We start from the raw sequence: 123,746 nt of genomic DNA on the forward strand, positions 1-123,746 counted from the left end.
AGCGGCTGAGGGAGCTGGGGGTGTTCAGCCTGGAGAAAAGGGGGCTGAGGGGAGACCTTCTGGCTCTCTACAGCTCCCTGAAAGGAGGGGGTAGCCAGGGGGGGTCGGGCTCTTCTCCCAAGGAACAGGCGAGGGGACAAGAGGAAGCGGCCTCAAGTTGCGCCAGGGGAGGTTTGGGATGGATATTGGGAACAATTTCTTCACTGAAAGGGTCGTCAAGCATCGGAACAGGCTGCCCGGGGCAGTGGTGGAGTCGCCATCCCTGGAGGGATTTAAAAGCCGGGCAGACGCGGTGCTGAGGGACGCGGGGTAGCGGTGACTTGGCACTGCTGGGTTAACGGTTGGACTTGACCTTAAAGGTCTCTTCCAACCAACACAAGTCTATGATTCTACGTGTGCTCACATCCTCTTCCTTCTCCTCAGAGACAGATCCTCTGTTCCCTCCCTTGGGAGATCTGCTCTCTGCCCCTTGGGGACCGCCCTTATCCCCACCATGGCCCTCTGCGCCCGTTCACATCCCCTCCATCCCCCTCCTGGCGCACTCAGAGACCCTGGAGGCTGATTCATTCTTTTTGAGGACCTCTCCCCTTCCTTCTCCGAGCACTCAGAGTTCCTTGGTTCCTCTGACGCCAACTCCGATTCCTGTTCATCCCACGTCCTCCCGAGGGGGCACAGCTCTCTTCCATCCCCACTCACGTGTGTTCAGATGCCTTCTCTTCCCCACAGCTCACACTGATCCTTCCTGCTTCCATCTTGGCATACACAGATGCCCTCCTACACCCCCGTTACGCAGGATCCCATCCCTTCCACTCCCACCCAGGCACCCTCACAGACCATCACTGGCAGGATGCATTCGAGATCTGCTCTCTTTCCTCCTCTGGATCTTCAGGTCCCCTCCTTTCTTCTCCACGCATGTTCCTGTAACACTGCCCTCGTCCGCTCCATCTCCCTTCACATGCACAGACCGAGTGGAACGGAGAAAAGCGGGCACATGGCAGGGAGGGGTCGGGATCAGGAAGCACAGAAGGGAACTTCTTTCAGTTTTATTTACAAAACTTCTAGTTTTTGACCGGACAATGAATTAGGGTTCAGGTGAAGACACACTTCACCCCACCCCTCTTCCACTTTACTGGGTTTATCTACAAATTGCGGCCCCCAGGTGGATCTGGGATGACACAAACACTCGTTTACAGTTGAGTAAGTTGAAAAAAAAGTTGCTGAATAATTTAGCGGAAACATACCACAGAAATCACCAGTCAACGTGGCAGTTCTTCCCCTGCAGTCCTTGTCATCCCATGGCAACAGGAGCCCAAAACCTTGCAGTCCAGCTAATATTTTTTACAAATATTTTTCCGCGTTTAGAAGTTCTCAGAGCTGATGCTCCGACTCTCCTCCTGCAGCTGCGACGCTGTGGTGTCTCCAGGCGAAGCTACATTTAAGTACCCAATCTCTGAAGGCTGAGAGGGCGACAAGCAAAAGGATGAGTCTTGGCTTTCAGCTTCTCCTTCAGGCTTCGTGTCTTGCGTGGCCTTCAGGGTGCTGAGAGAGTCCGGTGGTTCTCGGGACGGGAAGCTGAAAACAAATTTTGTCTCTTAAGTCATTCTGCAAACTCTGTCTGAGCCTCCGCCACCTGCGCAGCCCCAGCGCTCCTCCCAACGTCTTGGTGAGGCAGTGCAGGGCCATGGTCAACACCTTTCGCTTGGAATAAGGCTCCGATACTCTTCCTCCAGCCAAGCAGCGGATGGCCCTCATCTACCCCAGAACCTGCTCAGACTCTCCGTCACCTTCGACAGCACCCGAGGCTGTAACCAAACCCGCCGTGCTGCGTCTCCGCCAAGCAGAGACCAGAGCTGCAGAGTCTCTCTGCCTTCCCCTTGCCCGTTTTGGCACACGCCGTGGTGCTCCTGGCTTACACCGGTGGAGAAGTAGCTCAGGCCCCCTCCTGCCCCACGGCCTGGGAGGTGGGTCACGCAGCTGCGGGCCGCAGCGGTCCTCCGAGCCTCCTAACCTCTCGCGTAAAGACACTCCTCCAGAACCACGGGGCACCGAGCTCATTTCCAAATCCCCCAGTTCTAAATCCCCGCAACGTATCTTGAAAATTTTACTTCTCCCCCCCATTAGTTACACAGAGTCTTTTTAATCCCATTTTCCACATAATTTGACAAAAAGAAAAAAAAAAAAAAAAAAGCCACACTAAAAAAAAAAGACACTCGGAGGTGAAAGCACATGGTGGAGCAGCCAAAATGCTCAACTTCTCCCTCACCACACGCAGAGAGGCATTCCCTGCCTCCTCCTTTTACCCCACGGTACCTGGCACGGGGAGATGGCAACACCTTACTCTGTAGTTGGCGTTCGGAGAAGTTAACGCTCTTCGTGTCCTGGAAGGAGGAACAGAGACTTTCAGAGGAGGAGGCGCAGGTCAGCCCCCGAATTTCAACGTACAGTCCTGGCCTTCAAAGAGCCCCCGGCTCCACCGACAGTTTCCCCCAAGAACTCCGGCCCCACGGAGGTACTAATCATAGATTTGTCCTTCGGGTCTGAATTTAAACAAAAAAACCCCAAATCCTAACTAGCCCGGGTGAAATCAAGAGAAAGAAATTAAACGTGGCGGAACACGCGACCAGCTCTTCCTGCCAGGCCCCAGACAGCGCTTTCATCCTTAACAGCCCATTTCCACCCAAACTGGGAGGCCTCCAAACTTCAAAGTGTACCGATAAACTTCCAAATCACCTGATTTATTTGAAGAGTCGTTGAAACACAATCTTTCTTTGATTTTCTTTGATTTTTCTCCCTTTCTCCCCCCAAAGTTCTCCACTAACTCGGTCAATCCGAAACGGAGTTTTTAGGGAAGGCGCATTCAGCTCAACGCAGCCGATATTATCCGTCAGCTCGCTCTGAAGATTTTTGGCTCACTGCAGTAACATTCCCAACCCCACTCCACTGGGTTACTTCTCCTAAATTTTAAAGCTAACTTTAAAACAAAGGTCTTTTAACAACTCTACATCGGCAAAAGAGCCAAAGTGAAACTTCTCTCCTTGTGCAAAAGGATCTCATCGCGCAGCAGCTGGGGGATGGAGCTGGTTACGGAAGCGTATCGAGCTTCCAGCTCCCCGAAGTCCCTCCTCACCGACAAAGCCGTGTGTGTTCGGTGCCCCTTTCCATCCCAACTGAAGGATCCGTTCGGCTCTTCTCCGGTACCCTGGGCTGCAGCTACAAACACCAACCCGCCCTCGCAGGAGACATCGGCTCCTGCAGCCTCTCTGCTGAGACCGAGCCCTCGCCGAGTCTCACCTCCGTGTTGGGAGCCTGGACGCTCCTGGGCGCGCGCTGCGAGGCGGGCGCGTGGCCGCAGTGCTGGAGTTTGCTCTCGTGCAGCCGCACGTTCTCCTCGTCCGGCATCTTCCCTCTGAGCACGTCACACATACAAGGCACGGGTTATTTTCCTTCTGGCCACGCTACGTTTTCAAAAAGGCATTTTCAACTTCAGAGCCTTTGGGCTCCACGGCCTTCAGCTGGATGCCGAGGGCTTTGACGGGGAAAGGGGCTAATTACATCCCACCGCGATTAAAAGCCACAGCGCTAGTGACTGGGGCACAGCTCAGGCTTTCCTCTGGAATTCTTAAGAGAAACAGGCATAAAACCAGAGAAAGGCTGGGAAGCGGCGGGCTCCCAGAGGTGCGGGGATCGTTTAAGTGCCTACCTGCTCTGCAGGGTGGCCATCGTGGAGCGGTTGCTCCAAGGGGTCTCCTCTTGGTCCGTTATCTTCTGGAGGAGCCGTCGTCTTTCCTGGAGTAATTTCTCATTCTCGGCAGTGATCTGCGCGATCAGCACCTTGCCCTGCGCAGCGTCGCAGAAGGAAATAACGGCCAGGGGTTCACGCTCCGCTCTTCCCCCTCCCCGTGAACCTCAGAGCGCTTGACCAAAGGGGCGGCCGCCCAACGCGCTCACTCCTAGAAGCGACGCGCTATTTGGTGCAACGTACAAAAGAGGCTTTTTGAGTCACTTCCCAGCAGTAATATTTGTGAGGCAAAAGAAGATGGAGCTCAGGCAGTTTCTGAGGGGGATTCGAGGACATGGGCTGCCCCGAGGGCAAACCTGAGCCGGGAATTTCCTTTCGGCTTTTTGTTCCTACGAGGACGGGGGCTGGTGGCCCTTAGCACTGCCAGCGGTTTCCCGGGGCAGCGTCGGCAGAGCTCTCCGTGCTCTGACGGTCTGGTCGTGCCATCCCCATCGCCTGCAAAACCAGCTCTTCCTAAACCTCACGTCCTTTTTTCCTAAACCGCCTTTCTTTTTGGAAGAAGGGACGCTCCGGCGACGCCGTACCCTGCTCCCCTGCCTTCCCTCGATGTGTTCTCTCACCTTTTCCACTTGGAGCTTTGACTCGCTGAGCTCGTTTTCAAGCTGCTTGATCCTGCTGTCCCGTTGCTTCACCTCGTGGATGAAGGTCTCCTTGGCTCTGCGGATCTTGTCCTTGTGGCGGAGCTGCGTTTCGTTGTATTTCCTGGGGAGGCAGAGAGACAAACACCGGGCTGTGAAATGCTTCCGTCTTCTGGGTCAAGAGCAAGGCAGGAGACCTCCTGTATTTATTCAGGATCTTCGAAGCCTGAACTGGGAGCCCCGGCCATCTCCAGCTCCCCAGCTCCTTTTCGGAAGCGCAGCCAAAGGCGGAATGAGCACCTGGACTTTCCTGATCAATTTGGGGCTGGGGGCGGGGGGCGGTTATTGCAGAGGTTACAGTGTTAAGCGTCAACCGAATGGAAAGCGATTGAGGGAAAAGGACCCAAAACATTCCCAAAACCGCCCCCGGCTTTACAGCTCCTGGTGCTCGGCCCTCTCGGCTCTTTATACCAGAGTTATAAAGTCACCAAAACTGGAAGGAACAGGGAAAGGGGAAGATGTGTATTTGGGTGGGAATGTGGGTGGTTAAAGGGAGGTACTCGTGTATGGGGCGGGGGGGGAAAAGGCAGACAAAGGCGAATCCTGAACAGCAAGGGGCGGGCAAAGAGGCTGCAGAAAAAGCTACTTCAGCGGGCGCTTCCTAGAGCTGCGACACTGGGGTTAAATATTTGTCACTACTGAGGCTTATCATCGCTCTTCCCCTCAGTCTTGTCCCACGCGGGCAGCGTTCTTGCTTATTTTTATCCAGTTGGGATAGAAGGGGAAATAATATTAAAAAAAAAAAAAAAAAAAAAGAGAAATCTCCACCACGATATTTGCCCACATTTGCTTAAAAGTCACGTCAAAAAGGCTCTACACCTATGCTTCAAATGAAATCAAAAGCGCTGCGGGGAGAACCAAGCAGCTCCGGGGAGCGTCTCTGCCCACGCCGGAGCCCGGGGCCGGCGGCACTCGCGGCCCTCCCTCGGCACAACTTGGTTTTCTGCGCTGCCTTCAAGCTGCGCCGAGGAGAGCAGGCCAGCAGACGGGCCACGCACAACGCAATCGCACGCCGGGGGGGGGTCGGGGTAAGGCAGATCTCTCCGTGCGAAACGCCTCGGACAGGAGAGACGAGAAAGGCTACAGAACGGTCAAATCCGGCGTCGCTGCCGGGCACGTGAATGGCAGCTCCCGGGTAGGATTTTCTGTGTCCGCGCATCCCCTGCTGCTGCATTCGTTACCTGACGTACAGATCCTTCTGGTTCAGGAGACGAATTCCTTCCTCGTAAAGGGCTTTGTTTTCCTCCTTCAGCAGTGAAAGTTGCTCTGAAAGCTTCTGGTTCTCCTTCTGACACTGGAGGTGCTGGAAAACATCTCTTTTTTATTGGTGTGTGCGCGCGTGTCCCCTCAGCTGTAGGGGTCCCTCTGCCTCCTTTCCGTCTGGTATCCAGAGCTCCTCCGCCATAAATTCCGGCGGTTCCCACTACAGATAATATCCATCCGTTCTGCCCCCCAAGGCCACTGCCGCCTCCCCTTGAAGAAGGGGGAGCGTGGGTTTCTGTGCTGCTGGGGGAGCCGTAGGCTTCTACGGGGCAGGCAAAGGTAACGCGTCCTCCCAGACAGCGGGCTCTGCCAAAGTTTTCCTGCAAAAAGCTCCATGCTCTGCAGGAAAAGGGGAAGGGGGAGGAGAAGAAGCCACCAAGTCCTCCCCTGGTGCCCTCAGAGCTGCATCCCCAGGAAACCTACGCAAGGTGGAATGGTGCTTTTTCTCCAGCTCCTCTACAAATGGTGGGATCTGCAAGGGCTCAGCACCTGGCTGGATTTGACCCCCCTTTCAGCAGTTCCCAGGCACAGATCTCACACCGGAATGGCCCCAGTTTCCCCTAGAGCTCAGTGGTCGGCTCTGGAGTCAGTCACCAGCCCAGCAGCACCTTGGGTGAGGAGGACCCAGTTTTGGGGCCGGTTTTGTTTAATATCTTTATCAATGATGTGGATGAGGGGATTGAGTGCACCCTCAGTAAGTTTGCAGATGACACCAAGCTGGGTGGGAGAGCTGTAGGGTCGAGGGTAGGAAGGCTCTCCAGAGGGCCCTGGACAGGCTGGATCGATGGGCCAAGGCCAACTGTAGGAGGTTTAATAAGGCCAAGTGCCGGGTCCTGCATTTCGGTCACAACAACCCCAAGCAACGCTACAGGCTTGGGGCAGAGTGGCTGGAAAGCTGCCCGGCAGAGAAGGACCTGGGGGTGCTGGTGGAGCCAGCTGAACATGAGCCAGCAGTGTGCCCAGGTGGCCGAGAAGGCCAACAGTATTCTGGCTTGTGCCAGGAATAGTGTGGCCAGCAGGAGCAGGGAAGTGATGGTGCCTCTGTACTCGGCACTGGTGAGGCCTCACCTCGAGCGCTGTGTTCAGTTCTGGGCCCCTCTGTACAAGAGGGACGTTGAGGTGCTGGAGCGTGTCCAGAGGAGAGCGACCAGGCTGGTGAGGGCTCTGGAGACCAGGGCATATGAGGAGAGGCTGAGGGAGCTGGGCATGGTTAGCTTGGAGAAGAGGAGGCTGAGGGGAGACCTCATTGCCCTCTACAGCTCCCTGAAAGGAGGGTGCAGAGAGGTGGGTGTTGGCCTCTTCTCCCAGGGGAATAATGACAGGACCAGAGGAAATGGGCTGAAGCTGCGGCATGGGAGGTTTAGGTTAGATATCAGGAAGAATGACTTTACTGCAAGAGTGTTCAGGCACTGGAACAGCCTGCCCAGGGAGGGGGTTGAGTCACCATCCCTCAAGGTGTTTAAGAAACGTCTAGATGTGACGCTTCAGGGCATGCTCTAGTGGCAGAGATTGTAGGTTGTTGGTTGGACTCAATGATCTCAAAGGTCCCTTCCAACCATGAAGATTCTATAACTCTATGACCCATCCGCGCTGCAGCTCACCTCGCTCGAGTCAGTTTTCCTCTCGTCTTCGAGGACGTGCAGGGTCTTGGCCTGCAGCTCCACGTGCATCTTGGCCAGCGACGCCTCCGTCTCCCGCGAATGCCGGAGCTGCTGCCGCAGCTCCTCCACCTGCTGCTCCAGGAGCTTCCTAAAAGCACGTCGGTGTGACAGTGAGACGCTGACGTGGAGGCCAGCCCGGGATGTGCCACCGTGACTTCAAGGCTGGCTTGTGATCCAAAACCAACATCACACTGCTCTGCACCTGCCCCGGGCAACACTGAGGGTGGGAAGAAATCAGTACATCCCGGTTGTCCCCGTGTCCCAGGGGAAAGGGAGCTTTGTATCTGGGACCACCAATGCCAGCTGCGCAAGAAAGGGGACTGCTGGCATCTACGGGGTAAATCAAATCACTGGGCTTGGCAGGAGGGGCCGTGCTCCTTCTGAGGCAGCTGAAGTCTCCAAAAAATCTTTTAAATCTCAAAGAGGGGATCCTGTGGAGCTCCGCCAGGGACACTGGCAGGTGAAAAGGAGAGGTAGGAGGTGAAACCAGTGGAGCAGTGAGTCCTGGAGCGCAGCCAGGGCCAGGCACGGAGCTGCAGGGGTTACAGCAGGCTGGCACAGGAGCGTTTCACAGAATCCAGACTGGCCGGGGCTGGAAGGGACCTCTGGAGATCACCCTGTCCCACCCCCTGCCAGAGCAGGGTCACCCACAGCAGGTGGCACAGGAACGCCTCCAGGCGGGGTTGGGATGTCTCCAGAGACGGAGACTCCCCCACCTCTCTGGGCAGCCTGTGCCAGGGCTCTGCCACCCTCACAGCAAAGAAGTTCCTTCTCATGTTTAGGTGGAACTTCCCATGGTCACGTTTGTGCCCGTTACCCCTTGTCCTGTCCCTGGGCACCACTGAGAAGAGCCTGGCCCCATCCTCCTGACACCCCCCCTTTCAGTATTTATCAGCGTTGATAAGGTCCCCCCTCAGCCGTCTTTTTTCCAGACTGAAGAGACCCAAATCCCTCAGCCTTTCTCCATCAGAGAGGGGTTCCAGTCCCCTCAGCACCTTGGTAGCCCTTTGCTGTCCCCTCTCCAGCAGTTCCCCGTCCTTCTGGAACCGGGGAGCCCAGAACTGGACCCAGCGCTCCAGCTGTGGCCTCCCCAGGGCAGAGCAGAGGGGGAGGATGACCTCCCTCCACCTGCTGGCCACGCTCTTCTTGATGCCCCCCAGGATGCCATTGGCCTTCTTGGTCACAAGGGCCCATTGCTGGCTCATGGTCATCCCGTTGTCCCCCAGGACTCCCAGGTCTCTTCCCACAGAGCTGCTCTCCAGCAGGTCACCCCCAACCTGTCCTGGTGTGGGGGGTTATTCCTCCCCAGGTGCAGCACCCTGCACTTGCCCTGGTTGAACTTCATGAGGTTCCTCACCGCCCAACTCTCCAGCCTGTCCAGGTCTCTCTGGATGGCGGCACGGCCTCCTGCTGTGTCAGCCACCCCCCCCCGGCTTTGTGCCACCAGCAAACTTGCCGAGGGTGCGCTCTGTCCCCTCATCCCGGCCGTTGATGGATATATTGAAGAGGACTGGACCCAGCACTGACCCCTGGGGAACACCACTCGTCACTGGCCTCCAACCAGCCTCCGTGCCCCTGATCACCACCCTCTGAGCTCTGTCCTTCAACCAGTTTTCAATCCACCCCACTGTCTGTTCATCCAACCCCCACTTCCTACGCTTCCCCATGAGGATGATTTGCTGGCACACGCGTCCCCCCCCGCACGCAGCACAGGCCTCACCCGGCTCCAGGTACCTTTTCAGCTGCTCCTCGTGAAGTTCTTGCTGGACACGAGCTTCATTTTCTCGGGCCTCCTTCAATTCCTCCTCCAGGAGTTTCTTGTCCGAAACACGGGCCTCCGCCAGCAGGAGTTGGTGTTGGGACTCTTTTAGCTTTTGCTGGAGTTTTGAAATCTCGGATTAAAATTGGACACAGATTAAACTTTATGAATTTATAGGCCAGCATCTGAATCCAAGGGATTCAGATCCCTTCAATCCTTCGGTATCTGAGTCATGGGAATGAAAGATTTGCTTCCTTCTACTCAAAAGTACTTCTGCGTGTCTTTGTGGCAAAGTCCATTAAAAGTAAAACCTTTCCAACGACTACCAGATTCTGGATCAGACACTACGTCACGAACTAGCAACAATCCTTTTCTGCACCTAATTTCATCCTGCAGACTTCAGAAGCGAATCCAACGGCCAGCGCAGGGACACGGCAGAAGCGATGCCGTGGAAAACACCCCCTTTTTGCCATTCACCAGACTGCAAACGCCAGCAAACCTCCTCGGCGAGAAGATGATCCGGGCTCCCCGCGCCTGCCGGCCCTACCACCAGTATTCCTGGAGATACTGGGCGTTAGAGACAGGAGCTGAGCCGTCGGATTTGGCTTCTATCGTCTTGACTACGCTCCCACTAATAACAGACATTTATCCTAAAATATTTAGCCGAGTGGCCTCAGAACAGCCTAGCAAAACGGACTTCAGGGAAGCGATTCGTGAGCCGCTTTTTTTCTGAACTCTAGGTGCATGCAACCGCTAAGGACATACCTCCTGTTAACTTAGCTCGCGCTGACGAGTTACCTTCTTTTGGGCTTCGCATACTTTGGATTTCTCCTGCACAAGCTTCTCTTGCAGACTGCTCTGCAGTTTATCAGCCTGGGAGCACTTCGAGAGCTCTTGTTCCAGTTCCTTGACCTTCTGCTGGCTTTTCTCCCACTGGGCTGAGAGGGAGGAGCATGTTTCGGTCGTGTCCGTGAGTTTTGCCCTGGCTTGCTTCAGCTCGGCTTTGACCTGAGTTTCAGAAGAAGAAGAAAACAAGTTTGCACTTCGACATATATCATCTGAAAGGTCTCGATGAGGAAAGGGGCAGCGGGATTAGCAGAGAGCGATCAGAATAAGAGAGAAATACACGGAGCGAGTACAGCACACACAAAGCTTTGTTTGGAGGCAGCGTAATTTCCATGAAGCCGAGGCAGAGTTTGAGAGCCCCAGGGACTGTGCAGCCAGATGTAAACAAGGTCCAGTCTGTTGAAGCGTCCAGTTGGAGGCCAGTGACGAGTGGTGTTCCCCAGGGGTCAGTGCTGGGTCCAGTCCTCTTCAACATATTCATCAACGACCAGGATGAGGGGACAGAGTGCACCCTCGGCAAGTTTGCTGGTGGCACAAAGCCGGGGGGGGGTGGTTGACACAGCAGGAGGCCGTGCCGCCATCCAGAGAGACCTGGACAGGCTGGAGAGTTGGGCGGTGAGGAATCTCATGAAGTTCAGCCAGGGCAAGTGCAGGGTGCTGCACCTGGGGAGGAATAACCCCCCGCACCAGGACAGGTTGGGGGTGACCTGCTGGAGAGCAGCTCTGCAGAGAAAGATCTAGGAGTCCTGGTGGACACCAAGTTGACCATGAGCCAGCAATGGGCCCTTGTGGCCAAGAAGGCCAATGGCATCCTGGGGGACATCAAGAAGAGCGTGGCCAGCAGGTGGAGAGAGGTCATCCTCCCCCTCTGCTCTGCCCTGGGGAGGCCACAGCTGGAGCGCAGGGTCCGGTTCTGGGCTCCCCGGTTCCAGAAGGACAGGGAACTACCAGCCTCCAGCAGAGGCTACAAAGATGCTGAGGAGCCTGGAGCACCTCTCTGACGAGGAAAGGCTGAGAGCCCTGGGGCCGTTCAGCTGGAGAAGAGCAGACTGAGAGGGGATCTCATCAATGCTCAGCAATATCTAAAGGGCAGATGGAAAGAAGATGGGGCCAGACTCTTCCCAGTGGTGCCCAGAGACAGGACGAGGTGCAACAGACACAAACTGGACGCGTTCCTGTCCAACCTGCTTTGGCAGGGGGTTGGACGAGATTATCTCTGAAGGTCTCTTCCAACCCCGACCATTCTGTGACTCTAAAATCAGCACCTCAGACCTCCCATGGCTTGCAGAATGACGTGATGCTGCCTTCAAACAGTTCTCCCTGCTCTGTTCCTACCTTGGTGCATTCCTGCTGGAGCAAGAGGTTTTGCTTTTGTAAGTCGACGTTCTTCTCCCTTTCGTATCTCAGCTCCCTCTCGGCCGAGCTGCACAAGTTCTGAACGCGACGCAAGTCCTGCCGCAGTTGCTGCATTTTTTCCTCCTGCTGCTGGAATCTCTCATCGGACGGACTCTGCAGGAACAGCAAAACAGCACAGGTTACACGGAAATTAACTTCAAGGAAAGCCAAAGACCGGCAATTAAGAAAGGTACGGGTATGCCCGTAGGATTTAAGGGCATTTAAGTAGGAAGACGGGTAAAGCCAGGCAAGCACTTCTTCTATGTCTTCCTCCCTACCCTGTCCATCCCCTCAGAGAGGCGGATACAACTCTTGAGGTCGAGGGGGAAGACGCAATAACGTGGATGAGGGAAACAAATCCCTGTGAAATCTAACCTGGCAAACAAAAGCAAAACCACCCAGGTTGCTCTTAACTCCCGTGCCAGAGTCTCCCTACGGCAGCTAAGCGAGGAGCGGCCCATCCAGCCACAGCTCCCAGCGGCAGCGGGAACAAGGGCGAGTCCTGGCAGCGGTGCAGGAGCAGACACGCCGGCACAACGCGACAGCAGCCTGGACACCATGAGGTGGTCACCGACGGTCTGTGATGGCGTTCAAGAAGATAATTGAGCTCTTTGGTTCACCCATCTTTTTGCAAATGTCTTCTACACGGACTAAAAGCTCTTCCCGGGTTTGGCGTACCAAACCCCTCCTTCCCAGCATCACTTTCAGCCGTCTGTCGATCCGCGTTCCCGCTTTGCGTCTTCACCCTCCGTTCCTGGGACCAGATGAAATCCACTGCAGGTCAAGCTTCCCTTCGCAGCTAAATCCTCAGATAAAGTCCCAAGCTGGGAAGTCGGGATCCAGCACTGTGGGATCTGGCAATGGTATTTGTCCTCCAGATCAGTTTGGTTTTGGGTTTTTTTTTTCCCCCCCACTTGCTTCTATCGGGATCCTTTCCAGCATCCCCTCTATACCTTGTACCTTGCTTTGGCCCGCTCTAACCGTACAGATTTGCTGATTTTTGGTATCAGCGTGACTCTGATCCTCTCCACTCCAGCCTACAGGCCACCCCCTCCTCTCTTCCAAACTCCTGCATATAGTCCTTGCTCCTCCTCAGACTCCCCATCCTGGGGACCTTCATCATTTCGTCCCCCTTTTGGCAGGGCTAGCTGCTCTTCCTTTTCTTTTTTAGATCACACGGGAAGAAAGGTGATTCTCCCCCTCTACTCCGCTCTGGTGAGACCCCAACCTGGAGCACTGCATCCAGCTCTGGAGTCTTCAGCACAAGAAGGACACGGAGCTGTTGGAGCGGGGCCAGAGGAGGCCCCGGAGATGATCAAAGGGCTGGAGCCCCTCTGCTGTGAGGACAGGCTGAGAGAGTTGCGGGGGTTCAGCCTGGAGAAGAGAAGGCTCCGGGGAGACCTTCCAGCCCCTTCCAGTCCCTAAAGGGGCTCCAGGAAAGATGGGGAGGGACTCTGGAGCAGGGAGGGGAGCCATGGGACTAGGGGGAAGGGTTTTAAACTGCAAGAGGGGAGATTTAGATGAGATCTGAGGAAGAAATTCTTGGCTGTGAGGGTGGTGAGCCCCTGGCCCAGGTTGCCCAGAGAAGCTGTGGCTGCCCCATCCCTGGAGGGGTTCAAGGCCAGGTTGGACGGGGCTTGGAGCAACCTGGGCTGGTGGGAGGTGTCCCTGCCCAGGGCAGGGGGTGGCACTGGGTGGGCTTTAAGATCCCTTCTAACCCAAACCGTTCTGTGATTCTATAAATTGCATTTAAACCACAGCTAAACACAGTGCTAAACACGGGTCTTGCCCGCCAGCTGGCAGAGCAATTGCAGAGCAGGAACTGAGAGAGGGGCACGGGGCGGCAGCAAAACCCAGCCGCTGGTGAGCGACCGCCGCGGGGCAGCAGTGGTGGGACGAGGTCAAGCGCGGGAGTGGAAGAGGAGAAAATCACAAGGAGGAGCAGGGAAGCGGAACAGCTTCTGCCTACAGCAAGCCTGCTGTGGGAATGGCAAGCCCGCTGTCGCTCGCCGTCCAAAAAGGAGTTGAGGAAGAGCTCCAAAAAGGTTTAAAACATCCTGGAAGGACCGTCTCACTCGTTTCTTTCATGCGCTCTAAAAGGATTATTCAGTTTATCCAAGTTCCCACTACGTCCAAAAACCCAACAGAAGGAAATGGTGACATTCATAATTTCCAAACATTTTCCCCAAGGAAATCAGCCAGCCTCCTCTCCCCCCTGCACGCTAACGCTACAGGACTGGCTTCGGGTCCGCTTTAATTAAGTTTTGCCACTAAATCAGTGGGAAAAAAAAGTACAAAGCTGCCCATACCTGTTTAACGCTCCCATCTAAACTGCCTGCAGAGCTCTGCGCCTCGAGAAACCTGCTCTCGCTCTGCGCCATGCCTTGATTCATCCTCAAAGTGTCGTCAAGCGCGCGCTCGCCCCGCTCCCGGGCAGTCAGGATATCTTGTTTTAGCTGGGCAATTTCTTCCAGTAACAACCGTTTCTCTTCATCGCTCTCTTTTAGCTGCTTTTCCAGCTCCTCCCTCTTCTTGTTGCTTTCTAGTAATTCAGAACTTGAAGGAGAAACAGGAAAGGAGAGAGATAACTACACACATCCAGGGGAAACCACGCTCTGAAGGGGAAAAACTTGGGATACGAGAGTCCAGAGAAACACTCGAGGCAACGCTCAAGTATCTCAGGAGGCTCCAAAGGGGATTTAATCCTGGGTCTAGAAGTTCTGGGCAAGGGTCAGTCTCTCCTGGACGCTGACCCACAGAAAAATGCGTGTCCAAAGGGCCAGCTCTCAGCCATTCGTGAGTAGTTAACTGCTGGCCGGCGAAACGCTCGCGCGGGGGCCACGCGAGCTGGTCCGCGCTCACACCGTGCTTTGCTGCACGGAAGCTCAGCTCTCCTGGTCAAGCTGTCTGAGTTATCTTATCCTTACAAGCTAACCTACCTGTCTCATCCTGGTTTTTCTTCGTCTCAGTACTTAGTTATCCAGGTAACTGAGCTGACTGGAACTACGCTGGATTTAATCCAAGCTTTTACTATTAGTGAGAGGCTGGGCACGGATGCTCCAGCTCCAAGTTTGTCTTGCTCTAAGGAAAAAGGGGAGTCAGGGGAGCTGTAAGAGCTTTACTTCCAAGCTCGACACCCGCTGACACCTGCCCTCCAAGGACAACTGGAATCCACGGCAGGACGCGTGGCATCAGCTGCCGGCAGCCGTTCGCCCCCGGGAGCCCCAGCCCACGGTGGGAGCTCTTTGGGACCATGGATTCCAAGGGAAGCAGCCCCCTCCCTAAGGGCAGCTCTCACCTATGCCGGTCAGAATCTGGAATAGCTACAGAAAATCAAAAAGGTTTACTCCTGACTGACCGTGACGTCACTAAGGGAAACGCGTATTCACCAAAATCTCTACAGAGCGCCCGTTACACAGCGAGGAAGACACAAAGCTGCTGCGCTCGTTTTTTTGCCACAAGCAGCACTACGGAGGTTTTTAAAAAGACTAAAAAAAATAAATAAAAAAAAAAAATCAGTCCACAAAGATAAGGAGCAGAAAATACCACGGGTCTTGTTAAGGTTTACCAGAGCAGTTCTTGTTCATCTCTCAAGTTTTTGATCTGTTCTTCCAAAAATACTACTTTAGCCATCTGTTCTTCGTACGTCTTTTCATCTGTACATAGATCTTCATGTTCCTGCTCAAGTTTGTAAATCTGTTCTCTTTCCTGTAGATGTTCAGAGACCTGTAAGGTCAGAAAACACCACGACTCTCATTTTCTTTGGTCTCATGGAAACCTTTTGAGCGGTGTAAGACAATCTGGGGATTCCATCAAGACATGGCTTGTGATTCTGTAGCTAAATTATTGTAGTTCTTCACCCTTGAAGATACACCCGCGAGTCCTTTTTTCTGCACGGGAAGTAGCTGCGTGTAAACTACCATCCAACCACGTTTCTTTATTTGATTCCATCCCTCTGTTGCCCATCTGTAGTTCTCAGGGCTTTATATCATGTGCCATATTTCTTTACAAAACTAGAATTTCTTGGAAAAACAGGACGAGTACAAGGTATGTATTCAGCTGTCTCCCACAGAGAGCATCCTCCATCCCAGTCAACCCAGACCAGCTTTCTACGGATGGCTGCTCTCCACTTGCAACGTCACCGAATGCCTTACACACCAGCAATGGTCAGACCCAAAGCCTGAGGCGCGAAGAGACGATGCCAAGGAAATAAAAGGGGCGAGAAGGGAAGGCAGGAGGAGTGCACGTGGGGACTCCCAGACGGGAGAAGTGGTGAAACCAAATCCTGCAAAGAAAACTGCTGTTAAATCCACTAAACGCCAGCAATGACTTTGATTCCTAAAGGTTCTTCATCCATAGCCCTTCCTGAGCGTACGCTAGCACTAATATTTCAATTCCAGGTCGTCTTATCTACACCAAGACGAATTTATTTATATTTGAGCAATACACACTAGCAGCTTCTGTCCGGCATCAGACGCCAGAACAACGGATATTTCTTTACATTTCTCACCTCTGTATCTAACAAAGCATTATCTTTTTGTAGCTTCTCATGGGATACATTAATCACCGTTAACATCAGCCAGCTTGCTGATGTTCTTTGGAGACTCGGGAAGTTATTACAAGGGCTTGTAAACTCTGGTTTGGAGTCAGGCAACCCCTGGGGAGGAAACAGCCGGGGTTAGTGGATGCGACACACCTCTAACTACAAGCTCAGGAAAAGCTTTCTCCTCTCAAATGTCCAAAAAACCTCTTAAAAGCAAGAAGAGGGTTCCAGACAAATGCAAAGAGCTCTTTGCGTAGTTCATATTGCATCAGTTCGTAGCCCATCTCGCCCATTCTGTGTGTCGGACGTCCCAACAAACGCAACCGTGAACAACCTCAAATCCTGACCACCCATGAGAACCCGATGATTTCCAGCCAAGCTCATTTCCAGCACTCTCTCGGTAAATGGTCTGTCCCAATACAGCTGCTCTGTCAAAAGGGAACGAAGCCATTTGTGAAGTCAGGAATCCCCCCCAGACACGTGCAAAGACACTTACAGTTTAACGCAGGCCACTGGATTTCATCTCGCGATCCCTTTGATGGATCCTTTTTGCCCTTTAGGGAAGCCACCAGTTGGCTGAATTACAACGAAACTTCCAGGGACGTATGATTTTGATTAAAAAGTCCCTGGACCACGAAGGGATTGAACTATTGGAACGCAGAGGTTAAAGAGCGGCCCTTCCCATTTTCCCCATCATCCCCCAAAATCACACAATTCCTTTTCACGTGTGTATTCACAGCCTGACCTTGCCCCTTCCTAAACCGCTCTTCAGCAAGGCTTGGTCTGCATCCCGAGCTTTTACAGCGTGAATTTGTTGCCTAACAGCACTACAAAGGTCCCGTCCTCTAGATGCCACTGTTCCCCCAGTAAGACTCGCGTACATGCAGCTGCGCCACCAGTTCAGGACTTTCATTGTTTTTGTTTTTTTTCTTTACTTACGCTCAAGGCAGCGATATGGTTTAACACCTCTCGGAGTGCTAAAAAATGGGGTTGGTAATGGATGTAACCCCCCGCTTTGCCAGTCTCCCTCACCTCCCCCGTGTCTGCCTGGATCCAGGCCACAGAGCTGCAGCTCTCCTAAATTTTTTTTACCCTCATTTGCAGCCCCTATCCTGCCTACGCGCCAGCCCTTCTGCAATTTTGCTGGCATCACGCGCGCTCTCTCCTCTATGGCCAACTGGAAGAGAGAGCACCAGCAACTCTCACCGCAGAGAGAAACCCGCCAGAAGCCAACCCTGGCAGCTCAATGGCTTCACGCCGAGTGCACTGAGGAGGTCTGGGCACGTAACAAAAAGCAGCGCCGGGATCCCAGCACGCGGCTCGTGTAGATTTCTCTGACTCTTAGGTGTTCTGAGTTCTTATCATAGAACGAGTTGGGTCGGAAGGGACCTCTAAAGGCCATCTAGTCCCACCCCCCTGCAGTCAGCAGGGACATCTTCAACTAGATCAGGTTGCTCAGAGCATCATCCAGCCTGGCCTTGAATGTCTCTAGGGATGGGGCCTCCACCACCTCTCTGGGCAACCTGGGCCAGTGTCTCACCACCCTCAGTGGAAAGAACTTCTTCCTGATGTCTCACCTAAACCTGCCCTGCTCTAGTTTAAACCATTGCCCCTTGTCCTGTGGCTCCATGCCCTTGCAAACAGCCCCTCCCCAGCTTCCCTGGAGCCCCTTCAGGGTCTCCCCGGAGCCTTCTCTTCTCCAGGCTGAACCCTCCCAACTCCCTCAGCCTGTCCTCATAGGAGACGTGCTGGCATATTCTGGTTAAGAAAGAAAATCACTGATATTAAAGGGGACTCATGGTAAACAGATTCAGAATTAGCCAGTTGATCGACCTCAGAAAAGCAGCGGCTGCTGAGGGGTAACCATGGTGTCGGTCCGCAGGAGGTCTTGGCTCAAATCTGCGGGTACCCCACCACGTCGTGACACGGAGAGGCGAAGGCTCCCGATCACGAGCCTTATGATCCCAAATAACTCTGCAACACCCAAGCCTGAAAGCTTCCACTCTGCCCTCTAGAGAAAAGGGCTTTGGCTACAAACTTTGAATTGCCCTTTTGTTAGTAGAGGCACGGAAAGCAAAAATAAATTAAGAGACAGTTCCATTAAAGCAGATGGGTTCCATCAGACAAAGAAGCTTTGGAACTGGCTGGACCAGAGAACTGCGAGAGAAGCCACTTGAGGGGCAACTGGGGGTGTTTCAGGGGGTCATCCAAAGGCAACCGCCTCCTGCGGGTGGTCCCGCTGCAGGCACTGCACATACCTGGCTGCCCAACACCTTCTTCTCAGCCTTCAGATCTTCTCGTAACAGCTCGAGCTCAGATGCAAGCTGTTTTCTCCGTTCTCTCCGCTCTCCCAGCTGACTTCCCAACTTTTCTATTGTTTCCTGACAGGTTTCCAGCATCTGCAACAAACAAAATTACGAGTCACTTCTACAGCATCGTTTATTCTAGCAAAAGAGAAACAAATTGCAGGAAATGTCTCTTCCAGAACACAAGGATAGGAAAAATGGTTATCGCAAGTTGCCAGCAGGATTCCGGCAGCTTATTCCCAGGGCTGACTGGACACATCTGAAGGCCTGGAACCTTCACCTGACCCAAGATACCTTGGGAAGGTCCCCTCCTGCATGTAATAAGCTCTGTCTGGCTTGTACACCTGGCAGATCCAATTGTCTGGCTGGCAAGTAAATCGACAGGAAAGCCGGCCCAAAACCAGCTGGGGAAAAAGCCTTGTAAACGTACCTACAGGCTGCCTAGGTGTCACTAAACCTTAAACAAGAGGCAAAGGTGTGCACCCTCCACCCTCACCGGGGAGCCAGCAAGCTCCGCAGTGCTGAAGGCACCACAATCCCATCAGAGAGATGAGTTATCAGGGAGGTAACATCGTTTGCTTTCCTCTAAGGACACCCACCTGCCTCGCCTGAGCTGCGGGGCCACGTATTCTCAGAAGATGGTGACAAAGAGCCTCCACGGGAGATGCTCGTTTCATACATTTCTAAACAAAACAATTTCTTTCCCAAGGGAAACCTCTTACCTCTTGCATCTCTTGTGCTCCAGACGCCGCCTGCTCTTCCCCACTCATCCCAGCTTTGTCCTTCTGCACTTCCAGCAGCTCCGTTTCTAAACTTGTGATCTTAACACAAGGCAAACCACAGGTTAAAACCAAACCGGCGCTCACCGCTAGCGCTCACCGCACAACTGCTACTAAACCGCTCCTTGTGCTGCTGTTACAGAATAAGCCCCATGTTTGGAAGCGAGGAGTAGGAAGGGACGTGGACAGCCGCCAGCGCGGGCTCGCTCCAGCTCACATCGTTCACCCTGCTGCTTCAAAGGGGGAAGGAGCCATCCAAGGCCAAGTCAGAAAAGAAAGAGCCCTGCTCCGCAAAAGGAGAGAAATGAACCAGACACGTGGTGGAAATTCAAGGCCTCCGCAGCTTGCGGGCCTTCTGCGTGCCGCTCTCCCAAGGCGGGTGACCCCACGAGACCCCCATTTCTATGGTGGGCCACCCTGCTTTCGCATCCTGCTGCGCTGCCCGCTCCCCCGCGGCTGATCTCATCCGAGCAGACGTTGGACCTGGGCCACCAGGGGCTCGTCCTGGTGCCTCCACCGCCCGAAGGAGGTTGTAACTCCCTCCTGCGAGGCTCCGAGGACTTGAGCCAGCAAAACACCGACCTCTGTGCTTCTCCTGGCAGGAAAGAGATTGTCTGGACAAGTGCTCACTCTGCATCTGCGCCAACCCCCCTCCTGGGGAGTCCACCCGTGTGGGGGATCTCATGGGAGTCCTGCAGTTTTAAAGGGCTTAAAGGAGCTCGGAGCAGCCCAGCGTCTCCTCCCAATTATGGTTCCCGCAGACCCTTTGGCAAAATCCGAGCCTCGGCCCTCGCAGCCACCCTGCTCCGCTGCCAGCCAGCCCGGCGTTCAGCAGCCTTTCCTTTCAGCTCCTTACGCTCCGCAGAAAGTTTGGGTTGGTTTTCTTATTTCTAAACCACCACGTCGCTGAACGAGGCCGCAGAGCGAGTGGGGACGCTGGAAGGGGATGAAGTCCGGCTGGAGGCGAAATCCCCGCTTCATCCGTAACACAGCGTTCACCGTCCTCACACGAGCAACCTCCATCACTCCGCTCGTACAGACGAGTGTACGGCGAGGCACGCGGGATGCCTTTCGCCCTGCTTTCTTTGCACTTATTTGGAGACGATCTTTCGTTCCTTTCCAACTGGGATGCCAAAACTAAAGAAGTGCCAAGTTTCTGCCAATCCCGGTCCGTGTACAGCGATTACAAAGCAGCATGGCAAGGCGCGGGAGCTTTGCGTTCACTGACAGGCTTCAGGCACAAGATGGCTCTCTTGAAGCTCCCTCTCTAACAGGGGAAAGCTGCCGTCATGCTGTTTTTTAAGATAGATGATGTTACCCCAGGCTAGGCGTTAAAAGCAAATCGGTGGGGTGAAACATCCAGGCCTCTTTACAGAAGAGCTGGAGGGCAAGAAACCCCCCGCCTCTTGCATGACTAGATGATGGTTTGGGGTTCAACAAGACTTTGGGGTTCTGGAAGGGATCTCAAAGGCGAAATGCACCTCCCCTCCCCATTCCCCAGCCAACCTGTGGGCACGAAGCTGGTACCCAACTATGCATTTCCATCGTTTTGCTTATTTTCTCTCCAAGCCACTAACTCCTCAGCGCTGAAGCTGCGCACCTAAGTCCCGTGCCAAGGGCAGAACAATACTCGCACTGTATCCCGGTGTCCTCGTTCGGAGTCGGTGGCCGAATCAGCCAATATTTTTGTAGGCGTGCCAAAACAGAAAAAGAATTCCAAGTGCTTCTCACATGAGGCAGCCTGGCAAGCACCCAGCAGCGCTGCTTTCTCCAGGCTCCAGTGCACCTGCCTCCGTGCAGTCCTTCCCCCATTGCCTCCAAGGCACCCAGAAGCCCCCTGGAGATGAAGGGCGCTGCTCTGCAGATCTACGCAGACACGGCATCTAACCAAGGGTTAACCCACCACCTTCCTCTTCCATCCCACACTCTGCCTGTCTCTCCTCCATCGCTCTGCGTGCCTCTTTTCTGTCTCTTTTTCAGCTCCGGTGGCTGCCAAGCTCATGCCAGGGACATGCCTTCCATCTCCCTGGCTACCTGGTGCTCCCCGCAGCGATCACCCCGCGTCCCCCGGAGCGGCGTTCCCAGGGATCTGTTTAACAAGGCACCAAGCAAAGAAGAGGATTCTCCAAACCGAAAACACGTCTTGTTTGATTTGTGGAGGGTTGCGTTTATTCTCCCGCGGTGAGAAAGTGGGAAACGTTTTAGCGCGCGCTGAACAAACCCCGATTGAAACAAAAGCGCAGTCGTGGTGGACAGACCTCTTGCCATTCCCGTCACAGAGCCTGCCCTTGGCTCCTCAGCTCCACGCTTAGAAACATGATGTCTGCTGGCACGCTTCGTTAAGGTATTTGAACACGCCTTCAGTCTGTTTCACTGTATTTAGAGACTTTTCCCTCACAGCCAGAAGCTACTGACAAGTAATTCATCTCTTCTTCCTTTCAACAACTCATCTCGGCAATGCGTGGCCGCTTCAGCGTTCACACGGGATATGCCTTCACACGTGCACCGTCTCCTACGTTGTGTTTTAAGACAACAGCAAGTGTATGGACAGGCTGAGAGAGTTGCGGGGGTTCAGCCTGGAGAAGAGAAGGCTCCGGGGAGACCTTAGAGCACCTTCCAGTCCCTAAAGGGGCTCCAGGAAAGCTGGGGAGGGACTCTGGAGCAGGGAGGGGAGCCATGGGACGAGGGGGAATGGCTTCAAACTGAAAGCGGGGTGATTTAGATGAGATCTGAGGAAGAAATTCTTTGCTGTGAGGGTGGTGAGCCCCTGGCCCAGGCTGCCCAGAGAAGCTGTGGCTGCCCCATCCCTGGAGGGGTTCAAGGTCAGGTTGGACAGGGCTTGGAGCAACCTGGGCTGGTGGGAGGTGTCCCTGCCCAGGGCAGGGGGGCGGAACTAGAAGGTCCTTAAGATCCCTTCCAACCCAAACCATTCTGTGATTCTATGTCCAAGCACCGCTCACTCTTGACTGAGAACCTGTGTGCCCCACGCTCACCTCAGAAATCCCAGGTCCTCTGTGGGCCGGTGCTGCTGCCCGGCAGTCCAGGACCACAATCACTGCAGAGAGCATCTCCTAACCACAGGCAGAGGGCAACTCAGCCCACGGAAGACCTTTTGGCCAAGCAGCAGGGATTCAGCCAAAGGAAAGACCTCCACAGCCAACCTTTTTGGGGAGAAGCCCACCTACCCATCTAGCAGGACCAACTTCTGGCCTCCTCTGTTCTCTCTGGCTATCAATTCTCCAGCTGCCCTGTCTGTAAGGGATCACACACCCTGGTAGCGATGCTGCAAATGGTATTTTTCCTAGGGGCAAGCAGTCAGTAAGCGCAGATGATCCTCAAGGAGCTACTTCCAGAGGGATGGAGAGTCCATCCAGTAGATCGAGGCTAAAGACCACTCTGACAAAGGCAGCATCAGGCTGAGAAGCTTCAGCAATAACTCGATCCTGACTCAAAACACGGAGATGGCTTTGCAGGTGTTGCAAGGAGGCCTCTAACATTGCCGTGCTTCTGGTAAACCAAGATGATCAACATGGTGCTTCACGTCTGCAATTTCCCCAAGGTTCCCTCTCACATGCAAATAACAAAGACTTTCTATCAACCTCCTAAAGTCAAAGGATGATCTGAATGGTCTCGTCCTGTTAACAGGAAAAGATCCAGCTTGCCCTTGCTTGAGGGTGCCCAAAACCGAGCAGGCCACACGTAAGGAAGAGACTGGCGAGATCACGTCTCGATCAAGATTGAACAGACCTTCTTCCAGATGGATCAGCTTATCACAGCTCTTCAAAAAGATGTGTCCAGCCACGCCTGCCCCATTCACCAGCAGACGCTGCAGCAAGAGACAGCGAGCGACGAGAGAACCTCAGCGTCCCCTTAAATTTGTTATTTCCAGCAGGGATGTCCCCAGGCAGTGCAGGTCCCCCCACACCCACAAGTGCCGCAGTGTTTGTCACATGGGCTGACAGGTCTCCAAGATGCTGCGCTTGGGGAAAAGCCAAAAGCGCAATCTTTTGTCATCAGCATGCTTAACTGGTGACCTTTCCTGGGGTCAGTGAGCCGCAGTGTCCCACACCGACCGTTTTCATCTGTTGGACAGGTCTGGAGAGGAGTTAGGGATTCCACTCAAAGCCTGGACTTCTGTCACGGGTACCAGGTTAAGGGACACCTTATGGACTTCAGGAAAACCTCTTGCTTCTCTTCCAAGCCTCATGAGGACTTGAGGCTTCCTGGAACTTGCTTTTCGGCAGGAACGACAGGCAGAAGAAACAACTGTCCAACGCGGAAAAGCAGTTCCTGCAGGAGATAGACACTGAACTCCACCAGGAGCACCGAAGCCATCCAGGACAACCTCTCAGGGGAAATAAGAGCTTCTAAGCGACAAGAGATTCAGAAGACGTGGCTCCAGAGGAAAAAAAAAAGACGCAACTTGAATTTGAAACAAAAAGGTCTTGCTTCAGCTAAGCCAAGAAACAGAAGGGTGCACGGCCCACACGTACAGAAGGGCTGCACGGGAAGGGAGGGTGGCATGAAATAATCCACTCCCGTGGATGCAGAGGTACGTTAGTAATTAACTCTGATGGCCCAGGCACCGAGGAGGGGGACAGGAGCTGGAAAAGACAATGCTGCTGTAACACTGGGGGAAATCTGCACCTCCAAGCAAGTGTCATTTACTCACTGCTGGAATTTTTTCCTCCTTTTCTGAAACTGGCAGATTTTCCTAGTTGTATTTCTCGTCAGACTAAACAAAGCAGCGTGCGGGTTTAGGTCAAACATCATTTTATTTTACCAGTTGATACGCAGAGAGAAAAGCAGCTAGAATTAAACAAAACCAACCTGTGTTTTTTCCCTTACTTACTTTCTGGTGAAGTCCCTCCACCTCGTTCTCAAAGTGTTCCTTCTCCTGCTGGGTCTGGATCTGTGTCTCTCCCAGAATCGATTCCAGCTCTTCGTTGCGCTCAACCAAATCCTCGTGCTCCTGCTCCAGTTTCTGCAGCTTGTGAAGGAGCTGTGAATTCCTGCCCTCGATGTTCTCAATCACCTCTCGGCACCTGCGCACCAAAGACGGACATCCCCAAGGCATAACAACCGCCATGTGAACGCATCGACGCACATCTGAACCGCTCGTGAGGAGGAGCCAATTTTTCCCCACGGAATATTTCCGTCCCGCTGATTTCGAACCTCGCATCCAGCATGACCTCTCCCTGCTCTTATTGAGGTGGCAACTCATGGGAATTAGTGGTGACGGGCTCTACGCAAGTAACAATGTAAGTGTCTGGGGAGAAAACTGGACAGGCAGGGGGATGCCAACAGCAGAGAGACAACGGCAAATTCAACTGCTTGAGGTAGAGAAACAGGCTTGGGCATTTGAAGGGATATAAAAGAGACAGAGGGATGGGATCGGATGGCCTTTCCTCCAAGAACCTGCCAGAGGAGGTGCAGCAGCAGCTTCCCGAGCAGGCCACGGGAGAACGAAGCTTTGACTTCCCTTAAAAAATCCCAGTTTACGTATTGAAGTCTGAAAGCCAAGTTGTCTTGGTACACCCCCGGACAGCAACCGAATCCAGAGGAACCTCCCCAGCGACAAAGCAATTTTGAAATCAACACTTTTATCTGCCAAGAGCCACAAAACCCCAGTATTATTCTTGTAGAAAAGCAACAAACTAGAAAAAGTGGCAGAAAACAGCCCGCATCCTTGACGCCAAGGGCTACAGACCCACTCGGGACCGCATAACCTCCAAACTCTCTGATTTGGGAGCAGAGGAACAAAGCCGGTACCCAAGAGTATTCTAAAGAACCCAACACTTACATGCGCTCTGCAAGACAGAACACCAGCAACCAGAGCACCAGAAAACCACCGTGAAAACGCAACAGGCGAAGAAGACTTTCTAAATTGCTCACCTTTTATGAAGCGTTTCACCACCCTGATATCTGTCTTCTTGATCCGAGCCAGCTTTGCCTGAAGCGTGGTCTCCTTCAACCCTCCCTTCATCCTTTGTGCCCTGCCACTGAAGAGACAACGAAAAGTTAGCGCGTAATTAGGACTGAAATCTTAGCACAACGTGATTCCAAAGGTACCCGAGGCTCTCATAAATAAACAAGACAATCAGAAAACATGAACTACATCTCCTACTGTAGATAATCCACCAGCCAAAAACTACCCGAGACCCGTAATAATATGAAGGCACTAGTGGGTCTCAGCTTGCGCCAACAGACCTGCTCCACAGTTAGTGCATTTGTCATGCTTAAGTCCTATGTCACACCTGCACAGGACACACACGTACGTAGAAAGGAGAACACAAGTGTTTCTGCACTTATTTATTCTTCATTTATGGCATTATGAAACGTCTGTTTGCTCAATTCACTTTCTAGAATGGCAGATAAGTTTGCTGGTGGCACAAAGCCGGGAGGAGTGGCTGACACAGCAGGAGGCCGTGCCACCATCCAGAGAGACCTGGACAGGCTGGAGAGTTGGGCGGTGAGGAACCTCATGAAGTTCAACCAGGGCAAGTGCAGGGTGCTGCACCCGGGGAGGAATAACCCCCCACACCAGGACAGGTTGGGGGTGACCTGCTGGAGAGCAGCTCTGTGGAAAGAGACCTGGGAGTCCTGGGGGACAACGGGATGCCCATGAGCCAGCAATGGGCCCTTGTGGCCAAGAAGGCCAATGGCATCCTGGGGGGCATCAAGAAGAGCGTGGCCAGCAGGTGGAGGGAGGTCATCCTCCCCCTCTGCTCTGCCCTGGGGAGGCCACAGCTGGAGCGCTGGGTCCGGTTCTGGGCTCCCCGGTTCCAGAAGGACGGGGAACTGCTGGAGAGGGGACAGCAAAGGGCCACCAAGGTGCTGAGGGGACTGGAACCCCTCTCTGATGAAGAAAGGCCGAGGGATTTGGGTCTCTTCAGTCTGGAAAAAAGACGGCTGAGGGGGGACCTTATCAACGCTGATAAATACTGAAAGGGGGGGTGTCAGGAGGATGGGGCCAGGCTCTTCTCAGTGGTGCCCAGCGACAGGACAAGGGGTAACGGGCACAAACGTGACCATGGGAAGTTCCATCTCAACACGAGGAGGAACTTCTTTGCTGTGAGGGTGGCAGAGCCCTGGCACAGGCTGCCCAGAGAGGTGGGGGAGTCTCTGTCTCTGGAGACATTCCAACCCCGCCTGGACGCGTTCCTGTGCCACCTGCTCTGGGTGACCCTGCTCTGGCAGGGGGTGGGACGGGGTGATCTCCGGAGGTCCCTTCCAACCCTACGTTTCTGTGATTCTGTAAAAAAGCCCTTGAAGATACCTGCAGCGAGCACCCTGCGACTTCTTCCGTCTCGGCTGGTGCAGGCAATGGAATTCCTTGCTTCTCGCTCTTCTGATACTCACAGATCTCCTCTTTGAGCTGTTCAACCTTCAAAAGGAAAACACTTCCTTTTATTTTTGGGGAACGTTCATCTCGCTTGCCCGAAAATGAAGATTCCCCTCAAACTTGCTGTAGGTAAACTGCAAATTTATTAATATTAACTACTCGGCTTGAGGGACTGGTTGAGATCACGTGGCTGCTCCAGCGGGGTGGCCTCAGACTGTTTAGAGAGGTAAAGAGCAGTAAAAGGGGGGAGCGCCACGCTCCGTTAAAGGGTAAGTGATTTTTCCTTCATTTATTTCAATTACTGATCGCTCACACATTGTACCGTCCCTTTTACCAAAGGGGACTGGGCGCAGAGGGCTCCCCCTCAGGTCCCAACCACTATTTCTGAGGACACCTTTTAGTCTTTGCTGTTCTCGATAGAATCGATGTAATATCAGGAGCAGGCGACTGTTCACGTCGCACAGTCACTCACTCGCGCGCTCGCTCTCGGCTACCGCTCGGAGCAACAGCTCTGAGGCCGATTCCAGCCATTTACTGGGAAGCGCTGGGTCGTTCTGTGGTGGCTTCTGGACGGGTGTTTGTGAGCTCTTTTTCATATAAGTATATATATATATTTATACACACATTAAAGAAAAGAAATATATATACACACAAGAAATACACAGATGCATGTACGCATTATACATGAGGCAGGTATAATCCCGTGCGCGCGTGGATGCCACCCGAGCCTCAGGCAGTCGATGCTGGAGACCTCGCACAGGTCCAGCGGACCTTCGGTGTCCCAGGTTTATCATTTTTCGGGAATTCGACAGCGCCGCGAGGCTCTGGAGCGATCAGCCCTCGCGAAGCTTTCGCACCCCACGCTCTCAGCGTGCATTTTCCCCTTTTCTTCAGCCTCGTGCGACGCCTCCAGCCACCCCCAGAGGCACCGGCAGAGCCCACCAGAGCCACAGGACCCCGGCTCCCGCGGGGTTAGGGCTCGATGGTGGAGCACGGGGCAGGGAGGAGGTCAGCGTCCCACACAGCACCAAGCCAGAGCCTGCTGCCCAGGCGGCTCCTCGCCCTGCTGCCCACAACTCCTGGGTGGGGGAAAAAAAAAAAAAAAAAAAAAAAAAAAAGACTTCACGATGCAGAACTTCTGTGCCTCGTCATAACGTACACCTTCAAGCTTCTAAAAATTAAAAATCGCCGTTTTCGAACATCTCTGCCAAGAGTTAAACCTCATTCCTAAGGAATAAAGGTAATTTAACTTTTAACTTAACGACGCGGTTGGTTGGAAGCGATCTCAGTCTGGCTACTTTCTTTTTCTGTACAGAGAAACCAATACCTGGCACGTATCTGCATATTTCTTGTGTGTGTGTATATATGTTTGGGTTTTTTTTTTTAAATATATCTAAAGAAAGAAATATATACACACAAGTATGCAGATACGTGCCAGGTATTGGTTTCTCTGTACAGAAAAAGACAAACCAATCTCAGCCCGGCCACCTTTTTCTTCTGTACAGAGAAACCAATACCTTACACGTATCTGCATACTTCTTGTGCGTGTATATTCCTTTTTTATATATATTAAAAAAAAAATATATATATATACACGCACATGCGTATGTATACATAGTGACTGAAGAAAGCAATGTCCTGAAGAAAAGAAAACGTTATTTGAAATAAAAAAAAAAAAAAAAAAAAAAAGATGTAAAGGGAGGAATATGAGCTACAGAATTTTTTTTTTTGCAGCCCCAGAGACAGACCGTCCTGCGAACAGGAGGCGTGAGATCACCGACGTGCTTAGACACCGCGCTAGGGAAGAACCCGCAGCATTTCTAAACGCAAGGAGCAGAACTACATACTAAAATTTTTTAAATCCTCAAACGTGAATAAGTTACACTCAAGCAATTCGGTCTTCGACGTTACTGCAGAGAGACGGGCGTGGTATTCTCAGAGACGCCTCCATTGATTTAAAAATACTCATTGTAATCCCAGAGACCCGCACGACAGCAGCTGAGCTGCCTGTGCTGGGATGGGATGAGTGATTCCAGGCTGCTGGCAACCAACGGCACCTGCCGAAGGACCGATGTGGAGGGTTCGAGAGCTAAGAACGGAAACAGAATTCGTGCCACACGACACATTTTAATGGGAAACGGGTTCTTGTATTAATTCACTATTGGCAATCTCGGAAAGGAATGACCTTGTCGCCAAGGATTATTGCATTTGGAGAATCCGAAATTTATTACGTCAAGCATTTAACTAACAGTCATATAATAGTAAGCATTTAACTAATAGTAACGTAGCAGTAAGTAATTCTCTTGAAGTCCACACAAAATGAAAAGGAATAAAGCTTATCTTCTACTGCGCAAATCAGCACAGCCACATGAAAGAGCCAAAGGGGCTGAGAGGTATCAAAACACGAGCGTCAATTAAAAGCCGTTTAAAACATAGCTAGTTTGGGGTTTTCGACTAAACTTATTCGCTGTTTTTAATAACGGTCCCCAAGAAAAGGCACAAGCGTTGCTTACCCTGTTTACCCACTTGATTTTGCACAAACATTGGCTGGTCACGGAACGCATCCAGCTGATCCTGTACGTCAGGCACAGGAAAACATGGATTTCGGGGCTCTATGACGCAAGCCCCAGAGCACACGTTGGGTTTGAGCCTGTACAGCCCACTGCGTTCGGTGAACTATCGAACTCTCCCTGCACCGAACGATGCCACAAGAGCCAAAATTTTTTCAGGGCCGCAGTAACAGCAGCTGCTTTAAAACACCCTGTGTCTGGGTGGAGAACAGCCAGAGAGCAGCCCTGAGGAGAAGGACTTGGGGGTGTTGGTGGGTGAGAAGCTCAACACGCCCCAGCAACGCGCGCTGGCAGCCCAGAAACCCCCTGCGCCTCCGGCTGCATCCCCAGCAGCATGGGCAGCAAGGCAAGCGGGGGGATTCTGCCCCTCTGCTCCGCTCTGGGAGACCCCCCTGCGGTGCTGCCTCCAGCGCTGGGGCACCAACAGCAGAAGGACACGGAGCTGTCGGAGCGGGGCCGGAGGAGGCCCCGGAGATGATCAAAGGGCTGGAGCCCCTCTGCTGTGGGGACAGGCTGAGAGAGCTGGGGGGGTTCAGCCTGGAGAAGGCTCCGGGGAGACCTTCCAGCCCCTTCCAGTCCCTAAAGGGGCTCCAGGAAAGCTGGGGAGGGACTCTGGAGCAGGGAGGGGAGCCATGGGATGATGGGTAATGGCTTCAAGCTGGAAGAGGGGAGATTGAGATGAGATGTGAGGAAGAAATTCTTTGGTGTGAGGGTGGTGAGCCCCTGGCCCAGGTTGCCCAGAGAAGCTGTGGCTGCCCCATCCCTGGAGGGCTTCAAGGCCAGGTTGGACGGGGCTTGGAGCAGCCTGGTCCAGTGGGAGGTGTCCCTGCTAGTGGTGTCCCCGTCTAGTGGGAGGTGGAACTAGATGGTCTTTAAGGTCCCTTCCAACCCAAACCATTCTGGGATTCTACGATTCTATTTATTCTGCCCATTGCCCAAATTTTAGTACTCCATGCGCCATGAAGCATCAGAACCGCAGCTCTGGCAAGACTCGCTACAGACAAGAGAGGGGGAATAGAGGTAGGGCAGGTTAAGGAGTAGGACCGAACGCCAGGAGCCAGCCCAGGAGTGTTGGCTACGCAGAGGCTCGTTGGTGCCGTGGCAGGCCAGGAGATGCAGCAGCAGGAGATGGGTACTCACCAGATCGAGGAACGCCTTTCTCTCCAAGTCGAGCATTTGGACCCGAGCTCGCAGCGCCAGAATTTCCTTGTCCAGTCTGCTGTTGTGCTCCATGGCCTTCTGTAGCTCAGTCCTGTCTGTCCAGAACAGAAAATAACTGGTCACCGACACCGGTTTGGCCCTTGGCCAAGCTCGGAGGGGGGCTATCACATGAATAAGATTTCCGAAATTGCACTGCCCTCATGCCCAGGTGGACGCGCGCGACAGCACAGAGGGAGGGTTCCCCATACAGATGGGAACGCATTCTCCTACTCAAAGAGGAGAGGTTTCTGTTTCTGGAGATCCAGGTTCAACAGCAGCGCTGCGTTTATTACGGCAGCACAGCCGTCCCTCCGTAGTTATTCCAGGGACTCAGTTTACCTCTAGATAACAGAAAACGCCTCACCTCAGATATTTACGTATGGGTTTCACAAACAGTTAGGGTAAGTTCTGAAAAACCCAAACCACCACATTTCTCATTTTCATCATAAAATTCATAATTTGCCGCAAGCAGAAACACAATCACAGTTAACGTGCGAGCGCCGTGCTGGCATTAAGATTTACGAAACGGGCCGCGACAGTAAGAATTATGGTTCATCCTCAATCCTTGAAATCTCAAGCTATAACCATATGGAACCGTCACGCCAGTTAACGCAGACTTGCTGGTATTTCAAGTGCAAGAGATGGGAAAAGATGTTTGTATTAGGAGCACGCTGACAGAAATGTGTCCGAGTATACACTGGTACCCTAAATCTGAGTAAAACTGGTGAGAAGGCAGTTTTCCTTACGAAAAGGTGAACAAGGATCTTTCCCTCTTCGGCTTAATGCTGGGCACAGGGGATTTCAGCTTAAATCGACTTTTATTCAGGCAAAAATAAAACCACACCTACTCTCCTGGTCCCAATCTGGCAAAAACCCCACAACCCCAAACGCCTGTTTCCGACAAGGATTTTGATAGTGGACTTTCAGTTTTACAATTTAAAATAAGAGGCGAGGAACACCTTCTGCTGAAGCGTTCCTTTTGCTGAAAAGCCCGTTTGCCACTGCAGAAAGCCTCCATAAAATTCTGAAGCTTCTCTGCTTATAAATACCTTATAAATGCTTATTAAAAAAAAAATAAAGACTTACCGCTCTCTCTCCATTCGCTCTCCCCTTCTTCCCGGCTCTCAGGGGCTTGCAGGGCTGAGCACGGGGCTGATCCTACGAGGACAACAGAGGGACAGTTTTGCCGTGGCAGTCCATTTGTACGCTTCTGGACACGAAGCTCTACAACATTTTTAGTGGACTTTGTTAAATACAGAGTCGAAGGAAAACTAAAGAAGGAAAATTAAAGCAGCAGGCAGCTAAGCACACAATTTCAAATCTCTAGTCACCATCACCAAAGACCTAACAACTGGGCTCCAAACTGGCCAGGAACAATTTCTCATCGATGCAAACAAGCAGCTGTGAATTACCATTGAACCAAAATACACCGCTTAAGTGGAGTTTTACTAGAGATCGGAGAGATTTCACTTCAGGTTTTTATTAGGAAATCAATTTCTTTCCAGAGCAGACGGCGCTGAAGCTCGTCGGGAGAAGGCGTGCAGATACACATCGTCAGGGACGGTCGCTAAGACGTTGCAACGCTAATTTTGCGGACTAAGACTCACAGCACAATAAACCCCATGGACATAACAAGCATTAAACCCTTACTCACAGTTTGGAAAGCTTTATATTCGTTTGATACTTAAGACGACTATAAAACACAGGTTTCCCCAGGCAGGCTGCGACCCACTGAGAAGAGTCGGAGGCTGCAGCCCGTCCGCGAGCGGGAGCAGCGGCACTGTTCGGAGGCTGCGGCACAACGCTCGCTCCCTCCCCAGGGACGCGCGGGCATCGATCGATAACACAAAGCAGGCGCCCGCAGAGTGCTCGTTTCCCTGCCTTTGATTAAAAGGCTGTAAACGATGGGTTTGGAGGCTGGCCGGGAGGTTTAGCTAGGTCTGAGCGTTGTGCGGGAGCTGCCAGGTCAGCATCAGGACCTGCCACTCGCCCATAAACCGCGCTCGGGTGGTCCCGCTCTCCTTAAGCAAGTCAGTCTCCGCGCAGGCAGGTGGGGCGGGCACACGCTGTCGCGCCACATTTTGCCGTTCTCCACTGAAATTCTGCATCGCGGATTTTGGGACAACGTAGATAACCCAGAGAAAAAGCATCCAGAAACCAGTGTGTTTTGCTCGGGAAACCTCCTGCAGGAGGCAGCAGCGAAGCACCTGGCCTTAGGGACCAGCGCAGCGGGAGCTTTATCAAGCAGTTTGATTTCTCTCCAGAAAACTGCTTATTTTTACGGTCAGTATTTAAAAAAAATAAAAAATAAAAAATAATAATACTCAAGGGCTGCTCAACAACAGTTATTTCAATGAGGAGGTTAAACATATATTAGCAGTGATAAGAATCTAACCGGTCACTTCAAGACTGCAGATGAGCCCCGGTTAAGGGCACTCGATAACAACTCATAACGAGGGAGCATCCCAAACAGAGCAGCTGAAGAACCCAGAGACGAGTGCTGCAGCTGGGCTAACGCCGCGTACGCGGTATTTTCGCAACTCTTTCTGCATCAAGTCGTCATTTCCTCTCCATCCCCTCCTGGGGCGTGAATTTCTCCCTGCGTACGAGCCAGGGAGAACTCACTCAAGACACTGCTGCTGGAATGGCGGAGCAGATAACCCCACGTCTCAACTTCCCCCACTCGGAATTATTTGGTTCGTGACTGTTAATGACCGCATTCAGAGCTCCTAGGCAGCAGGCTAACATCCGACAGGGATTTTTCCACATGACACGCAGAGAGGAGCCTGCCTCCAACTCCCCTGGGTGAGAAGTCCAAGGCTGACGCTAACCAGGGGGGGTGCTAAGTGCAGGCCAGTAATGAGGAATGGCCACGAGAGAAGCGCTTGCCTGTTTTGCTCTGCTCCTTTCTTTGTGCATCCAGCTCAGCCGCCAACCTCCGGATCTCCTCCCGGGCCATCAGCAGCCTCTGCGTGGCCTCATCCAGGTCTTGTTCAACTCTTGCACGTGATGCTTGTTCCCTCTCCAGCTCTTCCCTGTAGAACTGAAACACAAGGGCTGATGTTCCAACAGAAAGGAGATAACCCTCCTGGTGACGTGACCAGGGCAGGTCCCCCCTCCGCACTACTGACCCGTCAGAACAAGGGTGGCAACGCAAACAGAAAGCAGAAGCCACTGCAGAGGCAGAAGACAGACTCTGGATAGACAGAAGACAGACAGTGGACAACCCTCTTTGCCATGTTCCCTTGCCAAAAAGCAGGCGTGAGCAGCACGTCGCGGCTGTTTGCCTACACAAGGCTCTGGTTTTCCCTCCCTGAGACAATGCCATTAATCAAGATATGTTTTCAAACACATAAGTGTCTTCGAAGCAGAGGGCTCCACCACACCCCGTGAGAGTTCGCTCCAAGGACAAGCCGATTCTCAAAGTGCGTGGTCCCGTGGCCGTGGTTAGAGCTGGCCCCAGGCCATCCCGGCACAGCAGACCTCATCCTTGCTGTCTGCGCTTGATCCCAGGGTGCAGAAGACCCTGCTCCCACTGACGTGTGATTCCGCAGGAAAGTCGTTTCAGCTGGTATAAGAAGAGCTATTCCTCACCACCTTGACTTTGACCCACTCATCTCCAATGACATTTCTTTGACTTATCATTAAAGGTAGGCGAGCGCTCACAAGCCAGCCCTGACCCAAAGCTGGTGAGATGTTAACCCTGGCTCTCGGCAGAAGCGATTAATTCGTGCGTAGCACCAGCTAAAACCAATTAAAAAAAACCTCACAGCACGCTCAAGAACAGGCCCACCGCTTGAAATCTCAACCACGGGCCACGCCATCAGCAAGAAAACGCGCAAATACATTACCTGATTCATTGCCTCTCCAGTAAGCTGCGTGGATTCGTGCTGCTGTCGGAGTTCATCTTCTAACGTCTGATGAACGTGGTGAAACTCATCCTTGCACAGAAAGAGATTTTAGTAAATCAACACCACCAGAACACGTGCTGCCACGTATCCTTAGACACCGTGTGTAGGATTTTCTGCTTCAACACATCTTGGTTAGAAGGGGGTTTGTAATCATACCTTATGTTTGAAAAGAACGTTTCAACCAGAGTTATCCCAAATCCTCGTGAAAATCCCTCAGTTGTCTCAGCTACTACTGGGAACTCTGCGGGTTCACTACTTTTTTTTGGTTTTTTTAAACCTGTGATCTCCTTCGCCTCTTCCTTTTAGAGCCCGCGGGCTCAGCTTTGCCCAAAGCAATGTATTTGGGACTGAGCGGGCTTGACTCGCTTCATCAGAGCAACGCTGGGTCACCTCCCCACATCCCTCTCTCTTGAGCCGCTTATCGAGTTAACAGACCCCTGCTCCCCTGCAGCCAGCGCACGGGAACCAGCACCAAGGATGCGCTAACGCTCAGGGGGTCGGCTGTCATTAATATTTTGCACCTCGGCTCTAGAGAGGTGAGCGTGCTTGCATGCGCAGAGCTCAGAAAGCATTTCCCCACCCAGAGACGACTACACGAAGACGCATGTTTGTACCCCGGCTTTTTGCATTAGCGAGGATGCATCAAAATAAAAAAAAAAAAAAAAAAAAAAATCAATTATGCTTGAGCTGTCCAGCTAAAAGCTGCATTCATTTCTGTAACGGACAGGAACGTATCCGGACCTTCGGTCTAAGGGTGAAACAAGTACGTAACAGGTCATTTGCGAATAAGAAAGGCTACATGTTCCAGTAAACGGAGTAACAAGAGCAATTAACCTATTAACCTGTAACACTGCCGCGGCTCTAATGATTCTGTAAAACAAGTGTGCTGCTACCCCAAACAACGGAGCGCTTAATCAACAGTTTCTAGTTCACAAGCACAGACAGCAATGACATCATCCGGGGAGAAGAAACAGTCCGCTTTAGAGAAACTGTTTTCCTGGGAAATAGATCTCCGGTCTGTCTGTCACCTGGTTTTAAAAACACAGAGAGAAAGGTGCCCAGTGTAAGAATCCCAAAGAAGTTGTGTTTGATTAACACTGGTGCTAAGCACCAGTATATGTTAGGGGCGGACATGCTGGGAAGCAGCTCTGAGGAGAAGGACCTGGGGGTCCTGGTAGACAGCAAATTATCCATGAGCCAGCAGCGTGCCCTTGTCGCCAAGAAGGCCAATGGCATCCTGGGCTGCATAGGGAAGAGTGTGGCCAGTAGGTCGAGGGAGGTCATTCTCCCCCTCTACTCTGCACTGGTGAGGCCACAACTGGAGTACTGTGTCCAGTTTTGGGCTCCCCAGTTCAAGAGGGACAGGGAACTACTGGAGCGAGTCCAGCGAAGGGCAACCAAGATGATTATGGGACTGGAGCACCTCCCTGATGAGGAAAGGCTGAGAGAGCTGGGACTCTTTAGCCTGGAGAAGAGAAGGTTGAGGGGGGACCTGATTAATGTTTACAAGTATCTAAAGGGTGGGTTGAAGGAGGACGGAGCCAGGCTCTTTTCAACGGTTCCCAGCGACAGGACGAGGGGCAACGGGCACAAGTTGGAACATAGGAAGTTCCGTTCAAATACACGGAAAAACTTCTTTACGGCGAGGGTGACAGAGCACTGGAACAGGCTGCCCAGGGAGGGTGTGGAGTCCCCTTCTCGGGAGATTTTCAAGACCCGCCTGGATGCAGCCCTGAGGGATGTGCTTTAGGCAATCCTGCTCTAGCAGGGGAGTGGGACTAGATGATCTCTAGAGGTCCCTTCCAACTCTGAAGATTCCGTGATTCGCAACGAGGAGCGTTAATCTTACAATGGGTTTCGATCATGCAAGAATATATTTCCCTTTAATAAGTCTCGTTCCTCAAAACAGCTGCACGTGAAGTGGGTAAAAATCAGGTATTTACAGCCTTGTCCACCTACTAGGGGACTCTGGCACCATGGAGAGGAGGAATTCAAGTCAACTCCACGCTGCACTTCACACAGAGAGTGCCTACGTTGTCTCCCCGTACAGCACTTCGCCTTGGCTCTGTCCTTCAGCCAGCCCAGCTGCACCAGCGCTCTCTCCATCTTCACCCAGCAGCCAAGACCAGGCTGGTTACAGAAACATGGTCGTTACAGGATCATTGGAAAGAAGGGTCCCGCGAGGGGACTGCTCGGAGAAGTCAGCTGCACCCTCAACGACAAGCTCTGCGCGAGAAGGCTTGGATACGCCGCCAGGCTTGCGGGCACCTGCGTCCTCCGTTTGCCCTGGCCCCACTGCCCTTGCTCAGCCGCGGCTCCGAAGGAAGTGCAAATCCAATCACAGCTGGTAAATGCTTGGGAGAAGACGTGGTTAACTGGTGTTTCACTGGAAGCTCTGCTTCCCCTTTTTAACTACAGTGGGGTTTCTACCACAATGCTTCGCAGGAAAAAATGGCGTGCTCGCAGCAAATATTTGCGTCAAATGACAGGGATTCACGGGCAGATTACTCGGGATTTGCAGAGAGGTGTTTTCTATCCAAGAGCAGGGGACAGCACATCGGGGCAGATTCTCTTCCTCACTTCAAACAGATTCTTTGATTCCAAGGTGGATATTTACACCTGAAGGTGTTACTGTACCATGGGTGAATCCTGAATGACACCCAGCTCTGCAGTAGTTAGGCATATTGGGGCTCTCCAGCCAGAAAGGGATGCTCTTGAGGTCGGTAAAATCCCAAGTGGCACAGAAAAGGTGGATAAAAAGGCAATTGTTCACTGCCTCTGAACACAAGAGCTGGAGAGCATCAAACGGAGCCAGGAGACAGCAGGCTGAGACAAAGGAACTTCATGTGGCAGTGGCTGAGCTGCGGAAGTCCTTGCTACAAGACGTCGATGATATTAAGAAAACTGCGTGGGTTTAACAAGCAACCAAATTCACGGAAGATAAAAACGAATCAAGGACTACTAGACACAACGGCACCTCTGGTACCGACACTACACACCACTGGAGGCAAGGGGAGCACTGGCGATGAACTGTCACGACATGTTTGCCCTCCTATGAACCCGTCTTCTGAGGTTTTGCATTTGGCTCCTGGTCAGATGGTGCCAACGCAGCCCAGAGCACGCTGAGCTGCTCAGCGGGTCTGCCGAGCCTCCCTCCTTCAGCGAGCTCGCCCAAAAAAAGCCCAAGAAGCTTCTCAACTCCAAACCAGTTTTATCAGAATGAAAAACTAGAACCTAAAAACTGTAGAAAGTTCAAGGTAGCGACAGCAGACGAGACAGCAATGAAGTGCTCTGTCTGCAAGTCTTTTACCTGCTTGTGCCCCAGCCAACGCCACGTTGGAGGTCACCAAACCCTGCTGGGTCCCCCCCTGTCCCCAGGAGGGCTTTCCTGGGAATCCTGGCTGGCTGCTCTTTGCTGGGGCTGCAGCAACTGGCCCTCTCGTGTCCCCCTCGCAGCCTGGAGCCGTCTCCCCTAAGCTCACCCCCCGGGGTCCCCAGGCAGGAGCAACCCCTCTCCCTCCAGGGGGACAACCCGGCCTGGCCACTTCGGAAGTGGCAGAAGGAGAGTGGGAAAAAGAAAAAGACTTAATGCTCTGCATCACAAATCCTGCAGGGCTAAACAGGGCCTAGACCTGACCCAGCACAGCAATTTTTATGCTCCTGTATGTCCAACAGCCATTGCTGTCAGAAGTAAGTTATGGATGAGGCCAGGGGGAATAGCAACGTGGGAGAAACAGCTACAAGGCCTGGGCTCCAGCTCCATGAAACAGCCATACTCAGGAGCAGGTGGAAATCGGTGGCCTTGGTGGGAGGGAGATCTCCCTAACTGAGGTGATCGGTCACAAACTGCCTCTCCAACACGCAGCAGCTGCTGCTCCTCCTCCACCATTTGTCAGTGCTCTTCATCTCGACCTCGGAAAGCAAAGACTCAAGACATGGAAGGTCCTCTCTAACCTGCCAATCATCAAGTCACGCTGTGAAATTCATTTCCTAAGCTCAGTTTGTAAAGAGAGGTTTGCTCAACTTCCACCCTCTAGCTCAGCAGCCAGAAGACAAGGAAAGAGTTTTAATCTCACCTAAAGTATAGGGAAATTTTTTTTTCTTCAATTAATGGCTTTCAGGGGAACTCAGTCACCTGGAATTAAACACTGGATCATCGAGAAATCTGGATTAGTAGAAAATCATTACGCAGTGAAGATCCTCAGACCAACTCTATCACAAACTCTTCAACATTTGCTCTGTTAAAATTAACCCTATGCAAGATGTGGGAGCAAATCAAGTGTAAGTACACGTGTGTGAAAACTAATAAAGAAATCAACTTCAGCGTTAAGGATCCCCGGTGTCCTCATAGATAGGAGAAATATTTTTACTTTAAAAAAAAAATATCCCGAAGACAATCTCTTTCCCCAACGTGCTTTCAGAGAGCCTGAGCAGCAGCAGGTACCTGAAGCTGTGCCGCACACAGCCTGTCTATGCAGCCGCGTGAATTCAACTTCTGATCTGCGATCTCCAGTTTCTCCAGCAGCGTCGTTCTTTCTACCAGTAAATAAGCAATCTGTTCGCTGGCATGACTGTGAGCTATTTCGGACAAGCCTTCCTGTTCCAGCATCTCCTCCACCTCCTTCAGCTGGGCTTCTGCAAGACAAGGCTTTTTGTGAGCAGAGGAACAAACAAAGCCCAATTCCTCCCGGATCTGCGTCCTGGCTCCTCCAAACACTCCCCACCGCAACAGCCCTGGAGCTCACCAGCAGCTCATAAAACATTTAGTCTCTTTTCTTGCTTCCCGCCTCCCGTCCCCTCTTCTAATCCCACTGTCCCAAAGTTTCTGCTCACATCCACCACCCCGCCTGCCAAGCAAGTGATAGGACCTGCTCCATCCAGACTGGGTTCTCCTGCCTTGCTTTAAGTGGGAGAGTTATTGCCATCATTTTCCTCTACCCAGTGGCTAAGTTTCACCAGCCTGGTTATCCACAACCCTTTTACGCCTTAATACAATGTGGTGGCAATTAAACAAGAGATTAAAAAGGCATGGAGAGAAACAAGGCGGACAGGCAATCACATAAACGTTTACTTTGGAAGAAGAGACACAAAATACCGCATCGCTCATACGAGCGGAGCAGCGCTATTTTCCTACGGACTGTCTGGCAGGGAGGTGGATCCGAATATCTTATTTTTCCCCAGGCACAGCAGCGACGCAGAGCAGCGCCTGGTGCATTGCGCGCAGTGGAGGTCAGGGCGTTGGATCCCATGCGATCTGGTACAAAAGCACGGCGAGGAACCAGCAAGGGCCTGAAGCAGTTGGAGAAGCAGCTTCCGTGGGCACAAAGGGACTCTGAGTACTTCTGAAAACATGGCCTGAGAAATCACTCCCTGAACAGCGTTCCTGACCCGTTCCTCCAAAACCAGCCATAAACCCAGGCTAAGGACTGCTCCTGGTAACTCAGACCTGTTGTTTGAAGGCGTCCGGTAGAATTAAAGGAGCAAAAAATCCTTTTAGAATTAAACTGTTGATTCGTCACCATTTATCCCAAAATTATAGCTAGGAAGAGACCGTACTGGGAAAAAAGTCAAGATTCAATGGCCTCCAAGGCAAACAGATGATGACAACATTGGCACCGTTGTGTTTGTGCAACAAACGGTGGTTAAAAAGAGCCCCTCGCTCACACGGTTGGAAATTTATCTGCCAGGAGAACACGAGGAACCTTTGGTCTCCTGCGTGGTCAGGGCAGCAATGCCCGCACTGGATCCAATAGCTTGTTCAGCTATGGAAGTGTTTTTCAAAACCTCCCTATTTAATTCATTCTGAAAAGAAAACCAACAAACCCTGCGCCAAATTTCTAGCCCAAACTAGATTATAAAGGTTTCCGAGTGCTGTAGGATGGGAAGTGGGGGGAATTGTGGGTTCTGTACGGAGGAAGGAGGGATATTCGCACGCTTTCACTGCTTAAGGAGCTAGAGTTAGACATCTAAAGTTCAGCAGAGCAAATATTCCTTGTACTGTTACACAGGATACATACACAGCTCTGGATAAGCGTGTTCCTCACTTCCATACACTGGATTTAACAGGGGACCCAGTGCAATCACATCCTAAGGCTCAAATCAATCGCATGTTTCCACTCCGCATTTCGCGGCCAGCTCTGTCCAGCCCTATGGATGGAAAACACCCTGCGGTTTCCCGTTCGCCTTCCCCCGTGGTTACAAATTACGGCTTGTTCAATGAAGAGGTCAAACATGGCTGACTTGCAGCTTCCCTGCGCAAAGCAGAACAAAATATTGCGTTCTGCAGTTTAAAAATAGCTGGCCACTTGCTCCACGTGCATTACGAAGAGCCCACAGCTCGTACTCAACTGAATTCCCCCTTGCCTCCAACCTGCCTTGCCACTTCTTCCCACGGTTTTGCCAATTCCCGTGTAAAATAAGCTGAAAGTTCCTCTCTTGTATGGCCAGAAACGGGACAACCGTCTTCCTGTAGGACCGATGCTCTCATCTCATATGGTGGCTCTTACACTGACAGCTTTCGTGCAAGTACTTCCCCTGCACAACAATATAGTTTGGGGTAACAGGATCTAGACATCTTCCCCAGGCTGAAGAGGGAAAAACGATTTGGGAGGATGAGGGGAGCCTGCCGCACACCGCATGGATTACCTGCTTGTAAAAACCCATGAATTTCTTAAGAGTATCTCCAACACCTTCCCTGCCACATCCACCGCGTCCCATTTGAGAAGGGCAAACACCTCGTAGGAGCAATGTGGCACTGATGCGTTCCTGCCAGGAGGCATCTCCGGCACCACCTCTGCACACTCGCTTCTTTGGAAGGGAGTTTTATGTTCGCAAAGGTGTCTTACCCCAGGAAGTTTCTCAGAAATAAGCAGTCTGCTGGTATCCTCACACCCACCACAGAAGCCGCATCCTCTCGTCCATGCTGGGTACGTTCAAGCAGAGCAGCTGTTACGATAAACGAGATGAGCCTACGACTATTTAACTCTTTTTGTTTCGCTTTTTAAACAAATCGAGGCAAGCCTTCAGCAGCGTTTTACTACAGTTATGTTTGTTTTTCAGAAAGGCTCTTGGTAATGCAGCGCATGAGTTATCGATTTGCCCTCCAAAAACACCGATGCGTATTTGACAAGAACCATCGGAAACGGATTACGAACTGCCTCGAGGAAAGGAAAAATTTCACTCTGGGCAGAGGTACCAAATGAGGTAAAGCTCAGATCAATAGCCCAACATAAAACCAGCAGTGCCTGCTCTCTAGAGTAACCCTTCGAGCCCATTCGAGGCAAGAAGTAAACGTGTAAGCAGAAACTTACTTTTTATCACCAGAAACAGCTTTTAGCAGATCTAACTGCTCCCAGCGATCCTCAGACCAAGCAGAGCTTCGGATCCGTTTGGCTGCTTGAGGAAGGGGGAGCGCGCTCAGCCCTGGGAGCCCGCCCAAGCGACATCCTGCATTTACCCAAGCCTTTGCCTCTTCCCTTCCCCATCCCACAGCTCCCCGGAGCCGGGACTCCCAAGTGTCCCTACAAGCAAGGTCAGGACGGATCCTGGCCACTTGCACCTCACCATTCGCAGGTCAGGCCCCTCCTTTGTACCACAGGCTTGAACCAGCCTCTGTCCTCAACTGCCCCTTCCCATCTGAACTCGTTACCGTTTCCCAAAAGCTCCCTACCACCATCCTCTGCTCTTGCCTTGCCCACGTTTTGTTTAACAACCCCAGTAGAATGGGGTCTGCCTTTCCACGAGACCCTTCTCCAGCCCCATCTGCAGTATCATCTTGTCCCTACTAAGGACAGCCAGCCACCCCACAAACATAAGAGGTGGGGGTAAGACCCAGAGGACAACCAACTTCTAGTCCATAGAATCACAGAATGGTGTGCGTTGGAAGGGACCCTAAAGATCACGTCGTTCCGACCCCTTCCACTAGACCGGTGGAAGGCTCCAAGCCCCGTCCAACCTGGCCTTGAACCCCTCCAGGGATGGGGCAGCCACAGCTTCTCTGGGCAACCTGGGCCAGGGGCTCACCGCCCTCACACCAAAGAATTCCTTCCTCAGATCTCATCTCAATCTCCCCTCTTGCAGTTTGACACCGTTCCCCCTCGTCCTATCGCTACACGCCCTTGTAAAAAGTCCCTCCCCTGCTTTCTTGTAGGCCCCTTCAGATACTGGAAAGCTGCTCTAAGGTCTCGCCAGAGCCTTCTCTTCTCCAGGCTGAACATCCCCAACTCTCCCAGTTCAAGACCTTCAGCTTGTCCTCCACCCTACAGGGCGCAGGAGGCATCCCTGGGTTAGTTTACACAAGCCCTGATGAAAAGCAGAGGCCCAGGGAACAGCCGCAGCGATGCGGCACCTGACCCTGCAGCAGAGGTTACGTTAGAGCCCCAGAGCAGGCAGTGACCTGACAGAAGTCTTTGAGAAAGAGCAGCAGCAGCGATGGGCAGTGCTTCTTTCAGTGAAGAGGCTGACCTGCGAAGCAAAAGGCCAGTCCCTCAAGAAAACAACCTACAAGCATCCCAAAACACACCAGGGCTGGCATCTCGCCCTGCAGAGGACAGCCTGGTGGAAGGCAGGGCTTCACCCCCTGCCCAGATCACTAAATCATCAGTGCGTATCGCAGGACCGCAGCTAATGCCCTCAGTAAGGCAATAGCAAGTCTTAAAAACCAAAGTCTGACCGTGATATCCCAAAGAAAACTCCTCCAGAGAGCTGCAGAGAAACACCGTATGGCACCAAAGCGCCGCAGAACCACAAAACCCCCTCGGGGACGGCTTGCTCGCAATTAGTAACCCAGCAGGGTAAGGGACACGGTTCTGTGTTTCCATTCGAGTGTTAATCATTGCTCAACAGCCACAAAAATCCCTAAAAGATGGAAAAAGTCCAAAGGAGCAGAGGCGCTACGCGGAAATAAATGCAAAGCCAGGTTTGGGAACATTTTTGTCATTTGCCTGCCACCTCGTGGGGAAGATGAGAGAAGAACCAGTAATAAAGTTTTCTGCCACAGCGACGCTTGCAAAGGCTCATTAGTCATTTAAACCCTTGTGTACCAGCATTTTCAACACTAAATGATGGCTTTGCGTGCCCGGAGGAACCAGATTTTCAGGCAGTGCTTAAGCGCGCCCATCTTTATTATCTTTTGTCCTGCACGTGGGTCGGGGCAATCCCAACCACAAATACAGGACGGGTGGGGAACGGATTGAAAGAAGCTCTGAGGAGAAGGACTTGGGGGTCCTGGTTGATGAGAAGCTCAACGTGACCTGGCAACGCACGCTGGCAGCCCAGAAAGCCGACCACATCCTGGGCTGCATCAAAAGCAGCGTGGCATGCAGGGCGAGGGAGGGGATTCTGCCCCTCTGCTCCGGTGAGATCCCACCGGGAATACTGTGTGCAGCTTTGGAGTCCCCAACATAAGAAGGACATGGATAGGTCTAGAGGAGGGCCATGAAGATGATCAAAGGGCTGGAGCCCCTCTGCTGTGAGGACAGGCTGAGAGAGTTGGGATTGTTCAGCCTGGAGAAGAGAAGGCTCCGGGGAGACCATATAGAAGCCTTCCTGTATTTAAGCAGGGCCTACGAGAAAGATGTGGAGAGACTCTTTATCAGGGAGTGTAGTGAGAGGACGAGGGGGAAGGGTTTTACACTGCAAGAGGGGAGATTGAGATGAGATCTGAGGAAGAAATTCTTTGGTGTGAGGGCGGTGAGCCCCTGGCCCAGGTTGCCCAGAGAAGCTGTGGCTGCCCCATCCCTGGAGGGGTTCAAGGCCAGGTTGGACGGGGCTTGGAGCAACCTGGGCTGGTGGGAGGTGTCCCTGCCCAGGGCAGGGGGGTGGAACTAGATAATCTTTAAGGTCCCCTTCAACCCGAACCATTCTATGATCTTTGAGAAGTCTCTCCCATCAAATGCGCTCCCTGAAAGCCGCAGGCTGGCCAAAACTGAACAGAGACTCAAAACTGCACGTAATTTCCCCAAATTCCTGCATTTGCTGCCCCAAACAAAGCGTGCATAACAAAGAAACTGTTCAAGCTGTGCCGACACCCCCGATTTTACCTTAGGCCCAAGATAATACGCACCACAAAAGCAGAAGTTACTGATAACGGTGTGCTGCTATTAGCAGTACCCAAAGCACAACAGAAGACTAGGAAGACTGAAGAAAATCAAGAACTAAACCCAACAAAATGTATCTGCCCTTACTGGAAGCGATTCCAGGGTTTGAGAAGAAAGCAAATCATTTGAAGTGAAACAATTTGTTTTAAACAAAATGACTATACTGGAATAAGCGCACGGGACAAGTTTGGAATCACCATCGCAAACGTATCACCACCCTTCGAAGTTGTTTTAAAACACGTGGACTTTGTCTAAACCAAAGCCAATGGCCAGTTCACTGACTTCAGTGGGAACGCAGCTCGACATTCAGTTACCTAAGGAGTCGCTGCCAATTAATGCAGAGTTGGAAAACAAACAGCAGCACCAATTCTGTTCTTCGGACAGCCTGTGGGAGACGGTTAGTGCAACAACAGAGCCACACGATGCGAGAAACTGCCTGAATCCCTGAATAAGGACAGTAAAAGCAGACAAGAACCTCTACGTCGATTACAAATCGGTTCCAGTATGTCATTAACGCTCCTGCCAACCTCCCGAACAACATACCACGCGTGCTGCTCTAGCGGAACTCACTGAGAAACGCCGCTCTGCTCTCAAGGCAGCTTTAGACCGGCTTGGCTGAAAGACCCGTACGCCACTGCCTGCCATCGCCTCTCCTCGGGCCGCGCTGGGGAGGGAAAGGATTACCCTGCTGCAGCTGCAGCCGCCTCAGCTCAAGCCTGAGCTGGTCGTTTTCTTTTTCATATTCGGTGGTGAGTGCGTCCCGTTCCTCCGTCAGGTTGCGGACGTGGCCCACGTAGCTTTCCACCTGGAAACACAGAAAACATCGCTCTACCTGAGCCTGTTTGCCAACGCCCGGCCTGCAAATCGCTCCCCATCCCCCCGTTTTGAGGATAACCTCAAACATTTGTAGGACACGGCTTCTCTGTGCCTTTGTGACATCTGGGGATGTTAAAAACTTGACCGAAGGGTCTGGGAGGCGGGAGGGGATGGAGGCAGGGAGGTGCTGGGAACTCTTGACCTGGGGAGATGCTGGGCGCTCTCTGGCTCCCCAGGGAGGGGAACCGGGAGCTCCCGAGGGTATGAGGGAAGCAGATTTTGGCTGTGAGCATCCATGAACCCACTGCTGGTGCGAAAAGAGGGGAAAACAGGAACGTTTGGGCCCGGCTGGGCTAAAAACCAAAGGGGGAACTCCGGCCCTTACGTCTCTCATCTCCTCGGCCCTCCGCCGCTCCAGCTCGCCCAGCCGGGCCTCGGCGCGTCGCAGCAGCCGCCAGGCCAGGCCCAGCTGCTCCTCGGCCGGGGCGGCGGGGTCGGCGCCCTCCGCCCGCAGCCAGCGGCGGACGGTCTCTGCCGGCACCGGGGCCTCCGCCTGCGGGGGAACCGAGAGCAGCCGTGAGCGAGGGGGGTCCGGCGGTCACCGTGCGTGTGTGTCTCCCCCCACCCCCCAGTCCCGGGCACCCACCGGGGCGGCGGCGGCCGCCTCCATGCGGCATGGGGCCAGGCCGCCCCCCCACCGGCGCCATGGCAACGGGCGGCCCCAGCGCCCCGCCCCGGCCACGCCCCCTCACAGACCGCGCCCCGCCCCGGCCACGCCCCCTCACAGACCGCGCCCCTCGTGTCTAGGCCACGGGCTCCGGGCCGCCACGGGCTCCGGGCCGCCACGGGCTCCGGGCCGCCACGGGCTCCGGGCCGCCACGGGCTCCGGGCCGCCACGGGCTCCGGGCCGCCACGGGCTCCGGGCCGCCACGGGCTCCGGGCCGCCACGGGCTCCGGGCCGCCACGGGCTCCGGGCCGCCACGGGCTCCGGGCCGCCACGGGCTCCGGGCCGCCACGGGCTCCGGGCCGCCACGGGCTCCGGGCCGCCACGGGCTCCGGGCCGCCACGGGCCTTCTTCAGGTGACCAAGGAAGGAGAAATGTCCCACTCCCCCCCGCCCAAAAAAAACCTGGTGGCATTGCCCGTCCTCACCCATTCTCCAAGTCCACAGCACAAAGGATCTACCAAAAGGCTCCCGCTGGCACCAAAAATTAAGCAAAAACGGGCTGACGGTTTTTCTGGTTTTCTCCCAAGCCCCAAGTGAAGGTGCTGGAGATGAAGGGCTGTCACCCGAGGTAAAGCACGGGGGAGGCGCGGAGACGGAGAAACTGCAAGGGACAAAGTAGGCTTGGTCCTGCAGAGCTGCCACACCAGCTGAAGGCAAGAGGATAGTAGAGAAAAAAAAGACCAAGACATGGAGAAGAGACACACCACTTCTCGAAGGTGAGGACCTTCAACTGAGCAGAATCTGAGATCCTCAGAAAGTGCCATATGGCCCTGGACCTGCAGAAGTTGCTTCCTACTCACAGTACTGCAGCCAGCATCCCCAAAAGAGGAGTTCTGGTGCCCGAACGCTGCCAGCACCAGAGGCATTGGTGGGATGGGAGCTCTGGAGGTCTCAGTTCCACCTCCCGTTCACAGCGGGACCACCATGGCACTGGAGCGGGGTGGCTGGGGCTTAGTTTGAGCTTTAAAAGTGTCCCCAACCTGGGCTTTGCCACCCTCCTGAAGAAGGAGGGGACATCCTGCAGGAAGCCCACGGCTGCGAGTCGAACGGCGCAGCCCCTCAAGACTCCTGCAGGGTCCCAGACAGGGGATCTCCCAGTCTCCTCCTCCAGAACTTGAGATTGTTTCTCTCCTTCGCCATCGCGGAAGTCCAGAATCCTCCAAAGACAGCGTTTGCTGCACTTCTCCCACCCCTGGTCCCAACGCTCCTGCAAGGGCACGTTCAACACACCCACATTTTTATAGTCTCCCCTTTGCCAGCCCACCCTGTGTCTTTCTGCAAGACTCCAAAGACGGACAACGGAAGCCACATCACTCACAGGGCCCGATGGTCACCTCCGACACATGCTGGAAGAGCAAGACAGGCGTTTCTCAGAGCACACAACGCGTGCGCAGGACGTTCCCCCATCTTCTCCTTCCCTACTTGCATGTCTCCCGATGGGCACTTCCCACATCTCCGGATGACGGTCTCCACCCCCGTTCTCTCTCCACCTTCTGCAAGTGTCAGTCCCGGCCACACGGAAGTTGTTAATTTTTCTCCTGACGAGTTACTAGTGAGATGCCAGCACTCCTGACGAACCTGGACTGCTCCTCCCGCCGTAACCACATCCTCCCCACGCACCAGGACACTCCTTCAGCGCTCAGTGCTCCCTCCTGCCCCGCTGAGCCCATCCTCGTGCTCTTCTGGGTTTATTTTCCTCCTTTTATGAGCACGCCTGATTTCAGGTGATGAACGTCATTACAAAAGCACTGTGCCTTCTTGAACACTCGGTGGTTTTAGTGCAGAGTCTCACCTCTGGAGAGGCTTCAACTACGTTCTTGTCTGTTACTGTCTTTCCTTCCAGCAAATTTATTTCAAGGAAAACAGGTAAATAGGCACACAACGGACAGCGCTAGAGCTGGTAGAGTTAAGTTTTTTTACCACAAAATTGCACACTTTGCTTCTTGCAAGCATGAGGAACACATGCTTAGAAGCTGGTAACCACATGGAAGCAGGATTTAGAGGAAAACCAGGGACATCCCAGTTCTAACTCCATCTCCTTCCAAGGCTGATCACTGCTGCCCCTCGTGCTTTCATCTCCCACCCTCACCACCTACTGCGACCTCTTGTCCCCAAGCCACGCTCATGCTCCGTGCCGCCTGTCTCCTCGCCTTCACGCTACCCCTGCAACCCTCGGAACACCCAGGGATGGAAGGAAAACCTTTGCGAAACAGCTGCTTTAGGGACACCGCTACAGTACCTATGTTTTGAACTGTGTTTCTGAGCAGAGTTCTTGAAGCCTAGGTCCACGGAATCTCCCCCGGAGCAACGGATACTCTCTCCAAAGCCGTCAGCTCCTTTCCCCTCCGTCCTTTGCCGCGCTTGTTTCACCATCCACGTTCAACACCAGCTGACTGCCAGCTCTGCCGCTCCACTCCAGCGATAACAACAGAACATCATCTTTTCTGCAAAGCACCATTCCTTCCGTACAACAATCCGAAAAGAAACTTTGAAGAGGCAGATTCCAGAAAATCTTTTATATACAGACATATTTACCATTTCTCCACCTCCCGGTTCTCCCAGCCCACGGGACAGAAATAAAGCAATATATCCTTTCCTTCATGAGACACTAGAACAAATACCATCCTCTGGAACATTTTCACTTCAGTGTATTTTTCTTTTTCAAAGCAAGCAACAATAACCATTAACGAGCTGTAAAGCCATGTGTTCTTGGACGGCAGCCTTTCCCACAGTGTCTCACTGAGGATTGTTTTATTTACCTGGGATAGAGAACGGCTCCAGTTCCACTCCCTCTCTAGTACAATTTCACCTGTTTCTTTCAGAGCCGGTCCTCAGGCCTTCTTCTCTATAAATGCGGTGTGTTGGCCCTGAAGATAGCTCACTATCTTTTCCTCTATTTCCATGCCTCGCGCTATTTCCTCGTCAGAAAGAGATAACGGAGTCTGCGAGTCTTTGGTTACAATAATAACAGAGGTTCTCCGGGACTCCAGGATATTGGCCACCACCACCTGGTGACGATATTTCTCCAGCGCCTGCTGTGATTTATCGATTAAGATCAAGGGATCCGTCTCCAGTTTGAAGGAAATAACAAATGCCTCTGGGGCCCATTCTTTGACGAGAGGAGACAGCATTTTTGGCACCATCTTCATTGTGATCTGCATTGGGGAAAGAGAGCAGAGAAAAGTTCCAGTAAAAACATTACGATGCCTTTTAATAAGAGATGGGATGGCTAGGGAAATTCCAGCTTCACTTCATGTTATATTTACACTGGGAAGTTTTCCAAAGCAATATTTGGTCAGATCTCACCAAACAAGGTTAAAATGTCACTGGCATGCACTTTAAAATTAAATTAAATTATCGGTCTGGTATTAACAATAAGTAGGGTGTTCTTAAGCGATGAAACAGGCCCACGGTAACTGCATAAACATTTTGTTATTTAAGAGCTAAAACCCACTCCGGGAATATAAACATAAGCAGAGGAAGATAAAAAAAAAAAAAAAAAAGAATTAACTGCAGAAGTCCGACTTCTCAGCTCTCCAAAACCCAGGCACCTTGTCAAATCTTAATCCTTCTTTCTAGCAACTTTTTAAGGCACAGGAAGCACAGGGGAAAAAAAGTAGGAGTCTGCTCTCCAGCTTCTTAACCTCCAGGTCTGCCACTGGGAACTGGGGAGGGTCTCACTTTTCCTATGCTAAGGATAAAGAGCTAAGTCCAGCAGCTCATTAAAAGCTAATTAAACTAAATAAATTTGGTATTTGTTATATACAGAGCTCTAGATCCACCCGCTCCCACAGCTGAAAGGGATCTGGACACGAGACACGCGCTACACCTTTGGGCTGCTGTCAGGGGGAAGCAGAAAGGCGGCAACACGAGTACTCCAGCAGCGGCTACTCTTCAGCTGTCCGAGATCCACCATCCACTCCTCCCCGTGCTGTAAGCATGTACCACTTTAAAGGGATATTTCCATGGGATTTTGCTTCCATGAAAATTCACCTTCCCATTCCCAGTGAAAAGGCATGATTTTTTGGCCAGTGAGTCGTTGCTTTGCAACCTTTCCCAGGTCTTATTCCCAGCCAGACCCCAGGCAGCCAGGAGCCCGGCAGGACGCTGGGAGAGGAGGAGGGGATGGCGGAGGGGGGCCATGCCCAGGGGTGCCTCACCTGCAGGGGCCCCTCCGAGGACTGGATCTTGTGCTCGGGCATCTCGGAGGCGGGGATGTAGAAATCCGACACGGCGGCTGCCAGGTAAAACATGACACTGGAGCCTGCGAGAAACACAACTGCAGTCACCCACCGCCCCTGGCACGTAGCGAGCAGCCTGGGCCCCTCACCCCAGGGACCTCTGGGATGGACCAGAGCCCATTGGGCTCCCAACCACCCCCCACACCAACTAGGGGAGCGCAGGACCCCTGTCAGAGACCCCCCCATTGCCTAGCAGCACCGTCCCGAGCAGGGCAGTGCTAACCAGACACACTGGAGCCCCCTCATATACACTGTCATCCAGCAGGACCTCCTTGCCCCCTCGCACAAAGCCACACAGGCCCCCAGGGATGATCCAGACCCTCGTGCTGGGGGACTGAAGCCCCCACAGGCCCCCTTGTCCCTTCATGCCAGTCCCGATGGTCACTGGGGCCACCTTGTCCCCTCACGTCTGGGCCCCACAGTGACCAGGACCACCTTGTCCCCCCACACCTGGGCTCTGGGCCGCCTCGTCCCCTCACGACTGGGCCCCACGGTCACTGGGGCCGCCTCGTCCCCTCACCACTGGGCCCCACGGTCACTGGGGCCGCCTCGTCCCCTCACCACTGGGCCCCACGGTCACTGGGGCCGCCTCGTCCCCTCACCACTGGGCCCCACGGTCACTGGGGCCGCCTCGTCCCCTCACCACTGGGCCCCACGGTCACTGGGGCCGCCTCGTCCCCTCACCACTGGGCTCTGGGCCACCTTGTCCCCTCACACTTAGCCCGATGGTCACTAGGGCCACCTTGGCCCCTCACCACTGGGCCCCACAGTCACTGGGGCCACCTGGACTCTGGGCCACCCTGTCCCCTCACGCTAGAGCCCCGGGGTCACTTTGTCCCCTCACGCCTAGTCCAACAGTCACTAGGGCCACACTGTCCCTCACACCTGGCCTGCTGCTGGTGCCACCCCGTCCCCTCACGCCGGTCCCCTCCCCATACCGAAGGGCGCCAGAGCGCGGGCGGCGGCCTTCAGCAGTGCCAGATACTCGGCCAGCCCGGTGAACTCGATGGCCAGCAGAGCCCCGTCCTCGGTCGCCCGGCGGTAGTCGCGGAGGGCGGGCAGGAGGGCGGGGAGAGCGGCGGGGTCGGCGGCCACGCCGGGCGGCGGCCCAGGGGTGAGGCGGAGGGCGTCGAGCAGGGCGGGCCCGGGCGGCGGGAGGACCCTGGCCCAGGGGAAGGCGGAGCGGGCCCGGTGCAGGAAGCAGACGCCGTAGCCGGCGGCCACCAGCCGCTCGGCCGAGGCGGCCCCGCGCCTCCCGCTGCTGAAGTTCTCCAGGAAGCGGACGGCGCGCGCCTCCAGCGGCACCTGCGTCCCGCCCGACGTCACCAGCGCCACGCGCCGCCCGCGCGCCACCTGCCCCGCCGCCCAGGCCCGCACGCGCCCCTCTGCCGCCGCCGCCGCCGCCGCCTCCTCCCCGCCACCCGCCGCCGCCATGCCCGCCCCGCCCACTTCCGCCGGAAGTCGCGCCAACCGGAAGCGTCGCCTTGGCAACGCGGCAGCGGCCGCGGGGCGGGCGGCGCTGGAGGGGTCTCGCCGCTGCGAGCTTTGTGGGGCGGCGGCGGCGCGGGTCCGTTGCGAGGGCTGCCGCCTCACGTACTACTGGTGAGAGCCCCGCCGGCGGCCCGGCACCGGGGCAGGCCCGGGACGCGGCCCGGGAGGCAGCCCGGGAGGCAGGGACACGGTGCAGGGCGCAGGGAGAAGGCCCCGGGCGAGGCCCAGGAGGCAGGAGCGATCCTGGGGTACAGGGACCGGGTAAGAGGCAGGGATTAGCCCCGGGACGGGGCGCAGGGCGCAGGGAAGAGGCCCAGGGTGAGGCCCAGGAGGCAGGAACAGGCCCGGGACAGGGCAAGGGGCAGAGACTAGCCCCACCGCAAGGCTGAGGACACACAGAGGAGGCCCTGGATGAGGCACAGGAGGCAGGAACAGGCCCAGGATAATGCTCAAGGCACAGGGAGAAGGGTTAGGATAAGGCCCAGGAGGCAGGAACAGGAACAAAGGGCAGAGCAAGAGGCAGGGAGAAAGCCCACAACAAGGCTCGGGACACAGGGAGAAGGACCAGGAGGCAGGAACAAGCCCAGGACAGGGCAAGAGGCAGGGACTAGCCCAAGACAAAGCTCAGGACACACAGAGGAGGGCCAGGACGAGGCACAGGAGACAGGAACAGGCCCAAGGCAAGGCTAAAGGCACAAGGAGGAGGCCCAAGAGGCAGGAACAGGCCGAGGACAGGGCAAGAGTCAGGGACTATCCCCACCACAAGGCTTAGGGTGCAGGGAGAAGGCCCACGATGAGGCACAGGAGTCAGGAACAGGCCTAAGACAAGGCTCAAGGCACAGGGAGAAGGGTCAGGAGGAGGCCCAGGAGGCAGGGACAGGCCCAGGGCAAGGGCTGAGAGACAGGGACAAAGCCTGGCATGCATTCTGGGACACAGGGACAGGGCAAAAGGCAGGGACTAGCCCAGGGATGAGGCTTGGGATACAGAGACAAGCCTTAGGAACTGGCTTAGGACACAGGATGGAGCCTGGGAGGCAGGGACAAGGCCTGGGACAAGGCTCAGCAGGCAGGGTAGTGGGAACTGGGGCGGGCACACTCGGCAATCGCTCAGCTGGGGCATTCCTCCTCCCTTCCAACGGTGCCCGCATCAAATAGAGAGTCATGCAATGAAGTTTTTGGATGTTTGTACAAATATCTTCACTTACACGGGGTCTTCAGTGAAGTCACACGTTAACTATGTATTTAATTGGTTTCACAATGACCTGGGGTTTGTTTGGCTTTGGGGTTTTTTTTGTGTACCGCAGAGTTGAAAGCCAGGCGTTTGTTCAGACCTAACTGTTGGGAGTTTTGTGAGTGATTTAAATAAGGTTTTAACGTGCAGAATCACGGTGAGTTGGCAAGACAGCACTGTGTTCCCGTTTGGGAATATTGAGTACACATACTAGGTGCTCTGCGAGCAGACGAAAGGGTGGTGGCTGTTGTGGGTAATTCTTGCAGTGAAAGTCCAGAAGACACAAGAGGCAATAATCTTTCCTTAGATAGTTTCCAAGCAAACAAAAATGTTGTTCTTCCCTTATTTTGTTAGTGATGTAGCTCATCAAAAAGCTGACTGGGTTAGTATCCACGAGCGAATATGCCAGCTGCTGATTCCAATCCGTATGTCCGTCCCTTTTCTCCTTTCTGAAAAAGAAAGAAAACATGGCACGGAGCAGCTGGTGAAGAGGCAGGTATGTACAAGAAAAACGAACACCACTTCAAAGTGCTGCCAGTGAAATTCAATTAGGTCTCTTCTTCCTAGGCTTTGATGTACGTAGTGTTGGGAGGGCACCTGGTTGGTCGGTCGGTCGGTACTTAGTTGCAGAGCTCTAATTTTTTTTTTTTTTTAAACAAAAACTCTATAATAAGGGGAGCGAGAGCATCCTCTTTCCAATTCTACGAGCCTTTTGCCTTTTTCACAGTCCTTACTCGTAGTCCTGAGCTTCCTCAGGCAGCGGTAATCCTGGATCTCCCACCTTGCCAGGTAGTCCACCTCCCTGGTTAATCCGGGATCCAGATGAGTTTTGCTTCTTACAGGCTGTCCTCATCCTTCGCTGATGAGAGGGATTCCCCTTTCTCAAAGCAGGGGGGACAAAGAAATGAAGTCCTCTCCCTTTGTTTACCTGGCCAACTTTAAACGCCCTTTCCCACTAAATACAGTCTTTTATCTCTGTGTTTTGGCCTCGTGGGCGGTGCAGATGTGCAGCTCCTTTCCAGCCCGCGTGGTTTGCAACTCTTTTTTTTGTTTTGTTTTGTTTATGGGATGGCGGGATCTGCTTTTCCACAATGTTGATAAAATAAAATAACCCACCCAAGTACATCTGCTGCTTAAAACGATCTTGCCCATAAAAATAAATTATCCTTCTATCGTTGCATAACTCCTAATCGCAGAATAATAGGTCAACAGAACAGCTGAAAGCGAGCTGGTAACAATCAAATGATGCTACTGAGAAGAACAGCGTTAATCTTCTGGATTTTACATCACATGTTATTTTTAAGGTTGTTTCTGGGCCAGGTGCTTTGGTGACTGGCTCGTTGCTGCGGTCTTTCTTGGGGGCATCCAGAAGGAGAAAGTCTGAAAGGGACGGAATCTGCGCCGACAAAAGTCCTGCTTGGTAAAAGCTTGCGACAGGCTTTAGGCAGCAGATGCCTTTAGCATTCGTAGGACTTGGGCACTGGCAACCCAGTTTGGTTTTGAAAATCCCATCTGCTTGAAAATCACAGGCAAGATTGTTGACCAAAGTCCAAAGAAGGTGTGTTAGAACAGTATGTCCCAGAAGCGTCAGGAAAAAATGCAAGAGCTCCTCTGTTCCAGGTTACGTTTAAGTTCCTCTTTTATAAAGTCTGCTAAGAAAAAAAGTTAAAATCGGTCTTAGTGGGGGGTGGTGGCAGGGTTTTTCTCCATCCTTAACTGCTTAAAGCTTTTCCAAGGAACTTCACCTATATATCGGACACTGATGATATTGAAAGCATCTTTTATTACGTAGCTAAAGTATGCTGTATGCATTACGAAGGACCACGTGGCCGCCAGATGAAGGAAGTACTCACTCATTAGCTTGAAGCTAATCTTTTTTTTTTTATTAGGTTCCAGGGGAAGACAGCAGGAAGACAGGGCTGGTGGAGAAGGGAGAGTCACTCCTTGATTGGAGTGCACGCCCAGGTTAGCACACGGCAACTGCAAACCTGCAGCTTGAGCTGAGCTTTGGAATGACTTCATGGGAAAAGTCATAGAGATCAGGCTCCGATTTTTTTTTTTTTTTTTTTAAGTAGAGTTTTTTTTTTATAGGATCTTTAACAACCCTGTTACATTTGTTCTTTGACCTTTGTCTCCAGACTATTAAAACTAAAATAGATTCTGGGAACCGTATGTGCAGGGACACTTTGTCTTCCTTCTCTCCGAAGTAAGAGTGAAAGTGCGGAAACACCCTGTTACCTGTTTTCTTTCACAGCAAGACTGCAGCTCCTAGCCCACAAATGAAGTCTGCCTTTATGTACAGCAAGGTATAGGGTGGAGAGCGTTGGGCCTAGACTGACCGACAGGCGTTGGAAGAGCGGTACGGAGAGGGTGAGATTATGTACTGCCCCGTCTTGGTGGCTTCGTCGCATTCCTATTCAGAGAGTCAACAAAAATGCTTTAAAAAAGGTCTTTGGAGCTCAAGGAAAAGCTACGTAGCCTCACGATGGTCAGAGAAAAAACCTTCTGCTCAAAGCCTGCCCGTAGGTTTATTATTTTTTGAACGTTTCTGCTGTGCTTCACAAACTCCTGTGCGGTGTTTGTTTAGAAAACACACGGCTCCAGCCTCAGCCAGGACACAGGAAAGCTTGTGCACAACAAAATGCCCTGTGGCTCAGGGGAAGGTGCACGAAGCTGAGAGCCAGGAGGTTATGAGTTACCTCGTCTGTTCGCCAAAGCTTTGTTGATAGAAATCTGCTTTTGTCAACATAGCCGGGGGGGTGCCTGCAGACAGTACCTCCAAACTGACAAAACTCCAAGTTTCTGTTTGTAGAATAGCCTCACCTGCCTGCGTGATGTCAGCTTACCGCAGCCCCTGGGTGCGGGAAAGGATCCATGCCTCAGCCGGCTACAGCAGTCCTCCAGCACCGACGCTAGCCCCGCCGACTGCAGGTTTCAACTCAAACTGACTGGAAGCCTGCCTTCCTCTTTAAATCATCCTTTCTTCAAGCATGCCATCGGTTTTGGCGCCTGTGAGCGAGTAAATGAACGTGGCGCCGAACCCCGAGTGTGTTCCCAACCCCCTGCACCCACCTGGAGCAGAGCTGGGGTCCTCAACCGCCTCAAACCCCAACTGGGGGAAAAACTGCGTGGGGGCATCTTCAGAGAAACCTCTGTAATTGCAACACACATGAAAAGAGCCTGAAGTGTGCAGGTCCGGGGGCGTGGGGCTACCGGCAAGATGAAAAACAGCAGTGGGCCAAAGCTAACGATCCCCTCAAGGCTTGTAACTTCGCAGTCTTAAATATTCAGTGCTGCAGGGCTTCTGTTGTCTCCTGCCCTTTCTTCTCCTCCTGGGAGCTGTGCAAGAGTCTAACCCTTAGCTTGTCCTCCCTGCAGATGGTTTGAGATAGCTTACGTCATGGGAAGCAGCGATGATCCTATTGTCAAGGAGTAGAAAAAGAACGATGCCGATCTCCAGCACCTCCCCAGATGACAATCTGCTTGATACCCGCGCACCAAAGCCAGCACCGGTTGCGACAGAGAAAGAGCGGCATGGACAGAAAAGGCATCCTGATAAATAGCAGCTTTTGCTGCTCCTTGCCCTGAGCATGTGCTGACTTTCTCCTGGGCACCACACGCTCCCCCAACACGGCTTGGTTTCGGTGCTTTTTCACTCTCTATATGCTGGTAGCTCAGGAGCTAGAACGGGGATGACCGCTGTCTTTTCTAGCTCTTGGCTCTCCTTGCTGTGGCAGGGTGCTATTGCTCGGGGGTGTGTTTTTTGGAGCTCTCTTTTCTCCAGAAAGGATGTCCCTTTATTTCAGACGGGATATCCAGGAAACACTCGCAGGCTGTCCTTGAGGTTCCCTGTCCCTGAGCCGTTCCTTCACCTGTGGCACGACTCTCTGCCTCTTTCCAAGTACTTAAAGCTCAGCAAAACGCCAAAACCTGGCCTCCAAAAGCACGGGGATTTGGTTTTTCTGCCCTCTGCTCAGCCACAGCTGGAAAACAAAAGGCAATAAAGAGAGAAAATGGTATTTTCTGCCGGCGCTCACTGCACAGGCCTGCCCGTGCCTCCTAGCAAGAGAACAGCGAGTGCCTTGCTGACTTACCATGGCAGCGCTGCTGGGTGCACCAGCAACAAGATTTCTCTCCAGGCAGCTTTCCCGCTGCACCACTTGTGTGAAAAGCCGACGCAGAAGTGATGGGAGTTGGCAACAATTAGACTGAAAGCAAAGGGAAATAACTAACGAAGCATCCTGGCTCTTTTTCGCTGGCATCCCTCTGCGCGTGGTAAGAGCACAGTTGCCGCGGAGCTCTTGGCAATGCACAGGCATCCAAACAGAGCCACATTTACGGAGCTGGTGAATAGATCAGATGCTGCAAAAGGGTGAAAAGCCCAAATGCGGTGTGGGCTGCGAGAAGCAGCAAAAGGCAGGAAGCAACTATACGTACGGGAAACATTACGGATTCTGACAATGAACAGAAATCCTGCAGAAGCTGCTTGACCTCCAAAGCCGGCTGGGGTGATGGATGTACGGGAGCGTAATGCGGTGCATTAGCGTGTTCTGATTTTGACCGGCTTTCCAGACTCGGCGCCTAAAATACCAGGCCCAGAACTGGCCGGGAGAGGGTGGGAGGAAGCTGCGGCACCATGTGAGGAGCTCTCTCCTCGCTTCCAGACCGCCTCTGCTGCAGCTGGAGGTGTGCCATGCTGGCACCAGCGTGGCAAACCATACGCTCCGCTGCCTGCTATGAGTCACTGTTATTACCGTCAGCAGAACCCCGCCGTAGCCCCTTTTGTCTAATCTTTTCTATGGTCTTGTGATGAGCATTTTCTGTGCTTCACAGCTTTTATTGCTGCAGCCTTATTAGTCCTTTTTCATCGGCGTAAAGGATTCTTCGCCTCATAAGACACCACATGACCTAAGAGGGTGTCCAAAGCTGTTCTTGCTAGAAGTGGGAATGAAAGCCAGGCTCTAATATAACAGCTTTAATTTCCATCCATTAATTACAGGCACAAAAAACATTACAGTCACTGGTTTACAGTTTGCAAACTTGAATGTAAAACAGACCATGCGTATTACTTCTTTTTATCCTTTGCTCACTCTGTCCCATTACTGTTTCCCTGCAGAAATACATCATCGATCTGGCGTACAGCACAGCCCGGGAGTTTGTTTGGGATGGAAAGCACCAAGAAGCCATCCCTGCAGCTTTGCACGCGCTGCGTTTCAGTACCGAAGTGTACGGCTCAAATTCCGTGCAATTGGTGCCTGCTTATCTCCTCTTGGCCGAGGCCTCCACGGGTAAGTATTGTCTAAATAGTAACGTTGGCAAGGGCAAGACCTCCCTTGGGTCAGGTTTCTGGTTTCCTTTTACCACCAGGGAAGGACCAGCTCTGCGTTTCAACATTGTGCCATGTCTCTACCCTGCCCTGCCTCAAGGGCATTTCAGAGAGATTTGAGAAGTGTCACGCACACACGCGCACACACACCCCTTTTCGGTGTGGGTCTGGGGAAAAGAATCACTCATCGGTGATGAGAGATCAATGAGAGCAAATAAAATGTTTTCTCCGTTTCTACCGATTCCCACGAGAGAAGCGGTATGAAAATCTATTCTTTACCTCTGTGGCTTCTTAGGACTCTCGGAAGCTTTACATTCCCCAGGGTGGTTGGTTGTGCTCTTATCTCCGGGAACCAGCAAACATTTCTGAGGCCATTGCATCAGAGGAATGCCTCTGTTCATTCACAAAAGCTCTGCCCGAAGTGGAGCTTTTTCTCCCTGACTGTATGCTTTATAAAAAAATGTCAAATTAGGACTCTGCATGGGGAGGACCGCTCTCCGCGGCTGCAGACGTAAATCTGAGGAATTGCTGTAAATCACTGCCGTTACAGGAGTAAATACAATGCTCTGCTGGCAGAATTGAGCTATCTCGATGATTGTCGTAAATGGTGTGGCGAGAGAAGGGGGGGGGGGGGAAAAATCCCATGAGTAATTCTAGCGTGATAATAAAGGAGTCATTAGCGGCTGCCTGTAGCTTGCCCGTTTTGAACACGTGTTTCAGAGGTATTGAATGCAATACGCAGTTCCTGGCTTCTCCCGTAGCTCTGGCCACTCAGCCTGTCTGTAAATTAGATTTTCAACACCTGCTCGGCTGAGGGGCACTCGAGGGACAAGTGGGGAATCCACAAACGAGGTCTCCGTATCAAACCAGTGCGCAGGGGCAGCGGTATTCTCTAAATTACTAAATAACCCCCCTCTATCCTGCTTATTTCTACGTGTCATTTCAGGTGTTGGCCGTCTGCCGGAGGCATCCAAGTATCTCTCCCAAGCTCAGTGGATTGTCCTCACAACCCCCGGCTGCGGCACTGCTGTTCAGTGCAAACTACACCGTGGTCTGGGGCTTTTCTGTACCGCTGAAGGAAACTTTGAACAGGCTTTATACCACCTGGCAAATGATGTGAGCCAGCTCAAATACAGAAATGCGTTAATTTTTCTTGATCTTTAACGCTTCCAGGTGGATATGGAAAGCCCAGCGGGCAGATTTGTAATGCAGATTTTAGGTACCGAGAGGGTACACGTGACAAACACCTGAACCCTCTGGATCTAAGACACCTGTGTATCCATGTGCCCGCCGAAGTTGTGTTTCACCCCTTGTCCTTATTCCCTTGAAGTGACGCATACCTTGTCTTCACTGCATCTGTTTATAAATATATCTGTCAGCTTTGTGACGGGACTGAGACGGGCAGACATTCCTACCCCAAACCGGCATAGCTGCCTTTTATTCAACAGATCAGTTACTTTATATTTTGGCCGCCGTTTTTCTCGGTACTTTTTTCTGTTAAATAACGGCTGACAGAGAATTGCTCTCTAACGAACACCTTATTTAACTATTTAAATGTCTGCTTCAACAGCGTTTTCCCCCGCTTTGGTCTTTTTAGCCGCGAGAGCGGTTTGTCGGATTTGCAGTGGTTTGTGCCACCTGTGTTCCTGAGGATGCTTGGCCTGTCACTTGATCCTCCAAAGGCAGATGAACTTCGCGACATCCTATTTCTGTCCCGTGTAGACTAAATTTATCCAGTGCCGGGTGATGCATACCCGCTACTGTTGAATTTGATAGTAGCTTTGTGTGGGCATAAATGATGACATACGGTTGAGGAGAATTAGATCCTTTCTATTATAATATATACAACCCTGGCTTTCCTTAGTCTGGAAATCTTTGGGGAGATTCCCCGCTGTGCCGTCGTGGTTTTTTTTTTTTATGTACCCTAAATCTGCCTGAAAGAGCATCAGGTAATAGAGTTTTTTGGCTATTAGCAAGTCGCTGCTCTAATTCAGAGCAGCCCAAGACCTGCCTGAACTTTGGCTGCGTGTCTGAGATCTGCTGAGAGTCACACGCCAGCTCAGAATAGCTGGAATGCGCCGCTGCCTTCCCACCGCCCGGCTCTGGCTGGGGCTGCGGGGGGAGAAGCGGGCGCCGCGGGCAAGGCTGGGGAGCCGAAAAGCAGCGGCAGGGTCGTGCCTTTGGAGACGGGAGAGTTAGGGGTTGCAGGGTGAGAGGAGGAGATGTGGGAGACCTGCTCCAGCGGCGGGGTAACACGCTGCGACCAGGTTCCGCTGCCCCGGCGAGCGGGGACGGTTTGGGAGCGTTGCATAAAACTCAAAATACAGCTTTTTTAGTACCACGTTTTACCATCGTAATCAGGTATAGCTAATGCTATAGTTAGGAAAAAAAAAAACAATTCCCAGGTTTGATAGGAACGTTAAACTTCAGCTTTCTTTTTTTTTTTACTATCGATTTCAGATTTACCTTGCTAGCTCTACATTTGGACTAAAATCTGTTGAGGCCTCTGGAGGGTATTTCCACATGGCTAATGTGTTCTTTCGCCAGAACAAAATGGACATAGCGAACTCACTCTATGCTGAGGTGGGTAAAACCAAAGGTCATCCCCTGTATATGTCCTCTGTATATTTCTCAGGTATTTTCGATGCTCTTTCCAATGTTTTTCCTCTTTCTGACCGCCTTTGGTGTGATGGTGACCGTATCAAGTGCCAGCAATGGGCCCTTGTGGCCGAGAAGGCCAATGGCATCCTGGGGGACATCAAGAAGAGCGTGGGCAGCAGGTGGAGGGAGGTCATCCTCCCCCTCTGCTCTGCCCTGGGGAGGCCACAGCTGGAGCGCTGGGTCCAGTTCTGGGCTCCCCGGTTCCAGAAGGACGGGGAACTGCTGGAGAGGGGACAGCAAAGGGCTACCAAGGTGCTGGGGGGACTGGAACCCCTCTCTGATGAAGAAAGGCTGAGGGATTTGGGTCTCTTCAGTCTGGAAAAAAGACGGCTGAGGGGGGACCTTATCAACGCTGATAAATACTGAAAGGGGGGGTGTCAGGAGGATGGGGCCAGGCTCTTCTCAGTGGTGCCCAGGGACAGGACAAGGGGTAACGGGCACAAACGTGACCATGGGAAGTTCCATCTCAACACGAGGAAGAACTTCTTTGCTGTGAGGGTGGCAGAGCCCTGGCACAGGCTGCCCAGAGAGGTGGGGGAGTCTCCGTCTCTGGAGACATCCCAACCCCGCCTGGAGGCGTTCCTGTGCCACCTGCTGTGGGTGACCCTGCTCTGGCAGGGGGTGGGACGGGGTGATCTCCAGAGGTCCCTTCCAGCCCCGGCCAGTCTGGGATTCTGTGGTTACCTTTTAGCGTAATTATCAGAAACCCTTTTCACGGCGTTTCCATGGCCAGGGAAGAGTTGGCGAGCAGCAACGGGATACAAACGAGCCATGTTAAATTGACTCTGAGAATCCGTGAAAAGTCTCAGTGATCAAAGATCGCCAGAACAGAGTGATCGAGCACGGGCAGTAACAATGACCTTCTCCCTCTAATAACTGAGGGGAAAAAAAAAAAGAGCTTTCATTTGTTCAGCTTGATTTTCTATGGAAACGTTGCTTCGGCAGCGACCTGCCTCCGTTCCCCTGGCGAACTTCAACCAACTTTGCTTTTGGCGAACAGTTTCATTAGATCTGTTCACGTTTGATGCAAATTAATAGTCAGGTGGAGAAATGAGCTTCCAGCTAAGGCTGCCACCGGGCCAAGGGCGGTCAGATCTCGACGTGAAACACCCAGCTCGGCGGCAGCCAGCTCAGCAACCAGCCGGCACCCCGGTTATTGTGGCAGGGCCGGGCACTGCAGGACGCATTGTTTATAGAACAACTCGTTGCTAAATACCGTCTATTCATACAAGTGAAATAATTCATTTGCTTCCTGATAGGTAACCGACATCTGGCGTGCCTTTCTTCTGAAGTCAGTTCAAGCGCAGGAGCGAATTCTCGAGTCGCGGCCGGAAATGTCTCCGTTCGCCGGGGACGAGGAAGTCGGCGAGGACCGTATGAGTAAGCAGCACTCTTGCGCAGAACCGTTCGGAAGACGGGCTTTTAAAGAATCCGTATGTCCCACCGCTCATACCGACAGCGCTGGGGTTTGGCGGGGCGTTTCTGTAGCTCGAATTGAATCGGAATCACGGGGATTCCTGATGTTGACGCTCAGCAGATTGCGCTGGGTGAGACCAACGAGGCCGCTTTAGGAACGAGGGTGTGAAGTGGAAACGCAGCTTTGCCCTTATTCTTTTCATGCCTCTTCTCACAGCGCCCGTGGCGGGGACCGTAACGATACCAGATTTTGCCGTTCAGGTTTCGATTCCACTTCAACATTCTCGCGTGTCGGCAGCTCCTTTGTCTCCATTTAATTCTATGACAGTGATGTTCCGTCTCACTTAGGCAGCTTCGCAGCTCTGTCTGCTGAAGCGGCAGGACACGATGGAATAGCACGTGCTGGGGACCGGGCGTATTCATCGGGAGGGAGGGTGGGGAATCCCTCACGAGGACGTACGGGTGCACAACGCAGCAGGAAGGGCGCCGGCCTGCAGGGCACGACCCTGCGCTCCGCTGAAGGAGCCCGGCCGCTCTCGTCCTCCTCTCCTTTCTCCCGTTGATGCGCGTAAGAATATTGTCAGGGTTGGCTTGTTTCCGTCAGTCCCATGGCCTGGCGTCGTCCCCGTCCAGGAGGAACCGCGCCAGGGCAGGGCCGCACGATACCACCGTGGGTTATGACAGGGGTATGAAAGTCGCTCTTTTCACGCAGCTGTTATGACTCCACATCCTCACTAAAGGCTCATCAACACAATTACTGACTGCGCGAAAAGATATCCGGTAATGGGTGTGTGGAATTTCCCAGCAGGGAGCTGGGATACCGCGGTGATGCTTGTCGTAGAAACGCTTTGATGTCTAGAAGAGATAATCGGACGGTTCTGAATATATTATCTCCCATGCATCCGGCCAACCAGATCGGTTCACTCTCCGTGCAGCTGAAGCCCAGCGAGCGGAAGCGATCCGAGTGCTGAGCGCCGTGTTGGATGTCCGAGAACAGGCACCGAAGCAACGACCCGGGGAAACCGCCGGGGTTCTGCACGCTCTCGCCATGCTTTATTACCTGACCGGGGATTTACCAAAGGTAAGGTCTCGTCTGGTGAGAGGGTCCGGGGGTGTTGCCCGACTCTTCGTTTCGCCGCTCGCCCCGTCCCGTGAAGCCTGCGCTCACCTGGCACCTCTCCTGAGCCCGCAACGGCCTTGCGGCGCTGGGTGACCGAGGACGAAGCTGCCCGGGGAGCTCTGCGCGAAGCCAGCTCGCGCTCTGTGCCCTGCCAAGGCTCATAAAAAGGCCCCCGGGTCTGTGGTGTTCTCTGCCAGGCCATCCAACATCCCGTACTTACCCGCGTTTTCCGCGTTTGTCCCTCACCTGGGATATCCCGGCAGGGAAGCCGCCCGTCGCAGGCTGCGGGACGTTAACGCAGCGAGACGTGGGCCTCGCACCTGCCTCTCCTTGAGCCAGGCTCCCTGGAATTACCACGACGTTCGCGTGGGTTCACTCTGTCGGACCCCGTGACTCAGTTTCGAATTCGCACCCCTGTCTTTTTAGGGCTCAAAAATTTCCGATACGACCGCTAACTTCAGAGCGCCCGATCCTCTGCCTCAATAATCGTTGATTTTGGGGAAGCGCTGAGCGGTGACCAGCTGGAAATGAGGCCTCTCGGTTCGGGCTGAGCGCTCAAAAGCCCGAGTTTCTTCCGCCTGCGCTTCGGAGGGTGAAAACACAGATCGCTAATGGTCTCCTCGTCGTATCAGAGAGCGCCGTAATGATGCCAGTCAGCGTTTGGAAGACACAAAGAAACAAATTCAAATTAGAGAAAAGGCAAAAGCTTTGTAATTATGAGAATGTCTAATCCCTGGAAGAGCTACCAAGGGAAATGAGGGATTTAGTTCGGATAGAGTCAATAAAGCTGGGCCGGTTTTGTTTTGTTTTTTTTTTTCCCCTGAAACAGCTTTGGGAATGCTCGGATGAGCTGCTGCGTTAGAAGGGAGGTGACGCTCTGCGGCGCGGGGGGCTGGGGTTGGTAATCTCTTCTGTCTGCACCGCTGGATCCTACATACGATCTCTCTTGGCAGCTTTACTCTCTCCTGTAAAGCAGCTTGTGCAGGTCACCCCCGGCAGCAGGCGGCCGAGCGGGGCCTGGAGCCGCTGCAGCCGCTGCTCCTCCAAGTGAGCTCCGGCGGGTATTTGAACTACCCCTCCAGAAAAGGCGAATTCCTGACAATTCCTTTGTCTTTTCTCTTCCGTTCCAGGCTCGCGAGGCCGGGCTGCGAGCCTTCCACCTGCTGAAACCGCTGCCCCGACAAGAGTCTCTAGAAACCATCGGTCATTTGTTGGAGCTGATTAACTCCCAGCTTTCCTGCTCGAAATAAAAAACTCTTTCTACCCGCGCCAGGTGTTCAGCTGGGTTATCGCGCCGATGGGCTGCTGGAAACGAAAAGCGTTCCCGAGCCGCGGGTCCTTTCTGCTGCTGCCGTCGTCCCAGCGGTGCCCCTTTCTGTCTCGAGGTGTTTGAAAATTAAACATTTTGGTATGAGTTAGTTTTCACGTGCTGCTCGGCCTTAGGGCGTAACAGCACGAGGGCGGAAAACAAAAGCACAACCAACACGCGGCTCATAAATCATTATCTAATGATTTATGAATAAGCAAACAGCCTCTTACGTCCTCGCATTGTCTGTCCAGCAGCTAAGACACGCAGAGGTGTGTGTTACCGCTTTCCCCGCTTTGCCTTTCAGTTTGACGAGGGAGATACCGGGGCGGGATGCGGGGAAGGTCCTCGCTGCGTACTCAGCGTGGCTGGTTGTCACCTGCTCCCCGGGAGCTGGCCGGGCTCCATCAGGGGTTGCTCCTCTCCGCGGTGCCCCTCCGTCTCCACATCTCTCTTTTTGCAGCGCTTTCGAGGAATCTCGGAGCTCGGGGCACCGAGGGACTTGCTTGTTCCGCTTGTGGAGGAACTTGCAGCCAGGAGGAACCAGGAGAACGGCGTGAGGGACTAGAAGCAGCCTTGAGGGAAAGGATTAAAAGGCCGGCGAGCTCCAGTCAGCGCTTCCAGCCCAAAGGAGACACGGTTTCCTCATGGCTGAGAGCTCGCCAGCACGCGGGCAGCCCGTTAACTCCGACGCCAACCTCCGGAGGAGGAAATCCCTTGTGTCACCCGGAGCTTCTGCCCACGGAGCTCCACCGAGCAGGGTCCCAGCCTGCAGCTCCAGCGGGAGCCGCCCCAGAGGGCGGCACGGAGACCCGCGGGGCAGAGGGTCCCGGTGTCCCTCGCTGTGGAGGCAAAGGGACGTTGGCACAGGGCTAGAGGAGACCCCGGGGGGCGAGACGGGACACGGGCTGGGCCTGAGCTGGGTTCAGACGCGGAAGCATGTGACGGCCTCGCGCAGCTGGGGAAGAGGTGAAGGGAAACTTGCCCTGCTGCTCCGGTCTGAATTCAGCTTAGCTTTAAGCCTACGATTAAGTCTCATTTACTTCAGGAGGATTTATGAGTGCATTTAATTGCCTCGCTGAATTGGGATGGAGTCAAGTACGCTTTCTAAACGCTTCGTCAAGCTGGGACCTGAGCAATTAGAAGGGATTGATGCTGCCGGTGGAGGGAAAGCCTCCGCTTCAGCCCGTGTTTCGTTACACGGGGTGGTTGGGGGGCACGAGGGCCCCCACGGCAGAGGGGGGGGGAGACTGCGGCGCCCTCCCGGGGGAGATCCTGGTGTGTCACGTCCACCCTCAGCAGGTCTCCCCACGGCCGGAACGACCACCTCCGCGCGAGAGGGGACTGCGCCTTGCTGGCACCGTGCCGCGGGGCGCGGAGGATTCGGGTCACCGTGGCCGGGGATTTGGAGGCGCGGGCTCGGCGCTGGCGGTAATCCCTGGGGACGCTCTGCAGCCGGGCTGAGCCCGCCTGATGCGCCGGGCCGGCGGCTCCGTGTCACCACGCCGGGCTGTTCAACGCCCTCAAAGACGGCGTGAAAATGGACTTTGCGTGGAGCTGGGCATCCCCAGGAGCGGCGACGGGCAGGGGCTGGGAGTGGGAACGGTAGCGCGGGGGATGAGAAGAGCCCTGGGCAAATAAAGACCATTTTTGGGAGCTTTGAAAGATTTTTTTATGAGAGCCATTTCCTACAACACGCTGCAACAGCCCTTTCCAGCACGTGCCCTTCAGGGCAAAGAGACTGAGTAATAAATCGCATTTTTTCAATAAATAGAAAAAGGCCTGAAGTGACCAAGATCAGCGTTTCTTTGCCCGAAAGTGTTCAGGCTTGCAGCTCTTGGCACCTTCTCTGTTAAAGGGGAAAGGGAAAAAAAAAAAAAAAAAATTCACCAAGAAGCGGCAACCGCCCTCCCTGCCTGGCACGGGCGGTTGCTCCGTCCCCAGCAGATGCCCCGCGGGCTGGGCCGGGGTCCGGTGAGGGGACGGAGCGGGTCAAGGCTCGGGGCAGGAGCCCCCACGGCTGGGGCTGCTCGGGGCGATTAAACCCCGGTCGCGCACCGCGGGAGGGCGGCTGCAGCCGGGAGGGGTGGAAAAGCTTCGCAGGGACGCGCCGGGGAGACCCGCCGTGGCTGGTGCATCTCGCTGTGCTGGGGAGCAAGGAGTCCCCGAGGGAGCCCCGCAACCCCCAAATTTAGGGAAAATGCAACCCCAAAACCGGGGTTCCAAAGTGGCACCAAGGTGGGGACAGCGGGAGCCAAGTCCCCCCGCCCGGCTCCCCGCTGGCAGCGGGAATTGCAGCGGAGCCGGGTCAGCGCTGGCCCAAGGGACGGCGTCGGAGCAGGGACCCAGCCGGGAGGATGAGGAGGATGAGGAGACATCCCGGAGCGAGCGGAAGATCCCTCCCGGAGCCGCAATGAAGGCACGGGAGGCGGCGGGCGGGGTCGCTGCATACATTCTCCTTTATTGTTAGCACACCACACACCTTCCTCTTGGCACTTATTTTTATGTATTTCTTTCAAATAAAAAAAAACACACACATGCACGCTGCGCGGTGCCGTGCTGCGCCGAGGCGCGACCGGGTGAGATCGCAGGGTAGTTTTACATCTTTTTTTTTTTTTTTTTTTTCTCTTTCCTCTTTCTCTCTTCTCCTCCTCTCACCTCCCTACCTTTATTTTCTTTCAAGCGCGGTCAAGCGTCATCACTTCCAAACCAGACAAATACATTAAAAAAAAAAAAAAAAAAAAAGAAAAAAGAAATTACTACTTTAAAAAAAAACCCGACTGCCTGCGGCTTTGGGAATGTGCCAGTAGCTCCCACACCAGCTGCGCGCGGGGAGAAGGGATGAGTTTTGTGAGGGTTTGGTTTTGTTTTTTTGTTGGGGTTTTTTTTTTTTTGGTTTTTTTTTTCTTGAAAAGGACAGTATTATCTCTTTTTTCTTTTAATATACTACAGCCTGAAATTCAGTGCAATAGATACAACTACAGTGCAGGTAATGAACTATACAAAAGTCGTCCTAACCATGTACAAGCGTTTTTAGTCGCTATAGAAACTATACCTTTGCATCTGTACCTTTTTGTATACATTATACAGTGTGAATATACTCCAAGAATATTTACAGTACGTTGCTTGTCAAATCAGAAACGCTATAACTTAAATGTCTACTATTAACAACCATTGAACAAAAATATATATAATATAAATATCTTCCAGTCTATACACAGAGCGGGAAAGGGATGTGTCCGCGTGACGCTGGGGTTGGGTGAGTCCGGGGCCGGAGGTGGCAACGATGACGATGGCGGGGGTGGCGGGGGGGGGTGTTGCTGTAGTGTGTGGCAAATATTGCCGAGATTAACCCCCCCCACTCAAAAAAAAGAAAAAAAAAAAAAAGAGAGACACCCCCCCCGCCCCCGGCCCGGCTTCTCCTCTTCCCCTCCCGGCTGAAATTCAGGCAGAGGAGAGGAGCCGGCGCTCCGGGATATCGGCCTTTCCCACCGCTCCGTCCTCAGCACAGGGAAATTCCCCCTCGCGAACCCACCGGGGGCTTGAAATCAATTAGACTGCTTTAAAAAACAACTCGGTTTCGTTTTTGTTTTTGTTTTTGTGTTTTTTTTTTTAAAAAAAAAAAAAAAAAAAGAAATCGTTGGTTTAGATTTAGTCAATTTACGTGATTTTTTTTTTCCCCCCCTACGATTAGAACGTTAAAAAAAACCAAAACAACCGTAACTCTCCAGCTTTAAAAACTTCCGCTACGTGATTTCTCGTTAAATAAACTATCGCGTCGTTAAAAATGGGAGCCGCCCCTCCCGCTGGCGGAGGCTGCGCGGTCGGTTTGTAAAACAGCCATTGGCTTTGAAATCCTGGACGCGAAACCAGCTAAAAAAAAATAATAATAATAATAATAATAAATCGTTCCTAGCAGAAAAAAAAAAAAACAACCCCAAAAAATAATAAAATAGGTCAGTCTGTCCCCGATAAACCAGGGGGGAGTCTGGAAAAGGGGGTGTCTGCACGAGAGCCGCCCCCCCGCGCTCCCTCCGTCCTGGTTTCTGTACAAAAGATTTGAAAAAATAAAACCCAAAACTCAGGAGAGAAGGTGGGGCCGGGGGGGGCCGCGGCGGGGGTTAGACCTGGGAGTCGGCGCCCAAGCTGTGAAACTCGTCCGGGGTTTTGTCGCTCTGGCTTGCTCCCCCCTGCCGGAAACCCGAGGCGATCTCGTCGAAGGTCCGACCCTTCGTCTCCGGCACCTTGAAGTAGGTGAAGATGAAGAAGAGGACGAGCAGCACCGTGAAGATGATGAAGACGTAGGAGCCGCAGAGTTGCTGGGAAGGAGGAGAGAGGAGGAAGGGGGTGAGCGCGGGGATGGAGATGGTGCTCCAGCACCAGTGGCGGGAGCAGAGCGATGGACCACGGCTGAAGGACCGGGATGGTCCAGGACCTGCTTCTCCTTCCCTCCCAGAGACACCTCAAGTTGGAAGGAACCCATGAGGATCATCAACTCCCTGCTCCTTCCCTAGATCCGGGCCCCATCCCTCTTCCCCAGGGGCGTCCGCCCAACCAAACCATCTCAGTCCGGGTTTTGGGGCTCAAGAGAAGTCACACAACCCCAGCGGTGCCAGGGAAGGCTCGGCACCCCCAACCCCGTTCCCACCAAGAGCATCAGGAGATGATTACCGCGATGTACTGGAAGCCCATGCCCACGATGAAGTTCGAGGTCCAGTTGGAGAGGCCGGCAACAGCGAAGGCAGCGGGACGAGGGCCTTGGCTGAACAGTTCTGCCACGATAAACCAAGGGATGGGGCCTGGGCCGATCTCAAAGAAGGCCACGAACCCGAAGATGGCCACGATGCTGAGGTAGGACATCCAGGGCATTTGGTCCTAGGCCGAGGGAGAGAGAGAAGGTTGGTTCCGGGAAGGGGGAACGAAGCATCTGGCCGTCCCAGATGATGAGACTCAAGCCAGCGTGGTGCTGGCAGAGGTTCCTCCAGATCGGAGACCGGATTTCTAGGACCTCGAGAGAGATGTGGGTGGTGGGAACCGCTCAGCCATCGCCTCTACGAGGACAAGTCTTTCCTCTTCTCCACCCAGACCTCCCCCTCCAAGCCACCGCGGCGAGGGACAGCGTGCAAGACCTCCTTCCTCCCAGCCCACCCGTCCCCTCAACGCCTGCCACTCACCAGTAGCGTCAGCGCAATGGTCATGAGCACCGCACAGCCCGCCATCCCTGCCAGGCCGATGAGGTGGAGGGTCCTGCGTCCGGCTCGTTCCACCACGAAGAGCTGTGGGATGGAGACAGGCGTCCATCAGCACCTCCCCAGCCCGAGGGAAAGCCCCTTTCTCTCCACCTTCCCTGGCGAGAGCTTGGTGGGCCAAAACTCACCGAAACGACCGTGAAAGCCGTATTCACCACACCGGAGCCGATGGTGGCGTAGACGGGCTGCTCCACGCCAGCCTTCTCAAAGATGCTGGTGGAGTAGTAGAAGACCTACAAAGGGCAGAGATGTCAGGCCTGGCATCAATCCACCAGGTGATGCTGACCCGGAGCCGGCACAACCCAAGTTCTGGGTGAAACACGCTGAGCTCACCACCTCTGTCCCCCCCAAAACTCACCGCGTTGATCCCCGAGAGCTGCTGGGAGAGCTGCAGGACAATCGCAATGAGGATGGGCTGGCGATACATGGGGGAACGGAAGAGCTCCATTATGGTGACCTTCTTCTCCCTCATCATTTGCCGGCTCTCCTCTTTCATCTCCTGGAGGTCGCTGCTGACGTCCGTCGTGCCCCGCAGCTTCTTGAGGACTAAGGGGAAGAGGTGGAGTCAGGAGCAGCTGAGGACCCTCCTGCGTGGTGGGACAAGCTCGGGGACGGGGGTCACTCACCGCTCTTGGCTTTGTTCTCCTCGTTGCGGTTGATGAGGAGGAAGCGGGGGCTCTCGGGGGCGAAGGGCAGGATGATGCACTGCAGCAGGGCAGGGACGAAGATGAACCCCAGGAGCAGCGGCCAGAGCGAGTCGTTTCCCATGATCAAGTCCAAACCGAACACCTGAGGACGAGAGGGGTTGAGCCACCCTTCCCCAGCTCAAGTTGGGCCCAACTCTGCTGCCCACGGGTGCACTACAGGCTTGGACACCCACCAGAAGGGCACGGACAGCTGTGCTACTTCCAGGTGACCAACAGGCATCACGTGATGATGCTGCGCATCCCAATCCCAGCATTCCTGCTCCTGCTGAGCTCCATGTCCCCCCCTCCAGCCCCAGCTCCTTCTGAAGGACCATGCGGGTCCACAGCACGGGCAACGCTCTGCGCTGCTGCGCTAAACCCCATCCCCTGCAGACCCTGATGAACATCAGCATCAACCAGCAGGAACCCCCCCCAGCTGGTTCTCCGGCACTCACCTGTGCGATGAGGATGCCCAAGACGATGCCGAGCTGGTGGAAGGTCCCCAGCGCGCCCCGCAGTGCAGTGGGTGACACCTCCCCCACATACATGGGCACGAAACCAGTGGTGAGGCCGGAATAGAGGCCAATAATGAAACGGCCGAGGATGAGCATCTCGAAGGAGAGCGCCATCTTGGAGAAGCCCATGAGGACAGCGGACACGAAGGCAAGAATGTTGGACATCAGCATGGAGTTGCGCCTGAGGAGGGAAGGGAGGAGGGTGAGGAGGACCACGGGGGTCAGAGAGGCTGAAGGGGTGTCAGGAGGACCCAAACATCAGCTCTTGGCAGGAGGGAGGTGTCTCTGGGATGCTGGGGTGGGGTGAGGCTGCTCAACGCTCCCATCGGGGTCCACCATGGGTCCACCACCCTTGGTGCTCACCGTCCGAAGCGATTGACAAAGAGCCCCACGGAAAAGGATCCGATCATGCCTCCGACGGAGAAGATGGCGACTGAGAGGGACCAGAGTGTGGTGAGGGTGGCAGGGCTGATGGGCTCCTCATATCGGTACAGCCAGGTACGGTTGTAGAAGTCCTCAATCACCTATGAAAGCGCAAGGAGAAATGCAACCATGGGTTAAAACCATCTCCATTTCATCCGTGCCACCAGTGTTACAAACTGCCCGGCCTCAGCCCAGCCACCTACAGACCCTTGGCTGGCGAGCGCGGCTCACAAGACGATGCATCATGGAGCCGGGAGCCGCCCAGCCGCCGGGCCAGTGGCTCGGCTCCAACCCAAGGGAGGAAACCTGATGGGATGTGCAGGGGAAATGCAGACGGACAGGTTCTGGTCTCGCCCTGCCGAGACTTGGCGTTGCCAAAATACCTCTTTTGCCTCGCCAGGCGGGCATGGGGAGGTCACGCTCCTCCCCGGGGCACGGGAGGCGGGCAGGGATGTCTCCATCCCCAGAGGAGAAGCAGCGCAAAGGGGGAGATGGCAGAGATGCTGGAGGAAGGTGAGGAAGACAGCAGGGTTACCTGGGCCGCTGGAGGTGGCCAAGACCAATTCCCATCTCCCCGGACACTCCCTTGAGCTTAATTTCTAGGGTTTTTTTTCTGCAATACTTCCATAACGCAATACTTCTGCAACACTGCAATGCTGCTGCAATGCTAACATCCGAGACGGGTGCTCGTTTTTAGTTACCGTCTTTGCTGAACACCCTTTTTTTATCTATTTTTTTTTTTAATGTCTTTTTAAAGACACTGCTGAAAGCTTCAAGTAAGTTATTTAAGGGTCATCCGTACCCAAAACAAAAGAACAAAGGGCTCGATAACCTGCCCAACCAGCCGATCTCTGGCTGGAAAGAGCAGAGACTTCACGCAAGCTGCTGCTGGACATCAGGTGGCTCAAAGACCTCGCAGCTTCAAAGGGCTTCGCCCACGCTCAGCTCCTGATTAAGCCTTTGCACAATCGCGCTTCGTTTTCTAGTTTTTCTCCTCGCTTCAAGCGCAAACGAGAGCCCCTGGCAGAGGCAGCGCAAGAAATACACCCCGCGCTTCACTATAAATTTCAATAATGTAATTATTTTATTTTTTTTTTTTAAGTTGTTCCTTTTACGAAGCCCCTAAATCATCAGGATTTCAATATTTAAGCGATTTCGTTTGCCTCCTGCTTCACCTGGAGGTTTTGATGCTTTGGGGGCTTTTTCTCCTTTTCCTAACATCACCAAAAGAAATAACTGATATTATTATTTGGAGACCCCAGGCCTGGCTCAGGCTCTGGGTGGGGGTAAGCAGGTCTCCGCGCACACACCCCACCAAACCTTGCGGTGCTCTAAATTCCTCCCTAGCGTCCCAAAAGCCTCCAGCTCTCTCCCCTTGAAGCAGGCAGGGGGGAAAAAAAAAAAAAAAAAATATCAAGTCTAGTGACAGCGGATGCCCCAGCGCTGGCTGACCTACGCTAGGCTGTGCTCTGGCTTATCAAAAAATAACACCCAAACACCCCCCTCCCGGCCCCCTTTCCTCCTGCAAAAAAAAAAAAAAAGGGTGGATGGAAAAACCCACCGTGAGCCGGTTGCTGGGAGAGGAGGAGATGAAAAATTACGAGTTGAATGCGAGAAGCACGACAAAGAGTAATTGCATTGTCCAAAAGTTAGGGGTTCCCCCCCCCCCCCCGCCTCTTCTCTCGCCCTCATTTCATTTCAGCTGAGTGTTTTTACCAGCCCTCGCCCAGTTTCGGGCCGTCCCCTCCACACATCACGTCTGCAAACACCCCACAGACACCAAGCCGCTGTTTCAGCAGCGGGGAGGACTATATTAAGAGGACCACAAAACCGGCGCGCAGCCCGCCGCGTGAGAAAGCAGCGTTTCTGCCAGGCGCCGGCCACGAGGCGCTGCTGCCAGCAAAGGCCGCGGCACGGCACCGCTGCAGCCAGGGGGATGATGCATCCCAGTCCCAATCCTGCGCCCCAATCCTGTATCCCAAGCCCTATCCTGCAGCCCAGTTTAGCCCGATGCGTCTCCAGCCTGCACCCTGATGCATCCCAATCCTGTATCCCATCTCCAATGCATCCCAAGCCCAATCCTGCGCCCCAAATTATCCCGATGCATCCCCATCCAAACCCTGCACACTGATGCATCCCAATCCCGCATCCCAATGCATCCCCATCCCAATCCCGCACCCCGATGCATCCCCATCCCAGCCCCAATGCATCCCAATCCCACGCCCCAATGCACCCCACTTTAGCCCAACCCTGCGCTCCAATTTATCCCGATGCACCCCCATCCTGCACCCTGATGCATCCTCATTCCGATCCTCTATCCCAGCCCCAACGCACCCCCATCCCAACCCTGAGCACTGATGCATCCCAATCCCAATGCACCCCCATCCCAACGCTCCCCCCCTCAATCCTGCACCCCAATCCCACACCCCAGTGCGTCCCCACCCTTAAAGGTGGGATGAACCCCCGTGTCCAGAGCATCCTGCTACCCAGTACAGCACCCACCCTGCCTCCCCTCATGCCCCCCTTCCAGAGCACCCCAAATCCTTTCCCCCTTCAGTTCCGCATCCCGAACGCAGCGTCACTCACTGGGTGACTCACTCCTAAAATACAAAGCCTATCCCTGGCCCAAGCCCCAAGGGTTTAATCCTAAAGCACAAGGGAAACTGAGGCAACACCCATCAGGGGGTCTGTAGGAACCGGAGCTCAGTGCCGGGGGAAGACCCCAGCTCAGCTGTGGTCCCTGCCCACGTCACCCAGAGCAGCATCTCCTGGGTCAGGGGAGGAAGGAGAAAAGCCCTTCAGCCACAGGGAAACGACGGGCATCCTTGGGATGCGGGGCCGGGCTCCGACGCACAGTGGTAATTACAGAGCGCCCGTTCCCCACGGTGCCGGAGCTCGGGGAAAAACGAGGGCAAATGCCAGAAAGGAGCTCCTCAGCACGCTTCCAGGGATTTCCTATCTTGACGCTGTTTCAAACACTGCTCCCATTGCCCGTCTCTGGAGCAGGATGCTCAGGGCCAATCGAGCACGAACGTCGTCAGTGCGGATCAGCCCAGGGGAAGGCGAGCACGGGCCAGGATTTTTCAGCAGGGCGATGCTTTCGGCAGACGGACACGTGCACCACGGCCGCGGGTGCAAGCACCGAGGCTGCTGGACGGGAGTCGCAGCCTCCGCTGTCTAAAATCCTGCTCCCAACGCAACGCCTCAAATAAAGGCAATTTGCATCTTTTTTGTTCTTTCCAAGCTGATAGGGGTCTGGGAAGTTTTTGCATGGGGTCTTCTGTCCCACAGGGAGTTTTTCCCAACACTTGAGGTGAGATTTTGCGGCCCATTCGCCGGTAATGGGATTAATAATCTCGTGGCGTGAATCCTGCCTTGGTGGTTTTAATTATTTGGGATGGTGCACCAGAGGCCACGATGATGCTCGGGGACGGGCTCTGCTCTCACGCAGCAGCAGCTGGACCCCGGTTTGTCTTTCCACACCTCGCCCTGGCAGCGGAGCTTTACCCAGGGCACATTGTGAGCACCACATGGGATTTCCGAGCTAACATTTCCAAGCCTTTAAAACCTCCAAAAACCACGTAATTTGGGGAAAGTCAAGTTTTTCAAGGTTCCCATGTACCTACCAGTCGCTGGAGGGTCCTGGCACTACACTAGGGGAAGGTGCAAGCACCTCCTGTGGTCATTTCCCCCCTCCAAGACAACTCAAATCCTAATTAGTTTCCAGACCTTTGCTAAGAGCCGAGGTTAAAAATTACGCCGGTCCCACCCAGAGAGCATCCTGCACGCGTTCCTGGGATTCTTCCCGGCAAAAACGCTAAGCGAGGAAGAAACTAATTCTCCTGGGAAGGCGGGAGCTAAATAACTCCCTCGCAAATCCCATTACAGGCAGTAAGCTGCCTAGCGGGATGTACTATTTTAGCCGGGCTGGCAGCAGATGCAGGTTTGTTTTCGGGTGCGGGGTTGGGGGGGGGTGTGTGTGTGGAATTTCGCTACGGCGAAGTTGCTCGGCACACACTCACCTTTTGCGGAGCGTTGATAACGCCAGTGTTGTAGCCGAATTGCAAGGAACCCAGCACCGCTCCTCCCACGGCGAGCATCAGGCGAGCCGTCATCTGCAGGAAAAGGGGGAAGAAAACAAAAAAGAGGGGTTAAACTTGGGGTCCCGGCTATGTCCCCCCCCACTGGAGAGGCCCCCCAGTGCTTCTCCCTGGCAGCTGCAAGAGGAGGAAGGACGCTCGTAAGGTTGGGAGCACAAATAACCATGATAAAAGAGAAAAACTTGCTTTTTTTTTTTTCTTATGGCATCCACATGGGCTAAGGGAAAAAAAAAATAATTAAAAAAGATACTGGTTTGGGCTTAAATAAAAAAAAAAAAAAAAACACAACTGTTTGGGGATTCCAGGAATTTTTTGCCTGCGGAGTGGGGCAGGAGGTTTTATCTGGGCTCGCAGGGTCCCCTCCAAGGGCTCCACGTGACACCCAGGCAGCACGCCAGCACGAGATGCTTTTGGGGACGCCACGGTGACGCCGCCGGCCAGCCAAGCATCGTCCCGGCATTGGTGCAAGGATGCCCCGGACAGCCACCACTAATGAAGTTTTTGCATCGGAGCCTAATTAACAGTCGCTAAGCAAAATCCCGGCTATTTGGCAAACCCTTCGCCCGCCTCCTCTTCCTCCCGCTTAAGCCAGAGCGACAATCGGAGCCTTGTTTGGGAGCGGGGTCAGGGCAGGCCAGCGCTTGGGCCACCTTCGTTAACAGACCAATTATCCCAGGCAGGAGATTTTCCCGGTGCTCAGCTCCGAGAACCAGGATCCGACATTCCCAGTTAATCAGCTTTGGGATGATCCACGTGAAATTTATAAGCCCCTTAATTTGGGGGGCTGGGCTCTTCCCGGTTATCCCAGGTACCGGTGCATCACCCCAACCCAGGGATGCTCCCCCAGCATCCCAAGGGATTGGTGCCAGTCAGACACCACCCAAACGCAAACGCAACCCCTAAATCGGGAGGGCTAATTGCAAAGCACACACCAAAAAAACCAGGTATTTTCTTATTTAAGAAGCATTTTTTTTTTTTTTTTAATAAAGAATATAAATAAATATAAATGAGTGCTGCTCCCTGACCTCGCCTCTCCGGCCAAGCTGCCTCCCCCTGAGTTAAAAGTTTGCAGGGAAAAAGCAACAGGGAATAAAGCCAGCCCCGTTAATGAAGCTCATTAATTAGGCTTGGCCCCAACACAACTGATCAGGGAGGTTTTGGCACTTGGTTTCGGTCGGCGCTTCTGAAGAAACCCACCCCGAGAAGAAAATGCCCCGCTCAGGAGGGCACAAACAGGCTGGACAGCTGCTGGTATCCCAGAAAAATATGGAAAAAGCCCCCAAAAAAATCCAAATTCCTGACTCTGACCTTATCCATCCACCCACTGCTCCGCAAAACTGCAACAGGCAACACTGGGAATGCCAAAAGCTTGAATAAATGTTGTTTAAAAAAAAATTATTTTTGCTCTTCGGGTTGTTTGGAGGAATTTTTTTTTTTTTTCTTTTGGGGTGATTTTTCTTCGCTTTTTAGGTGCTATCCCTCGCTTTTTCAGGGTAGCAATTTTTTATTTTTTTTTTTTTTTTGTACTTTGCATCGCTAAAGGCCAGCTCGCCCAGCCCGGAAAGCCGATGGGCGATCCCCCACGTAGGGCGAGCGGGCAGGGGAGTCACGGCAGCAGCGCCGCAGGGACAGGGATGCATCACACCGGCATGAATGAACTTTGCTCCGGGAAAGCAGCAGGTAGCAACACCTCCTCGCTCCAACACCAGCCACTACCCCACGAAGAATGAAATAATAAAGTTACTTCTGCAATTCTAACCTCTAGAAAGAAACAAAACAAAACAACTAACTTAAACTTTGAACCTTTAGCAAAACAAAAAAAAATAAATGATATTTCTATTAAACTCCAGCAGCTTGAAGAGGCAAAGGGACAGAGTTGGTAGGAAGGCTGCCGGCATTTTTGGAGGCTCTCCCCGGGCAGGGTCACTGTGAGTCAGCTCCTCCTGCTCCCTTCGAGCTTCCCAGTTCCAAACGCGCTGCCCAGCCCGATCCGGGAGCCTTTCGGCTTTAACCTCGCCATTAAAGGAGAGGCTTAAGATGGCGAGTTAGGGAGAGGAGAGAGAAAAAAAAAAAAAAAAAGTTGATTTTTTAAGGGCAGCCTTGCATGGGAAACTGCTGCAAAACCACGTGCAGGGTTTGTTGGGTTTCGGGTTGTTTGGTTTTTTTTTAACTGCTTGCAGAGAACAGCAGCTTTATTTGGAGTTTAGGGGGGGGGGGGGAAAAAAACACAAAACAACAGACCCAACATACTTCCCCTTCTTGCTTTTGTGAAATAAACTTACTCACAGCCAGGAGAAATCCAACGCTCCTGGCTTTTTCCCTACTAACTCTTATGCCTTATAGGAAGATGAGCGCAGCACTTGTGATTTTAATAAATTCATTTGGGTTTTTGGTGCTTCCTGCTTCCTTCATTGCTCAAATGCGGAAGCTGGGACACTTGGACTAGATACCGACCCGTGGGGTAACAGCAGCCCCCCCAAACCCACAGCGGGCTGCGTTTGGCTTTACAGCTTATGTTTTTACCCCTTTTTTGTTTTTCCTTGAACACGGAAGGATTTCAGGATGCTGCCTGCCTCATGGAACAAGGAAATGAATAATCCCTTTAAAAAAAAAAATAAAATAAAAAGTGTCCCAGGAGGGAATTTCAGGAAAACGCACGTTTAAGAAGAGCGCATAAAAGTTAGCCAGGAAGCTTTAACGAGCATCCCGGGGGCTGATTGCAAGAAGTCCCATCCTGGGATGGATGCAGGGGGTGACGGTGGGGAGAGAGGGGGGTGCAGCCTTGCAGCATCTTGCACGCTTGTTTGCACACTTGTGCACGCTTGCCGGAGTGAAGATAACCGGATCCGGCCATTGCCCGGGATAAGACGACTATGCGCTGGCTCCCAGCCCAGGAAAATCTTACGCACCCACCGAGGGCCGGGTAAAACCTGCTCCTAAAGCCACGGCATGTGCCACAGCGCCGGCGTTTACCAACGTTGGGGGGTGTGTGGGGGGGTGGTTTGGAGCCAAAAAGTGGGGTGGGGGGTAAGAGCGACAGCATGGGGATCAGCCAAGATTTTGGGGGGGGGGAATTATCGGCGTGTGAGAAAACTCGCAGCGACGGGAAGTGGAGTCAGAGCGGCATTATTTTATTTATTATTTTTCTTAAAGGTCAGCCGGGGACGGCGACACGAGCACTCCGAGTGTTGCAACAACAAGAGTGTCTGCGACGAGCCCGGGAGATGTTTTCGCATGCAAAGAGCTGGAGCAGCCCAGCTCCGTGGGCAGAAAAGCATCTCCCGCTTCAATAGTATTAAATATTAAATTTAAGGGTGGAGGGATGAGCTCATCCCCCACCTCCCAGCACCCCCAGCATCCCTGCTTCAATTTAAAAAAAAAAAAATAAATAAATCCCTCTCTTCCTTGCAAGATCCACTCTGGATTTAAGCAGCGCCCATGAGAGCGCAGCAAATTGTTCCTGCAATTAATTACCTTAAAATAAATTAATCATTTCTAACCTAAATTTATCTAATGGAGCAGTTATTAAGACGGAAAAGCAGAGGGAGCGTGTCTCTGGCTCCATTTCGGTAGCCGGGAGTTAAGCCCGGCCGGCAGCGCATCAGATTTCTTCGTTACGAGAGCAAATTTCTTTTTAATTCCTGCCCCCATCGACGCGCTGCCGGCCGTCACGTTCCCGGCTCCTAGCCCCAAACGCACACGTCCCCCCTCAAAAAGCGGTGCTGAGGTAGAGCCAGCTTTAAATAAAACAATAAAAAAAACCCTAAATTATATAAAATATACGTTTAAGTTTTTTTTAAAAAAAGCACCCAGTATTCCCAAAGCTAGGAGGGGAAAAATGAGGAGTTGTTTGCTGGGGGGAAAAATAAGGGGAGTCATTCCCATAACATCTTTCTTTGGAATAAAATTATTATTTTTGGTTTTAATTACGTGTTGCCCGGCGCTTTACGGTGCCAGGGAGCGAATTTTTTTTTTTTTTTTTACTGCCTTCCGTGGAAAAAATTAAAAAAAAAAAAGCCTACATACTTGAATAAATCCCAAAACACTCCCAGGAGGGGAATATTTTGGGGGGCAGCATCCCCAGGGGAGGCTGGGACAAGCGAACCCCGGGGTCTAACGTTAATGACCCCGCCACAATTAACTCACCTTCCTCGTTCAGGGCCTGACGTCGCATCACTTTATTATTATAAAACAATTTACTTGAGGCACGTCGAGGTGCTGGGAGGACTCGGCTGCTGCCAACCGGCCGAGTGAGTTTATGTTATTTAATAATTCAGTTTTCGTGAGTAAATTGATGGAAATTGGGTCAAAATGGTGCAGGGAGCTCAGGCGGCGCCGCGACCCGGCCGGACCCCGGCAGGGCCGGGGGGGGGTCCCGGGGGTGTCCGCACCCCCCCACCCCCGCGGTGCGTGACACCCCCAAAAGCAAACTCAGCACTTTCAGGGCCTTGTCGCCTTTTCCCCACTCCCGTAAACGGGGCCAAAAGTGCCTATTTTTAGCTCTTCCCTCTGCGTTTTTTCGCCTCAAAGGGGTTTTTCACCCCAAAACTCCTTCCCGGGCGCGCCGCGAAGCGCCGAGGCTGCGGGGCGGGCTGTTCCGAGGTGTTTTCTGAGGTAAAATTTTTGTTAAAAAACGTTTTTTTTTTTTTGTTTTGGTTTTTTTTTTGCGCGCGCGGCGTCGCCTGCCCGCGCCTGCCGCCGGACGCCTTGAGGCGGCCAAACGGCGCCCGGTTGCCCTCTCTCCCCCCGCTCTAAAACCGGATCGGCGGCGGCGGACCGCCGTTCCTCGGGTTGTGTAACGCGGTGCGGGAGGGGGTGGGCTGCGGGATGGGGCGCGGGGCGGGGGGGGGGAATGGCGCGGCGGGTCGGGCGGTCGCTCACCTTGCTGCCGGTGTCCATGGCGGCCCCGGGGCGGCGGCGGGGCGGCGGGGCGGGCGGCGGGCCGGGGGGGGCGGCGGAGCGGCGCGCGGCGGAGGAGCGGAGCGGTGGCGCGCGGCCGCGGCGGGGGCATTGAAGCGGCTTAAGAGCGCGGGGCGCGCGGGGGGCGCGCGGCGGCGGCGATCGGCGGCGCCCATTGGGCGGTGGCGGGGGAGGGGGCGGGGCCCGGCGGCGGCGGCGGGAGGGGGGGCGTGGAGGGGAGGCGGGGCGAGGAGGGGCGTGCGCGGGGGTGTGGGGGGGGCGCGCGGGGGCGGGGCGCGAGCGCGTGTGGGGCCGCACGTGGGCGGGGGGCGGGGCGGGGAGGGGGCGAGTGTGTGTGTGGGTGTGGGTGTGTGAGTGTGTGTGAGAGTGTGTGTGTGTGTGTCTGTGTGTGTGTGTGAGTGTGTGAGAGTGTGTGTGAGTGTGTGTGAGAGAGTGTGTGTGTGTGTCTGTGTGTGTGAGTGTGAGAGTGTGTGTGTGTGTGTGTGTGTGAGAGAGTGAGTGTGTGTGAGTGTGTGTGTGTGTGAGTGTGTGTGAGTGTGTGTGTGAGAGAGTGAGTGTGTGTGAGAGTGTGTGTGTGAGTGTGTGTGTGAGTGTGTGAGAGTGTGTGTGAGTGTGTGTGAGAGAGTGTGTGTGTGTGTCTGTGTCTGTGTGTGTGAGTGTGAGAGTGTGTGTGTGAGTGTGTGTGTGAGAGAGTGAGTGTGTGTGAGTGTGTGTGTGTGAGTGTGTGTGTGAGTGTGTGTGTGAGAGAGTGAGTGTGTGTGAGAGTGTGTGTGTGAGTGTGTGTGTGAGTGTGTGAGAGTGTGTGTGAGTGTGTGTGAGAGAGTGTGTGTGTGTGTCTGTGTCTGTGTGTGTGAGTGTGAGAGTGTGTGTGTGAGTGTGTGTGTGAGAGAGTGAGTGTGTGTGAGTGTGTGTGTGTGTGAGTGTGTGTGTGAGTGTGTGAGAGTGTGTGTGTGAGAGTGTGTGTGAGAGAGAGCGTGTGTGTGTGTGTGAGTGTGTGTGTGGGTGTGTGGGTGTGAGTGTGTGTGTGTGTGTGAGTGTGCGTGTGTGTGAGAGAGTGTGTGTGAGACTGTGTGAGTGTGTGTGTGAGTGTGTGACTGTGAGTGTGCGACTGTGTGTGAGTGTGCATATGTGTGTGTGTGAGAGTGTGTGTGAGTGTGTGAGAGTGCATGTGTGAGACAGTGTGTGTGTGTGTGTGAGTGTGTGAGAGAGAGTGAGTGTGTGTGTGAGTGTGTGTGAGAGTGAGTGTGTCTCTGTGTCTGTGTGTGTGTGTGAGAGTGTGTGTGTGTGACTGCGTGTGTGTCTGTGTGTGTGCGTGAGATTGTGTGAGTGTGTGTGTGAGAGTCTGTGTGTGTGTGAGAGTGTGTGTGACTGTGTGTGTGTGAGTGTGTGTGTGTGAGTGTGTGTGTGAGTGTGTGTGTGAGACTGAGTGTGACTGTGTGTGTGAGTGTCTGTACAAGTATGTGTGTAACTGTGAGTACGTGTGTGTGTGAGAGTAACTGTGTGAGTGAGAGAGTGTGTGTCTGTACGAGTGTGTGTAACTGTGAGCACATGTGTGAGTGTGTACACGTGTGAGTCTGTAACTGTGTGTGTGTGAGTGTGTGTGCGAGTGTGGCTGCACACGTGTGTGTCCGTGTGGGGGGGAGTGTGTGAGTGTAACTCTGTGTGTGTGGGAGTGTGTAACTGTGTGTCTACGCGTGTGTGTACGTGTGTGTGTGCGAGCGTGCGAGTGTGTGTGCACACGTGTGTGTACATGCCCGTACGTGTTTGTGTGCACATGGGAGTGTGTGCACGTGTCTGTGTGTGTGAGTACACGTGTGTGTGTGCGCGTGTGTGTGCCTGTACACGTGTGTGCTTGTCCCTGTGCGCACACGTGTGCCTGTGTGCGTGCACCCGTGCAGGCCTGTGCTCCCTGTGCCTGTGCGTGCAGCCGCCTGCAGGGCCCTCACCCGGCCGCCTGTGTGCGTGCACACGCGTGTGTGCGTGCGCGTGGACGTGGGTGCGTGCGCGCGGGAGCTTCCCTGCAAGGCCCTGGTGAGCACCTGCGCGTGTGCAACGGGCCCTGCGAGGGCTGGTGTGAATCCCAGCAACACCCCGCGGTCGCTGCAACACCCCACCGTGGGGGCGACAATCCCGCGCGCGCTGCGCAGCCCCCCGCGGCCAGCGCAAGACTCCCTGCAGGGTGTCATACCCCCGCGCCCAGATAACACCCCGCGCCTGCTGCAACACCCCGCGGCCAGTGCAACACCCTGCGTGTGGGGCGGTACCCCACGGTCAGTGCAGCATCTCAGGGCCCCCCCCCCGGCTCCGTGCAATACCCTACCCCCGGTGCAACACCCGGCACCCAACAGCGCCACCCCCCCCCCACGGGGCAAAACCCCACGCGTGGTGCAACATCCCGCAGCTGGTGCAACATCCTGCACCCGGCGCAACACCCTGCATGGGGTGCAACACCCCGCACCCACTGCAATATCCCAGAGCCGGTGCGATATCCCAGTCCCCGGGCAACACCCCGCAACCAGAACAAAACCCCACGCCCAGTGCGACACCACGCACCCGCTGCAACACCCCGCGTGAGGTGCAACACTTGCACACGCTTTAACACCCTGCACCCACTGCAACACCCCACACCTGCTGCAACACCCCACATGCAGTACAATACCCTGAACCCGCTGCAATACCCCACAGGTGGTGCAACACCCCACACCCACTGTTAACACCCCACATGCACTGCAACACCCCACACCCGCTGCAACACCCCACATGCAGTGTAACACCCCACACCCACTGTAACACCCCACATGCGGTGCAACACCCTGCACCCGCTGCAACACCCCACAGGCAGTGTAACACTCCACACCCACTGTAACACCCTGCACCCGCTGCAACACCCCACACCCACTGCAACACCCTGCACCCACTGCAACACCCCACATGCAGTGTAACACCCCACACCCACTGTAACACCCCGCACCCACTGGAACACGCCACATCTGCTGCAACACCCTGCACCTGCTGCAACACCCCGCATGCGGTGCAACACCCCACACCCACTGCAACACCCTGCACCCACTGCCACACCCCACATGCGGTGCAACACCCCGCACCTGCTGCAACACCCCACATGCGGTGCAACACCCCGCACCCGCTGCAACACCTTGCACCCACTGCAACACCCCACACCCACTGGAACATGGCACATCTGCTGCAACACCCTGCATGCGGTGCAACACCCCACAGCCACTGCAACACCCTGGACCCACTGCAACACCCCACATGCGTTGCAACACCCTGCACCCACTGCAACACCCCGCACCCGCTGCAACACCCCACATGCGGTGTAACACCCCACATGCGGTGCAACACCCTGCACCCGCTGCAACACCCCACATGCGGTGTAACACCCCACACCCACTGTAACACCCCCCACGCGGTGCAACACCCCGCACCCACTGCAACACCCCGCACCTCCTGCAACACCCCACATGCGGTGCAACCCCCCGCACCCGCTGCAACCCCCTACACTCGCTGCAACCCCCTACACCCCCTGCAACACCCCGCAGGGGTGCAACACCCTACACGAGGTCCCACCCCGCACCCGTTGTGACCCCCCCCCCCCCCCGAGCGCGGGGCTGGGTGGGCACAAGCCGACCGCCCCCCCCCCGCCGCCCTTCCGTGGGGTGCAAGGGGTTTTGGGGTGCAGGCGGGTGACAACAGGGGTGACAACAGGGGTGACAACAGGGGTGACAGCGGGGCCGGGGGTGGATGTGCCGGCGCGCACGTCCGCCAGCTCCTCCCCGCGTCCCACCGCCCCGCGCAACGGGGGGCACCGGGGGCGCCCCCGCAGCCCTTCGTGTCACCCCTCCCCCCCCCCCCGCCCTCCTCCGCCCACCCCCCTCCCCCCCTCAACCCTCCCCCCGAAAACCCCCAGCCAAAAAAGAAAAAAAAAATCATTAAGAAAAAATCTTCCAAATCACGGCGATAAAAAAAGTTTCCAACCCCCTGCCTGATTTTGCTGCCGAAAAACGCAAAAAAAACCAAGCTAAAAACTTTGGGCGGGGGGTGGGTCGGCGGGGGGGGAATCCCCCCAATGCGAAAATAGTGTTAAAAAAAATGCCCCCCCCCCAGAAAAAAAAAAACAATTTCAAAGCAGAAATGGGGCCAAAATTCCCCCCAAATCCCACTCGCCGATTCATTTAATTTCCGAACGCTCCAACGTTTTGCCCCAAATTCGGTCGTTTCGCCTCCAAACGCCGACAAACGCCCACTTTAGCGCTTTCAAACTTCTTTTTTTTCATTTTTTGGGGTTTTTTTTGTTTTTTTTTTTTTGCCCGTCTCGAATGGGAAGACTCGGCATTCCTTGGGGGGGGGTTAAAAAAAAAAAAAAAAAAAAAAAAGGGTGTCGGGCGGGAATGCTGACGGAGGGAAAAGGGCCGGAGGAGGGATAATCCCGGGATTTAGGGGAGATTTGGTCAGTCCCGTCCCTTTGAATGGGGGGAAAAAGGGTTAAAATAACATCCCCGGGGGGGGACGGGCTGGGGGGGGGGGAAGGGGAAAGGGGGGGGGGAGGAGGAGGGGGGGGGGGGAGGGGATGGGGGAAGAGAAGGGGGGAATGGGGCGGGGTTTTGGTAAAGTTCAAGTTGCGGGGGGGGGGGGGGGGGGGGGGGGTGTTGTGTCAAGGCCGGAGGCCACGGGGATGGGCTCGGGGGCTTCAAGCTGTGGGGGGAGGCCAGAGGCCACGGGGATGGGCTCAGCCCCCCCAAGGGATTCGAGGTGTAGGAAAGACCAAGGCCACGGGGATGGGCTCAAGGATCCGAGTTGTGGCGGAGGCCAGAAGCCCCAGGGATGGGCTCAGCCCCTCCAAGGACTTCGAGGTGTAGGGAAGACCAGGTGATGGGCTCAACGATCCAAGTTGTAGTGGAAGCCAGAAGCCACGGGGATGGGCTGAGGGAGTCAAGTGGTGGGGGAGGCCAGAAGCCACGGGGATGGGCTCAGGGAGTCAAGGTGTGGCGGAGGCCAGAGGCCACGGGGATGGGCTCAGCCCCTCCAAGGGATTCGAGTTGTAGGAAAGACCAAGGCCACGGGGATGGGCTCAGGGATCCGAGTTGTGGTGGAGGCCAGAAGCTCCGGGGATGGGCTCAGCCCCTCCAAGGGGTCTCATGGTGAGGCCAGAGGCCACGGGGATGGGCTCAGCCCCTCCAAGGAGGTCTCATGGTGAGGCCAGAGGCCACGGGGATGGGCTCAGCCCCTCCAAGGACTTCGAGGTGTAGGGAGGACCAGGTGATGGGCTCAACGATCCAAGTTGTGGTGGAGGCCAGAAGCCACGGGGATGGTCTGAGGGAGTCAAGTGGTGGGGGAGGCCAGAAACCACGGGGATGGGCTGAGGGAGTCAAGGTGTGGCGGAGGCCAGAGGCCACGGGGATGGGCTCAGCCCCTCCAAGGGATTCGAGTTGTAGGAAAGACCAAGGCCACGGGGATGGACTCAGGGATCCGAGTTGTGGTGGAGGCCAGAAGCTCCGGGGATGGGCTCAGCCCCTCCAAGGGGTCTCATGGTGAGGCCAGAGGCCACGGGGATGGGCTCAGCCCCTCCAAGGACTTCGAGGTGTAGGGAGGACCAGGTGATGGGCTCAACGATCCAAGTTGTGGTGGAGGCCAGAAGCCACGGGGATGGTCTGAGGGAGTCAAGTGGTGGGGGAGGCCAGAAACCACGGGGATGGTCTGAGGGAGTCAAGTGGTGGGGGAGGCCAGAAACCACGGGGGTGGGCTGAGGGAGTCAAGGTGTGGCGGAGGCCAGAGGCCACGGGGATGGGCTCAGCCCCTCCAAGGGATTCGAGTTGTAGGAAAGACCAAGGCCACAGGGATGGGCTCAGGGATCCAAGTTGTGGTGGAGGCCAGAAGCTCCGGGGATGGGCTCAGCCCCTCCAAGGAGGTCTCATGGTGAGGCCAGAGGCCACGGGGATGGGCTCAGCCCCCTCCGAAGGATTCGCGTTGTGTTGAGGACCAAGGCCACGGTGGTGGGCTCAGGGATTTGAGCTATGGCGGAGGCCGGAGGCCACGGAGATGGGCTCGGGGGTTTGAGTTGTGTCAAGGACAAGAGGCCACGGGGGGGATGGGCTCAAGGATCCGAGTTGTGGTGGAGGCCAGAGGCCACGGGGATGGGCTCTGACCTGCCAAGGGGTTCATGGTGAGGCCAGAGGCCACGGGGATGGTCTCAGGGAGTCGAGTGGTAGAGAAGGCCAGAGGCCACAGGGATGGGCTCAGGGATTCAAGGTGTGGCGGAGGCCAGAGGCCACGGTGAAGGGCTCGACCCCTCCGAGGGATTTGAGTTGTAGGGAAGACCAAGGCCACGGGGATGATCCTAGGGATTCAAGTTGTGTCAAGGACAGAGACCGTGGTTATGGGCTCGGGGAGTCAAGTTGTGGTGGAGGCCAGAGGCCACGGGGATGGGCTTAGCCCCCTCTGAAGGATTCGAGTTGGGTTGAGGACCAAGGCCACGGTGGTGGGCTCAGGGATTCGAGCTATGGTGGAGGCCAGAAGCCACAGGGATGGACTCAGTGAGCTTGACTCAGGGGAGTCAAGTGGTGGAAGAGACCAGAGGCCACGGTGATGGGCTCATCCCCTCCCAGGGGTTTCATGTGGAGGCCAGAGGCCACAGGGATGGGCACAGGGAGTCAAGTGGGGGGCGAGGACAGAGGCCACGGGGATGGGCTCAGCCCCTCCAAGGAATTTGAGGTGTAGGGAAGACCAAGGCCACAGGGACGGGCTCAAGGATCCGAGTTGTGGTGGAGGCCAGAGGCCACGGGGATGGGCTGAGGGAGTCAAGTGGTGGAGGAGGACAGAGGCCACAGTGATGGGCTCAAGGATCTGAGCTGTGGCGGAGGCCAGAAGCCCCGGGGATGGGCTCAGCCCCTCCAAGAGATTTAATGTGGAGGCCAGAGGCCACGGGGATGGTCTGAGGGAGTCAAGTGGTGGGGGAGGCCAGAAACCACGGGGGTGGGCTGAGGGAGTCAAGGTGTGGCGGAGGCCAGAGGCCACGGGGATGGGCTCAGCCCCTCCAAGGGATTCGAGTTGTAGGAAAGACCAAGGCCACGGGGATGGGCTCAGGGATCCGAGTTGTGGTGGAGGCCAGAAGCTCCGGGGATGGGCTCAGCCCCTCCAAGGAGGTCTCATGGTGAGGCCAGAGGCCACGGGGATGGGCTCAGCCCCCTCCGAAGGATTCGCGTTGTGTTGAGGACCAAGGCCACGGTGGTGGGCTCAGGGATTTGAGCTATGGCGGAGGCCGGAGGCCACGGAGATGGGCTCAGGGGTTTGAGTTGTGTCAAGGACAAGAGGCCACGGGGGGGATGGGCTCAAGGATCCGAGTTGTGGTGGAGGCCAGAGGCCACGGGGATGGGCTCTGACCTGCCAAGGGGTTCATGGTGAGGCCAGAGGCCACGGGGATGGTCTCAGGGAGTCGAGTGGTAGAGAAGGCCAGAGGCCACAGGGATGGGCTCAGGGATTCAAGGTGTGGCGGAGGCCAGAGGCCACGGTGAAGGGCTCGACCCCTCCGAGGGATTTGAGTTGTAGGGAAGACCAAGGCCACGGGGATGATCCTAGGGATTCAAGTTGTGTCAAGGACAGAGACCGTGGTTATGGGCTCGGGGAGTCAAGTTGTGGTGGAGGCCAGAGGCCACGGGGATGGGCTTAGCCCTCTCTGAAGGATTCGAGTTGGGTTGAGGACCAAGGCCACGGTGGTGGGCTCAGGGATTCGAGCTATGGTGGAGGCCAGAAGCCACAGGGATGGACTCAGTGAGCTTGACTCAGGGGAGTCAAGTGGTGGAAGAGACCAGAGGCCACGGTGATGGGCTCATCCCCTCCCAGGGGTTTCATGTGGAGGCCAGAGGCCACAGGGATGGGCACAGGGAGTCAAGTGGGGGGCGAGGACAGAGGCCACGGGGATGGGCTCAGCCCCTCCAAGGAATTTGAGGTGTAGGGAAGACCAAGGCCACAGGGACGGGCTCAAGGATCCGAGTTGTGGTGGAGGCCAGAGGCCACGGGGATGGGCTGAGGGAGTCAAGTGGTGGAGGAGGACAGAGGCCACAGTGATGGGCTCAAGGATCTGAGCTGTGGCGGAGGCCAGAAGCCCCGGGGATGGGCTCAGCCCCTCCAAGAGATTTAATGTGGAGGCCAGAGGCCACGGGGATGGGCTCAGCCCCTCCAAGGACTTCAAGGTGTAGGGAAGACCAGGTGATGGGCTCAACGATCCAAGTTGTGGTGGAGGCCAGAAGCCACGGGGATGGTCTGAGGGAGTCAAGTGGTGGGGGAGGCCAGAAACCACGGTGATGGGCTGAGGGAGTCAAGTGGTGGGGGAGGCCAGAAGCCACGGTGATGGGCTCAGGTATTTGAGTTGGGTCAAGGGCAGAGACAGTGGTTATGGGCTCGGGGAGTCAAGTTGTGGCAGAGACCAGGAGCCAGGGGGATGGGCTTAGCCCCTCCATGGGGGTTTCATGGTGAGGCCAGAAGGCCACGGGGATGGGCTCGGCCCCTCTGAGGGATGCCAGGTGTGTTGAGGACCGAGGCCACGGTGAAGGGCTCAAAGAGGTGAGTTGTGGTGGAAGCCAGAAGCCACGGGGATGGGCTCAGCCCCTCCATCCTCGCCCTCTTCCCTGCCGTAGATTTTGACTCTGACTCCCTGGTGCGCACACACAAACGCACGCAACGCACGCACGCACGCACCCCCACCCTCCCACGCCCCCGCACGCGCCCCCCCCCGCCCCCCCCCCCCCGCCAGATTTCTACCGAAAAACGTAATTCCCGGCAGACGAGGAAATCCGGTCTCCTTTATATCCCTCCCCTGTGTCGCATCACGTTGTCGTCTAACGAGGTCGTTATCTCGCGGCCTCTCCCATCCCTGCCCGTGTCCCCAGCCTCGGGGACACTGGGGACACGGGCGTCCCGCTGACACACAGGAACGGGGCGGGGGGACTTTGGGACAGCGGCTCCTATTTTTTTCGGGCGAAGTCCAGGCTGGGACAACGTTTCCGGGGATGATTTTCAGCCAATAAAATGGGCGTCACCGGTGGCACGAGGGAGGGAATTTGTCTTTGCCGGGACTCGATGCCGGCAGCGTCTCCGTAGCCCAGAATCCCGGCTTATCCCTACAAAATTCAGGGAAAATTTGAGCACTTGACCTCTGACGCCTAGGATATTTTGGATGGGGCTAATCCACCCCAGGGGGGAATTTATTCTAATATTCCCGGCCTCCTTCGATGCGTTTGAGCTTTAAAATAAATCCCTGAGCCAAAAGGGGTTTTATTTTTCCCTTTTGAAATCCAGGCAAAAAATCCCCCAAAAGCGGGATTTCCAGAGGCGCAGCATCCCGCTATGTCCCCATCCCAAAAAATCATGGATAAAAAAGAATAAAAAAACACCGGAGCTTGTAATTCCTGTTGCTGCTTGGACAATGGCCCCGGCCCCCGACAGCTGGCGGCAGCTGGCAACATCTGGCGGGTGCCACATCCCGGTGACCCCGTTCCCGCACTGGCCTTCGGCAAAATTGGGTCAAACCGCGGCGGTTTTGCCGCCGTGAAGCTCTTTGAAGGCGCAGGTTGAGACGGGGAAGCTGGAAAACATCGGCCCAGGTGATGAAATTCGGGGCAAAGTCCATACGGAAACTGGGATTTGGAATGAAATGGGGTTGGGCGATGCCGACGCCACCTTCCCCGGGGGGATTTCAGCTCTGAAATCCCGTTGGGCTGGCTTCGCCGTCGGGATTTCGCCGTGCTCCCGGAGGGGTTTTTGGGCTCCGTCCTCATCCGGGGGGCTGATCCGGCTGCATCCCGGCACCACTCGGTCCGGCTCAAGGGATGCGGTGGAGCATCAGCCCCAGCACCGGGGGCACCAACGCGCTTTAACATTCGGATTTAACGTCTGGATCCGCTCGGATTTCCCTCTTTATGGAGTTAAACCCCTCTCCTCCTCAGGCCGGGCTTCAAGTGCACGAGACCCTCCAGCCCTTGGGTTAAAGACGGGCTCCGCATCCAAGAAAGAAACGCGGAACCCGATAAACGCAATTATTGCCATTTTATTTATCCCGATCCATAAGCAGCAAACCTCGGTTAAAGTTTTCCAGGCACAGCAGTGACTTCCCGGTCCTCAACTGCGCTGGTTTGGGTGGCTTTTCACCCTTGAAAGCTGGGAAAAGTTGGAAAACAAAGGGAATTTCTCATTTATTTATCGAAGGGGGGAAATTCACCAAAGGGGGCCTTGCAAAGGTTGATTTTTACATTTCAGCCCGGGTTTTTTGCATTTTTAGGGCCATCCGACGCGGACGGCGAATGTGGGGAGAAAAGAGGCCGGGGCTAAAAATAACCGGGTGAGTCACGCGCGGCGCTGGGAGGTGTCGTGCCGACGGAGCCGGAGCCGAAAACCATGGGAAGGAACCAAGGGGGAAAAAAAAATCCGTTTTCCCTTCGGCTTCGCGGGAGCGGATTCCTCTTCCTCCTCCAAGCAGAAAGAAAAAGGGGGAGACATCGATATACCGAGATATATTGAGATATAATGATATATAGAGAGAGATATATAAATATATAGATATATACACACAGATACACGTATACACACATATATATCTATAAAATACTGCTTTTCCCTGCCCATAAAAACTCCTCGGACTTCACAAACCACCCCCGCCCAGCCAAAATTGCAGAAAAAGGGGATTTTTTTTCCCCCCTTTCCCAGGCCGCCGAGATGAAATAATTCCCATTTGCCGGAGCTCCGCTCTTCAGGAGCTATTTCTGGAGCGCAAGGAGAGCGCCTGTTAAGGATAATAATTAATCATTAATGATAATAAGCAGATAACAGCCACTCCCGTGTCTTAATTTGCGGGGATGCTCCTTTTTCGTTTCATTTTCACTTAATTCGGTTGGGTTTTTTCATCCCATTCCCGCGGCGCGGACAACGCCGAGGGGGAATTTGCAGGGTTTTGGGGTTCAGCCGCCGGGTTTTTCTCCGTTTGGGGAGGAAAAGGGTGGAATAAGGACTTTTTTTTGCGCGCGCTTGCCGCCCCGCGGCCGGCGCGTCCCCGAGGCCACCGACCTTGGCTCAAGGTCGCGGCGATACGGGATGCGTGAGCAAGAGTCGCGGCGGCGGGGGGGGGGGGGGGGGGCGGGGGGAGCCCCAAAAACCACGGCCAGCAAAGCCCCCCCATCACCCCGCAACGAGCATCCTCCCTGGCATCACCATCCCAGCGGGAATCCACCCAAAATTCCTCCAGATTTCGGAATTTTACAGGTTTTGGGGGGATATTTTACAGCGGCCGGATCCTGCCCGGCGCCGAGCATCCCGCCGACGCCTGGAGAAATTGCGGATTTGCCCCCGCAGCGACGGCTTTCGTTGCAGGCGGATTCTGCTCTGCCCATCCCGTCTTCCCCGCCAGGCCTGGCACAGCCAAAAAAGCTCGTTTTTCACCCAAAATAGCCCAATTTTGCTCATTTTAGGCGTGCTGACAGTCTCCAAGCTGGCGGGGCGCGGGGGGGAGCATCCTCCCATCCATCAGTGTCTCCAAAACAGGTTTTCTGCAGCCGGTCACTCGTGGGGAATCCGGAAAAGGGGCTGGAGGAGGATTTTGGGGGTGATTTTCAAGGTTTTGGGGGACAGGGAGTTGCATAAACGTGGTTTTAGAGGCTGGGAGCGTCGTCGCCGTTGCAATATTAAATGCGAGGGAAAGCCCAAGCAACGGATTTCGTTGCAGGCGGATTCTGGTCTGCCCGTCCCGTCTTCCCCGCCGGCCCTGGCAAAGCCAAAAAAGCTGATTTTTCACCCAAAATAGCCCAATTTTGCTCATTTTAGGCGTGCTGACAGTCTCCAAGCCGACGGTGCGGAGGGAGCATCCCCTTCGGCATCCCCAAAACGGGTTTTCTGCAGCCGGTCACTCGCGGGGAACCCGGCAAAGGGGCTGGAGGAGGATTTTTGGGGGTGATTTTCCAGGTTTTGGGGGACAGGGAGTTGCATGACCGTGGTTTCGACCGGGAGCGTCGTCGCCGTTGCAATATTAAATGCGAGGGTGGGCCGGGCGCCGCCGAGCATCTCCCCGGGGGGATGCGGGGCGAGATGCTCCCCGTGTCTCTCCCTTCGGATGGACCTGAGGAGCTTTAAGGATGCTCCGTGGGGACACGATGCCATTTGGAATTCATTCCTTAAATGAATAATCGTCTCCCTTCCGCACAAGGCCGGAGCTGGGTGGGTCTTTCCCCCCCGCCCCCGTGCCCACGGGGAGCCCGTCGGCCACTGGGCGCGCGTGGCATTGGCATCCCAAGCCGTGAAACACCAGACGGGGAAAGAAAAAGCTCAAAAATCCTCATTTTTTGCCCTAAAAGTCCTTCCAGCTACGGGTAAAATGGGCTTCCTCCCCCACTCCATCCCTTTACTGGACTGGGAAGTGCCCAGTTTCTGGACTGGGAATATGTCGGAGCAAGCTCCCATCAGCAATTACCGCCCCGCAGGAAGACGGATGAATCCCCATTACCTAATTAACCGGCTGAATAATAATTCGTCAGGTATTTTTTTGCTCTTCAGTCATAAAAACTCTTTTGCAGGGGCATGTTTTAAAGCCCGTCCCGGACACATCAAACGCGTTTCGGCTCACTCACAAGCGAAAAAAAAAAAGAAAAAAAAAAAATCTCATCACCCTCGCCCCGGGGGGGGAGCGAGCATCACCCCGCCGGCCCCAGCCCCCCCCTCAGGCTGACGCAATTTAATTTTTGGGGGGGGGGCGCCCCTCACCCTGCCAAAACGACGCAATTTGACTTTTTGTGGACCGTTGTCCGCCCAGGATGATGCAATTTGATTTGGGGGGGGGGGACGACGGGACGGGGGGGGCGGCCTTCCTCCTCCCAAGACCGTGCAATTTGATTTTTCGGGGGTTATCACCCTCTCAGGCTGACGCAATTTGATTTTTTTTTGGGGGGGGGTGGGGGCCCTCCTCCTGCCAAGACGATGCAACTTGATTTTTTGGGGACCCTCGTCCTCCCAGAAGGATGGAATTTGATTTGGGGGGGGAGGCCTTCCTCCTCCCAAGACAGCGCAATTTGATTTTTGGGGGGGGGGGGGGGGTATCATCCTGCCAGGATGATGCATCTTGATTTTGGGGGGGGGAACCATCACCCTCCCGGGATGACGCAATTTGCTTTTTTGGGGGGGGGGGGGCCTCACCCTGCCAACACAACGCAATTCGGCTTTTGGGGGACCATTATCCTCCCAGGACGATGCAATTTGATTTTTTTTTTTTTTTTGGGGGGGGGGGTGGGGATATCACCCTCTCAGGCTGATGCAATTTGATTTTTTTTGGGGGGGGGGGGGCTCTCACCCTGCCAAGACGACACAATTTGACTTTTTGTGGACCATTGTCCTCCCAGGATGATGCAATTTGCTTTTTGGGGGGGGGGGGGAGGCCTCACCCTGCCAAGACAACGCGATTTGATTTTTTGGGGGGGGGGGGGGGGTATCATCCTCCCAGGATGGTGCATCTTGATTTTGGGGGGAGCCCTCATCCTCCCAAGACAACGCGAGTTGACGTTTTGGGGACCGTTATCCTCCCGGGATGACGCCGTTTGATTTTTTTGGGGGGGCGGGGGGGGGGGCCTCATCCTCCCAAGACAACCCAATTCGATTTTTCGGGGGGTATCACCCTCTCGGGATGATGGCATTTGATTTGGGGGGGGGGGGGGGGCTCGTCCTCGCAAGACAATGCAATTTGATTTGGGGGGGGGGGGGATTTTATCCTCCCGGGATGATGCGATTGGATTTTTTCGGGGTGCTGCCGGCATCCCTCCGTCTCCCAAAGCTTCGCGCGCCCTCTCGGTAACCCCGTTCCCCAAACTCCTGACTCAGCAGCTCCCAAAAAATCCAGCCGCCGGATTGCGAAACTCCTGACTTGACCCGTTCCTTTCCAACTTGGAGAAGAAGAAGAGAAGCCACGCCGCCGGCTCGCCTCCAAAACCACCCCGCCCGAATCCCGTCTCCCTCGGCTTTGCGATTTATTCAAGTTTTTTATTTGGGCTTCGGAAATTTAAAAAAAAAAAAAAAAAAAAAAAAAGTTGGATAGAAATTATCTGCGTTATAATTATTATTTATTATTATTATTAATTATTAGCTGCGTCAGGTTGGGAGAGGTGAAGAGTCAGCAAACGCGCGCCCGGAGCGTCGATGGGCGAGATAACGCGGAGCTTCCAACCCCTTTGCTCATGGATTTGGGGATACTCTCCCTATTTTAGGGCGGGGGGGGGGGGGGAAGGGGAGGCAAAGCCGTTGGAGAAAAGCGGTGGAAAATAGCCCCCCCCCCCAAAAAAAAAAAAAAAAAACACCTCGGTTGATTTTCTTGCGGCGCTGGGGCGCCGGCCCCTCGCTTCTCCCAATTAAAAGAATTAAAGAAAGGAAATTGGAAACGGGGCCCCCGCTGCCCCTCGTCGGGAGTAATTAATGCCCGAGGTTTTAATGAGCGGCTGATTAAATACAAAAGCAGAAGGGAAGGGAAATTCTCCGCTCATTAGAAGAAAGCGGAGGAGGCGGCGGCGACGGCGGCGGGGGGCTCGGACACACCCCCCCCCCCCCAATAAATGTGGGGTGGGATATGGGGTCTTGCCGCCGCCGTGGGGAAGGGGCATCCAGGCCATTTGCCACTAAATCCTGGAATTTGGGGACTTTTTTCCCGGCTGGATTTGGCTGGAGGGGATGCCAAGAGGGCTTTTTGCGCCTTATCCGAGCGGTTCGAGGGGTTTTTAATGTTTTTCAACCCAATTTGGAGGCCGCGACGGAGCCTGGGAGGCCCCCACGGTCAAACCGGCTCCCGTATCTTCCAGGTTGGCTTTTCCTTCCCCCTTCCCAGGGGCTGTAAATGCGACGGGACCAGTTCAAAGGCCGGAATGTTTGCCCAAGGGCTGCAAAGGGCCCCGACGCCGTCCCGAAGCGCACGGCTGCAAAACATCCCCCTTCGGCTCAATCCCGCATCCCCCAAAACCCTTCACGCACCTGCAGAAGCGGCTCTTTCCCTGTTTCCAGGCTTTGCGTCCCATGGAATCCCATGGAATCCCATGCAATACCATGGAATCCCATGCGACCATCCCACGCCATCCCATGCAATCCCATGAAATACCAGGCAATCATCCCATGCAGTCCCATGCAATTCCCTTGCAATCCATGACAATTCTCATGCAATTCCCATGCAATTATCCCGTGCAGTCATCCCACGCAATCCCAATGCAACCCCACGCAATCCCGTGGGATCCCATCCAACCATCCCGTGCCATCCCATGAAATACCAGGCAATCATCCCATGCAGTCCCAATGCAATCCCATGCAATTCCCATGCAATTCCCATGCAATCCCCGCAACCCCATGCCATCATCCCATGCAACCCATGCAATTATCCCATATAATCATCCCATGCAATCCCAATGCAATCCCATACAATCCCATGTGATCCCACACAGTCATCCCATGCCGTCCCATGAAATCCCATGCAATCTTCCCATGCAAACCCATAGAATCCCATGGGATCCTCCCATGCAATCCCATGAAATACCAGGCAATCATGCCATGCGATTCCCATGCAATCCCATGCAATTCCCATGCAATCCATGCAATCCCATGATATCATCCCATGCAATCCACACAATTATCCCATGTAATCTTCCCATGTAATCATCCTGTGTAATCCCAATGGAATCCCATGCAATCCCACGCAATCCCACACAATCCCATGCAATCTCATGCAATCATCCCATGCCATTCCACGAAATCCCACGCAATCATCCCATGCAATCTCATGCAATCATCCCATGCCATTCCACGAAATCCCACGCAATCATCCCATGCAATCTCATGCAATCATCCCATGCCATTCCACGAAATCCCACACAATCATCCCATGCAAATCCATGCAATCCCATGGAATCATCCCATGCAATCCCATGAAATACCAGGCAATCATCCCATGCAATTCCCATGAAATTCATGCAATCCCATGCAATTCCCATGCGACCCCTGTGCAATCATCCCATGCAATTCCCATGCAATTCCCACGCAATCCCGTGTGATTCCCATGCCATCCCAAAAGCCATGCCCCGCGGGCGGCATCACCGCCGCGCCTGGCCGGGAGGGTGGGATGGAGCCGGAGCAAAGCCCCTCAGGCGCCGCTTTTTTAGCCCCAAATTCTTTCCATGGGAGCAAAGAGCGATAGGAAAATGCTGGAAAAGCGAGTGCCGCCCGGCACGTCCCGGCATGCCGACAAACCGGCCCGGCTGCAACCACGCCGGTGGTTTTGGGGGATGCTCAGAGCATCCCGAGAAAAAAAAAGCCGGGTGTCCAAAAATACTCCCCCCTCGGGCTCCTTTAGGTGCTTGAAATCCCAATTTTTGGGCCGGGGCTCGGGGTGGGGGGGGGGGGGAATGTTGCCCGTTGGACGGACCTGGATTTTTGGGGATGTCAAAGCGAGGTCAGCTCGGGATCCTGCCGGGGCGTGCGAGGTTCCCACGCAGCCGCTTTCATCCCTCTCTCCCTCCCTCCCTCCCGATTTTCAGCCTCCGAAATTCTTGCGGCTTTTGACTCGCCCCCCCCCGCGTCACCCTGCCCCGGCTTCCCCGTTTATTTTTACCTCTTTGCCACATTCCCCGGCTCGTTGCGGGATGGGGGTTTGGGGGGGGGGGGGAATCCGTATTTTAGGGGTTCCCCCACCATCACCCCCTGGCCCAGGGACACCACCACCTCCCCCCCCAAAAAAAAAAACAAAAAAAAAAACCAAAAAAACGATGCTCGGCTTTTGCAAGGGGAGCAAAACCCCAAAAAAAAAAAAAAAATCCCTTCGCTTCCCAAAACCGAGGTCAAATCCCGGCAACACCCACCCGAAAATGATCCGTCCCGGAGCTGCAGGGACCTGCCTTCCCGCTGGTCCACGGGAGCCCCGAAATTATTTTATTTATTTTTTTTGGGGGGGGGGGGTGGGGGTGTCAGGCCGAGGCTTGTTGCCTCCTGTTGCAATAACTGGGGCTCGGTTGCCGGTTGGCGGCTGGGGAGGGCAGCGGCGCTTTGCTCCGGCACGTCGGGCTCCCGGCCGGCTGCACGCGGTGTCTGAGTCCCGGGAAGCTCGTGACACCCATATGCGCCATTTCCTGGTGGGCTTGGTGGGGCCCGGGGGGGGTGATGAAGGACATCAGTGGGGTGAAGGACATCTGTGGGTTGAAGGACATCCATGAGGTGAAGAACATCTGGGGGGTGAAGGGCGTCCATGGGGTGAAGAACAACCACAGGGTGAGGGACATCCAGGGGGTGAAGGGCATCCAGGGGGTGAAGGGCATCCATGGGTTGAAGGACATCCATGAGGTGAAGAACATCTGGGGGGTGAAGGGCGTCCATGGGGTGAAGAACAACCACAGGATAAAGGACATCCATGGGGTGAAGGACACCTGTGGGGTGAATGACACCTGTGGAGTGAAGGACATCCATGGGGTGAAGAACAACCACAGGATAAAGGACGTCTGTGGGGTGAAGGACACCTGTGGGGTGAAGAACATTTGTGGAGTGAAGGACATCCATGAGGTGAAGAACACCCGTGGGGTGAGGAACATCCGTGGGGTGAGGAACATGCGTGGGGTGAAGGACATCCGTGGGGTGAAGGACATCCATGGAGTGAAGGACATCTGTGGGGTGACCCCAGGAGCATCTCTCGAGCAGGGACCCCCACCGTGAGGGACCCCAGTGGGGACAACCCGGGGTCGGGTCTCTCTATGGGGCGGGGGTTGGTTTGGGGGGGGGTGACGCTCCGGGGCCAGGCTGGGGCGCCCCATGCAGGGCGTGGGGAGGAGGAGGAGGAGGAGGAGGAGGAGGAGGAGGCCGAGGAGGTTCTTCCTCATACCGAGCCCTTGCAGGAGGCCGGAGGGCAGCGGGGTTGGGCATGTCGCGGCCCGACGCCGGGGCGATGGGCACCGTCTTGCCCGGGCGCAGGCAGCTGCCTCCTCCCCGCCTCTCCCGGCTTCTTCACCCCCCCCCACCCCCCACCCGCGAGACTTTTCCCATTTTCCGGCATGCTCCGCACCCGGATTTATCCTCCTGGATGCCGAAATTCCATCCCTCCCCCCCCAAAAAAAAAAAAAATTTTAAAAAATCGCTATTCCCAGCCCAGGGGGGGGACGCGGGCGCTGGGTGTTAATTTTTTTTTTTTTTCCATTTTTTTGTTGGTTTGTTTGTTTAAAGTTTCGTTTGGAAAAGGGGGGGGGAAATCACGCGAAAAAATGGAATTGCGCCCTTTTTTTCCCGGGGGGGGTGTTGCGCCCCGGGGGCGGGGGTGGGGGGGGGGGGAGGACGGGGGGGGCGGCAGCGGCGGCGGGGTCAGGGCGCGGCGGCTTCGCAAACCCCGCGTGTCCCCTCGCACGCTCGTCCCTTGCACACTTGTCCCTTTGCACACTTGTCCCCTCGCACACTTGTCCTCTTGTGCGCTTGTCCCTTTGCACACTTGTCCCCTTAAACACTTGTCCCCTCGCACACTTGTCCCTTCGCACACTTGCTCTCTTGCACACTTGTCCCCTTGCACACTTGCTCTCTTGCACACTTGTCCCCTTGCACGCTTGCTCTCTTGTGCGCTTGTCCCTTTGCGCGCTTGTCCCCTCGCACGCTTGTCCCTTCGCACACTTGCTCTCTTGCACACTTGTCCCTTCGCATGCTTGTCCCCTTGCACACTTGTCCCTTTACACGCTTGCTCTCTTGCACACTTGTCCCTTCACACACTTGTTCCCTTGTGCTCGTCCCTTCGCACGCTTGTCCCCTTGCACACTTGTCCCTTTGCACATTTGTCCTCTTACACACTTGTTTTCTTGCACACTTGTCCCCTTGAGCGCTTGTCCTCTTGCGTGCTTGTCCTCTTTTGCGCTTGTCCCTTTGCACACTTGTCCCCTTAAACTCTTGCCCCCTTGCACACTTGTTCTTTTACACACTTGTTCTCTTACACACTTGCTCTCTTGTGCGCTTTCCCCTTTGCTTGCTTGTCCCCTTGCACACTTGTCCTCTTGCGCTCTTGCTTTCTTGCACACTTGTCCCTTTGCACGCTTGTTCTCTTGCGCGCTTGCCCCCTTGCACACTCGTGCCTTTGCACACTTTGCATGCTTGCTCCCTTTCCAAGCTTCCTCCCCGGGCACACTCGCTCCCCTTGTGGCCTTTGCACGCTTGTTCCCCTCGCACACTTGCTCCCCTTGCATGCTTTGCACGCTTGCATCCTTTGCAAGCTTGCGCCCATGCATGCTCCGTCCCCTTGCACGCTTGCTTTCCTTCCGTGCGTGCTCTCCTTCCTTCCTTTGCACGCTCGCTCCCTTGCACGCTTGCTGCCTTTGCACACTTTGCTCCCTTTGCACGCTTGTTCCCCTTCCACCCTCGCTCCCTTTGCACGCCTGCTCCCCTTGCACGCTCGTAGGCTCGCTCCCCGTGCACACGTGCCGCCCTGCCGCGCTCGCTCCATTTCCAGGCTTGCTCCCTTGCACACTTGTCCCTTTGCACGCTTGTCCCTTTGCACGCTTGCTCCCCTTCTGTGCTTGTTCCCTTTGCACGCCTGCTCCCCTTGCACGCTCGTAGGCTCGCTCCCCGCGCACACGTGCCGCCCTGCCACGCTCGCTCCCCTGGCACGCTTATCCCTTCGGGAGCTCCCTCCCCTTGCGCGCACCTTCCCCTCGCACGCTCGCCCCCTTTCCCAGCTTGCTCCCCTCGCACGCTTGCCCCCCCCCTTGCACACTCGCACGCTCGCTCCCCTCGCACGCGCGCTCCCCTCGGCCCCTCGCGCGCTTGCTGCTTGCAAAGGCACCCGAGGCTGAACGACCCCAGGGCAGCAGAAATCACCCCTTTGCCCCCCAAAACCTCCCACCACCCACAACCCGGCTGCCGGGGGGGGGTTGTGGGGTGGTGCGTGTGCAGGTGTGAACCCCCCCCCCCCCGGCGCCGGTGCGGAGGCAGCGGTCGCTCGCGTGGCCGACGTCGAGCGCGCGGCAGCCATCCCGCGCCCCGTCGCCATCGCGGCCCATCCGCAGGATCCCGATTTGGGGGGGGATTTCGGGGGGGCGGAAGCCGCTCGCCCCCTTTCCCACGGCCCCAGGCCCTCCGGGGGGGGGTATTTTCGCCGCCCCCCGCCGCGCGAGCTTTTCTCTCCCTTCCCTTCCCCTGCCCAAGATTTCCTCCCGGCTTCCTGGCCCGCCTGTTTATTCCCTTTCCCGCTCCCAAATCCCGGATTTCTTTGTTCGCCCGACGGTAATTTTCCATCGAGGCTCCAAATCCGAGGCGAGGCCGCAAATCCCCGCCGCGCCGCGCCGAAAAACCGCCGTCCCCCCCCCGCCCCGAAACATCCGTCGTCCCCGAGATTGTCGTAGGCGTAAAATGCTCCCTTGTTTTCCCACCAAATCCCTAAAATCCATTTCCGCAGAAGGTTGGGAAGGTGTGAAAAATAAATTCGGGCGAAAGAAGCGTGTGTGTCCCCCCCCCAAAAAATCGATGATAAACACAATTCTGCAGGGAAGGCTTCGCCCGAAACAGCAAATTTTCCGAAATTTTGGAAAAATTGCAGCTTCGCCTCCGGCGAGAATTAGTTGACATGCGGATCTGGGATGGCCGGGAACATCTGGGAGAGTTTTATTCCTGGGTGACGGCTGGAAGCGTTTTCCTGATGGAGGAAAACCCGGAGGACGCTGGTTTGGGATGAGCCGAGGGCTGGTACCCGGCCGGGATGCCGGGATGAGGGGCTGAGCCGGGCAGAGACGCTCACACGGGAATTCCCCTATGGATGATATACCTACACATATTTAAAGAAAAAAAAAAAAAAATATATGGGACATTTCAGGTCCTTTTCGCGCTGGAAACCTTCAAAATTGCCCAGGAAAATATCTATCCGGGGGGGGGTTCGGGGTCTTTTTTTGCGCTAGGAAGCTGCCGAATTCCGGATATAGATGCATACAAGGGGGTTCGGGGACTTTTTTTTGCCCTAGGAAGCGGCAAAATTCCAGAGAAAAATACACAGACGGAGGGGCTGGGATCTCTTCCGCGCTGGAAAGCGGCAAAATTGGACGTAGGAATAGGTATAAGGATGGGGGGGGCGGGGGGGGCTTTTTTTGCCCCGGAAAACCGGGGGGGCTTTTTTTTGGAAAGCTGCGTAATTATGTGTATAGACGTGTAATAATGTATTCTGTCAATATAATGTTAAATAGGCAATAATAGACTGTCGGAGACTACGCTATAACATAAAAATATAGGATAATAGGATCGTGACGTCGAAGCGTATATCAATATAATACAACAGCGTACAACCGTGCCTAAAATAATCGATAAATACACTAAAGGGATGCCACTACCACTAAATAAGTGGAATTTTTCCTCTCCCCCCGCCTTCCCGTGGCGAAAGGCTGGTTCTCAGTCCCTCGTTCCGAGGAGAAGGAGCGAGAGAAGGAGGGAGAGCCCCCGGCGGAGGGGAAGCTGGGCTGGCGAGAGGGCCGAGACCGCGGCAAACTCGTGACACCCCCGTGGCCCCCCGGAGCCTCGCTGAAATCCCGCGGGAAGGGGGTGGTTTTCTTTAGGAGGAGTTCCCGAAATCTAAGAGAGCTCGACCCATGGATGAAGGGGTTTGTGGGGGTTTTTTTTTTGGGGGGGGGACGCTGGGTACCGGAGGGCCGGGATGCAGGAGACGCAGCATCCTCCCGCGTCCCACCGCCCGCACTCGTTAGGAAAGGCCTTTTCTAACCAGCTTTAATCCACCACGGATTTTTTTTTTTTATTTTTTTTTTTTTTCCAGGCATTAACATTTTTGGGATATTATTCCCCGCCGTCACCTGACGTCCGAGGGGGTTTCGAGGGGGTTTGATGCTTGCGTGGTTTGTTTTCCTCTTCCCAGAATAACCCGGAGAACAAACTAAAAAAACAAAAAATAATAAAATAAAGCCCGAGTGGGGGCATTGGCGGGGTGAGGAAAATTCCAGAAAGGTGGGAAAAAAACCATGTTTATTTAATTCAGGAAACCCAAAAAAACCCCCTCCCGGTGCTATTGAAGGCGGGATGTGCATTGTGCCCCGGCCGTTCCCGCTCCGGTTCCCCACCGAGCGGCCGGGAGCCCCCCGCGGGGCCGGGCAGGAGGAGGAGGAAGAGCAGGAGGAGAAGGAGGATGAGGAGAAGGAGGATGAGGAGGAAGAGCAGGAGGAGAAGGAGGATGAGGAGAAGGAGGATGAGGAGGAAGAGCAGGAGGAGAAGGAGGATGAGGAGAAGGAGGATGAGGAGGAAGAGCAGGAGGAGAAGGAGGATGAGGAGAAGGAGGATGAGGAGGAAGAGCAGGAGGAGAAGGAGGGTGAGGAGAAGGAGGATGAGGAGGAACAGCAGGAGGATGAGGAGGATGAGGAGAAAAAGGAGGATGAGGAGGAAGAGCAGGAGGAGAAGGAGGATGAGGAGGAAGAGCAGGAGGAGAAGGAGGATGAGGAGAAGGAAGTGCAGGAGGAGAAGGAGGATGAGAAGAAGGAGGATGAGGAGGAAGAGCAGGAGGAGAAGGAGGATGAGGAGGAACAGCAGGAGGATGAGGAGGATGAGGAGAAGGAAGAAGAGGAGGAGGAAGTGCAGGAGGAGAAGGAGGATGAGAAGAAGGAGGATGAGGAGGAAGAGCAGGAGGAGAAGGAGGATGAGGAGAAGGAGGATGAGGAGAAGGAGGATGATGAGGAGGAAGAGCAGGAGGATGAGGAGGATGAGGAGGATGAGGAGAAAAAGGAGGATGAGGAGGAAGAGCAGGAGGAGAAGGAGGATGAGGAGAAGGAGGATGATGAGGAGGAAGAGCAGGAGGAGAAGGAGGATGAGGAGAAGGAGGATGAGGAGGAAGAGCAGGAGGAGAAGGAGGATGAGGAGAAGGAGGATGAGGAGGAAGAGCAGGAGGAGAAGGAGGGTGAGGAGAAGGAGGATGAGGAGGAACAGCAGGAGGACGAGGAGGATGAGGAGAAAAAGGAGGATGAGGAGGAAGAGCAGGAGGAGAAGGAGGATGAGGAGGAAGAGCAGGAGGAGAAGGAGGATGAGGAGAAGGAAGAAGAGGAGGAGGAAGTGCAGGAGGAGAAGGAGGATGAGAAGAAGGAGGATGAGGAGGAAGAGCAGGAGGAGAAGGAGGATGAGGAGGAACAGCAGGAGGATGAGGAGGATGAGGAGAAGGAAGAAGAGGAGGAGGAAGTGCAGGAGGAGAAGGAGGATGAGAAGAAGGAGGATGAGGAGGAAGAGCAGGAGGAGAAGGAGGATGAGGAGAAGGAGGATGAGGAGAAGGAGGATGATGAGGAGGAAGAGCAGGAGGATGAGGAGGATGAGGAGGATGAGGAGAAAAAGGAGGATGAGGAGGAAGAGCAGGAGGAGAAGGAGGATGAGGAGAAGGAGGATGATGAGGAGGAAGTGCAGGAGGAGAAGGAGGATGAGGAGAAGGAGGATGAGGAGGAAGAGCAGGAGGAGAAGGAGGATGAGGAAAAGGAGGATGATGAGGAGGAAGAGCAGGAAGATGAGGAGGATGAGGAGGATGAGGAGAAAAAGGAGGATGAGAAGGAAGAGCAGGAGGAGAAGGAGGATGAGGAGAAGGAGGATGAGGAGGAAGAGCAGGATGATGAGGAGGATGATGATGAGGACAAGGTGGATGAAGAGGAGGAGGATGAGAAGGATGATGATGATGAGGAGGAGGAGGAGGAGGAGGAGGAGGTGAAGGTGGAGGAGGAGGATGATGATGATGAGGAGGAGGTTGAGGATGAGGATGATGAGGAGGAGGATGATGATGAGTAGGAGGAGGATGATGATGAGGAGGAGGAGGTTGAGGATGAGGATGATGAGGTGGATGAGGAGGAGGATGAGGAGGAGGAGGAGGTGCGAGCGCTCTTCATCCCCCCGAGCGCCAGCTCCTCCCCGCCCCGGAGCGGGGGTTCCCGCCGGAGCCAGATCCCGGGAGCACGTGGAGGGGGGAAAATTCCCAACCGCCATTCCCTCGCGTCGTGCGTTATTTCTGTTTTGCCCTTATTTTAAAGATTCTTTTCCTTTCCCGTTCCGTCTCCTTGACGTTATTTTAGGTTTGGGGGTTGTTTTTTTTTTTAATTTATTCCTTCATTTACGACCTTTATCGTCCCTTTTTTATCCGCGCGTTCCTTCATTTCCGCATCTTTTTTCCGCATCTTTTTGCCTCGCTCCGGCTTTGCCTTATTCCGCGCCTTTTTTATTGATTTTATTCTTTCTAGTTTGCATTAGTTTATTTGGGCATTAGTTTATTTTTGCATTTTGGGGGGGGGGGGGCGTATTAGTATTTTAAATTATTCTTTTCTTTTCATTTTTTATTTTTGCCGGAGTTTATTTTGGCCTCGCTTTGCTTTCGTGTTATTTTTCTTTTGATGTTTTGGTTTTTTTAGGGTTTTTTTTAAATCTATTTTTACGTTATTTAATTTTTTTCTTTTTTTTTTTTTTTTTGAATTTTTACGTTGTTCCCTTTTGGCCGCCGCGGGGGGGGTTTTGTGCTCTGTTTTATTACTTTTATTTTCGCATTTCACATTTTACCCTCGCGGCCTTTTTGCTTTTCGCTTCCTTTTCCTATTAGTAAAGGGGGGTTTTGGGGTTTTTTTTTTTCGCTTTATTCTTCCGTAAAAAACAACAAATTTTGCCCCTTTTCAGCCCTTTTTCCAGGCGCGTCGCCTTAGAGGGGCATTTTCTGCCCCCCCCAGCAGCCGACGTTTCCCGCCCCCCCTCCCCAACTTTCCAGTTTTCCAGGCAAAAATGAGGTTAAATCCGTTCCAAAACCTATTTCCAAACCGTTTCATTCCTCGAAGGCCGTAATTAAAATAATAATAATAATAATAATGATAATAATAATAATAATAATAATAATAATAATAATAATAATAATAATAATAATAATAATAATAATAATAATAATACTATGGATGATGATGATGATGGTGGTGATGACGACGATGATGATGATGGTGTGATGATGCTCAGGGTGATCACAACAACAACAAATAATTGATAAATAAATATATCCCCCGCTGGAAAAACAGATTTATTGGGGGATCCGTCCGTCCGTCCGTCCGTGTCCCCCCCCCTCCCTCCCCCCGCTGGAAAAACGGGTCTTTTGGGGGATCCCGTAACACAAAAATCACTTTATCGGGGGACGGAGGGCTGGAAAAATGAGGGTTTGTTTTTTTAGGGGGACACCCCCCCCCAGCCACCGCAAAAAAAAAAAAAAAATGGGTCTTTTGGGGGACCCCCATGGTGCAAAAAGAGGGTTTTTGGGGGGGGTAATCCCCATGATGGAAAAACACAGGTTTTTTGAGACACCCCCTCCCCCCCACACACACTGCAAAGGTGGGACGCTGCAAAAATAGGTCTTTTGAGGGCCCCCCCCAACCCTGAAAAACGGGGTTTCTTGGGGGACACCCCCCCCCACGTCAAAAATAGGTTTATTGGGGGATCCCAGTGCTGCAAAATGGGTGTTTTGGGGGCCCCCCTGCTGCAAAAATGGGGTTTCGGGGGGGCCCCCGAGCTGCAAGAATTGATCTTTTTTTTTTGGGGGGGGGGGGATCCCAACGCTGCAAAAAGAGGTTTATTGGGGGATGTCAATGCTGGAAAAATGGGTCGGGGAGGGGGGGGGACCCCAAAGCTGCGAAATTGGGTCTCTTGGGTGGCCCCGTGCTGGAGAAATGGGTCTCTTGGGGGGGGTCCCATCACTCCAAAATAGGTTTGTTGGGGGATCCTGGGCTAAAAAACGATTTTGGGGGAGGGGGGGGACACTTTGTGCTGCAAAAAAAAAAAAATAGGTCTTGGGGGGGGAGGGGGGAGAGGGATCCTGCATTGCAAAAATAAGTTTCTGGGGGGAGTTTGCATTACAAAAATGGGGATTTTGGGGGGACCCTGTGGGGCAAAAAGGGGTCTTTTGGGGGGGGGGATCCTCTACTGCAAAAAATGAGTCTCTTGGGAGACTCCAACGCCGCGAACCCAGGGCCGCCGGGGCCCCCCCCCGCTGAAATGGGGCTCCTGGGGGATTCGGGGGGGGCCCGGTGCTGCACGATGGGGGCGTTGCGGCACCCCGTGGTGCAGGAGGGAACAATGGGGGGGGGCGGGGGGGGGGGGGGGGGCTCGTCTTGCGAAAATAAATTACTGGGGGGTCCCCACTGCTGCGAAATAATAATTAAGAAGAAGAAGAAGCAGAAGAAGAAGAGGAAGAAGAAGACAAATTAATAACAATAATAATAATTAGAAGAAGAAGAAGAAAAAGACACGTTAATAATACGAGAAGAAGAAGACAAATTAATAATTATAATAATTATAATAAATAATAATAATAATAATAAGAAGAGGACAAGTTAAGAAGAAGAAGAAGCAAAAGAAGAAGAAGAAGAAGAAGAGGACAAATTAAGAAGAAGAAGAAAAGGACAAATTAATAATAATTATAATAATTATAATAATTATAAGAATAAGAATAATAATAAGAAGAGGACAAATTAAGAAGAAGAAGAAGAAGAAGAAGAAGAAGAAGAAGAAGAAGAAGAAGAAGAAGAGGAGGAGGACAAATTAATAATAAGAAAAGGACAAATTAATAATTATAAGAATAATTATAAGAATAATAATAAGAAGAGGACAAATTAAGAAGAAGAAGAAGAAAAAGAAGAAGAAGAAGAAGAAGAGGAAGAAGAAGAAGAAGAGGACAAATTAATAATAATAATAACAAGAAAAGGACAAATTAATAATAATTATAAGAATAAGAAGAGCACAAATTAAGAAGAAGAAGAAAAAGAAGAATATAAAGAAGAAGAAGAAGAAGAAGAAGACAACAAATTAATAATAAAAATAACAACAACAACAAGAAAAAGAAGGAGGAGGAGAAGAGACCAAACTAAGAAGAAGAAGAAGAAGAAGAAGAAGAAGAAGAAGAAGAAGATGATGACAAATTCATAAAAATAACAATAAAAACAAAAAAAAAGAAATAAAAATATGAAATAAAAAAAATACATAAATCAAGGGTCTTTGGGGGGACCCTGTGCTATGGAAAAAAGGAGTTTTGTTGGGGGCCCCCCACGCTATGAACCCCCCCCCCCCCATCTCGATTTCCCACCTTTAATTTGGGGAAGGGACCGATAAACTCCTCGCGGGGGGGTGGGGGGGGGACGGGGACAGGCCGGAGGTGCCACCTGTCCCCTTGCCCGGGGACACCCCCCCGGGTGTCCAGGGACACCCCCTGCCGTGTCCCCCCCGCGTCCCCAGCGAGCCCCGGCCAAGGACGGGGGGCGGGGGGGAGGGGGTCCCGGCGCCCCCCGTTTTGGGGGCGTCCCGCCGGTTTAGGGGGTGGGGGGGGGCGACCAGCCCCGGCCAAGACTTTTCTGCTCCAAATGGGGCTTTTCGGTGGGTTTTTCGCAGGTTTTTTTGCTGGAATTGGCAGCGGGGGGGAGGGGGGTGTGGAGAAAGTCACCCGGGGACAACGGCGTCGCCCCGCAGCCCCCCCCCCCGCGGGGCCGCTGCCAAGGCGCTCATTTCCCAAAAGCGGGATTTTTTTTTCCCCTTTTTAATACTTATTTGGGGGTTTAAGGGCATTTCCCGCACGGGACGGGGTGGGAAATCCTGCCGGGAAGCTGCTGCGCTGCCCGAGGCAAACCGGGGGGGGCATCCCTTAAATTCGGGGTGACTTCCCTTAAATTCGGGGTGACTTTCCTTAAATTTGGGGCGACTTCCCTTAAATTCAGGGCGGCTTCCCCTAAATCCTGGGTGACTTTCCTTAAATTTTTGGTGACTTCCCTTAAATCCTGGGTGACTTTCCTTAAATTTTTGGTGACTTCCCTTAAATCCTGGGTGACTTTCCTTAAATTTGGGGTGACTTTCCTTAAATTTTTGGTTACTTCCCTTAAATTTGGGGTGACTTCCCTTAAATCCTGGGTGACTTTCCTTAAATTCGGGGCGGCTCCCCTTAAATCCAGGTGACCTGATTCCTTAAATCAAGTCTCCCTAAACTTGGGGTCCCATTTTGCAAACCTGGCGTGGCTTTTTCTTGACCCTGGGGTGACTTTTCTTCAACCCGCGCCCCCCCTTTTGCAAATTCGGGCCCCGGTTTCGCAAACCCGGGCTCTTTCTCTTCACCCTGGGGGGCCCTTTCTGAAATCGGGGCCGGTGGGGGGGGACCTTTTTGCCAACCTGGGACCCGCTTTTGGAAACCGGTGTCCCTTTCTGTAAACCCGGGACCCCGTTTTGCCCACCTGGGGTGCCTTTTCCTAAATCCGGGGGGGCTTTTTTTGCACACCTGGCACCCCGTTTTGTCATCCTGGGGCTCCGTCGCCTCTTCCCCTTTCCCCCAGCAGAGCGTTTCCGCTCCCCCCGTGAGAAGCAGGAGGGCCGCAAAATTTATCGCCTCCAACTCCCCGCGCTCAGCCCGGCCGTAAAAAAAAAAAAAAAAAAAAAAAGGGGGGTTGGGGGGGCATCTTAAAAGCAAAAACCAGGGGGCGGGGGGGGGCAATTAATGTGCAATGCGCCGCTTAAAAATAAAAACGCCGAGACTTCTCGCTGCGTGTCTCTAGAAGCTCTTATCCGGCTCGAAAAATTAAAATTCGGCTGGATTTCTGGCATCCGCTTCTCTTCCCAGGCCTGCTTTCCGATTTCCAGGTTGGGGGCGGGGGGGGGGGGAACAAAAACACCACAAAACCAACCCTTATTTCACCTTAAAAACCATAAAACCAAGCCTAAAAGCTGCCGGAGGACGTTTCAGGGCAGCGTGACGGCTCGAGGTTAAGATAAACCTGAGTTGAGCAGCGAACCTGGCCGGGGGGATTTCGGGGCACGTGCCCCCCGGCAGGAAATATTTTCCAGCATCCGTAGTTTTTATTTTGCCGTTTAATGAATAACGGGTCTATTCTTCGTTAGGGGTCGGCGGGGGATTAAGGCGGGAGGCAGCTAAGCTCGAGGCCGGGTCCTCCCTTTCCACGCCAGCCCTTTTGCAAGGAAAAGGGGTTATAAATTTATAACTTTAAATATTATATAGAAATATATATATAAAAATATATATACATGTATATATAACTTTATATATTAGATAGGTAGATAGATAGACAGGAAGATATAGAGCTATATAGAGATATAACCATATATATATAATTATATATATATAAAATATTATATTTTATATATATAAAATTCATAACCCCTGGGACAGGTCAGGCCAGGGGATTTAAAAGCTCCCCCCCGCCCCCCAGGGCTGCAAAAATCGTAACCAGGGTTTAAATCCTCTTTTTTTTCCTTCGCTTTAAATCTCGAGGTGGACCCAACGTATCGGGCATCTTCCCCCTTCCACGTGAACCTGGGACGCCGGGATGTTAATCCGGGTTGTATCGCCTCACGGAAAAACTCTGCCGGGAAGGATTTTTTTTTGGCAGGGGGGAGGAGGGGAAATAAATTAAAAAAATCCCTCAGCTGAGATGGTTTGCGGCGGATTTTCCCTGCCGAGGGTTTGACGGAAGCCGGAGGGATTTGGAGGCGGGCGATGGGCTTTGCCGCGACCCACATTGGGGTCGGACGCGGGGCGGCGGCGCCTGGTCTGTGGATGCGGGGATTTTTTTTTTTTTTTTTTTTTTTTTTTATTATTTACATTAAATTTCTCCCGCCGGTGCAAAGGGCTGGAAAATAGAAAGCGACAGCTCCGCCGGCGTCTTGGCCTCCTTCCGACCTGTTGAGCCGAAATAATTTGCAGGGGTTTTTGTTGGAGGTTACCCAGTCTCGTCGCGGGTTCACGGCTAGCGAGTGGTAAAACGCGGAGGCGAGGGGAAGGGGGGGGCTGAAACCAGAGGGGTTTCCGCATCTCCGGGGCTTGCGTTGCCCCGCGTTATGGAGCCGGTGTGTCGGAACGTGTTGGAATTGAGGTTCTTTTAAGGTAAATTTGGCTTTTCAGGCAGGTTCAGTGCCGTCCTTTTTGGGAACACCCTCCACGTCGCTGTGGTTGCGGTTACAGCCTCCCCTTACCCTCCTCTTCACCAGCAGCCCCCAGTCCAGCTCCCCCATATCCACCAACGCGTGTTGACCTGGGCACCCTGGTGACCCCACGTTGGTCCTTCTCCGCTTTCTCTTGACCTAGGGGTCCCCAAATGGGTCACATCATCCCAAGAGGGTGGCACCAACCCAAGGGGCAAATGTCTTGACCGGCCATGCTCTTAACATCAAGAGCACACGTCGGAAATACTGCCTTGCTCCTCAAGAAAAGAGCTGCCACCTTCCCTGGTCATGGGGCTGTGACTTCTCCTGGCCAGAGGAGAAAGCCTGGGTGATGATATCTCAACCTCTTCTCCCTTGTCCTTCGTGGACCAGCGTGGTTCATGCAGCCCTGTGTTATTCATGTCTTTGCCGGGAAGGTGTAGGAATTCCAGGCTGACTCAAAAGGAAGCAAAATTTCTGTTTCAAAGGGTAGGAAAAGGAAGAGGGCAAGTGTTAGACAAATAATCACGGCCAAAAGAGCAAAGCAGGAGGATGCGACCCCGTGGAAACAGTGGTGGGAATGGGTTGAGTCCTGCCTGGAACTGCGTATCCAACCCATGGCACTCTTGGTGTGAGCAAGAGATGAAGGTCTATGAAGCTCTTGATGTGAGCAAGAGATAAAGGTCTTGGTATGAGCAAGAGATTAAGTTCTTGATGTAAACAAGAGATTAATGTCTTGGTGTGAGCAAGAGATGAAGGTCTTGGTGTGAACAAGTGATGAAGATCTTGGTGTGAGCAAGAGATGAAGGTCTTGGTGTCAACAAGTGATGAAGATCTCGGAGTGAGCAAGAGACGCAAAGAGGCTGGGCTGGAGAACCAGAGATGTGAAAAGGAGGAGCCGGAGCTAACGTTGGAGATAAGACCAAGGTGGAGATCTCGATTACTTTGGGTGGACCAAGCTGCATGCAAAGCCAGCAGGAGCTTTGCATTGGGAGCTCCACAACTTTGCATACTCCCGGCTCCCATTTGCATGTGACTCCAAGCGGCGCAATGAGGCTTTGTGGCCCACGCAGTTTTAGTATCGGCCAGAAACCGAAGGTGAAGGAGAAACAACCAGCAACAGCTCGACAGCAGGCGAAGCGAGGAAGAAGTGTTGCATGCCCAAGCGCTCCCCCCTGCTCCCAGAGATTACCAAGGCAGCTTCGGCCCCCCCCAGATAGAGCAACAAGGAGCTGGTAGAAGACTTTGTGTCAATGACCCCAAGGTGGCTAAAAACCACCCAACCGGAGAGGAGCTGCCAGGCTCCGGCCGTGTCCCAGCTCCATCTCACGCTGGAGGAGATACAGGGGGAACATCAGAGCAGCGTCCGTGAAGGTCTTGTAGCGGAGAGCTTAAACATTGCGTCGGTTTGGGGTTGGACGTGTATGATGCACGTGGGTGAATCAGCTGGAGGTGACGCCATGCTTATTTTGCCCTAAAATGGCATTATGGCCCCCAAAAGCAACGTGAAATCAGGCTGGATGTGGCTATGGGGTACGGTCACCTACTCATAGACTCATATATGCAGTAATTATGTGTGGTAGGCAAGAGACCTCTTTCCAGCTAATTATGACCTCAGCATGCCAACACCGGTCCTAACGAGCAGGCCCATCCCACCTAAGCCTGGTTTACATCCCAAATCCACTGTTGACCTTCCATAGTCGGAGACGGGGGCCTGAATCCGGAACCATTCCCACCAGCTCAGGTGATGCTGCCCCTGGCTCGCTGCCACGTTAAATAACCCGGGAAGAGCTCGCCCTCTCTGTTTGCCCTCGCCGGCGTTCCCAAGACCCAAGCGGATCGTTTCCGATGGGTGACGGGACCACGCAGGAGGTGGCTGGAGGAGAAATTCCCGGTGAAGAGCAGCTCTAAAGGGTTCGGAGCACCTTTATTAGAGGCAAGCTCTTGGCGTGCAAAGGTTTTAGAGACGATTGCACCCAAATTACGGATGGATGCGCTCGGGGGACGGGTGCCATGGGTGGATGGATGGCCAAGCAAAGTCATGGCGTCCTTCAAGATGTGCCCCAATCCTCTATGAATTAGCAAGCAGGACTTCACCCCTACTGGAGAAAAAGGCTTTTTTAGCAAATTTGGGTGGTTTCTCCAGCAAAACATCCCCCTGGGAGATGCCCAGGAGCTGGGCGAGGGGCTGCGAAGCATCTCCAGCAACGCCGGAGCGTCATCGTGCGTCCCCGGCTGCGGGGACGAGTGCTGGGAAGACAGGGAATTGCTGCTCGTCGCGCGCACGGAGGGATAACCACCCCGTATCCCCAGGAAAAGATCGCATCTCTGTTTGCTCCACCAAGCAATCGAGGGGATTTTAGCTTTATATCCGCATCGCGACGCGGGTTCGGCATCGACGCAGCCTTTTCCCGGTGGTATAAATAAATTGAGGAGCACTTTGCTGGGGGGGGGCATGGGGTGGGGGAGTGGTGTCTATTTTTCCTGCGTTATCTCCTCCTTTGCTTGATTTGGCAGGTGTTTCCGGCTGGAGGGGAGCAAAGCTGGATGGAGTTCACCAGGATTTACCAGCGATAACATCTTCGCTCCTCCTCGGAAAAAATCAAAATACCAGGAGCAGGTTCTCCAGGAGGTTTCTCGAAGGGTACAAAATCCACGCGGGAGGTTCCCACCCACCCATGGGTGACTGTACCCACGCAACCGGTTGTGGGGCTGGGTGAATCACTGCGTTTCAACGCGGGTGAAAACCCTCTGACCCGAGCTCCTCTTCCTTTATTTTGGATACCAGGGATGAAAACAAGGAGTTGGGATGGGCTGGGAACTTCTCGGACCAGTTGTGCCACATCTTCTCCAACCCCATCCCAAAACGTCCCTTCCTCGGCGCTTTGCATCACGCGCCGGCCATCGGGATTTGGGATTGCAAATAGGCCGGCTGGGGAAATTTCCAGCAAAAGGCATTTCCACCTCAAATCCGTCGCAATTCGGACCTCGAGAGGTGTCGTTTTTTTGCAGGGGGTGACGCTGAAAGTCTCCCAAAACGGGGACCAAAAGTACCACCAAGATCCCGCTGGAAATAGGGAAAAGCTCGAAAGGAAAGCGAAACCCCACGGATAGAGTAGCCCCGTTAAGAGAAAAAAAAACCAAAAAAACCAGAAATATATATAACATAGAGAGATAAATGTGGGATTTATTATAAAATAAGCTGCTCGTTGCCTTTTGTCCTTCAATTTGAGGCGAAACGGTGGGGAGCGGAGGTTCAGCATCACGAGCAGGTTGGTGCTACACCCAACGCGACACAGCATCAAGAGGTGGAAAAGGCATAAATTAGGGCGGGGAATAAGGCGCTAAATCCTTATTTAAGGAAAAACGGCTTATTTTTTCCCCTTTTTCCCATGGGAAAGCCCCAGGAAGGGCAGGGGGACAGCGAGCAACGCTTGGGTTGGGGCTGGTCCCGAGGAGGGGATGCTGCGGAGCTGGGAACCAGTTTGGAACTCTCCTACCCAAACCCCTGTTAATTGGTTTAATTGACGCCGGACGGCTCGTCAAACCAGGGCCAGGGTGGGATTTTATCGACTTTCGCATCGGAGCAAATGCCTGGAGCGAAGCAGTTTCTGCGATTCGAGGATGAACATTTCCTGCTTAAAACCGAGGGGGGGGGTTGAAGCAAAGCCGTGCCCGGCAGCGGGTGAGAGCGAATCCGGGATGGCCCAAGCGGGACAACGGCGACATTTTCCAGCCCTTCCCAACAAATCCCGACCTCAGATGATGCTGTGGGAGAAGCCGGGACGGAGCTGGAGGGCGCCGCTGACGGCTCTGTAGATCCGCAAACCCATTTTTCGGGCTTCACCTCTCCCGTCTCAGCGCCGTTCTTGCCGCGCAGCGGTGCTGGGACCCACCGGTAGCTTTTTCCGGGAGAAATCCAAGCGTTTCCCGCCATGAATGGGATTTAGGGTCTCCCTTGGGGTGGAAACCGGCATGGAGCAACGCCCTTTGGTTTCTGTCGTCCCCCCCCACGATGCCCAGCACGCGAGAAGGTCCGGCGGCAAGCGGGGGAAGTTGGGATCTGCCCGTTAAAGCCACAGAATATTTCGCTTAAATTCGAGACGGGTCAAGGCCGGGGCGGGGGCGGGGGGAAGAGACCACTCTGGGGTGAGAGGAGCAGCCCAGTGCAAGCCCATCACAAGCCCATTACAACCCTGTTACAAGCCCATCACAAGCCCATTATAACCCTGTTACAAGCCCATGACAACCCTGTTACAAGCCCGTTACAAGCCCATCACAAGCCCATCACAACCCTGTTACAAGCCCATCACAAGCCCATTATAACCCCATTACAAGCCCATCACAAGCCCGTTACAACCCTGTTACAAGCCCATGACAACCCTGTTACAAGCCCATCACAAGCCCATTATAACCCCATTACAAGCCCATCACAAGCCCATTACAACCCTGTTACAAGCCCATGACAACCCTGTTACAAGCCCATCACAAGCCCATTATAACCCCATTACAAGCCCATCACAAGCCCATTACAACCCTGTTACAAGCCCATGACAACCCTGTTACAAGCCCATCACAAGCCCATTATAACCCCATTACAAGCCCATCACAAGCCCATTACAACCCTGTTACAAGCCCATGACAACCCTGTTACAAGCCCATCACAAGCCCATTATAACCCCATTACAAGCCCATCACAAGCCCATTACAACCCTGTTACAAGCCCATGACAACCCTGTTACAAGCCCGTTACAAGCCCATCACAAGCCCATCACAACCCTGTTACAAGCCCATCACAAGCCCATCACAACCCTGTTACAAGCCCATCACAAGCCCATTATAACCCCGTTACAAGCCCATCACAAGCCCGTTACATGCCCATGCAAGCTGATGACCGGCCCGTTGCGAGCCCACTGCAAGCCCCCTGCAAGCTCATTGCAATAGCCGCCGTCAGCCCCTTGCAAGCCCCTTGCAAACCCATTTTAAGCCTAGTACAAGCCCCTGGCAAGCCCATGGCAAGCCCGCTGCACGCTTGCTATAAGCTAGCTGCAAGCTCGCTGCGAGCCTCTTGCAGGCTTATTGGAAACCTATCACTAGCCCATGGCAAGCCCACTGTAAACCGATTACTAGCCCATTGCAAACCCATTGCAAGCCCACTGGAAACCTACTACTAGCCAATTGCAAGCCCATTCCAAGGCCACTGTAAACCTATTACTAGCCCATTGCAAGCCCGTTCCAAGGCCACTGTAAATATATTACTGGCCCATTGCAAGCCCACTGTAAACATATTACTAGCCCGTTGCAAGCCCATTCCAAGCCCACTGTAAATCTATTACTGGCCCATGGCAAGCACACTGTAAACCTGTTACTAGCCCATTGCAAGCCCACTGTAAACCTATTACTAGCCCATTGCAAGCCCACTGTAAATCTATTACTGGCCCATAGCAAGCCCACTGTAAACCTACTACTAGCTCATTGCAAGCCCATTGCAAGCCCACTGGAACCCTATTATTAGCCCATGGCAAGCCCACTGTAAATCTATTACTAGCCCATTGCAAGCCCACTGCAAATCTATTACTAGCCCATTGCACGGCCCTTGCAAGCTCACTGCAAGCCCACTGCAAGCCTGTTGCGAGCTTGTTGGAAGCCAATTGCAAGCCCATTGCAAGCCCACTGGAAATCTATTACTGGCCCATCGCAAGCCCATGGCAAGCCCACTGTAAACCTATTACTAGCCCATGGCAAGCCCACTGTGAACTTACTACTAGCCCATCGCAAGCCCATTACAAGCCCACTGTAAATCTATTACTAGCCCATTGCACGGCCCTTGCAAGCTCACTGCAAGCCCACTGCAAGCCTGTTGCAAGCTTGTTGGAAGCCAATCGCAAGCCCATGGCAAGCCCATTGTAAATCTTTTACTAGCCCATTGCAAGCCCATTGTAAACCTTTTACTAGCCCATTGCAAGCCCATTGTAAACCTATTACTAGCCCATCGCAAGCCCATTGCAAACCTATTACTAGCCCATCGCAAGCCCATTGCAAGGCCCTTGCAAGCTCGACTGCAGGCCCACCGCAAGCCTGTGGCGAGCTTGTCGGTAGCCGATGGCAAGCCCATGGCGAGCCCATGGCATCCCCACCCCCGAGGGAAGGGGGAGATGCCGGGAACCGATGCCCGGATGGAAGAAACCCCGCGGCTCCCCGCCTCCCCGGGGCTGGAGTTCCCGCCTTGGGCTCCCCTCCCTTCTGCTTCCAGTTACTGGGAGGCTCCAGGGCTTCCTTCGTGCCGGCCGGCCTGCCTTCCCGCGCGTCGCCAGCCCCGGCCCCACGCGGCCACGGCACCTTCGGGGCCCGGGGGGTTTTCCACCCTCCCTGGGCTCCAGCCGCCTCTTTCGTCTCCCCCTTCGGCACCCGCTTTTCCTTCCAGCGCAGGCAGCAGAGCCGAAGGGACGGGGTCAGGGGGTGGCTTGAAATCACTGCAAGCCCACTGCAAGCCCATTACAAAACTTGCAAGCCAATTTCAAACCACTTGCAAGCCCACTGCAAGCCCACTGCAAGCCCACTGCAAGCCCACTGCAAGCCCTTTGCAAGTCTATTGCAAGCCCATTGCAAGCCCATTGCAAGCCAATTTCAAACCCCTTGCAAACCCACTGCAAGCCCATTGCAAGCCCATTGCGAGCCCATTGCAAGCCCATTGCGAGCCCATTACAAGCCCCCTGCAAGCCCATTACAAGCCCCCTGCAAACCCATTGCAAGCCCATTACAAGCCCATTACAAGCCCATTGCGAGCCCATTGTGAGCCCATTGCAAGCCCATTGCAAGTCTATTGCAAGCCCATTGCAAGCCCATTGCAAGCCCATTGCAAACCCATTACAAGCCCATTGCAAGCCCATTGCAAGCCCATTACAAGCCCCCTGCAAGCCCATTACAAGCCCCCTGCAAACCCATTGCGAGCCCATTGCGAGCCCATTGCGAGCCCATTACAAGCCCATTGCAAGCCCATTGCACACCCATCGCAATGCCGTCGCAAGCCCACTGCAAACCCATCGCAAGCCCACAGCAAGCCTATGGCACGGCCATTGCGAGCCCATTTACAAACCTGGGTAGCCCGTCACAGCCCCCTTGCGCTCCCATTGCAAGCCCATTACAAAACTTGGAAGCCCATTTCCAACCCCTGAAGCCCATTTTATACCCCTTGCAAGCCCCTTCCAAGCCCATTGCAAGCCCCTTGCAAACTTGGAAGCCCTTTGCAAGCCCATTGGAAACCTGTTACAAGCCCCTTGCAGGCACCTTGCAGGCCCATTGCAAACCTTGGAAGCCCATTACAACCCCCTTGCAAGCCCCTTGCAAGCCCTTTGCAAGCCCATTGCAAGCCCATTGCAAACCCCTTGCAAGCCCCTTCCAAACTTGAAAGCCCATTGCAAGCCTCTTGCAAGCCCATTGGGAATCTGTTACGAGCCCATTGCAAACCTTGGAAGCCCATTGCGAACCTTGGAAGCCCGTTACAACCCCCTGCATGCCCGTTGAAAGCCCCTTGCAAACTTGGAAGCCCACTGCAAGCCCCTTGCAAGCCCATTGCAAGCCCATTACAAAACTTGGAAGCCCATTTCCAACCCCTGAAGCCCATTTCCAACCCCTTGCAAGCCCCTTGCAAGCCCATTGCAAACCCCTTGCAAGCCCCTTCCAAACTTGGAAGCCCATTGCAAGCCTCTTGCAAGCCCATTGGGAATCTGTTACGAGCCCATTGCAAACCTTGGAAGCCCGTTACTACCCCTTGCATGCCCGTTGAAAGCCCCTTGCAAACTTGGAAGCCACTTGCAAGCCCCTTGCAAGCCCACTACAAAACTTGCAAGCCCATTTCCAACACCTGAAGCCCATTTCCAACCCCTTGCAAACCCCTTGCAAACCCCTCGCGAGCCTCTTGCAAACTTGGAAGCCCATTTCCAACCCCTGAAGCCCATTTTATACCCCTTGCAAGCCCATTGCAAACCCCTTGCAAGCCCCTTCCAAACTTGGAAGCCCATTGCAAGCCTCTTGCAAGCCCTTTGGGAATCTGTTACGAGCCCATTGCGAACCTTGGAAGCCCATTGCGAACCTTGGAAGCCTGTCAAAACCCCATGCATGCCCGTTGCAAGCCCCTTTCCAATGCCTGAAGCCCATTTTATACCCCTTGGAAACCCCTTGCAAACCCCTTGCAAACTTGGAAGCCCATTGCAAGCCTCTTGCAAGCCCATTGGGAATCTGTTACGAGCCCATTGCAAACCTTGGAAGCCCGTTACAACCCCTTGCATGCCCGTTGAAAGCCCCTTGCAAACTTGGAAACCCATTGCAAGCCCCTTGCAAGCCCTTTGCAAGCCCATTACAAAACTTGGAAGCCCATTTCCAACACCTGAAGCCCATTTCCAACCCCTTGCAAACCCCTTGCAAACTTGGAAGCCCATTGCAAGCCTGTTGCAAGCCCATTGGGAATCTGTTGCAAGCCCATTACAAAACTTGGAAGCCCATTTCCAACCCCTGAAGCCCATTTCAAACCCCTTGCAAGCCCCTTGCAAACTTGGAAGCCCATTGCAAGCCTCTTGCAAGCCCACTGGGAATTTGTTACGAGCCCATTGCGAACCTTGGAAGCCCGTTGCAACCGCCTCGGGCAAACCCGTCGCGAGCCCCTTCCAAGCCAATCGCACGCCCCTTGCAAGCCCGTTACAAACCTTGGTAGCCCATTACAAGCCCCTTGCACCGCCCATTGCGAGCCCATCGCGAGCCCATCGCAAGCTGCTGGCCAAGCCGGGGGTGGTCCCCTCTCCCCATCCCACCCTATTTCCCGAGCCCCCAGCTCGCCCATCCCCGTCTCCACTTCCATGTTCTTTAATTCACCCTTTTCCCGTTGGAAAAACGAGGGATGCCCGAAAGCCAAGGGAGACAAGCCCCATCTCCCCTCTCCTAGCCACCCCCAAAACCCCGGCCTAGCCCGGCCAAACCCACGGCTCCCCACCCCGCCGCCCTCAGCGGGCCCCGCCGCCGGCCTCCTCGGGCCCCTCGCCCTCGTTAGGGCTCATTAACGAAGCGGCCCGTCTCGCTTTTCCGAGCCGTCAGTGCCCATTACCATCCGGGTCTCCTTCTCTCCGTCCCACGGGCTGGGAACGGGACGGGACCGGGAGGATCAAAGGCGACGGGTGTCCAGCTCCAGCGGGGCAGAAGAATTTAATAGAAAAGCTTAGAATTTATTTTTACAAGAAGGTTTTTTTTTTTGTTGGGGTTTTTTGGTTTTTTTTTTTTCCCCGCTATTACCACGGTTTGGTTTTTTCTTTTTTGTTTTTTTGGTTTTTTTTTTATTTTCTTTGCTATTTCGCGACTCGGGCCGTAAATCTTCGCCCCGAGCGCCGGCCGCTCCCTTCCCACCTCCACCACCAGGAAAAACTGGGTGGTTCGTTTGGTTTGGGGTTGTTTTTTTTTAAATAAGACCCCCCCGCCCCCCCCCCCCCCATTTTTTTGGCAAATTCCACTTTTCTCTTTCCAGGGAAAGGAAAAGCGGCTGGGACGGAGCGGGAGGCAGCCGGCCGGCGGTGTGTTACCACTGCTCTCTGCTGGATCCGCCGCGTTTCCCGCCGCCGGCTGCCGGCCACCAGCCACCGGCCACCGGCCACCAACCACCGGCCACCGGCCACCGCCGGGCTGGGGCTGGGAAGGAGGAGGAGGAGGAGGAGGAGGGATGGCGCTGGGGCATCCACAGGCGGCGGTTGAGATGCCATGGCCCCGGTGCAGCGGGGCAGTGCCCAGTGCTGCCACCCCTCTCCCGGCATCGTCACCCACATTGGCACCCTCTCCCTGGCATTGTCACCCTCTCCCAGAATTGTCACCCTATTCCCAGAATTGTCAGCCTCTCCCAGTGCTGTCACCCTCTCCCCAGCATCGTCACTCTCTCCCTGGCATTGTCACTCTCTCCCAGAATTGTCACCCTCTCCCTGGCATCGTCACCCTCTCCCAGCCTTGTCACCCTCTCCCAGAATTGTCACCCTCTCCCAGCATTGTCACCCTCTCCCAGCCTTGTCACCCTCTCCCAGAATTGTCACCCTCTCCAGCATCGTCACCCTCTCCCCGGCATCGTCACTCTCTCCAGCATCGTCACCCTCTCCCCGGCATTTTGATACTCTCCCACCATTGTCACCCTGTCCCCAGCCTTGTCACCCTTTCCCCGGCATTGTCACCCTCTCCCCATCATTGTCAACCTCTCCCAGAATTGTCACCCTCTCCCAACGTTGTCACCCTCTCCCTGGCATTGTCACCCTCTCCCACCATCGTCGCCCTCTCCCTGGCATTGTGACCCTCTCCCACCATCATCACCCTCTCCCACCATAGTCACCCTCTCCCAGCATTGTCACCCTCTCCCCAGCCTTGTCACCCTCTCCCTGGCATCGTCACCCTCTCCCAGCATCATCACCCTCTCCCTGGCATCGTGACCCTCTCCCACCATCATCACCCTCTCCCCAGCCTTGTCACCCTTTCCCCAGCATTGTCACCCTCTCCCCACCGTTGTCAACCTCTCCCAGAATTGTCACCCTCTCCCCAGCCTTGTCACCCTCTCCCTGGCATCGTCACCCTCTCCAGCATCGTCACCCTCTCCCCAGCATTGTGACCCTCTCCCAGCATTGTCACCCTCTCCCACCATAGTCACCCTCTCCCCGGCATTGTCCCCCTCTCCCACCATCGTCACCCTCTCCACCATCGTCACCCTCTCCCACCATTGTCACCCTCTCCCACCTTTGTCACCCTCTCCCACCTTTGTCACCCCCTCCCCAGCGCAGCGGTCCGGGGGGGTTTGTCCCAGCGCTGGCCGGACGGTGCCCTGCGCGTCTCCGGGCTCAGAGCTCCGCCGGGGAAGGTTTATTTGCTCTCGGGGAAGCCGGAGCCGCCGCAGCCTGCGCCGGAGCCGCTTCTCCCCCGGGTGCTGGGAGCCGGGGTCCCGGGGGGAACTGGGGGCACCAGTTTCGGGCTCGGCCCCGGCCTCGGTTTTTCTCTCGGGGTCTGGGTACGAGAAACGAAACCCCTTGAGGCCCAGGAGCCAATAATTAATGCCCCGGGGCTAAATGCCCCCGTGGGAAATGCCCCAGGGCTGAAGCACCAACACTCGGTGCCAGGGACTAAATGCCCCGGGGCTTTATGCGTCCTTGGTTAATGCCCCGGTGCTTAATGCCCCGGGGGTAAATGCCCCGGGGGTAAATGCCCCTTTGCTAAATGCCCCAGGGGTAAACGCTTAACGCTCCGGTGTTCAACGCCCCCCTGTTTTCTGCCCCAACGCTAAGTGCCCCAGTGCTCGATGCCCCGGGGCTTCATTCCCCACATGCTGAATGCGTCGACGCTAAATACCCCGGGGCTAAACAATACCCCCATGGTAAATGCCCCGGGGGGCGAAAGGGTCTTTCGCTTAAATGCACCGACGCTGAATGCACCAACGCTCAGTGCCCCAGTGCTAAATACCCCCGTGCTAAATACCCCAGGGGTAAATACCCTGGGGATAAATGCCCCAGGGTTATATAGCCCAAGACTAAATGCCCCAGGGCTAAATACCCCAGGGATAAATGCCCCAGGGCTAAATACCCTGGTGCTAAATATCCCCGTGCTAAATACCCCAGGGATAAATGCCCCACGGATAAATGCCCCAGGGTTAAATACCCCAAGACTAATGCCCCAGGGATAAATACCCTGGGACTAAATACCCCAGGGATAAATGCCCCAGGATTAAATACCCCAGAGGTAAATAACTCGGAGCTACATACCCCAGGGCTAAATACCCCAGAGCTAAATACCCCAAGGCTAAATGCCCCAGGGATAAATGCCCCAGGGTTAAATACTCCAGGACTAAATACCCCGTGCTAAATACCCCAGGGTTAAATACTCCAGGGGTAAATGCCCCAGGGATAAATATCCCAGAGCTACGTACCCCAGAGCTAAATACCCCGGTGCTAAATCCCCCATGCTAAATACCCCAGCGCTAAAAAATACCCCAGGGCTAAATACCCCAGCGCTAAATACCCCGGAGCTAAATACCCCGGAGCTAAATAATTCAGAGCTACATACCCCAGGGCTAAAGGCACCGGGGATAAATGCCCCAGGATTAAATACCCCAGGGGCAAGTATCCCAGAGCCAAATGCCCCAGAACTAAATACCCCAGGGCTAAATACCCTCCGGGGTAAATACCCCAGGGCTAAATGCCCCGGCAGCGCTCGGCTCATCCTGCTTTGACATGCCAGGAAAAAAATAAAATAAAATAAAATAAAATAAAATAAAATAAAATAAAATAAAATAAAATAAAAACCCCATTTTAACCAAGAGCAGCGGCTCCGTTTTGGGAGACACCCCCCACCCCGGCCCCGATCCCTGAGTTTAAGCCGTTTCCAAACTAATTGGCGTGACTTAACGAACCCGAAGGAGATGATGCATGGGAGGCACGAGCGGGTTTAAAGCGCTAAAAGGCCTTCGGTTCCCGGGGCCGATTTTGGCACCCGGCGGGATTTCCAGCCGAAAAATAGGGGTTGTATCATTCCCATCTGGATCCTATGGGATATTCATGACCCGGCAATCGTTAACGCTGGCAAATTAAGGCTTTAACGGCAAATTAAAGCTCGGAATAAGTCAACGCTGATGGGTTTGGGGTGGTTTGGGATGGACGGATGGCAGGGCCGGAGAGGGGCCGGAGCTGACACCAAGCGGATGGAAATGGCAATTTCTGCTCCCCGAGGAGAAAACGGGAGGATTTGGGGCAAAAATGGGGGGATGGGGGGGGGGGATTGCGAAAAATAAAATAATAAAATAAAATAATAAAATAAAATAAAATAATAAAATAAAACCCACCCTGCCACCAGGAAAAGTTGCATAAAAAAAAGCCCAATTTGGAGCACCCAGAAGAAGCCGGGGAGGGCGGCGGGGGGGGGCGGGGGGGGGGGATGACCAACGTCAGCCCGCGATTTCCTTTGGAAAAATACCCGACTCCATTGCAAAGAAATGAAATAACACACACACACACACACACACACCCCAAAAAAGGCGACTCAAAATATTTACGTGACCTCGGTCATTCCCTTTTCCTCCCTTCCCTGCCCTGGGCCGGGGGGATGCTCAAGGCCTGGGGGGTCGGGGGGGGGGGATGCTTTGGGTGGTCAGGGTGAGCTTTGCATCCCGGGATGCTCGTGGAAGGGCAGCAGGGATGGATGGGGGGGGGGGGGTCCCTCAGCATCCCGGGGCGGGGGATAACGAGCTCCCGGCTTCGTTAAACCACCCACCTTCACCTTTACTTGGGGACCACCCCCCCCCACCCCCCCACCCCCCCCCAAGGGTGCTCGCAGGGAGGTGGCACCCTGGTGCCACCAGGGTATAGGGCGCCTTTATTTTGTCCTCAACAAGCCATTTTTTTTCCAAAAAAAAGCCTTTTTTTTTTTTTTCCAAAAAGCCTTTTTTTTTTCCCAAAAAAGCCTTTTTTTTCCCAAAAA

The 123,746-nt window shown here is 54.2% G+C and overlaps 4 protein-coding genes across 13 annotated transcripts; 1 reads left to right on the forward strand and 3 right to left on the reverse strand.

Annotated features, from left to right (window-relative positions):
• Window positions 1-1,021: 1,021 nt before the first annotated feature.
• CCDC30 (coiled-coil domain containing 30) lies at window positions 1,022-48,271 on the reverse strand. Of its 6 annotated transcripts, none has more exons than XM_074560561.1 (26): window positions 48,190-48,271; window positions 46,080-48,098; window positions 45,314-45,481; window positions 44,797-44,917; window positions 38,460-38,650; window positions 33,956-34,045; window positions 32,994-33,147; window positions 31,191-31,262; window positions 30,045-30,160; window positions 26,269-26,376; window positions 24,885-24,991; window positions 23,842-24,034; window positions 18,933-19,031; window positions 18,163-18,303; window positions 14,930-15,087; window positions 13,671-13,917; window positions 11,302-11,475; window positions 9,919-10,128; window positions 9,096-9,253; window positions 7,302-7,449; window positions 5,619-5,740; window positions 4,360-4,501; window positions 3,701-3,837; window positions 3,292-3,406; window positions 2,311-2,378; window positions 1,022-1,572 (listed from the first exon to the last, which is right to left on the reverse strand). In XM_074560561.1, the coding sequence occupies exons 2-26, from the start codon at window positions 46,518-46,520 to the stop codon at window positions 1,359-1,361; spliced, it is 3,894 nt and encodes a 1,297-aa protein (XP_074416662.1). In that variant the 5' UTR covers window positions 46,521-48,098; window positions 48,190-48,271; the 3' UTR covers window positions 1,022-1,358. The 6 variants fall into 6 exon arrangements, with proteins under 6 accessions (XP_074416662.1, XP_074416666.1, XP_074416661.1 ...); XM_074560565.1 differs by lacking the exon at window positions 48,190-48,271 and having other exon boundaries at window positions 44,683-44,917; window positions 46,080-46,255; window positions 46,973-48,001; XM_074560560.1 differs by lacking the exon at window positions 48,190-48,271 and having other exon boundaries at window positions 46,080-46,861; window positions 46,973-48,001.
• On the reverse strand, window positions 48,156-51,335 carry PPCS (phosphopantothenoylcysteine synthetase). Of its 2 annotated transcripts, XM_074560650.1 has the most exons (3): window positions 50,834-51,335; window positions 49,815-49,918; window positions 48,156-48,809 (listed from the first exon to the last, which is right to left on the reverse strand). In XM_074560650.1, the coding sequence occupies exons 1-3, from the start codon at window positions 51,327-51,329 to the stop codon at window positions 48,486-48,488; spliced, it is 924 nt and encodes a 307-aa protein (XP_074416751.1). In that variant the 5' UTR covers window positions 51,330-51,335; the 3' UTR covers window positions 48,156-48,485. The 2 variants fall into 2 exon arrangements, with proteins under 2 accessions (XP_074416751.1, XP_074416752.1); XM_074560651.1 differs by lacking the exons at window positions 49,815-49,918; window positions 50,834-51,335 and adding an exon at window positions 49,484-49,568.
• Window positions 51,324-64,552, forward strand: ZMYND12 (zinc finger MYND-type containing 12). 4 transcript variants are annotated; one of them, XM_074560637.1, is made up of 8 exons: window positions 51,324-51,497; window positions 52,972-53,113; window positions 57,734-57,905; window positions 58,890-59,059; window positions 60,404-60,526; window positions 61,864-61,984; window positions 62,956-63,101; window positions 64,271-64,552. In XM_074560637.1, exons 1-8 carry the CDS (start codon window positions 51,328-51,330, stop codon window positions 64,388-64,390), a joined length of 1,164 nt encoding a protein of 387 aa, XP_074416738.1. In that variant the 5' UTR covers window positions 51,324-51,327; the 3' UTR covers window positions 64,391-64,552. The 4 variants fall into 4 exon arrangements, with proteins under 4 accessions (XP_074416738.1, XP_074416737.1, XP_074416739.1 ...); XM_074560636.1 differs by having other exon boundaries at window positions 62,935-63,101; window positions 64,271-64,506; XM_074560638.1 differs by having other exon boundaries at window positions 62,935-63,101; window positions 63,567-64,408.
• A 2,330-nt stretch (window positions 64,553-66,882) lies between these two features.
• SLC2A1 (solute carrier family 2 member 1) lies at window positions 66,883-80,450 on the reverse strand. Its single transcript, XM_074560622.1, has 10 exons — window positions 80,301-80,450; window positions 75,342-75,434; window positions 71,260-71,420; window positions 70,837-71,077; window positions 70,322-70,484; window positions 70,054-70,241; window positions 69,824-69,928; window positions 69,621-69,722; window positions 69,118-69,321; window positions 66,883-68,765 (listed from the first exon to the last, which is right to left on the reverse strand). The coding sequence occupies exons 1-10, from the start codon at window positions 80,316-80,318 to the stop codon at window positions 68,568-68,570; spliced, it is 1,473 nt and encodes a 490-aa protein (XP_074416723.1). The 5' UTR covers window positions 80,319-80,450; the 3' UTR covers window positions 66,883-68,567.
• Window positions 80,451-123,746: the final 43,296 nt, after the last annotated feature.

Source organism: Larus michahellis, chromosome 16 (genome assembly GCF_964199755.1).
Source record: "Larus michahellis chromosome 16, bLarMic1.1, whole genome shotgun sequence".
In the NCBI taxonomy this organism is placed as follows: domain Eukaryota; kingdom Metazoa; phylum Chordata; class Aves; order Charadriiformes; family Laridae; genus Larus; species Larus michahellis.

Excerpts from the sequence above, each read along its gene's own strand:
- SLC2A1 (XM_074560622.1), bottom strand. Across the intron at positions 71,078-71,259 it reads TTTGTCAATCGCTTCGGACG|GCGCAACTCCATGCTGATGT; the intron begins GTGAGCACCAAG and ends TTCCCTCCTCAG. Across the intron at positions 69,723-69,823 it reads CGGCTTTCACGGTCGTTTCG|CTCTTCGTGGTGGAACGAGC; the intron begins GTGAGTTTTGGC and ends TCCATCCCACAG.
- PPCS (XM_074560650.1), bottom strand. The coding sequence starts at position 51,329 with ATGGCGGCGGCGGGTGGCGGGGAGGAGGCGGCGGCGGCGGCGGCGGCA. Across the intron at positions 49,919-50,833 it reads CCGCGCTCTGGCGCCCTTCG|GCTCCAGTGTCATGTTTTAC; the intron begins GTATGGGGAGGG and ends TGTTTCTCGCAG. Across the intron at positions 48,810-49,814 it reads CCTCGGAGGGGCCCCTGCAG|ATCACAATGAAGATGGTGCC; the intron begins GTGAGGCACCCC and ends TCCCCAATGCAG.
- ZMYND12 (XM_074560636.1), top strand. The coding sequence starts at position 51,328 with ATGCCCGCCCCGCCCACTTCCGCCGGAAGTCGCGCCAACCGGAAGCGT. Across the intron at positions 51,498-52,971 it reads TGCCGCCTCACGTACTACTG|TGATGTAGCTCATCAAAAAG; the intron begins GTGAGAGCCCCG and ends TTATTTTGTTAG. Across the intron at positions 60,527-61,863 it reads CGAACTCACTCTATGCTGAG|GTAACCGACATCTGGCGTGC; the intron begins GTGGGTAAAACC and ends GCTTCCTGATAG.
- CCDC30 (XM_074560561.1), bottom strand. The coding sequence starts at position 46,520 with ATGCCTCTGGTGCTGGCAGCGTTCGGGCACCAGAACTCCTCTTTTGGG. Across the intron at positions 30,161-31,190 it reads GAGCGAATGGAGAGAGAGCG|ACAGGACTGAGCTACAGAAG; the intron begins GTAAGTCTTTAT and ends TGTTCTGGACAG. Across the intron at positions 19,032-23,841 it reads TGGAGGGACTTCACCAGAAA|ATCACAAGTTTAGAAACGGA; the intron begins GTAAGTAAGGGA and ends CCTTGTGTTAAG.